At 45.1% G+C, this 118,979-nt stretch overlaps 1 protein-coding gene and 1 pseudogene across 4 annotated transcripts; one reads left to right on the top strand and one right to left on the bottom strand.

Annotated features, from left to right (window-relative positions):
- Positions 1 to 12,885: 12,885 nt before the first annotated feature.
- LOC121837113 lies at positions 12,886 to 13,859 on the bottom strand (annotated as a pseudogene).
- Positions 13,860 to 15,227: 1,368 nt separating this feature from the next.
- LOC8032474 (histone-lysine N-methyltransferase EHMT2) lies at positions 15,228 to 86,241 on the top strand. 4 transcript variants are annotated; one of them, XM_029991195.4, is made up of 25 exons: positions 15,238 to 15,291; positions 16,014 to 17,303; positions 21,294 to 21,368; positions 25,779 to 25,949; positions 28,755 to 28,843; positions 29,392 to 29,514; positions 31,689 to 31,832; positions 33,045 to 33,229; positions 36,005 to 36,132; positions 37,037 to 37,186; positions 38,411 to 38,517; positions 56,710 to 56,832; positions 60,431 to 60,532; positions 61,448 to 61,552; positions 63,546 to 63,661; positions 63,742 to 63,780; positions 65,151 to 65,214; positions 66,534 to 66,640; positions 74,716 to 74,860; positions 75,851 to 75,928; positions 77,834 to 77,949; positions 78,767 to 78,853; positions 78,939 to 79,017; positions 80,796 to 80,971; positions 83,030 to 86,241. In XM_029991195.4, the coding sequence occupies exons 2-25, from the start codon at positions 16,178 to 16,180 to the stop codon at positions 83,199 to 83,201; spliced, it is 3,807 nt and encodes a 1,268-aa protein (XP_029847055.3). In that variant the 5' UTR covers positions 15,238 to 15,291; positions 16,014 to 16,177; the 3' UTR covers positions 83,202 to 86,241. The 4 variants fall into 4 exon arrangements, with proteins under 4 accessions (XP_029847057.3, XP_029847055.3, XP_040355922.2 ...); XM_029991196.4 differs by lacking the exon at positions 15,238 to 15,291 and adding an exon at positions 15,406 to 15,518; XM_029991197.4 differs by lacking the exon at positions 21,294 to 21,368 and having other exon boundaries at positions 15,228 to 15,291.
- The last annotated feature ends 32,738 nt before the right edge of the window (positions 86,242 to 118,979 follow it).

Genomic DNA, 118,979 nt, shown 5'->3' with positions numbered 1-118,979 from the left:
ATTTCATCTCAACTCAGGCACAAATTTTAAGTCGAACAATTTTTAATTAAAAAAAGATACATGTTATCGGGCAATTCCTGTAATAAAAGAAGACGCAAACGGCAAGTTCGTCGCATTTTTTGTTCTCACGTTATGGACCGTTGAAGCGGCTAAGGTGAAACTGTCGTTTTTCCAGCTATCGGGGGTGCCACATTTCACTTTATCCCTTTTCCTTAGTTTTTATGCTACATAAATATAACTTTTTGAGAACACTTTCGACATATGCTTTTTTATGCTAATTACGCGCCTAGGTCATAACATTCTTAATATATTTTCTGTTTATTTGTCAAACCGCCTCTCCGCGACGGTATTTGACCAAGTTAAGCAAGCTGTTTTGTCTGACCTAATCAACATATTTTTATAATCTTTACATCACCGTAAAGCTCCAATTAAGCTCTTTTTTTTAGTATGTTTTCAATATTGTGCAATAAATATTTAATGCGCCACATGTGCCTCCAAAAAAGGATATCTCGAAAAACTAGCAAGTTTTTCGATTTTCTAAAAACCCCACCTTTTATTTTTTTAATTTTTTATTCAGAGTTAGGTAATATAGTAGTCTATCAGAAACTACCAACAGAAATTGTAATTTATTGTTTGGATGGCCGCTACTAAGACTCGAATCTCGTGCTATGAGCGTTTTGAACGGGACTTCGCACAGGCGCTCTGCTGAGCAGAATTTTGGCCTATGTAAAGTTTTCTACTTATCGTTAGCAGTTACCCCAAAATCCAACCCTAAACATTATTAAAATTTGGAGTAGTGTGCTTAAAAGCAGTTACTTAGAAGTCCGTATCTACAACTTCGGGCACCAGCGCTTACTTCCTTTCAATACGGAAGAATGCAAATCGTTATAGACCTTTTCTGGGAACTGCAAGTTCGGGCGATTTTTCGTTCTTCAGTTATGGGCATTTTAAGCAGCCGAGGCGCCAACTGACCTTTCTCTTGCCTGTCGGAGGTATCATGCTTCACTCCTTTCTACTTTTTGCCCTTTTTCGGTAGTGCAGTGTAACTCTTTTGGGCCACTCTCGGAATAGGGATTATTTATGGTCAATAATTTTATTGCGATTATTTATCTTCACTTTTGTTTTAAATATTGTCAAAAGGTGTCCCTTTGATAATATTTGTGAAAGTTTGACCAGCTCTTCCGTGTGACCTATTTGAGATATTGTAACATATTTAGTATTTTCAGAAAGCTAAAGTATACTCTTTCTATTGATAACAAATTTATTGTTGCATGTAAAAGAGAGAGGGCAGTGTATTCTTGTAAATCAAGGGCTGTTTCAAAATATTGGCAAATTAGAGATCCACTTTCTAAAGAAACCCACCTTGTTTATTTATTTATTTATTTAAGTACCCTCAAGGCCCTGGGGCATTACAGAGGGGAGTGGTACAAGACAAATTTGGAACACAAACAATATACAAACACTAAAAGCCAAGCACGAAAAATGTAAAGAAAATGTGTAAACAAATTAAGAAATGTATAAAACAAGGCAAACAAACAAAGAGAAATATTAACATAGGTAAGTAGTCAACGCCCTTTTAAACAACTCAAAGGATGGTATGTTTACTAATTGCGCGGGAAGGCGATTCCACTCTGAAGATGTCCTTGGAATAAAAGAGTTATAATAGGCTGAGGTAATGCAATGAGGAATTCCGACTTTAAATTGATGATCTACGCGCGGCGAGATGAAAACAGGATTTAACATAGTTTGTTTTTTAGCGGCTGATTTGGCTGATTTTCTTTCTCTAGCTATTGGAGTGCTTTATAAGGTAATATAAATAGAGAATGTAATATTTTGTTTGTTTGCTATGAGAGCTTGAAATGTGATTTTGTTATACTGTTTTGTCAGTAAATCAACTTACTCGCAAAAATACACTAATTCAAAATTGGTGCCTTTTATTTTTTAAATAGATACCTGTAAACACACTCATTCTCTGATAAATATTTTAACGCGATTACTTATATAAAATATATTTGAGAAAATTTGTCAATATGACGTTTTTGGACGATATTTGTGAAAGTTTGCCAGCTCTTCCGTTTGGCCTATATGAGCTGTCTTAACATATTTAGTATTTTCAGAAAGCTTAGCGTATACTCCTTCTTATGATAACTAATTTGATGCTGTGTGTAAAAGAGAAAGGACAGTATTTTTTCGTAAAGTAAGGACTATTTCAAAAGTTTTGCGAATTGGAGGTCGATTTTCTAAAAAGCCTACCTCTTCTTTTGGCTAATTGTTTTTCTCTAGCTCCCTATTGCGGTGCTTTATAAAATAAAATAAACAGGAAATGTAATATTTTGTTTTTATGGCGGCTATAAAAGCTTACATTTTGGTTTTTGTTGTCTATTCGCCCAGTAATACAAGTGACTCACAGAAATACACTAACCCATAATTAACGCCTCTGAAAATTTTAGTAACTACCCGTAAATTCCTTTCATAAAGGAAGATGCAAACGGCGAGTTATGCTAATAAAGCGTCTAGGTCATAATATGTTTAATGTTTTTTTTTAATTGTCTTACTGCCTCTCTGCAACAATATTTGGCGAAGTTCAGCAAGCTGTGCATGCTGTGTGATCTAATCAATATATTTTTATTATATTTAAATCACCGTAAACCTCCAATTAAGCACTTTCTTTTAAATATAATTTGAATATTTTGCGCGAAACATATAACGCGTAACATTTGCCTGAAAAACGAATCTTTGGAAAGACTTGCAAGTTTGAAGCCAATTTTCTAAAAAAAACCACCTTTTATTTCTTTCATTTTTTTTTTATTTACAGGTTGGTAATATAGTCTGTCAGGAACTACCAACAAAAATTGTAATATATTGTTTGTATGGCTGCTATTAGGACTCGAATCTCATGCTATGAGAGAGTTTTGAACAGGACTTCGCATAGACGCTCAGCTGAGCAGAATTTTGACCTATGTAAGCTTTTCTATTCAATGTTAGTACTTACCTCAATATCGGAGCGTAAAAGCCAGTGAAGCAACAATATTTATCATAACAATATTTATTTACTTGGCACTGGCGTGATTTGCAATGTGTGTGAGCTTCGCTCCATGTATTGATGGAGAAGATACGTAACATCCAGACTCCCGGGCAAACTTAAGTCAGGAGGAAAACGTCTAAGTAACCCGGCATTAATCACTGAAAATAGAACACATTTGAAGCCTTACACGCTACGAAATGCTCGTTATTTTATGAAAGAGGCCGTACGTTCATAAAATAAACCGTACTTCCTAAGCGTCAGATACAAAATCACACATATGTATATGCACTGCATATCTGTTTGACATAAAAAAATATGGCAATTACATATCAAGTTCGGTATTTCAAACTCAAAGCCGAAAGCAAAAGGCCCCAGAGGAATTCTCTAACGATTTGCATTCTCCCGTATTGAGAGGAAGGAAGTAAGCACTGTGCCCGCACTTGTGGATACGGACTTCTTAGTAACTTTTTTTTTTTTAAAGTAAACTACTCCAAATTTTATTAATGTTTATGGTTGGATATTGAGGTAACTGCTGACGATAACTAGAAAACCTTACATAGGCCAAAATTCTGCTCAGTAGAGCGCATGTGCGAAGTCCCGTTCAAAACGCTTATGGCACGGCCATACAAAAAATATATTACAATTTCTGTTGGTAGTTTCTGATCAGGGTTGGGCAGAAATACTCAAAAATGTATTTGGAAATACAAATGCTATGATACATTAAAATAGTAGCTAAAATGCTGATACTGAAATATATCTGTAAAAGTGTATCGCGATACGTATCGGAAATACATTTTAAATAGAGGCAAAAGGTATTTGGAAATACAAATACGGGAATACATTTTAGGGAGGGCAGAAATACAAATACAGAAATACTGATACTGCAATACATTTTTTTAAATTTTTTTGAGACGCCAAATGATCAGATGAAGCCTGAAGTTTGAAGTGGAAGTTCTTGATCCTGAAATTACTTTCCCGTAGGCTTGGCACTTCACCTTGAAGGTAGTGATTTTGGACGACGAGGAGTCTTCGATGGGCTAGAAAAAACGTTCCATCAAGGACTGACCGCGGTCCCTTCCCTGACATCCTGTCTGTCTGAGGAGGGATGCGACCTCTAAATAAATTCTATGTCATCCTAAATCCCATCAAAACGTCACCACGTCCCTGTCCAATAAGGACGCCCCTTTCAACATTTATCACATGAGGTCACGGTGGAATGAACTGGCATTCTTTATCTGTAGGTGTGGCCTTGAACATGAAACTTCAGCACGCTGCTGTATGAAAGGACAATACATAATTTCGTTCTAGGTTACATCGCTGAAGATCGTGCAGGCAGTGTCATTTGGATTTTTCGAGAATATTGGGCCACCTGAAGCATCCTGGAACACATGTCCTATCTTCTGTTACGTTTGAAAAAACGATACGGTGGCATCCCTATTGTAAAGGACCTTCCTGCCGACCCTCCGCCACCGACGCATAGATTGCAGTCCTCGTCTTGCATACTCCAAATAGAGACCTCGTGGACTGCGACCTGATATTGCCAGCACAGGTGCGAGCTCTCTTAGAAACAGCGCGCTCAAGACGAGTCGCAGGTGTACGAAGTCTGTGTCCGCACAGCAAGGCCACGTCTGACCTCCTTCCTGGGTTTCGGATGACCAGAGCAGTGGGTCACTTTCACGTCGGCTGATGAAGTACCCTTGAGCCGTGCAATAGTACGGGCGCAGCCACAGACGCATTCGAATATATGTTGAACTTTACTGCGTGAGTCATCCTACTATTTCAAGTCAACCACCAACAGGCTCGTGCTGCAACGGACTGTGACTCAGCTTAGCCGGCTGGGTGTACTGTGTACGCTAAGGCAAGAGAGACGGTTAGCAGCGGGCATTGGATGCCACGAAACAATGACTAAAGAAACCCCTACCTAAGGACCTGCGGCACGAGATGCTCCGACTCCACTCCTCGCACGCCACCTGGTTCGAGCCCCCGACTACGCAACACTTATCAGAAAAGAGAAGTGGACGCATAGAAAAATAGTTTAAAGAATCGGAAGGAACCTGGGTCAGCATGGTAACAATGCCCCAACATCTCCTTAACCCTGGTGCCCTCAGAAGTAAAAAAAAAAAAAACAAAAAAAAACATGCTTTCGAATCTGTATTTTTTTTTCGGGGGGGGGGGGGGGGGGGACTATTTTTCATGAAATGTAACGAAATACATTTCACCCTGATTGTATCGCAATACAAAGGAACATTCAAAATGTATTTTGATACAGGAATACAAATACTGGTGAAAACAAATGTATCGCGATACAGAAATACAGATACGAAATGTATTTCTAAAATACTATCGCGATACATTTGTATCGCGATACTGCCCAACCCTGTTCCTGATATACCACTGTATTACCTAACTATGAATAAAAATGAAAAGAAATGAAAGGTTTCTTTTTCTTTAGAAAATCAACTCCAAACTTGCTAGTTTTTCGAAATATCCATTTTTCAGGCACATGTAGCGCATCACATATCTAATGCACAATATTGAAATTATACTCAAAAGAAAGAGTTTAATTGGAGCTTTACGGTGATGTAAAGATCATAAAAGTATGTTGATTAGGTCTGACAGCACAGCTTGCTGAACTTCGTCAAATATCGTCGCAGAGAAGCGGTTTGACAAAAACACAAAAAAAACAAAAAAAACATTAAGGATGTTATGACCTAGACGCTTAATTGTCGTAAAAAAAGCATATGTCGAGAGTGTTCCCAAAAAGTTATACTGATGTAGCGTAAAAAGTAAGGAAAAGGGATGGAGTGAAATATGGCACCCCCGATAAGCTGGAAAAACGAGTTTCCACCTCGGCCGCTTCAACGGTTCATAACTTGAGAACAAAAAATCTGACGAACTTGCCGTTTGCGTCTTCTTTTATTATAGGAATTGTCCGATAACATGTATTTTTTAACTAAAAATTCGACCCAAAATTTGTGCCCGAGTTGAGATGAAATCTCCCATATATATATATAGAGAGAGAGAGAGAGAGATTCCTGACGGAGACCTGCCTCAGGTGAAACGTCGAATAAAATCCTCCTGGTTTGTTTTCTACCGTCACCTTGCATCTATATATATATATGGGTGGTTTCATCTCAAATCGTGCAGGCAAAAAAGGTCGAATTTTTAATTTCGATGAAAAAAATATATGTTATGGCGCCGTTTCTAAAACCGCAGTCGCCACAAATCGCAAGCTCGTCGGATTTTTTGTTCTCGACTTTTGAATTTTTAAAGAGGCCGCGGCGAAAAGCAGTGTTTTTCACACCCGTCGTGGGTCGGATGTTTCGCTTGATCTCCCGCCATGGATTTTCAGTCCACATTATATTAACTTTTTTCAAGCACTCTGTGTACACATTTAAAAGGCTCCAATACCATGAAATAATTTTAGGCGTTTTGCTTTTTTTCTGTAAAAATGTCAAAGACGCCTCCTCGGTCACTTGTTGACGAACTTTGACAATTAATTACTGGCGATCTACTTGGGTTACACCAATATGTTTTATGTCCACGGAGAGCCCAAAACACGCTCTTTATATGTATTATAAAATGACTCGGCTGTATAAAATATCTTTTGCGTTACATTTACGTTAACATTATGCAAAAACCAAAAAGTACCATTTTTGAAATTGATTTTCTCAAAAAACCCATTTTTTATTTTTTTTATTTTTTGTTCAAATGTAGATATGATAGTTGTCTACACGAAAATTAAGCCTAGAAAGTGTATATTTTGTTTGTATGTTTGATATTTAGGCCTCAATGTCGGAAAAAATACGTCTTTGTTTTGCAAGACCTAAGTCAGACATAGCGACCCATGCGTCTCTATGAATTGTGAAAAAGTTTTCTTGAATTTTCTTCTGCATTTTGTAATCAATTGTAAACGGATTTTATGGTATTGAATATTTATGTATGTTTTGATAAGAGCTGGAACCAGGAGATACATATCTAACCAAATCAGCAGGCCTAGTAGACTTTCAATAACCAAAAGGCACAGACGTTGTATTGTTTCCATTTATAAACCTTTCACAGTAAACTAGCGCGACTAGCTATTAGCTGTCATATTACTAAGACAAAGAAAGTCACCACATCGTCGATATATTATATACAATTCTTTCCGAAACCAAACACTGGGGGTTTGTTCACCGAACATCGCACAGGTCACCAGGGAATGTCCTTTCACTTCCGTAATATACAAAAGTGGTGACACAGAAACGGTCCGAAACACACAAAGAGTGTGTCATGGAGAGGGGTAGGAAATAAAAATAAATAAATCGGAATTAAATTGCCCAACTCCGATATTAACGAAAATTGCGTTAAAAAAAAATAAAGTATTTAGGTTCGAGCGGTGGCAAGGCGATAGGTCCACGCCTGGTGGAGAGTCAGACAAAGAAGTCGACGGCACGTAAAGGTAAAACAAACAAAAAAATCAAAAATTTAATAAAGACGAGAAAACTCAGCCGCACATGGCAAGAACAAAAACCAACTCCTCCGGGCATTCCCTAAACGGGACGTAACCAAATGCGTGCGAACACGCTCTCTACATCACCGCCAGGCAGCTACGCCATGAAGAAATAAACCCAACAACTGAACAGTGCTAACAAACAGTTAGTAAGAAAACATTGAAAAAAAAAACGTTCAGAAAAAACCGCACCCGAGAAACAAAGTTCAGCGGGGCGAAGAAACACACACGAGTCGGTCCCACGACACTGAAGTCTGGCAGGATGACAGCGTCCAGATAATGCTCGAATCTGTTCCTCACTCTATTACGCACATCCACGACGGCTGTGCGGAACAGTGGCTGTGAGAAAGAAAGTGAAGAATAGATTCGAGCAGGCGATGCGCGAGAAGGTAACCGAGACTATGCCTCAAGCTTCATATCGGGAGAGGAGCTTTCGAGGTCGTTTCTGCAGTTACTCAAACTTCCTCTTTCCCCTTCCCTTTTTCAAAAGAACACGTCAGACGGCGCTAACTTTTCATCTCGGGAGAAGCCCACTCTTCACAAACGGTTATAGTTGACAAGGAGGCTGACTTCGACCCAACTAGTCTCCGGGCAGAATAAACACAAGTATATTTACCAACACGCTCGTTTTAATGTCAATCTCCGGGCTTTGCTGTTTCCAAAAGAGATAACCCTTTATAAGGACAGAACGAGCGGGTTGGTGGGGATAATTAAACTTAAACAGTCCCTTCTCGTTTTCTTCGTCAAGTTTAATAGATAACCCTTCGGTGCTATCGGATCTCCCCGGAGAGAGAGAGAGAGCACGGCCGTTTCAAGGTAAGGATAGGGCGCTCGAAGCTAGGGCAAACAGGCGGTATCGTTTCACGCATGCACGGATGGCTGGTTTCAAATTTCCCCACATCCCTAAAGAAACCGGCCCATCTTCGTGTGTGCGTCTGCGGGATTTCTGTCCCGCGCCGCCGGTTTTAGCGCGCACGCGGCGTTGTTTTGGCTGGCAGAACAGTTGTTGACCGTCGATATTGTAAGGCCGTGGTATCCTCATCCTTTCAGGCAGCGATTCCTTTGCTTTTCCTTGTGCAATACTCTGACAGACTCCTCCTGGGTGGCTGTCACAGTTCGCCGCGTCAACGACACAATCGTACCATTTCACTCCTCGTGACACAGGGTGCGCTGCTCGCTTTACTGTCACGGGCCGTCCTATCTAACACAACGAGCCCGAAAAGTCGTGGTCATCTGCTGGCTCCGAAAGGGCGGGACGTTCATGCAGGTCAATGAGGGCCCCGAATAAATACGACGTCTACCGACTCCTACACGTAAAAAATTAACGACACCTGCTGGTCTGTTAAGAAGTGTTGCTTTCTCTTTTTGGAACTCCTCCGATGTAGCTTGCCGCCTATAATAAAATTTAAATAATCAACAAATATAACAGGGTGGAAATACTGTATTTCATTTTTATGTGTGAACGTTGAAAAAAAGAAAAAACTATTTCCAAGCTTGTGAAGACGCGCAATTCGCAAGTCTATTTCGAGCCGTAAAAACACGTTTTTGTACGATATTGATGCTTAAATATAGAACATACAAAAAAAATACGCACTTTCTCGACTTAATTTTCGCGTAGAAAACTATCACATCTACATTTTAACAAAAAATAAAAAAAAATAAAAAATGGTTTTTTTGAGAAAATCAATTTCAAAAATGGTACTTTTTGGTTTTCACATAATATTAACGTAAACGTAACGAAAAAAATATTTTACACAGCCGAGTTATTTTATAATACGTATAAAGAACGTGTTTTGGGCTCTCCGTAGACATAAAATTATCGATGTAACCCAAGTAGATCCCCAGTAATTAATTGTCAAACTTCGTCAACAATTGACCGAGGGGGCGTATTTGACATTTTTACAAAACAAAAGCAAAAGGAATAAAATTATTTTATGGTATTGGAGCCTTTTAAATGTGTCCACAGAGTGCTTGAAAAAAGATAATATAATGTGGACTGAAAATCCAGGGCGGGAGATCAAGCGAAACATCCGACCCACGACGGGTGTGAAAAACACTGCTTTTCGCCGCGGCCTCTTTAAAAATTCATAAGTCGAGAACAAAAAACCCGACGAACTTGCGGTTTGTGGCGACTGCGTTTTTAGAAACGGCGCCATAACATATATTTTTTTCATCGAAATTAAAAATTCGACCCTTTTTGCCTGCACGATTTGAGATGAAACCACCCATATATATATACATCAGTGTGTCGAACCGAAAAAAATACGGGTTCGGTTACGGTTCAGGTTCAGGTAAATTTATTTTGTTCCGGTTCAGTTCCAGTTCGACTAATTCGATCCGCGAACCGGTTCGCGAACCGGTTCGGGGCGCTAAACCGGTTCGCGAACCGGTTCGGAAATTATAAATGACAAATTGCAACATCAAAATAAATTACAAATAAAACATCTGAAATCAGCACATACGAAACGGGATACATCGTAGTGTAAGGCTCAGGGGTTTCTACCAGGAATGGTTTCTTTATGTGCACTCAAAGGTTACCTCACCGACGTTTACGCATTCGGACTTCATCTAATTGGGTCCGACGCAGTAGCTGTAAAATCCGCGACCTCCCTACAAACCCACTTACAAGTAGAACTCGCTAACTATCCCGCCACCTCGGCGTGTAAGCAATTGAAGGAACAGTGGGAAGAAAATACAGCTTCCTTTATTTGAACTAGCCTTCGGTAACTCAATAAGACCTTTAAAGAAGTTTTCATTAAACAAGATACGGAATATAAAAAACACTTCACCGAACGCAACGCCAGAAGGACGTAATAGGATAAATATTAAAATAGAAGAGTTCGCTGTCTCACAAATATGTTAGCTTCTAAGTGCCTATACCAAACCGGATGCATTATTATCAAACTCCACAGCCTTTTCTTTTCTCATTCCGATCGAAGCAAGCTTCAAGAACTCGTGCGTTCTAGAAACGTGTTATGAAATGAGCACACAGCAGCATTTAGGATTTACGAGATTGTAAAAAAATGAAATCCCGTGACGCAATTTTTTTTTTTTTTTTGCACAGTTTCCAATTCTTTTTCTTCCGTGCAAGCCGCGACCAGCGCAATACTGGTTCCTATGTCAAGATTCATGGATGCAGCGTTTGTCAAGATTCATGGATGCAGCGTTTATATTCCTAAGACTGAGTGGAGAAGAAAAATATGTAAGCGAGGTGTGTGTGATAGTACATTCATTGTCAACAGCGCGTGGCCGAACCGTTTTGACATGAGCCGGTAACCGTTATTTTTTTCCGGTTCAGTTCCGGTTCGGGTTCATCGCGATAACAATATAACGGTTCGGGTTCAGTTTCAGTTCCGGAAAAAATGCCGGTTCGGTTCCGGTTCGACACCCTGATATATATATATATATATATATATATATGTAGGGTGTCCCAAGTCACCAGACTCGATCTAAAACGGACTGCAAAACTCGACACCTGCACGTAGCAATCTAAAATTTTCATTAAAGGTGTATTTCACAGGTCAGTCTTTTCGTGTAAAATTACAAACAGTTTGCGGAAAAAAGGAATATTTTAAAACGTCTTTCCTGCAACGAAACTTACGAATTAGTTTCTCGTGCTTCTGCCTGGTATCACGGCTCAAGTTAAACTCACGATAGACGTCAAACTTTAAACAAGTTTTGCTATGTATAATGTGATGTAGAAATTTAAGGCGATTTACTTTTATTCGACATGACAACTCAGGCAGTCCAGACGCAGTTTACAACAGTGAAACGTGTGATTCTTGGCCATGTGAATTGTAAATGAATCTAAGAGACTTTCTTTGAACCTCCTCCAACTGGTTTATATACGATTGCGGGTCCCATAATATGTCAGAATATTCTAGTAAAGGACGAATTAAAGTTTTATACGCTGTTAGCTTTGTTCCAGGAGTGCAGTGAATCATAGTCCTCCGCAGTGACCACAGCTTTCTAGGCGCTTTGGCAGCAAGCTGCCCAATGTGAAGGGACTAGCTTAAATTAGAGGTAATTGTGACGCCTAGATACTTGTAATCGTGGATCACTGCCAACGCATTGGAATTTATAGTATAGGGGGGAAAAAGCGGTACCTTCATCTTCAGCGTTAGTGTCATTTGCACACATTTCTTAACGTTCAAGTCCATCTGCCATTTTTGACGCCACAAAGAAATAATTTTAAGGCTGTCATCTAAACATGTTTCATCAGGAACGCAATCCATTTCGGAAAACAATATACAGTCATCTGAAAAAAAAAAGAAAAAAAAAAAAAAAAGAACCCGACATTGAGGGTACGTTATTTTATTCTCAGACTGCTGATAAAAATTGAAAACAGCAATAAACCGAGTACCGATCCCTGGGGCACCCCAGATAGCACGGTAATTCAATGGATTCTTCACTGGCCACAGACACGAACTCTTTTCAATTAGTAAGGTAAGAGTCTAATTATGCCAAGAGGTTGTTATTATCTATTATTTGTTTCTGCTTATTAGCAGTATCTTGGGATGGGAAACTCTGCCGAATGCCTTTGCGAAATCTAAGAAAATAGCATCAACTTGACCATCATCATCGATTACTGCAGTGGGAAGTAGTAGTGTCACGGCTGAGCACCCTTTACGAAACCCGTGTTGTTCATCTATTAGAAACGATGTGGATTCTAGAAAAGTTATGATGTGCTTGAAAATAAAATGTTCAAGAGCCTTACTATACATGTACTGAACAACGATGCAGGTCTATAATTGACAACGCTTCTTTTCTCAACACTCGTATATATAGATACTACTTTGGCTACGTTCCAATCTTGTGGCACCTGACCCGTTCTCAAACTGCAAGAATAATATCATAAAGAAACTTGGAACACTATTCGGCGTACTTTTTAAGGAAAGCGTTACAAATTCCATCCTGTCCACCTGACTTTCTAATGTCTAACAGTAGAAGGCTATCGAAGATCCCTTCCGTAGTGACTGCGAAGTCGCTGCTTCCGTAACTGTCATAAGTAAATGACGGCAAGACAGAGTTATCAAGACTGTACACAGATGAAAAAATTAACCTCTCTAGCGATACACTGTTCAACGACAAGTGTCAGCCCGTTATGAATAATCTCTTTAATTGTTACACTCTCTTTTGTGAAATGCACCCAAACCTTTCTGGGATTTTCTTTGAGGAAGCTGTGCATTTTGATATTGAAGTAATTATATTTGGATATGCGCACCAGGGCACGATCTGAATTTGTATATAATCTTTCTATTCGATTTATTTTTTTGTTTTAGATGTAAAATATCACGCGTCATCCACGGACTGTGTTTCTTTCTTTTAACTGACCTCTCAGGGACGAACATGTCGACACATGTAAAAACTACTTGCTTGAGATAAAAAAAAAAAAAAGCCAAAGTTTATCTACCGACTCCCCGTTCGTCTCGGAAAACACAAGAAATCGATCGAGGGTTACTTCCAAGAAATCGAGTATATCGACATCATTTGCTTGATTGAAATAACGATAACGTTTCTCTTCAGTTCCCATGCACACAGATTGCGGAGTGGAGAGGTCGGAGACAACTAGTTCATGGTCAGATATGCCCTCTGCGATTGAGACATCAAGTACACTTTTGGTAAAAATCTCAGATAAGGAATACAAGATCAAGTAGCGACTCGCCACCACTTGACATGCGCGTGGGACTTTTCACTACCTGACCTAAATTGTAGCTAAAAGCAACATCGACAAGAAGTCTTGAATGTTCACAGATCCCTTTGGGTGTTACGTTTTCCCAGGCTATATCTGGAACATTAAAATCACCAGCCAATATAATACGAGAAAATTGCTTAGTTTTGGTTTGAAGAAACTCGAATAGACTTTGAAGAACGTCGATATTAGCTTGGGGGCATCTGTATATTCCTCCAACAAGCATTGACTGGCGACCAAAGTTTATAGACGCCCAAACCATTTTGCATCCCTGATCATGTGCAATGAACATGCATGAAAGGGTGTACCTCACCAGGAGAGCATCTCCCCCTCCTCTAGAAACTCGATCACGTCGAAATACATAAAAACCGCCAGGGAAAACGTCGCTATCAGGTATTTGGTCGTGCAACCAATTTTCAATTATAATAGAAAAATATCAGGATCGAACATCAAGAGGACACTTTCTAGCTAAAGGACACTTTCTAGCTAAACTTTCTAGCTAAAGTCTAAAGGAGCGACAAAGCCTTCCCCCGGTTTTTGAATGGACTTCGCACTACTACGCTCATCGCTAAGCCTGAGGCGACCGAAGAATAGCCTAAAAAGGCAACCCGCTGGCCACAATTCAGGACACGCAATCTTCTCAAAGTCATCCTCATAAACAGACACGTGGCACGATGCGTAAGTATCGTAAGATGCAGCGGCGTAGACTTTCCATTTTCCCGGGGGGGGGGGGGGGGGGGGGGGGGTTGCGCAATTTTTTTACATCGGCAATTATCAGTACTTTATTTTAGGAGGTACATTTGTGTCCGTCGCTGTGTGGGTTATTTTGTTTACATGGTACTACTAGAAGCTCGTTACGTGGCACGTAAACAGCGTCGTCTCGGTAAGAATCATGGCCCGGGGGAAGGGGGGGGGGGGGGGGCTCTGCCCGCCCCCCTCCCCGGATTTCACCAGGAAGGACGCGAGACCCGATGCCCCTAGGGAGCCTAGATGCCCCCGCGTAGTTCGTACAAGGGAAATCAGAGCTCCCTAGCACACTTGACACAATTTACCCAAGAACATCGCACGAATTATCAGTGTGTAACCGGGATACAAAACTCTACAGAGGTTTCCTTAATTAAATAAACAGTTTTTAATCGTCATAAACGAACATAGCCATTACATAGTGCTATGGTGTTTATATAATAGCGCGTCGTCTGCTCGCATCCTACCCGCTCCTTCAAAGGAGAGTACCCGCGAGGTGGTGCCACCAAAACATCTTGTCGCCGAACGCTCATTCGACAGACTAGTGGCGTCACCTATGCGTAAGGTCGCCAACTATTCGGTGAGATCGAAACCGAACCACCGAACGACTGAGCCGGCTTCTCCGTAGGTACACGGTGCACTCTGAACTGGCCGAACCGTGCCCTGAGTGCGCATCGAGACTGGAGTTTTGTGGCGATTGGTGGCCGAGTGGGCTGGCGCACACCAGCTCGGAGCACTTGGAGCGGAAGTTCGCGCTGCAGAACGCAGGGATCCTGGGGGGATTTGCTGACTCCCCACCCCTGCCCCTTTCGACGCGTATCGCACTGGCTAAATTTCTCATCTACAGTGGGTTACAATGTTGTTTCTGGCAGTCTAACCTCCTGCTTTATAATCAACTAATGACTAATTAATTACTGGAGTTTTGCGTATTTGAAGAACGTGCGCTATTATGTGTCGAACGTGCGCTGTTAAATGTCGAACAACACGGCCCACCCGGCACAACCCGGCACCACTGGGAGCAGCTTTTCAAAAAAATAAACAAACTAAGCCACTGGGGAGGTAGCGGCATTTTTCCCAGTTTCCCGCCCTTCCTCCGCATGAAATGAGTCGGCGCAGCTCACATTCTTCACGCGTAAGACACTGAGCCAGAATGAAATTCGCTTTATCAACTCAGAAACACACCCCGCCGACCTCGCCGTGTCGTCATGGGGGCAAGCCGCTCAATCAGGAGCCACCGGTTTCCCGCCTTTATTGCTAACTTGGGATCGTCTTCCATCTGGCAACATTGGAGTCGAAGGCAGAAGGCGACCAAACCGAACGCTTGTGTTTTTTAACCGGGTAAGATTTCCCTAGTTTTGAAATGTCTGATCCGATTGCTGATTATCGTCCTTGCTGCCGTGTTGTAGACGTACAACGAACTGGGCAGGCTTAATCAGGTTTTGTGGTTAGCGTGTGTTTGCCCGTGAGATGTGTTGCGCGAGTTTTCTGTAACGCCGGGGGTGAGCTTATCTCGCCGCTGGATTAGGTAACAGTCACTTGACCTCCACTGTAATTCTGCAATCTTGGTGAGAGGCAGGAAGTATTAGCGTCTTCCTTTGGAACTGTAGCTAGAGCGTGAAGTGAAGGCAGTTGACTGCTGCTGAGTGGCGGCGATTCGATGTATAAATTAATGACACCTGTGCAAGGGGTCAACGGGCTGAAGTTGTTGACTTGTCTTCTTCGATGCCGTAACATGTTACTTATTTACGCGCATGCATGGAAATGCTGCACTGTTCGTCTTGATGCGAGGCGTTGCTATTTTGGTCAGGGCGCCCGTTTCGATTTGTCTGGCGCTAAAGAAAGCCAGTGTTGCCAGCGTTTGGCCCACTTGGGTAGCTCTGAACGGCAGGGAGGACTGGAGCCCTACACGGGACTTCGCTAGCCTGCTTGCTCGTGCAGCAATCGTGCCTATTTAAATCTGTTCATCTAATGCATTTCTTTTATGGATGGTCACAGATATGAAGTTGGAGGTAGCCATACATGACCAAGTGCTGAATGAGACATTGTATATCGTTTTGCAGGATTTTCCTCCTTTTCTCCAGTCAAGAGTGACGGGACTCCATCGGCGCAAATGCATAAACCTTTCAGCTAAGGCTGGATCCATAGCATAGGAAACCAACTGTCGCGATACAAACAACCTGTGGAACGACAGACTTAACAGGGAGGCCACTGGCGCACAGCTGAAATGCCATCCAGCAAGAAGGGCGACCCCGCGAGTAGTCCCATCAGAGCTCCATCCCCGAGCCAATCGCCGAGCTCACGGAAGGGCTCCAATCGCATCCCAAAACCCGCCACAGCGACGGAGATGCTCAAAGGGCGTGCCAAGATGTCCGCTCCATCCAAAGGAGATGCGAAGCAGGCCCAGCTCAAGATGGCCATTGGCAACAAGGACCTGGAGCCGAGCCCCAAGGCCGGAGGGGGCCGTGCTGCCAAGAGCTGCGAGCCTCGGGTGACTGAACTCAAGAAGATGCTCACTACCGTGGTGGGGAGGGCTTCGACTTCGCCGGCACCGCCAGACGGTGGTGGCACCAGCACCGCTGCCACCTTTGTGATGGAAGGGAACACGAGCGCCGACGACCCTGTGGCATCTGGGGCAGGTCTGGTAGCAGGATCGAAAGGTGTTAACAAGGCTAGAAAATCATTTCCTGTAGCTTCGGAAGCGGCAGACAGAGTGGGTGTCCGGGTTACTAGATCTAGTCCCATCGAAGACCCCAACAAGTTGGGTGTGCATCAGCACCAGAAGAAGCACAAGAAAAGGTTTTTTCGGGGAGGCACCTACGGGCTGTACTTGAGTGCACGACGTAAGAGACGAAGGCACCAGATGACTGCGAGAAAGGCCACGGGAGAGTCGGATGAGAGCGGCGCGGGAGACGATACTCTTTCGGAGGACCCGTCTTCCCTCCAAGGGGACGAAGTGTCCTCAGAACATAGCAGCCTGGCATCATCGCGAATGACAGAAGACACGGCGCGTGAGTTCCCGGACAAAAGTCTCGAGGACCGCTTGTTTGAGGAGGAGAGCCTAGCAGATGGCGGGGTCGCTCCCGCGTCTCCTGGGGAAGGAGCTTCTTTTCCGGACCATGCTGGCAAAGTTCCGTCTGCCAAAAAGACAATTCAGAAGGCGTCTCCTCTCGAGGACAGCAGCGTCCTCAAGAGTGCAGATCCTGGCACTCCTGTTGGGGTTCTTGACGAAGTGCTTGCCATCACGGCCATGGTGGTGAGCGGAAAAGAGAACAGCCATCCTGTACGGAATAGCCAAGGGGCACAAGGAGCCCTGGGTAACATCAGAGTGACAGCAACTTCAGGTGCAACCGGTGAGTATACCTATTCTACAAACTAAATGGGCTTTTTTTTGTTGTAGTTCCAACTGGTATCTCTTGCTACATCTAGCACAGTACTACTGGGGCTGCATGCTCCATTGCACAGTATCTTCTTGTATCTCTGATGCATGTGAAACTAAATATATTAATTGCTAAGTTGAGTATATATCTGGCAGCCAGGGTCATCACGTTTACTTGAGTGTCATGTATCGAAGCAGCAAAAAAATTGTTTGTGTGTTGTATACTGAAACCCTAAATTGGGCATTAGAATTATAGCTGTAGTTACAACGAGCAAATGGTAGGAAATTCTCCGAACACTTATGAAGCATTAACTTTTCCACCTTTTCATACATTTTATAGTTAATGCTGCCATATTCACAGTTACTGAATCGACTTTTAAGAATTTAGAATTCTTAATGCTTGCAGCCGGTGATGTGGTTCGGTTAAAAGCAAGGACTGCAACTAGAAATTGTATTTTGTAGTGTTAGCTGCGCTGGCCGAGGCTGAGCAGTTTCGCGTGGCCCTCATAATGAGCCGTGCTCATTATGCGGAGCGTGTGGCGGAGCTCCGCATAATGAGCACGGCTCATGAGAGCCACGCGAAGCCGCCGCCGTGGCCGCCTCGCCGGTCTGCGCATTCCAGAGGAGTGATGTCATAGCCGCGGCAGACGCACTGGCGCCGCCACGTGCCCAGCTGTGCCCCTCCATTGCGCAGTAGCCAAGAGTGACGCTGCACCGGAGCCGCTCGATAGCTCCTCTCATTTTGTGCGCATAAGCTCACGCTACGCATATCCTCGCATAGCCGAGCTAAGCCACTGCAATATTTTTATGCTTGTTTGTGGTCACGCCTGTTACATCCCCGCTTCATATGGAAGTTGAGTGTTGGACAAGGAGAACCTTTGAGCTAAATTAGCCTGTTGCAATTTTCTATTAGATTATAAAAAAAATGAAAGAAAGCAGCTAATTTTTTTAAAACGGCACTATCGTGGCACTTTTTGTTTTTGCCAGTGTGCAGCCTTGATCAATGCTTCCACTTCAGAATGGATTGGTTTGTTTCACTTACATTGGCATCATCATCATCATCATTTATTTTCCTTGAGGGCCCCAGGGGGCATTATACAAGGGAGTGAACACAATAAAAACATCAACAAAAATAGTTAATAAAAAACACGCTGCAACCTATACTTGTAATTCAGAAAGAAAGAGGTTGACGGCTGCAGCAAACTTGTTAGTGTCAGTCATGTTTACAATGAGGTCAGGTAATGAGTTCCAATCGTCAATAGCAGATGGTAAAGTCAACATTTATGAGAGACAGATGACGAAGTAATTGAGCGCAGTTTACATGAGTGGTCAAAACGAGGGAAAATACGGTAGGGAGGTGATAGTAGAGAATCTTTTAGATGGTTGTTGTGGTAAAAGATTTTGTAAAGAAGAGTGAGACGTGACACCCTTCGACGTAAAGAAAGTAAGTCAAGGTTAGCTGATTTGTGTAATCCTGATATGCTAGTGTATGGGGAGTAGTCAGAGTAAATAAAACGAAGACCTCTGTTTTGAACGGATTCAAGATTGTTAGTTAGATATGATTGCCATGGTGACATATGGATGAAGTAAATTCAAGTTTAGATCTGACCAAGGTCGTATAAGCTAGTAGTTTTACTGAAGCCAGTTGGCATGTGCACGGGTTGGCATGTGACAGAGCACCGCTTATGGGCACTCTGCGTTTGCTAGGAACCCCTACCGATTCCCCAGCGAACAGCGCCGCACGCGGCCACTTTTGAGTCAGTGTAGGGAGAGCAATAGAGCTCTGCCGCGCTCATGCTGCTTCTGCCAATATGGTAGCAGAAGCAGGCATGTCGACCTTGCAATCAGAGCCAGATTAAAAGATTTCAGGCTCTGGGCTAGGGTTGCTCCTGAGGCCATCATGGTGATGATGATGATGACGACAGCGATGATGATGATATGACTGATTAACACAGTACTTTTCGGAAAGCCTAAATAATACATTTGTACCTCCCTAAGTAATGTTATCACTCAAAAAGTGGATAAAATTCTGTGATCTCTTGAAGTATATTACTATGTATAGCTGTACAGAACGCCGCAATCTAATGACTGCCACGACTCACTTTGTAATAAGCGCTCTGGGATAGAATTGCCAAACCTTTTTTAGTGTAGCACAATCATATATCTTTTGCAATTTCGTGTTCTAAAAATGTCGCCCATTTGTTGTTTGTAAAAAAATCTCCTCTGCTTTTTTTTTTTGCGAGTTCATTGGAATGTTTTAATATGTAACTTTTTTCTGGAAGGCCAAAGTCATTTCTTCTGGCTTGTAATGAGCAGGAACATTTTAAACCCATTGTTATAGAAAGACCATTCTCCACGTTGCCCAAAAGTCCTCGCTTCGCTGAAAAGTTTAATGTGGAGGTGGTAAACACATTGAGAAGTAAAACCATGTGTGCAGCTTTCGGCATAAACACCGGCTTGTTTAAAGGCCCACTGATGTTCCTAGAATGGATGTGAAAAAAGGGCCCCATAACAAAGCAACAACAACAACCAAAAAAAACACATGGTTTAGGTTTTCCTTCTGTCTTCAATTAGAAAAAACTTCACTGAGGCCGCCACGTAGATGGCCGCTCTGCCCCCTCCGCCAAGGAGCATCAAAGGTTGCGCTTCAAAAATGTATGTTTGTACGAAATATAACAGTAAGCACGAGCTCGAGTAGGACAGTGGGTGAAGGCATTTACAATGTTTCTCTTTTCTTTGTCTAAAGAAGGATGGAAAATCCCAGAAGGCTGGGAGCTCCTTGGCACCTTCTTTTGCTTAAAACCGTTTTGAAAAGACGCGAAGTAGCATGAGGTGCCGGACACGCCAAATTTATCGGGCCTTTCTGTACACCAGCCAAAGAAGCTTGCCGCTCAAAATGTTGTTTGGTTTCATTTGCAGTGCCATTATCTTTTTCAAGCCTCTCTTTCTTGAATGTCGTGGAAATATTGTCCAAAATATTCTCTTTAATATTATTATAGAAAATATTTTGTTATGTTAAAATTTTCTGATTAAAAAGACTTTTTTTTTCTAACCTAGAGCATGGTGCCCCTCGAGGGTCGGGGCCTTTGGGCTGCAACCCCCTTAGCCCGTACCTTATTGCGGTCCAGCTTGCAATATCCCTCCGGTGTGCCATCGCAGTCGAGCAGCAGCTGCTGAGGTCGCTTCCCGATGAGGTCGCTCCTAGAGTCGGCACTGAGTTAGATCTGCAGGGTGCCTATTAGGGTTTAGCTCATATGTGACGCCTTTTTACCTTTATTCTTTTTGGTAATTGAACATTTTGAGGCTGAGCCAGGCCTTGTGGTGGCCTTTTTTAACTGAGCTAGCTATCTTCACACACTTATTCAGAACTTGTTGCTGCCATGCTTTTTTCTTTTTTTGGGAGTTCTACCGTAATATCCCGAGAGATAGCTTGCCTAAAATCGATAAAAAATTAAGTGAAAATAAGGAGTGGGCTAACTTTCGGTGTTCAATAATGAAAAGTCTTAACGAATGCTACTTTAAGATCATGTGTCCCTGCCAAACTTGTTATCACGGCGGGGCAATAAAGCAGAGATGACTGTACTTCCCAGTCATCAATGTTCGCTTATATCCTGCCACAGCTTACTAGATGTATTTACGCCGAGGTCATCATTGATCCCAACTCTGCGATTACTAGGAGTGGGCTATCTTTCGGTGTGTAAAAGAAAATAGCAAATCAAGCCAACAACAGGGGTGGGTTAACTTTCTGGGGTGGTGCATCTCTCGGGATTTTACTAGTCATATATTTTCGTCACATATATTACTGTCCGAAGTGCATAAATTACAAAGGAGCACTGATTTAAATGTATTGGGTGATGTGTCTGCAACAGTTGTTGGTGGCAATCCGTTTCACATATGAATGGTACGTGAAAGAAGCACAGTCTTCTGCCCAGTTTACTGTGCATTTAATTTTCCTTATTTTTAGAGGATGGTCCTTTCTGGATGACATGTAAAGAGGATCTAGAATATCTCTCTCCAGAGGAATACGAACATGACGATGGTAAATATATTGAAAAAAACTTTACTACTTGCAAACGCCTACCCAGGCATTTGCAAGATTTTAAATTCGCTTCTTTTCTTGTGAACATCATGCTGACTTGTCTTGTTTTCCAGTACATAAAGGTATGTATCTAGATTTCATGATTGCCTCAATGTTTGAATTGGGGATAAATTTTATAATACCTCAGACACTGCCAGCTTCTTTAGAATGTGCTTGGATATAAATTTAGTGACGGGCTTCATTGAAGGGACTAGGAGCATGCTTAAAATGATACCACAGTGGAAGAAGCATTACCACAAAAAAACGTTAAAGTAAACATAATACATGCCCATGTATTAAAGTGACTCTGAGACCCTGAAATTTTTTTTTTTTCTGAGGTATTTGACAGTAAGGAAGGATAACTTAACGATAGTCTGTCTGTGAAAGAAATAAGAGCAAGCTCTCCTTTTGCGAGAGCTGGATGTCATTAGCTTTTATGACTCCTCCTAAAATGTTGCCTGTTTTTGTTTTCTTTTTCTTGTGAGTTTTTTTTCTTTTATAGTTTTACCAAGGTCTTGAGGCCATTGAGGGAGAAAATCAGCCATATTTAAAAATCAACCTTGTGCGCAAAAACACTTCTTGCATATAAATGTTTTTTGCTACCTGAAATTTTTTATACATTTGAGACAGTCTAAGAATGTGTACCCTATTAGTGTATTGCTCAGCATGTAATCAGACATTGAAAGGCCTCTTTTTATGATGGTATGCTTGCACAACTTGCGCAGCTCAAATATGGGAGTGTTTCTGATCTGCATTTTATTTGTGCTGTTAGTCAGTCATTGTATTTCACTGTCCAAGTTTGTGCTTCCCCATACGCACACTCCATCATACTTGAAGCTGCAACGGTAGTTTTCTAGCAGTGTCGGTATAAAGCAAAAGCTTGCTGTCAATATTGTAAAAAGACACGCACCTGGAGAACATTTTTTAAAAAATTATTTACGAGAACTGGATGCAGTTTTTACAGTTTATAGTGCTTGATATCTTTTTTTATAAATCTAATGTTGCTTTTGTTATAGCTTGTTTTTCTATGTTCTGAGTGCTATGCACATGAAAAAAAAAATAGAACACATTCTTGTGCACTCATGGGGCTTGGCAACACACTTAAAAAAGCATAGTAAAATATGCTAATTAGCTCCTTCTAAACGACTAAGTGCAATGAGCATAAAATAATGTGTGCAAAACCTCTTCGATTTTAAAATAATTTATAAGACTATACATTCTAACCAAACCTTGATAGTTGCATTCTTCATATCCTAAAGCATATTCATACCGAATTTGGCAAACCATAATCTTTGTGCTTCTTGATAATTTTGTGCAAGGAACTGTAATTTACATAAACAAGCAGTGGTAGTGGTCTCACGAGTTGCACCAAACGAGCTTCTAGATCATGGAACGAAGGCTGGATTGAAGACCATAGAATGCACTCTGTGCACCTGTCACCCGGCAGTATGATCGAAGCTATCTGCTTGGCTGAACCAATCAACCAGAAACCTTTAACAGCTTTCTGAGGGTAAAAGCGCTAAAAACAACGGACAAGTAAAAGAAACGAGCAACACAGAGTGCTCTGTGTGTTTTGTTTCTTTTACTTGTCCTTTGTTTTTAGCGCTTTTACCCTCAGAAATATGGATCACCAACTAGCCCAAGTGCATACCCTTCTTTAACAGCTGCTTGGTACAACATTAGGAGTTGCTTTATCCTGCCCGAACATGTCTTTGAAACAGGGAGTCGAGCCGGTATTATTCCAGTCTGGTTTAGGTTCAATAGCTTTACATTTTTTCTGGTTTGGTTCCAGTTCTGTGATGAATTCGAAAGAATGGTTCAGTTACCAGTTCCACCAAGCGCGAACCGGTTCGATAAAATATCTGCATAAAAAAAAAAAGGCCGTCAGAAGCTGTGTTGAGGAAACTAGGAAAGCAGGACACATATATGCTCGATTTCGTTTGGTAATCTTGACTTTTCAATGCAAACACTGTTCTACGCAAATTAAGTGGTCATACAAACGCTCAGAGACAGAACCAAAGTGCAGTACTCGCATCATGTGAAGTCAATCGGCCAGCATGCAAAGTGACTTTGTGACAGTAGCACACACCATACTCGCAAAGTACCCAGTTCGCACTCCCAAACGCCTTGCTTAAACGACTGAGATTTAAAAAAAGACTATGAAAAGCAATCTAAAAATAATTAAAAAAAAAAAGATATAAAAAGAAACAGGTGATTGGCTATTGGCACCACGGTGTCGGCCGTGCTCATCGCTGCTTCGCCTCGTGGCGTCTCCGGATTTTATCACCGCTGAACAAACAAGCAGACGGTTGTCGACTTTTTGTTTTTATTTTGATGTTTATGTTTGCTTCCTTTTTTGTTGATGTATAGCAAGAAAAGAAAAACGCACACAAAGAATAGCTCTTTAGCCTTTTGGCATAGTGAGATATACTCCGTTTCACCTTACAATGTTCCACGATGGACACTACAAGCTACCAGCGCCAATCCATAGCTCGTAGCTTGTCACGTGACTTTGCGCTCCTCACGTTGCGCCGCCCGACCGGAAGGGCACATGACACCGTTTGTGCAATGGATTTGCTCAGGTGGCTTGTGGCATTCTTCGCGGTCCATGGTAAGGTGAAGCAAACCATAGAAGCGTATGCCACTGCGCCGACTTGCCGATGCCAAGTCTTGCTGCACATAGACGTGAAATATTTTTGTTTGTTCCATCATTATTGAGCTGTTTCCACGTCGGCACTGTTTGTTCAATCAAAACTGCACCGCTGATGCCACCGTCGCGAAAATTTAATAGACTTTGTGTTGCCACCTACAAGTAGGTGTGGCTTACATTTCGTTATGCCAAACTGTTTTCCAATGAACCGGTAACCACCACATGAGATTATGGTTCTGTTCCAGTTCGGGTTCAATATTAAATGCTTAATTTATGTTATTAATTGGTTCCCATTTTGCTCCGGTTTTCGATAAGAATTCAGTTCAACACCTTGCTTTGAACACTCTACCAGCTGAGGGCTAAGTGGAGATGTTTATCATTAGGAATTTTCATTGCATCATATTGATCAGTGCTAAATCTTCACACTTCTGACGTTGCTTACATACTGTAAAATCCCAAGAGATAGCCCACCTAAAATCGAGAGAAAATTGGGTGAAAATGAGGAGTGTGCTAACTTTTGGTGTGCAGTCAAGAAAAGTTGAAAAAAAAAAAAAAGAAGATATTTTAGGTAATTTGTTTCTGCAAACTTGTTATCGCAGCGAGGGGCAATGAAGCAAAGATGACCGTTCTTCCTACTCAGAAATATTCATTCGCTTATATCCCACCATAGCTAACTGGACGCATTTACACCAAGGACATCATTGATCTGAACAGTATGATTACTAAAAATAAACTATCTTTCGGTGTTTAAAAAAAAAGAAATAGAACTTTGAGCCAAAAATAGGGGTGGGTTGCCTTTCGGGGTTGGGCATCTTTCGGGATTTTATGGTAAGCCTTATTTGGAAGGAATAACAGAGAATATACAGGCAAGCTGGTGTACTTCCAACATCTTAGAAATCTGAGACCAGGGACAAAAAGAGGATGGTCCCTCTTTTTGTCCCTTGTTTTAGGTTTTCGAGATGTTCCTTTGGATCTATGTCCAGAACAAAGAAAAGCAAATTAGATGTTGAGCAATCAGACAGCAAGAAGTTGGTTCTCCTCTAAGTACGGCAACATTGGTTCATGTTGTAGGTAAGCAATTTGCCTGCCATTACAGTACAAGTGCTAGCCTGGAGTCTTTAACTTGTGTCATGCACTAGTAGTATGACTGCAGTTTGGTACAATGCCCATCCAGATTGCAGTCACCGGGGTCGAAATAGAGTCCAAGAATAATCCTTGGGTTATCAATAACCATAGTTCTGGTTGGTGTACTGCAGAAGCTCGAATTAAAAAAAGAGACCGTAAAGAAAAATTTTATTTGCATTGACCTTCACATATGAAACCAGACCAGAAATGTATAATATATATCACAAGAATTCTCTTGTTGCTCTACAAGCTTTTACAGGTAAATTTTTTTAAAAATAAATAATGTGTGGTTAAAAGATATACACTTATGTCTTCTTGTATTTAGGTAACCGTCTGGAACCAATAGATCGATCTGGATGAGCATCATACCAGCGTGCAGTCGTGTATCACTACTGTGTGAGCAAGTTAAAGACCCCAGGTTAGCAGTCGTACTGCATTGGCAAAATTGCTCATCTACAGTGTGAACCAGTGTCGCCCCTACTGGCAGACCAACTTTACGCTGTATAAATCACTAAAACGTCCAATTTGATTTTTTCGGAACCAATAGTTCATGTCTACAGTTGGTGATCAGCCCATCTGTGCTGCTTTGTTTGCAGAGAGAGTGCTGCACCATGCTTCTAGCATCGCATCCAGTGTCAAAAGCCGTCAAAGGATCAAGCGTCGCATCATGGAAGATCACGTGGATGTTGATGAAGTGAGCATGTGCTCATCCACGTCTGCCAGCCCCGAGACGTCGTCTGCCAATGCCATGAAGAAGCCCAGGAAAGGTTAGGCTATATAATTGTCTCTTGTTCTATCTCCGCGGTTGCCATCATTTACAAACTGGATCTTTCCACTTCGAAGCTGATAAATCATCAGAAAAGGTCTGAGAACTGCCACGGAATTAATATTCAATCCTTGGGGATGCATTCAGAGATGCGGCTATGTCCCTCATGCTTTCTTTTATAGGCATGTGAAGTTTAAACAATATTTAGGTTTCAAAGGTCTAAAGCTAGATGAAATAAGGCATAAAAGTCGAAAGGCTGGAAGGAAGTACTTCAGAAGGGGACCCCTGACAGACACAGGAGTAGCTGTTGACGTTTTAATAATAACATAGTCTTTGTGCAAAACGTGGGCTGCTTTCAGAGGATGTTTGGAGGCTCTTTTAGAAGTACCAATCACACCACCTGACCTTAACAACTACCGTTTTGCAAACCTCAGACATTAGACATTGACCTTTTGCTTCTCTGACAGATCAACATATGCAGCTTCTGCGAATTGCAAGTATGGTTTGAACTCAAATTGCTCACTCCTGCTCATATGGTCTTACAGTGTACATGTTACACTCACAGCCCCTTACTAAACTGGATAGTTTTCTTTACTCTTGAGGCATGACGCTGACTAAACTCCATTTAATGTTACGTGCTGCGAGCGAAGAGACCACAAGCACAAGGATGTTCCTTTGGACAGCACTTGCACTTCACAAGCGTGCATGCACGGCAGCTATGATCAAAGCACGGACTTCACAAACAAACTAGCTTTGCCGTCGCTTGCACTTATGATGAAGTGAAGTTTAGACGTGTGCCATAGAGATTGTTTTGATCAAACTGAATATAAATTGAATAGCCACACTATTCGAATAATTTTGAATCAAATAAAGAAATGTCTTCAGAATGCTGAAGCTATAACAAGAAATCTGGCATTCCAAATTAAGTCCTAGAATAAGCTTTTTTCACTTCTTGAGTCTCTCTAATGTTATTAACGTGAAACGTTTATAGACTAGGTTCTCAGGTGAAGTGAAGCCTCAAAAAGCATAACTGTGAATTTCCCTGCTAAATTTAGCTGGAAAAATGACTTCGCATGGCGTCATGTCCCGTGACCTTTACAGAAATTCAGTTTCCCTGTTAGATATAGCGGGTAAATTGACGTCATGCGACCTATATGCAAATCCAGTCAATGAAGGGGAGAGGAGCGGAAAGACTTGGAGGCACAGCTCAAGAAGAAATGCCTGGGGGTTACTAGCTCCATACCAAGAACGCTTCACGTAGCAACTCAATTTCAGGACAATTTGCAATATTTTGTCTATGAATAGTATTGCAATACAAAACAAGAATGTTTTTGCATTTTCTTAAATGAAATATTATATGCACCAATGAATGAACAGGACTAATGCTAAAATCTTTAAAAAAAAAACCTGCATGAATTAATTCTTCCTTTATCCCCTGCCGGTCTATGGAAAAGCGGTATCAGCTATATTGTCGCACGGCACCATCAGGGTGTCTAGCGACCGGGAAACCGGGAATCATCAGGGAAGTTTAATTACCGGGGAAAATCAGGGAATTGTCGGGGACATTGTCAAAAAACGAGCCCAGTCGGGGAAAATGAGCCGGAAATGCCGTCAAGTGCCCTGAGCAAAGACTTGAGGACTTGGGGGCAAAAAAATGGGCAATAAACCCTGCTTAGAGCGGAGCACGGGCTCTGCTCACCCGATGTAGAGTGTGCTGCCTGGTGCAAAGGGAACAGCTGACAAATCCATTTCAAGCCTTGGATTGGATTGAGGGCGCGACACTAGACTAGATCCAGTTAGAGCTACTAGATTTAGTAATAAACGGGAAAGGCCGCAGACCCCAATCCAAGCCTTAAGCCGAAAGTATCCGAAAAGGTTACATCTGGCGGCCATGCTGCCATTCGGTTATTGACGTGTGTGGTTGAGCGTCGTGTTTTCATCATGTTTCTGGAAGTGGCCTCTTCACTGACGATGTCGGCGGCAAGAAAGGGCTCGTTTAATCCGGACTGGACGAACCCGAATATTTTGAAGTATGCAAGTTGGATTAAGCCCGTGCGAAATGATCCTCACAGTGCTCAATGCGTTGCATTTTAATGATCTTATATATTTAACCGCCTCTAAAGTGGACTGGGAATTTCATCTGAAATTGTCAGGGAAAACCTGGAAAAGTCAGGGAATTTCAAAATAATAATTTGCTAAACACCCTGACCATGTCGTTGGGGAAGCGCACGTCATGAAGCTGAAATGGTTCATCAAAACAAGTCTAAAAACATTTTAAAATACTAAGGTTTTTCAAACATTGCCCTTTGTTTTGAATGTCGTAACAGATACGCTGGTGTTTGAATCTGTTGGAAGTTTTTATTTATTCACAGATATCTAAAGCAGGTGCAGTCGGGCTGTTGGAAATCGTGATAACAGGTATAAAAAGTTTAAGGAGGAATTCAAAACTTCCAAGAGCCTTTAGGAATTTTCTGCATGGTCCTGTGTTTTGCTTTTGATAGCTTTATAGTTGGTGAGAGGTTAAAAGTAAAGTAGAAGCTCCTCCCACCTCTTTCCACTTTTGCTGAGCGAACGCTAGAGAGGAGGTGGCCTTCTCTTCAGCGTTTGCTCTGCTAAAGCGGAAAGAGTTATGGAGCTGCCACCTGTCATCGACTATAGCATAGCAGTTCTTCCATATTGAGCCAGAAAGTTTACCTAAGTGACCAGGCATAAGCTGGGGAAGTAAGAAAGTTTGATAAAATAGCCATGATGGTGACAGACATTTCTGCTTCTGTCGCATATTTATTGATTGATGCATTCGATGCAGGGAGCTACAATGGCGGCGTGCCACCGACCCTTCCTTTCTCCCAGGCGGACACAAATATCAACTGCAGCTACATCAAGATGGAAGTGGTGGTAAGGCTCCCAGGCTAGCAGTCCGATCTTGTTTTGTGAATTTGCGTTGGAATCACGTACCCATCGCAGGCTTCGAGTGAGGAGGTGGGGGGGGAAGAAAGTAGAGCACTGACCATTCTTAAGAGTGCTTAAAAGTCCTAATAAAACAAAAGTTGTACAACCCAAAAAATATTAAAAAGAAAAGGCTTAGGCTGCAGCTACACTTCCGCAAAAGTAGAATATGTTCGCAGGTGTCACATAATGTGATGAACTTCACAGCTGAATTGAGTGGGAGAAGGGTGCGTGCTCCGTCGGGGCTGCGACATCTATACGGGATGTCGCATCCGTCTGTGATGTCGCATCTCGTCTGTGGTGTTATGCCCTGTCTGTGACGTTACATCTCGTTTGTACCGTTACATCTTGTTTGTAACATTACATCTCTCTTCAGAATCGCCCCGAGCCAAAAACATGTTCTATGTTAAAAGAGAGGAGACAGACATGGAGAGCTGTAAACGATTGCCACACGTTTTGTGTAAATGGTTTCAGTGCTGTGCCGTGCCTGTGTGCAGTATGACCTCCGCTTCCCTGCGCCCACCAAGTGCTGCTGCCTGGCCAAGCCCCTGGACTCCGTCTCTATGAAGGCCTCGGATCCCCGCACCTACTGCCAGGCCCTCGACTCCGTCCACGGGCGGGTGAGCTACCCTGTCTTCTTTCAGGAGACTGTCTGTCCCTGAGCATGTGACTGACGCCAACAAATGGACTGAAATGGAACGACTTTCGCTACTTCTGACTTCAGACTATTGTCACCTTTGTCCTTCTTAGTAATTTTACTGCAATAGCTACTATAGACCAACTCATGTTTACAAACAAACCGGAGCGCCCCTAGCGGGCGCCACCGGCGCCACACATGCGCAATGGGGTGTGGGCAAGAAGATTGCCGTCGCCCATAAACAAACCATTGGAATGCGATGTCGGTGTCGGTGTGAGTCCTGGTGCTCTCTGTCGCGTTGGAATAGTTGATTCTTTGTGTTCCTGTCAATGTCTGACTACTTTAGTGGCCTCAGCAAAATTAACGAGGCTTTTCTTTTCATGTTTACAGTGTTGTTCCTTTTATATAAACTATCCTTAAATTAACAATATTATAATTTTTAAAGAGGCTTAGATACAAGCTTCCATTTTATATGTTCCTTATGCCTTAACTAATTGTACATAGAAAGCCGGCTCAATTAAAACTTGGCCCGTTATTGTCAAAGGTGCAAGATTCAATGATCTTTTTTTATAAAATAAAATAAAAAGACACACTTCTAGTGAACTTTAACCCTTCTATATAAAGTATTAAAGCAGTAAAAACAGTTATCATTGTTGTGAAAAAAATAATCTAATTGTTGCAAGACCCCAAATTGTGTCACGAGTAAAAACTGCAAATATTGCAAGACCTACCTTCTGCCATTTCAAAGCCCCAAACTCAAGAACAACAAAAAAAAAAAAAAAAATTCCGTAGTTCTAATTTTGAGTTTATTTTCCACCAACATATATTTTTCCCAGAATGTTTTGAGGACCCATCATTTCTTCTTGCAAGATTTGAGATGAAATCACCGAGTAATAGCTATCACTGTCGCTTTTTGTTGGGGATTCATTGCATTGACTTGTCACGGCCTAGCTCATTTGTTAATTGTTATGTATGAAGGGATTGCTTGCATGAACTAAGAAAAAAGATTGCCTGGAAAAAAAGAGAACAGGCCCGTCTTTTGAGCCTGAAAGAGATATAAATTGGTGCGTTTCTAAAAGCAAAAAAAAAAATTGGGTGTGTTACTGTGGAGGATTATTTTATCTCAGGTTGGGCAGCTTGGAGTATTATGGTAGCCATCTGTGTGGGAAGAAATTTGAAACATTGACAGTGCAACTAAGATAGAATATGAGGTCCATCGGACAGGAAATAAACAACGCTTTAGAGAAACGACTGCGGAAATTTATTCACTTTAGATAGTTGTCTCTTGATCTTTGCATTGTTCAATCGATGGGCTGTTTTTTAGATATACAACTTTTCTGACTTTGGAGCATGAAACCTAATGAAAGAGTTTTGAGCTCTGTTAGAAAAGATGCCCATTTTTTTTGGCATAAGTGGCATTCCTGCGATAGAGTGACAAAGTAATTGTTACCTTTCCCAGACCACGGACAGCATATTCTCAACATTTTTCCCGGCGTCTGGCAGGCACTTTTTCTGAAATCTAGCGGGCTAATAGGCAGACATTTTTAGGAGTGCTGAGCTAAAGTACCATGATTAGCCCAAACAGGTACCATATTTGTTCGAGCAATAGCTGCACTTCTTAAAAACAAGGCCCGTGGGTCCGCTTTCCCGCAGAGCCTGGGTATAGGAAATAACCGCAATCGGCAGAAAAATAGCAGCGATTTACAGGACACAGATAACCTCTTTATGCGAAATTCTATCTGCTTAGATTGCATTTCTACGGACAATCATGTTCTCGACCTTGTATTCACTGTGTTTTTTATGCAGAACGGGATGATTGGCTGTATGTGTGCTACGCAGGAAAGTAGACTCAACGGCCTTGCTCATAAGAAGTGCGGCTATTACTCGAGCAAACACTGTACTACACCGAGAGTTGTGCGTGAAAATCTATACCTTTGACAACACCAATGTTGCCTCAGGGCACCGGAGAAGCATGCGCCTCGACGCCTGCTAGACGTCGGGGAATACGTCTGCTGAAACTTGCATAAATATGCCAAGAATATGTTTCATGTGATCCAGACTTTGGGGTGTAATCACACACTTTTTTCTTGATCTTGGTTTTTGCCGACCCTTTGGACGAGTGGCCAATGCTGCGGGGTCATCTCTGTTTCCGAGCAGATAGTTGGCTGCACGCGGGTGCTGTCGGAGCAGTTGCTTGTGCGACCCTCGGTGCGCATCCCGTTTGCTGCCTTGTGCGAGGCACACATGCGTCGGCTGAGGCTCCACCACTGCTGCCCCCAGTGTGGGGTTTTCTGCACCCAGGTGAGGATCCATGCTTTTTGTGCCTTTCTCTCAACTATGTTTACAAGAAATGGAAAGTTGTCGATAAAAATACCCAACACCCCTTGTGGTGGCATATCTTTACATAGATGAGTAAGAGTTTGCAGAAGGAACCAACAAAAGAAAAAGTCGCAGCTGTGAAAAGCAGAGCAGTTTTAGAATAGATGGTGAAGCCTGCCTCTTGTTGTACCCCTGAGACAGTTGTATAGTAATTTGCTGCTGTAAATGGCGTGAAGTTGATCACTGCATTCTTGACAGGCCTTTGAAGGAAGCTTGAGGCATGTGCCAGTGCAACGTGGTAAAGCTTCATGCGCACGTGCTGGTGCGATGCTATGAAGCCAGGTGTCTGGCCTTTCAACATTGCACACACCGTGCCAGATGTGATTGGCACGGTGCGAGAGTCCAGGCGTGGATACACACGGTTGTCATGTTACAGTCATGTGATCTTATCATGATTAGGAGACTCTAGCTCTGTTTTAGATAACAGTAGCCATTATCCAGTGGTTTCGCAAAGTGTCTTCTCGCAAGTCTTTAGTTTCCTGTTTCTGACATTGCGATGATGGCGGCATTATCGTCTGGACATTGGCGTTGTGGCAAACTTCAACCTAATGTGCAAACCTTGCCTTTTCATGATTTCATAATTTCTGGTGGACACGAACTATGAACTTGATGTGAAAGAAAACAAGCGGAACAGCTACCCGATGCAGCATTGGCTGCATCGGGTAGCTGTGTTTCGACTTAACATCGAGGGAGGCAATTCAACAGACTGGAAATGAATATGCATGTCCCTATATGAGTTCCACGGGACTGGCATTTATGATTGTAACAGCCGGAAAAATCTGGGCTATATACTGGAAACATATCAACTAGGTTCCATTGTAGTTCCTATTATTTGTAAGCTGCAAGTATGCTTTGTGACAAAGGAGTTGCAGTCAACACTCAACCATGTGTCTCTTTCATCTTGGTTGTGCATCCTGGCCTTGCTTGCAAGGCAAGTTGCAATCATTGCCCAACTCTTGCATCTCGGTTTTGCATCTTGGCATTGCTTGCAGAGTGAGCTGCAATCAGTGCCCAACTGAGGGCTTCTGCATCTCGGTTGTGCATCCTGACCTTAGTTGCAGGGCGAGTTGCAGTCAGCACTTGACCGAGGGCCTCTTGCATCTCGGTTGTGCATCCTGGCTTTGTTGCTTGCAGGGTGAGTTCCTGCAGTGTGGAGAGGGCCCCCCCCACCTGTTTCACCGCCAGTGCCAGCTGCAGCAGGGAGAGGAGGCCTGCTGCCCCCACTGTGGCCGCAGCAGTGCACTCCGCACTGTGCGCCTAGAGGCCAAGGCAGCGCGCACCCCGGTCTTCTATTTGGGCCAAAAGGTGCCCTCTCCGGTGTAAGGGAGATCTCTCCTCTCTTGTAGAGTGCTACGTGATGACGAGGCTACGCAGAGTTTAAAAGATTTCACGGACAGTTCGCTCGGTGTGCGTAGAACGTGTACGACAGGGTTTTGGGCGGACGTGAGCAAAGGCGTTCTGAGTGCTACGCAGCATTTGGAATGCCTTTGACAAAGGGCAGGGAGCCTGTCAATTTTTTAACACAGACTGTGTTTTAAAAAGGTGTTTTCTACTAGAAAATTGTCTCGAACGAGCATCGTAACGAGCTTTGTGAACGAGTGACGCGCTGGGAGCATAACAGATGTTAAGGTGATACATAAAGTTTATATGTAAAATTTGAGCCCTGGTGGGGCCTGAACCTGAGGCGGTGCGGTGGCAGCTGGGTACCATAGCCACTGAGCTACTAACACAGTTGGTCTAGAAAGGAAAATGGCTTTGTTGGAATGCAAATGTGTTGCGAGAGTGGCAGGCTGTACCGTATTTACTCGCACAATGAACGCACTCGCGTAATGAACGCACCCCCCAAGTCGGCTCTCAAAATTTCGACTTTTTTTTCACTCGCGTAATAAACGCACCCCCAACTAGGATGTCAAAATTTTGACCCCCTCCTTCCACGCGCGCGAAATAAACGCACTTTTTTTTATCCTGGTGCAGCTAGGTCGCGAAAGCATGGGCAGCGTGGGCGAACAAAACGCCTTGCAAAAGACGTTAAAAAAATTCGAAAAGATCCAACGGAAGCAAGAAAAAAAAACATGGAGAGGAGCTTTTTTTTTTTTGCACAGCGCAGTCTGGACTTTGGGTTCGCGCGCCGCCGCGCGCATGAGGCAAGAAAGAGAAGCGGAGAAGCGCTCTAAGCGAACGAAACAGCTTGCGAAAGGCGGCAAAAAGAAAAAAAAAGCCACGGAACTAAGAAAAAACAAAAACAAAAAAAATCTTTTTTTTTTTTTTTGCACAGCGCAGTTTGGTTGCGGTGGGTCGCGCGCCGCGCGCAAGGAGGTAAGAAAGAGGAGCGTAGAAGCCCTTTAAGGAAACGAAACAGCTTGCGAAAGGCGGCAAACAGAAAAAAAAAGACCACGGAACTGAGAAAAAAACAAAAAAAAAAAAGGAGCTTTTTTTTTCTTTTTTTTTCACAGCGCAGTTTGGTTATGGTGTCGTGCTTCGCGCGCCCCGCACAAGGGGATAAGGAAGATAAGCGGAGAGCCCTCTCCTAAGCAAACAAAACAGCTTGCGAAAGGCGGCAAAAAAAAAAAAAAAAAAAATAAAACACCCAAGGAACTAAGAGAAAAAGAAAACAGGAGTTTTTTTTTTTTGCGCAGCTTAGTTTGGTTACGGGGTCGGGCGCCGCGCGCAAAGAGATAAGAAGTTACTTCGATTTTTCAGGATAAAAGGTTCGTTCATTATGGGAGTAAAAACGGACGCAAAAATTTTACTTCGCCTAATGAACGCCCCCCTAACTTTGCATCGATTTTTCGGAAAAAAAAAGTGCGTTCATTCTGCGAGTAAATACGGTAGATAAAAATAATAATAATAAAAAAGTAAAATAATAAATTTAAAAAAAAGATAATAAGAGGTATGAAAATTTTAGCACAAAAGAGACCCTGAGTGTGGTTTGTGTGGGATACGCTCTGTGCTTCGTGGTTTTCTCAGGCCCGTATAATTTACCGATAAGTTGGAGCTGAGCTTGTTTAGTCATGATTAATGTTGAAATTAGCCGAACATTTGTATATATATATAAAGAGGAAGGCAAGGAAACACTGTATAGTATACTACATAGGGCAAACTCAGCAATATACATTAATGAAAACTCAAGAGCATGCTGCTTTAGTGAAAAACAACTCGGCAAGAGGACACCTACCAGTTTATTGGCGAGAGTACCAGTGCAATGCAAAGTTACATAACATAACATCGTTGAAGAAAATGAACAAGCTTGAGCACAAATTACTGGAGGAACTGGCATTGAAGGAAAGGCCGACAACTGTGTTAGTGCCCCGTCCGTTGTGCTTCATTAAAAAGAAAAAGTGTTTTTGCGGAAAACCATTGCTTCGGGAATATGAAGAAGTTCTGCGTCTTAAGAAATTTCAAACTGGAGTGTTGGAGATATAAAGTAGAGGAGGAGAAAGGGGTTCCTTAATAGTGTACAGTTGTTAGTCCAGTGATTTCTTCTTTGTACATATATATTACCGTTCAGCTGGTTCCATTCCTAACCTGCGTAATTTTACAAGAATGTGTTTAGTGCTGGGGTTTCATGAAGAAATGTCTCAAGTGAAGTGCAGTGCAAAAGTGTAATGCATGATTTTTCTGTTGCATTTAGCGGGAAAACTTTAATTGGTGTATAATTATGCGCAGATTCTGTTTTCCTGCTAACTTTAGCAAGAAAATGTTTCTCGCTAAATTTTGGGCTTAAACAAAAGAGAAGAAAACGCTCAGTGCAGATCAAAATACTCAGTGTCTGCCGACTTTATCTGTGGGGGTTAAGATACATTAAATTGTTTTTGGGATAGACTGCATTACAAGTTATGTTTTTGTAATTTTTTCGAACTAATTCAGCTACCTTAGAATTGACGATGAAATTTGGTTACTATTCAGTGACACATTGCTTGGAGGTGCCCGAACGCCCGTGCGATCAAACGTGTAGTACGGGGGTCTTTGTTGTGCCTCGACACAGGCACAAATGTGTTCATTGAAACTGTTTAATTCTTTTTTACCATTTTCTGCGCACTCGTAGTCTACCGAAGTGCGTCGTGCAATCCTTAAAAGTTTTTTCGTGTCTGCAGGCCGCGGGCTCGCATGAGTTGCACCAGGGGCCGGGAAGTTTCTGCTACGCCGGCAGCTGCGAGACCAACTGTAGAGCCACAGGGAGAGCAAGTTCTAGTAGAGGCCACTGGGGCTATGCTTTCTGCAGGTGAGCCCTGTGACCATTTCTACATTGTATGGGGGAAGACATTGACCTTTTGCTCCCAGCAGTTCATCGGTAGAGAACACGAGCAAACTTAAAAAAAGGGTAAAGGAGGGAGGGGACGCAGCAGATTCACATTTTACGGTGCAACATACGGGAACAACTGGTGTGTTACTGGAGCGGATATCGCGCACACAGATTGCGGACAAAAACGCGGGAACCCACCATGAACTCACTTGTCAGACGTGCCAGTACAGCAAATTGCGCAGTTGATGCGATTCCCAACAGGTCATCACGTGACGTCCGATGGGAATTGGAGAATGGGCGATGTTTCAGAATTTTTGCTACAGATATTTAGCCTGAAAAACGGGATGGGCGTTCTCTTGGGACAGGCGTTCTCGCAAAACTTTACGGTAGGTCAATTGCGTAGCTAGCTGCCTATAACTTAGTATATGACTAAAATATGTCTTTCTTATGGGTGCAGTTATGTTTTTTTTGGGTATATTACTAGTACCTATATTCAGATTGTTTGTTTCTTTGGCTTTAGCGATGCTTCTCTTTTTCACGGTGGTTGTTTTCATGTTATAAACTCAAAAGTAGAGGTGTATGAATATATTTAGAACTTTTAATATTTACACTCCTTACATTTAATCAGAATCCACGCTAAATTCACATTTAATAAAAAAAATATTTGTATTAAAAAAAAAAATTGCATTCGTTTTACTGTCAAATTTAAATATTCATGCTTAATCCTCAGTCAAGAGTTTGATATTTTCACGCCTCTACTGAAAGGTAACAGTTGCTCTCAAGGCACCTTAGGTACTGAGGGATCCTCTAGCAACCTCGCCAGAAGTTGTGCGCATGCGTGTAACATGGCATCCAAGGCTGACGGGGTGCTTTGTGGGGGCAGACTCCCTTCCCCTGTGTGCGGGAAAGAAGGAGCTGGAGCTGTTGCTCCGAGGTGTCCGTGCGGAGAAGCCGACCAACATTCGACCCACCAGCAAGACCCTGTTCACTGCCTCCAAGACTGGAGAACTGGAACGAGCTCTGCAGGATATTGGTGAGTGCCGCTTTTTAATGCAAAAGCATTAACTCTCCCATGAAGCAAGCCGACATCATCAGCTTTGAAGCCGCGCCAAACGGTACCTTAAATCCTTTCTCCAAGTGAAGCCAGCTCTCAGCTATGAAACCACACGAGAGGCCTAGCCAAACGGCACCTAGTTTCTTCGATGCCAAAGGAGTGGAGTAAAGCTGATGGATTTTGGCTTCAATCCCATTGGCTGGCGCTTGTCGTAGTTTTAAGAAACGAGGCTACCATTGGCCGCTGCGCATCAGTTTCAACGACCACCACCTTATGGCGCTGCGTGTCCGCGAGGCAGCGGGTCCACCGCTCCATGCCCAAAATCAGCGCGCCGAGGACAGCGCACGCGCTCGACCAAAGGTGTTGGCTCGACCGTCGACGCAAGTACTCTGCAGACGAAAGAAGGGAGCGGAAGAGCGGCGTGCATGCTTTCACATTCACAACTCGTAAGAAGTGCTTAGGTGTACCTGGAGGCTCTTTTTCTTTCTACTGCCGCGCACTTGCACGGAGCATCCGCAAAGGGAGGTGCGTAGCTATTTGAATTGTTTGAATAGTATTGAATTGTACAAAATATCAGCAGCACCTTTGGACAAACTTCAGTTGTGCGAACTATGTTACAGTATTAATGCTTTGCTGCAGGACATATTTCTAGTATTAATTTTTGTCCATTAGACATTACTGACCTGTAATGTACATTTGCAACCAACGTTCTCACCTACTTTTTTGGTCTGTTCCCTCGACATTTATGCGAGCCTACCAAGAAGATCTGTTTTTGAAAAAGGGCTGTATGTACGTAGAAAACTTAGACAAAAGTACCTCGAGTCTAAAATTTTAAGTCGTCTTTTGTATTCTTTGATTGAAGTTTTTTTTTCAAAAGACGGAGAGCAACCATGTTTCTTCTTTTATTTAACCTGTTTCCACCATTCTTTTGAGGGTAATATAAGTAAAATAATAAATGAATGATGTTTTTGTTTAGTTCAAGTTCTTGTTTGTCTAAACTTGTCTTCATTTCTTTCAGATGAAATCCATTTGGGCAGTCACTTTTTCGTTTAGATTCTCCTCACAGTTTTCTTTAATATCTACATTGTTGCCAGCTTACATTGTGAGGAGATGAAATGCCTCGTTGATTGCAGTGCTGTAACAATATCACCTAGGGAAGGGGGAGCAAGCACCCACAAGTTGCCAAAATTGTCTTCTTCACAGTGAGCGGCGTCGACGTCAATGTCGCGCACGAAGACCAGAATGGCGCCACTGCTCTTCACGCTGCTGCCGCTGCTGGGCACCTGGCCATCGTTCATCTCCTAATCCAGGTTCTTGGACTTGAAACTCTTATTTTGCAAGCTATGCGACATCTGTTCAACCTGCCTGGAAGGGCAAAACATTCCTACTACCTCCTTTTTGTTTCTTGGGCTCTTTTAGAGATACCGTAAAATATTGAGCAAGTTCCCATCCAGAATTTGTGGCGAATTTTGAACAACGGGAAGTTGAGTGCTTGTTAGGAACAAAAACGCAAATGCAGAAGGGGCACACGATAAGGTAGGCTTCGCAGCTGTGCATCAGTGCGCGTGCGTCAAGCTTTACTGCTTCGTCGCACCGGTGGGTGCGAGTTAAGCTTCGCCGCTTTGCACCAATGTGTGCACGTCAAGCTTCATTGCCTTGTACCAGCATGCTCTGAGGAGCGTACTGATGTGGCTGATGTGAACAGAAGTCTGGGGTGGACATTTGTCATGTTCTTTGCTTATTTTTTTAATATTTTAAAAGCAGCCAGTGGGTGCTTGTTACGCTGTGGGCACGTGCTTGTTATTTTATGGTTGTTAGCATTTTTAGAAATATACAAGGGATTTTGATCCTATATTTTCGCTTGCATTTGCAAACACGACCAATCTCTTGTGGAAGCTTTGTGTAATATAGCCTTCGTTGGTGAATGTGTGATACGGTCAAACGTCTTTATAACGAAGTCCGCGGGATCGGCGAAATTTTTTGTAGTATGGATAATTTCGTTGTGGTAGCTGAGTGTACAAAATCACTCTTGCGAAACCGAATTCGTGCTGTAGCATATGGATGTATCTGCGCGACATTAGAGGTGTTTTAAGAAACGGTATAGCCCCAAATATAGTATGAGCGACATCAGAAACAAAATTTTGTACGTTAACAGTAGAGTTATCAAAAGGGGGAACAGTGGCCGAGTCTGTTAGCGCACTGCAGCTAGGAGCACGTAGGCAAAAGCCCGTACTGCAAAATCCAGGCATTTTTGGCTCAATTAAGACTTCTTTTCCTTCTTTCTAAATGATTATTGTATTGGCACACATTTGTGTGCTCACCACTGCGTGACGCACATTAAAGACTCCAGGCTAGCGGTCATAGCGCCAGTACTGCCACTGGAAAAGTTTGTTATCTACAGCAGAGACTGCTGGCACTCCTTGCTGCAGACATAATTTTCTGTTGTGCAAACCTCCACAAATACGAACCGCAACGATTGCTAAACCACTGACATCGACCCCCTGATCATGCAGCGAAGGTGTTTGCCAACTGTGCAAGTTTATTCTTTTTTAAATCGGGTGGCGGCTTGCGCCGCCACGTGTCATTTGGAGAAGACTCTCCAAGCAGCTGCGCTGTTCTCGATTGCATGTATAGTCGCTAGATGGCATAGCAGCAGGTGTGACAGCGTACGGCAGCACTGCAGAATCGGCCTTACACGTTGGGATCCAAGATTGGGAATCTTGGATCCCGACGAAGATTGGCACTTCGGTCAAACGAATGCCAAGACAGCATAAAAATGTGCAACTGCCGACAAAAAGCTTTTTGTTATATACATACAATTAAACCCGTTTATATCGAACTCGCAAAAAAAGTCTGCCAGTTCGATATAGTGGGTGATTCGATATGAAAGTTTTAATGAATTTTACTCTCAAAAATCCACTTTCTGCTGATAAATTACACAATGAAAAAGTCTCGCATTTTCTTCTGCTTTTTCTTCGTCGCATCCGCAATAACAATATTTTTTTACGCTATCGACGAACTCCAAAATGCTGAAGCCATCGCCTTCTATATTCGCGCACTAGCACCGAACTGTGCCGAGAGCACGGAGCACGTCCGGGCAGGAACACCTTCTCCTGCAAGTTTGCAGGAGAATGTGATTTTTGCTCTGCAAGTTGGCTTCCCCCTAAGGGATGCGGTTGCGTTGGGGGAAAGCCAAATAGCAGAGCAAGCTGGCTTTTTTTTTTATTTCCGGAAGAATCTTTTTTGCGGATGGAGCAGGGAGAGGGAGCACGGAGCAACCTCTCCCCGCTCCCTCCACAAAAGAAATTTTTTTTTTCTTCCAAACAATCAACGCAACCGCCCCCCCCAAAAAAAAAAAAGGTTAGCATGCTTTGCAAGTTGTTTTTCCCCCAATGCGGCCGTTCGCATTGGAGGAAAGCCAGCTTGCAGAGAAAAACGGCGCTCTTGGCAGGTCGATATATCGGTAGCGGCTGCTATTTTTGATCGATGTAACTATAGTTTTTTCTATAAATGTGCTAACATACATGCAAAATTAAAAAAAAAAAAAAAGATTGCATGGATTGCTTAAATTGCTTGTTAAAAAACAAAATTCAACTTGGAACGAAGTGGTGCGTACTCAATGGCGTGAGCAAAACAAAAATATACACGAGCGTGCATGGTGGCGCCCTCTGTCTCGCTGCTTCCGCCGCCGCGTGGCACGTTCTTGGTTTAGGCATGTTAAGAGGATATCGCACCTCCCGAGCCCTATGCAATTCCAATGGCAACTTTTTAGTATTTTTCCTCGGGAACCACCGAACGGATTGACTTGGGATTGGTTTTATTAGAAAGATAATAAAAAACTGAGTAATATTGTGGCGCTACATTTTTCGATTTGTACGCTTAAAATGTTTTACAGAAACTTAAAGATCACTGAAAAAGCCTTTTTTTCTCGTTCCGTGCTTCATAAACATTTAAAAATAAACCGGGATATTGTGGAGCCTAAATAGAAATTTAGGCTCCACAATATTCAAGACCAGGACTTTTTGAATATATCTCTTACAAGATCTTTTTTCCAGAGATTATCGTTGTAATAAATTTTAACTAAGTTTGTAGCCTATCAAAACGTCAAAAACTTCAGCTGTCACGTGGCGCCATCTATGAGTGAGTCCGCGAAACTTGCTCTTGAAATTGCGCAATGTGTTATTGCGCCCAGGACTACTTGCATCTTCAAGGTCGTTGGGTTGACAGGCGGGATTTTGAGGAACAGTGCCTTTCAAAACAAATTTTTTTTTCTTCTTTTTTTTTTTTTTTCTTTTTTCTTTTTTGTTTGGGGGGCGAAGATATTTTGCGGGTTATTGCGATAGTGAGTAATAGGTTGTTCATCGCCCGAGCGCGTCCTTGGGAGGATGTTCCGTTCTTTGTTGGTGTTTTGGGGTCGCACAAATGCAAGTAAAAAGTTTCTTGTTCTTTTTTTCATTTTTTTTTGTTTGGCGGCGGAGATATTTAGCGGGTGGGTGAGAGTCATTAGTTTTCAATCGCCAAAGCGCATTATTGGGAGGATGTTCCATACTTTGTTGGCATTTTGGATCAAGAAATTGGGAGTGAAAGATTTCACGCTTCAAGCGGTCCTTGCATGAGGACTGAAGTTAGCAAATGCAGGCAGACAAAAGCTACTGAAGCTACTCGTACCACTTCTTTCTGTTCGAAATAGGATAGGTGATTTGATCTGGCGATTTCAAATATTCTGCAGAGATGCATTTAAAATGTTTACTTATTTTAAATGTGGAAGAGGCATACGTGAGTTCGTCGACATTCGCTCTGCATGTCAGCTTGTGGAGGCGGATTTCTACCCAAATAAAACAAACATTGCGAAAAAAATTCAGTGAAGCTAGAAACAGAACAAGCATTTTGGAAGTAGGCGTGACACGTTGCAATTTGGAAGTTGTGAAAGTCGCGCTGAAGATTCTTTGTAGGACTCACACTCTTGATTCAGTATTTTATAAAATAGAGGCAAATGTATTAGACTAGAACCCGCAAGCCTTTTATTATGGTGTTCGTCGGTTGCACTGTCTTGGCTGCGATGAGCCCTTGGACGGCTGTTACTATTGAGCGGCGGACAAAAAATCTCACCGGAGAACGGGCGGCGGAGAAAAGCTCACCGGAGAGAAGCTCACCAGTGAAATGCTCACTGCAAAATCGACAAATACAAAGAAAAGCTCATTTACGAAATATTTTATTACTGTTCGCACTGCGGTGCTTATATTTAAAATTCACGTCCGCACTTTGCTTAGCGCTCGCGCGCCTTTTTGCGTGTTCGTATATTTGTAAAACCAACTGTTCTAGTTCAGCCCCAGAAGAACAGCTTACTTTCTAAGAAAAATAGGGAAGAGGCAGACGAATCTACAGTTTTGCAGAACGCGAACACATGAAAAAGTGGGGAACGCTTTTTTTTTATAACTTTTACATGGAGACAGGGCATTGCCTCAAAGTTGTGTACTACGAAAAGCAACAATGTGACCCCCGTCTCGCACCCGACGACTCTTGGCCCCCAAAAAGTATCAAGTTCGTCTTAGGCCTCATAACCGGTTCCCGGACATTTCATCGAACGCCGTTTCGTCGAACGCCGTTTCATTGAAAAAAATGACGTTTCATCGAACGCCGTTTCATCGATCGCCGTTTCATCGAATCGCTGACGGCCATTTCATTGATTATCGTTTATATAAAAAGTGTGAAAGATGGTCTTTCATGCACGGATCGTGTGCATTTTCGTGTCAATACAGAGTTCATCGTCAGGTTTTTTAATGTCCAAACTTGTAGCTGTTACAATTTATTTTTATGCAAGTAACCCATGAGTATATTTGTACCGATTTTTATGTTTGTTTCGCATATTGTGCTTATCTGTTCACCCCCTCTGTATTACCCGATGGTCCTTGAGGGTATTGTAACAAATAAATAAAAAGTCGCACTCCCGGTAAGAGCGCACTCCAACTCATGGAGGCCAGAAGGTGATTTAGGTTTTGCGCAGGCACAACAACTTTAGCCATGTGAGCCGCCTAGCCTTTCATGTATTTCTATTGATACTGCCCGAAGCTTGCAGTAGCTAAAGCTGAGGTGCTATTTATGAAACTACAACGAAATATATATTTTTTTTTTTTTTTAGTTTTAAGACTCAATGAAGTCGAAAGTAAGTACGTCTCTTCAAATTGTATTTGAAAACTTTCGGGGGTTCATGTGTTCGTGCGACAGCCCTTCACTGTTTCAAATGATGAGTAATTGCTCTCAAAAAGTCCCCCACAGCCATCGGTTCTCATAAAAAAGGTGGACCTTCTCATTTCTTGCCGCTATGGCATTCTGCTGGCGAGGAAGCTCTTGGGAACTCAGCATCGCCTCCAGCTTGTCTTCCGTCATTTGATGGTGTGTGGCGATGCAAGTCAAAAACTTCAAGAACCCGGGATGGGCCCCTCCGACCAGCTTCAGGAAGCGGAAATGCCACCCTGGCGTTCAATAAGATGGCGTTCGATAAAACGGCGTTCGATGAAACGGCTTCGACGAAACGGTGTTCGATGAAACGGCGCTCGATGAAACGGCATTCGATGAAACGGCTTCGATGAAACGGCGTTCGACGAAACGGCGTTCGATGAAATGTCCGGTCCCACTCATAACCGAAGGAAGTCGTTTTTTTACTACAAAGCAAAAGAAAAGCAGAACATAATATTACCGCGTGCGCGGCTTGCCAACTAGGCAGCACGTCCGTGGCCTACCGGTTACCGTGCTTATCTTCCACGCAAGTAGCCGACGTTCGATGCCTGGCCGCGGATACACCTTTTTTTATTGTTTCTATAATGTTGCGTTCTGTTGAATTCCAGAACCCTGTTGCTTATTCGAGGTTAGAACGTTCTGCGTGCCGAACCTTCTACGCCGGTTGTTCCAGAAGCCCACGCGTGTACGTAACGAGCTCCGCGTGGAGTTGCGGGGAAGGCGTGCGCGTGTGGCACGTGGAACACCAATCCCTGCATTCTCCTTGATGCTTGGGTAAAATAGCAAATGGTCTCTTGGGTTCAATTACATGGCCTTCGTTTACATGACTTTGATGTAAGAGTTCGATAAAATATCGAGAGCTGCGAAGAAATAATGTTACAACGATTTGTAAAGGGAAGCTTTTCTCCGCATGTATCTAAAGTCTAGTGAGCTCTTCTCGGCATCCGCCGGATTTCCGGTAAGCACTCTACTCAAAAAGATTTTTTTTTTCTAAATTGGGTGAATCTAGGAACCGAAATAAGGTATTTTCTGCTGAAACAAGAACTATACCCGTCGGTGCACCGATCTTATGTTTTTAAACTTGAATCGGTCATAGTATGCGACGAAGACCACTGCGGAGGTGGCCGCAGTACATGGCTCACTGATACGCAAACATTCGACTCTATCTCAGTTTCGCTTGACATAGAATTGGCTCATTTCGAAAAAAAATATATTTATAATTTTGTAAAAAATATAATCACATGACCCGAAAATCAACCAGCGCACTTTCACTCTTTTACTATGTGCAACAGCGTTTACTTGTTCGAGTGATTTGCGGGGGTGGCGTTTTGTCCAGACGAACAAAACAAAACGAGAATGAATGCGGTGCTCGGTAAAACATGCTAGAGCCTTAGTGGAAATTCACTTTAGCGAAGTGATTAATCGGAACACGTAATCATGGAAGTTATTCTTTTAATATTTTTTTAAGCATAGCTATCTGACTCTAGAACTACGCTTTGATCAGTACGCATATAAGACACAACACTATCTAAACTTGGGATTATTAATTTTTTTGGCATTTCGGCAGTACAACATATAGTTCTGATACCGTGCCACTTCGAAAATGCACACCGATTTAGGAATCAGGGTGACCGTTGAAATCCGCTGCTCTAGAAAAAACGTTGGGACTCTAATGGCTGCTGATGGTATCGGGAACTGGTTTATTTCGTTTCTTTCTTCACACAAGGAGATCAGACACTTTTTAGAGTAAGTAGCTCTATTTTTCTAAGCACTGCTTCGGAGTAATGAAAAGATGGCTATGAGGGGCCGCTATTTAGGACGCAACGCCATTCTGACTTGTGGTAGACTATTTCGCAACATTATGACACGACACATGGCGCATTTCGTTTTGTAATGACGATATCAACAGTCTACATATTATATGGAAATTGTATCGTACGAAAAATCTCGGAACGCGAAGAACCGAGCCAAATGAATCCAAAGTATCAGGCAGCTAAATGAGGCGTTCTCTAACCGCGTTTCTTTTTTTTTTTTTTTCTTCCTAATCCGGTAAGAATAGGACAAAGGGCCCCCTTGGCGATGGCCTCGGAGGCCCACAACACTCCCCGCTATCCTCTTTTTGAACAGACAAAAAACAAAGCCATTCTCGCAGCTCGCAGGGTGGTGGGACGGGATGGGTGGGGTGGGGGGCTTTCAGGGTCAAGCCGTCCGCTGAGAACCGGAACAAAAAGTCGAGCTTTTTCTTTATTTTTATTTGGAAGCAGCACTATATCGCGTAAGCAGTTGAGTGGAAAGGCGTCCTCCCCAGAGCCATCTGGATTCTGAAAAAGTTCCTATCGGAGATGAAATTCTACTGAGATATCCTCTTAACCCCAAAGCGAGAGAAAAGGCAGACAACAGAAAGCTCCAAAAGCTCCATTTCGAAGCTTTTGGAGCTTTGGACGGACAACACAAGCTTCGTCTTGGAGCGTTGTGTTGTCCGTCCCGTTTTTTCTCCCACTTGTGGGTTACCATGTCAGTATGGAACCAGCCCACCTGCACACTTGCTTTAGTTTCGGTTCTGGGTCCAAATAATTTGTTTGTGTGCAACCTTGTGTCTAGGTGGTGCTGCGTGGCCACATTGCTGTGTATAGGCTTTTTACGCAGCAACATAGTCACGCAGCACCATCTATACACAAGTTTTCACACTAACAAATTATTTGGACCCAAAACCGAGAATGCGTGGCGCGGTGGCAACGGAGGCGGCCCGGCAGTGGTTTGAATTGTCGCCGCTGCCGCGGTACAGTGCAATCCATTTACAACAATACCAGATACAGTAATCTCTTGTTATAATGAAGTCAACGGGACCGCAAAATTTTTTTATATAATACCCTAGTTACACGGGCCGTTTTAACTGCAGTTAAGCGTAACCGCGGTTAGCTTAACCGCAGTTACCCGCTGTTACACGGCAAACCTAACTGTGGTTGGCCGCTAACCGCAGTTAGCGCAAACTGAGCTTGGCAACCTCAGTTAGGGCTCATAACTGACAAGATGGCAGCGCCCGAAGCAGCAGCGAAGTCGCAGCGCTCGAAATCGGCGCAACCGGGCAAGAAGCGCATTAGCTGGCCGGTTGCAATCACTGAGGCCCTCATCAGGATTTGGGAGGACAATTTGCAAGCGTTGCGCTCGAATACGAGAAACGCGGCCATCTACGCCGCAATGGCAGAGCAGCTGAACGCCGGGGCCGGGCTTCGGAGTGGCGAAGAACCGTACACGGGAAAGCAAATTCGCCAGAAGCTGGAAAACCTGAACAAACAGTACCGGTGAGTGATGTTTGTGACGATGCACTTCAGATGTTAGCTTTGTTGCGAGACTTGTAATTACGGCGGCGGTCCCGCGTTACGTAGGCTGCTTGACGCACCGGTGCCGGCTCCCTACCTGCCGCAACCACCGGTTCGCGTAGTCAGTATTTTGTTTCCTCTTAATATATCCAGTCAGGGTTACTAATTATGTTGCACTAGCTCGATAAAATAATGAATTGATAATTTTTGCGCGATTAAATGGAAGTTTTCTGTTCTCAAAGCTACATCCAGTATGGTTGTTGACAAATACATTTTGAAGAGTTTGTTATAGATTTTCAAGCCCTATCATTGCTGGAGCACTAATTTATGCTGCAGCAATATTGCAGACGTTGTTGTTTGCTGTGAGGTTTCGTTCTCTGAAAAGTACTTGTCATATTTCCCATTCCGCATCTGTATTTTTTCTTAAATGTTGATTGAAAACATTGATTCTTTCCAGGAAGCTGAAGCAAAGTGGCACGACCACCGGATCCAAAGGTGTTGAGTGGCCCTTCTACTGGCAACTCCATAATTTCCTGGGGTCCCTGCCCATCAATAATGAGTTCCTGGCGGAGGAAAATGTCGAGGTAAATTGCAACTCCTAGACTAAAAGCAGAGGGTGGAAAGAGCTTACTAGTTAGATTATATCTACAGATGCCGTGAACATTGTCTTCAGACCTGAGGATCAGGCTTCAAACCAAGGGGCTCCAAAGGTCCTAATGTCTTCCAACTTTCAAACTTTTCACGTTGACAAATTTTGCTGTTCTCAAGCCTTCGCATTTATTTTGTCAAGAAACTCAATGAGTTTTGAACTGGAACCTCGTTAGTACGATAGATTTGATAATGTATCAGTCAGGCATGTAACTAACGGGGCCCAGGAGGCCCAAGCGCCCCCCATCAGTTTTACTGAGACCTCCTCTCTCTCTTCCCCCCCCCCCCCCCCCACCTAGACCAAATCCTGGCTGCGTGCCTAGTATCAGCCTCAACTGGAGCACACCACCATACGCTTGTTTTAGGGGTGCTGGCCTAGTGACATTCAGTGCAACTCATTAGCCACGTCACCATACGCTTCTTTAGGGGTGCTCGCCTAGTGGCAATCGGTGCAACTGATTAGTCCCGTAAAAATGGTTCCAATGCAGTGCGTTGATAGCCGCGTCCCAATAGAGCGACAGATAGCAACAAACAACAGCGACACACGACAACGAGCGACGGACGACACCGACGGACAGCCTGTTTGTCGGAGTCCGCCGTCCCACCTGGCGGACACGACGCAGAACACGGGGGCAAGGAAACTTTTTCCTAGTGGGACTGGAGTTGTCAGCAAAACACTTCAAAATACACAAACAGAATCTGGCGACGCAGTTTTCGTGTTTTGCTCTTTGGGCATAAAACGCGCCGACAAACACGGTTAAAGTGGAGACAATCATTTTATTTCTTGATTAAAGCTTCCGCTTCTCTTCATTTGCCGTTGGCGACTTTCCGTAAACAGTCATGACAATCGACACCACACTTTTTCCGAACTAGAAATACCCGAATCGTTTCTTTTTTGGGCCGTTCGAGGCATTCTAGGTGAGCGCCACGGAATTTCTTGCTGATTTTGAGGATGTTTATAACTTCATATTCAAATGGTCGAGGTCAGGCGCTCTTTGGTGGACAATACGGCATCCTGATTATCAGAGAACGTGACCACAAGTCTCTCGTCTGCCGGAATGGCTTGCCGCGAAACGTCGTGTCCTACCTCGTGGTGAGCGGCCTCTTTGGTCAGTCCTCGAACATGGGTGTAGCCATCCTGATGCAGGGGCGTAGACTTCGGCATCTTGAAGCACCACCTCGCGCACCAAGTTTTCGCGAGCAAAACCAGCCACAGCGAATTCCCTTTTGCAACACGATCGCCCGGCACCAGCCAGCAAGCCGCGCCCGCGACCACTACGTGCAATCGAGAGACCGGAACTGCGCGGCCGGGAACGAGGAGTGGCCGCCAAGGGCTTCTTGTTCCGGGAGGAAGGGTAGAAGGGTGGCAAGGGAGGCAACAGAAGGCATAAACGGGCGAGGAGGATAAGTTTGTCTCTGAGAGATGTTCCTCAGTGGGACTGCTTGCTGCGCTTCAAGTCCAACGACAGACAAGAACTCGTCCGTCGTCGATCGTTTGTCGGTGCTTGTCGGCGAATGTCGCGGGTGTTGGTCGTTGCAGTGGGACAGCCTCGGCGACACGGAACTTTGTGGTGTCGCCGGACAAAAAACGGTGTTTGTCGCTCTAGTGTGACGAAGCTATGATGGACTACGGTAGCTCTTCAGATAAGATTTTGTGGAAACATTGCCTTTTCTTATGTTTTAGCGTGTCTTTGTGCTGTGCCCTGCATTACACCGCTTGTCTCTAAAATGAAATAATACAACCATTCCAATCGTTGCATTGTTCACCACAGCATGCTTAACATACCAGGTGTTTTTTTTTTATTTGCACCATATTTTCAAATAAAGAGCAGCAATATGTCGGTGGGACTGCCCCAAAAGAGCTAGGAAAGGTGCCGAGATTAGTTCTTATTTGCTTTAAGCCTGCCCAGCAGTCCAGGAACAAGGATAAGTTGTGGGAAGAACGAGAACCAACCCACAATCGCCGCCTCTGTGGGAAGCAGAGACAAGTGATTTGATAGACCTGCTATTGCAAAATTATTGATTATTATTTCATCACACATGGATGCTACAAACTACTGGGATTGCTTTTTGAGCGGCTTCACATTAAAACTACAACGGCTCCTAAATCATGTAGTCACAATGGTAGCACTGCTACTCTGCAGGCCTACAAGTACCTGTTAGTTTATAGGGTATATGAGGTATGGGTATGAGGTCAGACAGAAGCGTCTGACCGGACATAGTGAGTCGGGAGTGGCCTCCAGTTACAACAGTCGATAACCCTGTACCTGCAGTTTACCCTGAGCCAATGCTCAGGGTAAACTGCAGGTACAGGGTTATTGACTGTTGTAATTGGAGGCCAGTATGGGTAAACTGCAGGTACAGGGTTATTGACTGTTGTAACTGGAGGCCACTGCCGACTCACTATGCCAGGTCAGACGCTTCTGTCGCATCCGATGGATTGTGCAGCCCTTGGTTGCCATAGCACCTGATATTAGCACTCTTTTGCAGGCGGTCCTAGCGCAGGCGGTCGTAGCGCTAAACCAGAATTTAGCCTTCATGCTACAGCACCTACACAGTATACATTGCTAGAAGTCAAATTTGGGGGTTTTACGTGCCAAACGAACGACGGGCATCTGGCACGCGCCAGCGGAGGACTGAGGATTATTTTGGACCACCTACGGATCTTTTTGACGTGCAACCGAAAGCTCGGTCACACGGTGCCTTCTCCGCAATAAGCCTCCGTCAGATTGCGGGCATCTCGGCCGGGATTCGAACCCGCCACATGGGGATCCGTAGGCCAGCGCTCTTGCCCCGGAGACACCGAGGCGGCGTATACATTGCTGCATGCCACACCATTCCCTCAACATATAATATTAAGGGGACTCCAACCTATGCTAGAAACAATGCATGACAGTAACTTTTGGTATTATGGGACGCCACGGCTCTTGCCCATGCCCCATCGCTTTTGTACAGCGCTGTTATACGTCTTCTTTCCGGGTGCTGAACTACAACCCAAGGTACAGACTGTATGGTTCAAATCGCTAGCCAGCTTTTAACTGGCTCGTGCTGGTGCTGGTGGCCTGTAACGTTGGCTCTGGTCCAGTGTAGTGTGAGGCAAAGCATAGCTGGGTGCACTATTTTGAAAAAGTTAGGTTGGTATACAGTATGCAGGCCACAGATTGTGCAGTTAGGATGCTCGGGTCAAGCTGCAGCCGGGATTGAGTTGTGTTAGGAGAAATTTTGTTGTGGCGTGATATTGACGTGTTGTCTTCGCTGTTTTGTCATACACAGGTGCCACTAGTTGATGAGATTGCAGATGATGCCGAGGTGGTTGTCTCGTGGGACCAGGACGACGACAATGACGATATGCCTCACGAGGACTGCACCATGCCTGGAAGTGGCAATGAATCTGCACTGGCTCATTCCCCAGGCTCGCAGAGTGTGGGCCTGACTGATGGTGCAAGCACCAGCAGCAGCTACTTAACCACTAGTGGCAGCAGCGGTACAAGTACTAGCTTTGCCACGAGGAAAAACAAAAGCCGCAAGCGGCCAGCTGCCTCCCTTATGCAGCAGCTCCTCACCATGCATTCCGAAGAGACAGAACGAGCTGCAAAAATGGAGAAAAAAAGGCTGAAGTGGCAGAAGGAGCTGCTGGGGCTGCAAAAAGAGTCAAATGATATGCAGGCTAGCATGCTTCGAATGATGGAAGCATACTTTGAATCGAAAAAAAATAAAAAGTAGGGCTATGTTGCCAAAGGGTCGCAAGACGAGCTAAACTTTTGGGACTATAACGAATGGGATTTCTGATGCTAAAGCTTGCGCCCACTCGCATGCACCACTTGTTAAAGCTTGCGGTTGGTGCGCAGCCGTCAGGAGCAGACGAACGCTCGATTGTAGCGCCTTTTGCTGTTCCTGCAGACTTGGGGAAAACTGGGATAACGAAAATATCCTTGTTTTTTTAAGGTTATGGCAATGACTCAATTTGATGGATGAAAGGTGTACAAACATTCTTGTGGGAAAGCTGGGTGGCTATGAAGTTCTCATTACTCTTGGAACAGCAGGTTCTCTGATGGCAATACACGAGGGATGCATTAATAGCAGCTACTGAGTGTTTGTTTGGTCCACAGGCTGACATATTTAGCACGGATGAACAACACTCTTCCACATGAGGACACAACGTAACTGCACTCGAAGGGTCGTCTCCATTGTATCTTGACAAGAATGTCGTTAAAACTGGTCGTAGAATCAGTGAAACGCACCTTAAAAAAATATTTGTCGTTTGTCGTATCAAGTGCACCTTGACTAGTGCAAGAGCAGGTCAGCAGTTGTAGGAACCCATCTTGACAGTGGTCTGCCCTGCTGACGCAATTCTTTACATTGATTCGTTTGTAATAAACTTTCTCTCGAATCGAGACGCCCCTGGCGCCTTGATTCAGTGAGAAGATTCCACGAAATGAATTCTGGATACCAGTTAGCACCTTAGTTTCGGTTTCAGTTATTTGCCATAATTATTGTGTCCTGACGAAACTTGCTGCTTGTGTTTTCGCGGCTGAGGCATTTTGCACGAGTGCAATACTGTATGCGTTTCCAAGCAATTTCAAAAAGCGCTGGCCACTGCATTACTGGTTCCCAGCTTGCCAGATTTTGGGCAAAAGTAAGCAAACTTAAAACACTGAAGTACAAGCGTCCCGGCTTGCCGGCCTTGGTCAGTCATAACGACGGACAGACATTCAAAGCAAGCCACCCAGCCACTGACAAAGGCCTTGGCGATGGTGTCTGCTCTAGTGTTGGGAATCTGGACGGCTCCTGGCCACCGTGTATACCAATCTATGCCGGTGAGCAAATAGGTTGATCTTTGAGATGGTGATAGGGACCCCACTATGTCCGTGAGCACATGCTTAAAACATGCGTTAAGCAGCGGGAGTGACTGAAGCAGCACACTTATGTGTCAGTCTACGCACATTGGCACTAAACAAATCTGCAAGTCCTGAGATGAACATCGGCATTGATTGTGGGTCAGGCGTAATGCTCAAGAGCCGCTGCATTGCTCGGATGCCAGGGTGGCTTGAATTGTGAAGGAGGTGAAACGGTGCACTTGTAATTAGATTGTACATACGTTCGGGGAATGTTACATGTGCTGCTGTTAATGAAATATGCATGCAGAGTTGGACAAGCTGCAATAATGACGACTTTGAAAAGCAGTCAAACCAAAAACCTTGTACCAAGAATAATTCAGATCTCTATTATGCTTTGAATATATGTGAGACTCCCCAGATCATTTCCTTTATGCATGTTCCTTCGTCCCAGTTTGAGTGTTGAGCATGTCGGGTAATGCTACAATGATCACAATGTGGAAATATACTCAAGTCATTAAAAAAAAAGTATATTCATTCACAAAAAAATCAAGTCGCAAAGTCAGGATTTCCTCGGAACACTTTAAGATTTAGACCTACCTTGGTTCCAAAGCGGCCACGCTTTGCTGTGGCCGCTTTGGAACCAAGGTAGAGAGAGTAGTGTGGCTGCGTCTCTGCTCTGCTCTCTGCACCTTGGTTCTAGGAGCGGCAACCACGTAGCATCACGGTAGGCTCCAATGATACTTGCCGCACGCTCAGATATTCCCTCTCATACAGTTCGCGATAGTACCATCTCAAACAGCACAACACAGCAGGGCCGCACAGGCACAGAAGCCAGCCATACCAAACTGTTCAGTTTGCGGAAAAGTATTTCGCAAGGGCATTCCTAACTTCCACTCCTGATGGCTCCTCCACGCTGGTGAAGCGGACTGGCTGGGGCCGGTTCTTGTCGTCGCTCTGCACCGTGTCGAGCCAGTTCTTCTCACAGCGATCATTTAGCTGCTCACATATGTTGTGGAGCACACAGCACGCGCGAACAATGGTGTTCACACTCTCGATGTCCGATTCCAGTCCCTTGTGAAGGATTCGAAACCGCGCCTTGAGCCGACCAAATGCGTTCTCTACGACTCTCCTGGCGCTGGAGAGACGGTAGTTAAAAGCCCGTGTGGGGGACCCAACACTACCAGGCTGCGGGAAGGGTTTCATCATGTGGCACTGCAGAGGGAAAGCCTGATCTGCGAGAAGGACAGGGCCAACAGAGATCCCTTCAAAGGTTTTGGCTTCTGACCGAAACAGATCGCCAGCCAGGACGCCCGGAAGCCGTGAGCGCTGGAATACAGCTGAGTCGTGATTCCTCCCAGGTGATCCAACGTTTGTGTACAGGAACCTGTATGCGTGGTCGGCTACGGCCAAAAGAATGGTAGAATACCACCCCTTATAATTATGATAGTCTGAGTCATGATCCTTCGGAGGGCACACCTCGAGGTGGCAGCCGTCCAAGGCGCCCACCCCTTGAGGGAAGCCTGCAACTGCTGCAAATTGGCGCAGGTGTTCACCCAAGTCATTGGGTCGAGGGAACTTGACAAACCGTGGTTCAATGCGCTGCACCAGAACTTCACAAAATTCTCTGAAAATGATGTTGACGGATGACCGGCTGACGCCGAAAAGATTTGCGACAGTTCTGTCTTCTGCCGAGGTCGCCAGGCGATACAAGGCAATAGCCACACGCTTCTCGAGAGGGATAGCTTGACGCATGTTGGTGTTGTTTCGTCTCATACACTCGCATACGCTTACTACGTACCGGAAGGTGCTGCGGTCTAGGCGGAAGTTCTCCCTAAACGTGCTCTCAGGAAAGTACGGGAGCGTAGTCTCATACCAAGACCTGGCACGGGGATACGCCCACACATGCCGCTCGCGGGAGCAGAGTCGCGCAGCCGCTAGCACAAGCCGGTTGCGCCGTCTCTCAGCGCGTTTCTGCTCTGAGAGCAGTTCGTCGATCTCGGCGAGTACACTTTGCTCCAGCATACGTCGCCGTTGGAGCACGGCTTGATGAGCGGCGAACATCGACCAGAAGTTGCATTCGTCCTCATCGTCCAGCACAGGATTGTTGAGAGTGCTCAACGCCATTCCACGTTACGGCGTGCAGATGTAAACCTCACTGACGGAGGGGAATACAATACACAGCAACGTGGCTCCGACGAAGATACGAAGCACGTAAGACCAAAGCGACAGAAACAAAGCCGGTCAATGGTCAACCTGAGCTACCCTACCTGAGCGAACCGGAAGCCGGAAGCGATGGATTGTTTCGGCTGTCGTGTCGGCTAACCAATTTAAAGCAGTCGATCACTACCAGTGTTAGCAGGCTGACTTTGTATTTTACCGAAAGCTGAACAGCTAAACGAACATATTTGACCACGAACTGTCTTAAATAACCACAAACTGATTATAACTTGAATCAACTTTTGAAACTAATGTTTTTTTTTTAAAGTTCAGTCGCATAAATCATGAGTATATCTTCGCCTGGACGGCAACCACGTGATCGTCCACATAGGCTGACTGAGAAGAGGACTCCCGTGTAACACACGCGCACCGCGGTTACCGGTAACTGCAGTTAGCGCCCGTAACCATAGTTTGCCGTAACTGCAGTTAAGGGTGCCCGTGTAACTAGGGTATAAGTCGTAATTTGATGCAGGCGATAGAGCCAAAAAAACCGCCAGCAGCCTTGAAGGTGGACAGGAGCATTACGGTGCAACTCTGATTGTATATTTCATTAGACAAACCTTGGTTATGATCATCTCGCTGCAGCTTCATTGTGTAAAAAATAATTAAGTGGAGTTTGCCGATAATTTAATCCGGGCATTACGGTAGTTTCCTCGAACTGCTCCAGGCATCGCAAGAACAGTCACCGCCGCTGCACTCCACTTTGGTTCGAAGTAGCCCTAGGATATTTCGCGTCTCCGCAGTCGTCTGCGTTTCCCGAGGTGCCTCTCCGACGTCGCTTTGTGTTTACCCTGGTCGCACGCAAGGCCTACGATCGCAGCGTCCGTGGCAGGAGCAACAACTGGAACGTCCACGGCGACAAGCGCAAACGAATCAAAGTTTTCCTGGGTGGCTTTGCCAACATGTTTTCCCACACTCCCGTAGAGATTGCTGCAGCTCTGGGAATCGTGCGCCGGCTCGGCAAGCATGCTCGCGAGAGAAAGTCCGACGGTCGCATAGCAGTTGGCGATCTTTCATCTTCGGGTCGCGGGTGCGCCGAAGATGCCCGCGTTCCCACGTCGGCGCATCAACATCGGAAGTGGCGCTCTGCGCGCTCTGCCCTCCGTCACCCATTTACTCTGTTTTTTTTTGTTTGACGTATTCCCAGTGCTGTTTGCCTCGGTGGAGAAGGGGGAGGGTACGCGAGAGTCTCCGTGCGCCCCCGTGTAGGCTTGCATGCTTTCGGCACCACGGCCTTGGTAATAAGTGTGGTTGCCCGCCGATAAACATAGAATGATCCAGCTAAAAATGCGTGCGTTTTGGTCAGGACCACATTGAACTTCGATAAAAGCGATAATTCCAATGAAGTGACTTCGTTATAACAAGGGATTACTGTATAACGATGTACTGCTGATAACAATCAGTTTCTAGAGTTTCTAGACCAATAATTGGTTATAACTATATAATTTTAGGGTTTTCTTATTATCTTTATATGTGGATTGCACTGTATTTCCCTTCTCTACGCGCACCACTTGAGAGTAACAATTTACGTGAAGTCAATTACTTCTCACCAACAAAACTTGTGATACCGACCAATTTTGCTCTGTGGGGCCACGAAATTGCTTCGTTAAACGGAAATATTTGTTAAAGCAGGAATTCATTGTAGTCAAAGAAACACATTGAACACATAGGGGATTGTCCGGGACTTTATTTTACTTCATTGAACGGGCATCTTCATAGTAGTTCTTTATAAAGGGGTTTGTCTGTAGAATTTTTTTTCTCATTATGTGACCTTTGTAACCTTAAGCCTTATCTAGCATGTCAGTAATTCAAACAAATGAACAGTGTTTCATTGAGCTCTCAGTTTTCCTTTAAGTAAGTAAAACATGAAATTCATACTTCAAAGCCATCAGACGCAAAGGCCTAGCTTGAGGAAATGCTTCATCACTCATTTGGTCAAAGTGGCCTTTATCGCGGTTGTTACCGTATTAACCACATAACATGCAATAGTGCTGCTGTGTAGATTTGACATTGCGCACAATGTAGCAAATATGGCAATTTAATTTTCTTAGACTATCTAGAAGAGCAAAAGTAAAATAGTAGCATCCTCTGCATATTTTGTGGTCTCTGTTTTATGGGTACCGATGTCTGCAAGATGAGCTGAGCATTTTGGGAGTTCTAGCTCGGTTTTTTGTCCACAATTGTAAGTCAGCCAGCAGAGGGGGTTGTACTGAAGGAAGGCATCTTCTCCCGGGGTGTGCAGGCGGGAGCCCAAGTGGAAAGCCAGGACGCACAGCTGTACACCCCGCTGATGCGGGCGGTGGATGCGCGGCGGATCTCTGTGGTGCACTACCTGCTCAAGGTGGGAGCAGACCCCAAGGCCAAGGTAAGTGCCTGTGATGTGGTGGCATAGGTCGGCATTTGGAAGCCCACCCGCTCACTTACCACTACATTAGCCTGTCATATTACCGTATTTGCACGAATATAACACGACTATGAATATAGCGCGAGGGCAAGTTTTTATGTCCTCAAAAAGAAAAAAAAAATAATTATATTATAAAGCGGGTCAAGGTTGCATAAAGTTATCGCAGTCGAGGGCATGGCAGAAGTGAAAAGAAGATTAAAATGTCGGTTTACGTTTTTACTGCAGTTATTCTCACTGCTCAGGTTCTGTCGCGTTTGCAATCCACTTGGTGACTTCGCAGATTTGCAGCAGCACGGCACTGATTGTCTAGTAGTTCCTTTTTCTTCCCCGCGAGTTCCTCTTCTGCTTGAAAACAAAGCAATGCACAAAGCAGAGACACCAACACACAAACACCAGACCACACAGGAGCGGAATCTAAAAAATGCACGAGCAGAAAGAAGATGGCTGAACCCACGATCACCCTAATTCTAGTTCTGGCCCCTCTGCATAAACAAATTCCTTGTGTTGCACAATTGCTTAAACATGGTCGGTGGTCTTGGCTTGGCTCGTATTGACTTGGCTTGAATTGGCCAGTGCCCGCATTCCCGAGTGGAGTGCTGCATTGTGTGGCGTGCTTTTTAGCGTGTGGTGTACAGACACAAAAGCAATAAAAATGCTTTTTATGTTTTTTATTCCCCCCTTAATAACTTATAAATCCCCTCCCGCACCCCCATTTCTTTTTCTACGCGATCTCCTGTATTCAGCCGGAGGAATGGGCTTTTCCCGACTCGCACGCCTCGTGGCTGAACTCAATTCCGAATGCAACGCGAAGCGTGTTTTGGAGCACATAATTTAAAAAAAAAAAAACTCGTTACATTTGTGCAAATACGGTAATTCACATTAACATCACAGAGTGATCTACATCCTGAAGTCACGGCCCTCCTCACCATGCAGTTCACCCGGCACAATACACATGTCAGGTGCACTAACATGTGTATTGTACCTGAGCACACATGTCAGAGGCAGTGACCATGTTGGATTTGTGCTAATTCCTGTGAGCTTTCTCAAGCTCCTGATGTAATGGTGAGTCGCTCTGTAAACTCTGGTAAATTCCTAAACCATTGAGTACAGTGCACACAAAAGGCAACATGGAAGAAAGTAGAACTCGCACGACACAATACACTGACATGTGTATTGTGCCTTCACCCCTGTACAGGCCTGTCTCGGTAATATGGACGTCCCCATTCCCCAGAAAAATGGTTCATAGTGCGAGTCGCCCATAATGACGAATAAGGGTTAAAGCACACACATCAACAAGCGTAGCAACGAGAACAAAAGCGGCATTCTTCTCTCTCCCGCTTGAGTCTGTAACAGCATTGCAAGCACTTAGTGAGTCACGTGTCTCCTTCCGACGTGCTGATTGGCTCGCTTGGAACATAGTCTTCGCCATTTGCCAAGTTACAGTGAAATGGGGTACATGCTTTTCTCCCGTTCCTCAAACGGTGATGAGGCCTACGGTGGGGTGACCTAGCTGCTTTAGGGTTCATTCTTCTTTGTCCCTGGTCGTAGATCATACACAATCTCGAGCAGCATTAGACTAGACTGCAAGCGGTAATAACCCATCTTGCGTAAAAGACAAAACAGAAGCCTCTCTCGATGCGCAGCTCTTATCGCAAGACCCGCATTGAAAGTCCGGGTGCACGCTGTGACCTCTTAGGTTCGCTGACATCTCGGGACAGTTTTTGGACCTTTTTTTTTTCTTTTAAACTTCGGTAGTGATGTCCATAATAACGAGACAAAAGTGCCTGCATTTACCCAATTCGTCCCCAAAATAGCTATTTTGTCCATAATGTTGGAAGTCCATATTAACGAGATATGACTCTATAATAAGTAGAACCTCGTTGATACGTTCTTGGTTGATACGTTTTCCTGTCCGTTGCGTTCAAAAACGCCGGTCCCGTTTTACTTCCATAGAGATACATGTATTAGTTTCCTGGCTGTTACGTTTGCTTTCCCGGTTGTTACGTCCAAAAGTGCCGGAATCGCGGCGCGCCTCGGCGCGCTGTGCGCCAAGGTGCCACGCCGGCTTGAAGCGAAGCGAAGCAGAGCCGAACAGCCGAACCACGCAGCGCGGATCGCGCGGCCGCGCGGCACGCGGGCGCCCCCCTTCCCTTTACTCCTTTCCCCCTCTTTCCCGGTCTCCTCACTGGGCTTTGCTGAGCTCTGCGAAAACGCTCGTTCTCTCTTACTCTTTCTTTTCATCTGTCCTCTCTCTCCGGCGCGAGTTGTTTACGCGCCGCACGCACGCCGCGACGGCTGCATTTCCAGTTTCTGTTCGCTCGACAGCTCGACTGCGTGAACAGTGCCGTTTCTGAGTGCGTGCGCGTTGACGACGGCCATGACATCCCGAAAGAGAAAAGCACTCTCTTTTAAAGAGAAGTTTGACATACTTCGCACGGTGGATCGAAATCCCAGCCGGAAGAGGTCCGAGGTCGCAAGAGAGCTTGGACTCGCGCCGTCAACTTTAAACAGTATCGTCGCGAGACGAAAGGAGATCGAGGCGAAGGCTCCTTTCTACCAACCAGGCTTTAAACAGGCTCGGGGTGCAAAACACGCAAAGTTAGAGGAGGCCCTGTTGGTATGGTTCAAACAAGCCCGGGCATCTTGTGTCAACATCGACGGAGGCATTCTGCGAGAGAAGGCGCAAGAGATTGCTGATCGTTCGGATATCGAGCACAGCGGACATTGTGGCCGACCTCACTACTGCCGACAACAAAGAAAGTGATGAAGAAGACGAACAAAAAACCAACGATTACGCTGCACCCACGTTTGCGGACGCGATCGCTGCGTTGGACACCTTGCGCCGCTGCGTAAACGTTCATGACTGCGCGGAGAGTGAGAGGGGACTGCGGCTTCTGGAGAAACGACTTTTACTGCATACCATTAATTCGAAGCGGCAGGTGGATATTACGCGTTTTTGTGAACGTGTCTGAGTCCAAAAGAGTTCGGTAAGTGCATAAAATAAACCATTGCATAAGAGCTGCTTTCTATCTTATATAGAGTGCCTTTAAGTGCGTTATCGGTTGCTGCGCTTTCCCGGTTGATACGCTTTTTTTCCGCGGTCCCCTGAAAAACGTATCAACGAGGTTCTACTGTACTACTTCCTAACCGTAAAATGAAAGAAGATACTATACAGACAAGAAAAATGAATTTGAGTTGAAGTAATTCACATTGAGATATGATAGCATAACAGTTTGAGTTACCAACTTGTGGTAAAAGGGGAAAGTTGGTGTGGAGGAAGATCTTTATGTATAGTCACCCAATGGTGGTCAAATTTGTTGTTTGGATGTTTAGACGGCGGGACATTGGCTTGTTTCGAAAGGATGTTTTATGTCTCCTGTAGGAGGGCAATTTAGTCAGTGCTGTACAGCTGCTAACATGGGGTCTTTAACTTACATCAGGCAATATACTAGTAATGTCACGAGCGCATGCCAGTATGAAGCTCATCGAGATCAAAATGGGCAGGTGTGTGGTACGCATAAAATAACCCTTCTTTTTCTTTTACTTCCCTGGTGCTCAGGGTGAAGATGGCATGACATGCCTTCACCTGGCAGCTCGCTGTGGGAGCCTGGATGTGTGCAACATTTTCCTTGGCCTGGACATCTTTCCCATCAATGTGCAGGTAAGGGTCTTTGAGTGCATGTGCCCAACCACAGAAAGAAAGCAAAGGAGTGCACTGAAAGTTCATGTTCAGCACTCACAGAATTTGATTCCTTTTTTCTTTTCTTTTTTTTGTCTCTGTTGCTCTGGGAACATTTTTTGATGCCTTTCGAAGAAGCTTTCGAGCTTTTTGGGCATATGATTCTGCTTTAGTAATTTGGGATACAGTGAACGGCAATTCGAAGTCAATGCGGATGATGAAACGCATCAAATTAAGCCAGCTTAAAATAAATAACACAACCGAACCGCAAATTTTTTTTCATTAAATTTTTCAGAGAAAATATATTTTATTTTTATGTGTTTTTGTTGTTGCAGATGCACCCCAGTAAGCAAGCTCGTAAAATCACAAACATATCTAACGGTGCCATCAGTGATCTCTTTGCTATTGTACTATACCACTGCCTGCATAGTTCCTATGTCAGTGGCATATGGAGTCGAGAGTGACAGTTTGTTGCCAGAGTCATTGTATTTGCTTGCACCATACTAGGCCTAATCGCTCGTACGATATCTCTGTCAGAAAGTGAACCCAGACCGTAAGGCGTATGTCAATGTGCTCATCGAACGGGACATCCCCAAGAGCTTTTCGCAGTTTGCTGCCACTAAGTAAAATCCCAGGCCCAGCTTTGTCGGAGATCTCCAGCCTCGCTGACTTTACCGACAGTCGCACACCTGCAGGGGCAGAAGCAGTTGGCGGCGACTTAATTACACACTTGTGCGGGTATGTCGAGGGCACTAAGCACGTTCACCTTGTATTGTGCAACATTGTCCATGTACAAGATGATTTTCTAAAATATAAAACGCTGAATTTATCTACATATGGTACAATTCAGGGTCTATTTTATGTTCTTTCTGCCACCTATTTTGAATTACTATTCAGGATGACGGTGGTTGGACGCCACTGGTCTGGGCCTCGGAGCACCGTCGTGTTGAAATCGTGCGGCTGCTTCTCTCCAAGGGAGCTGATCCAAACATCAGGGATGGCGTAAGTACAGCGCAGTTGTCTCCCATCTTTTTACAGCGAAGTTGTTATGCGCTAGGATCTGGGAAAAAATGCGTCCGCGGATGTTGACAGAAAGCTCCCCATTGGTCGTGGCAAATATGAATAAATGAAAATAAAAAGAGGGGGCAACCAGCGTGAGTCAGCCTTCCTTAGCATTATTAGATAGTGAGGCACTGATCGCTAGTTATCATCTCTAGGCATTGTCCTCGAGGTCGTCCGAGAAGTCATCCTTAAAGTAGTCCGATAGGTCGTGCTCTAGGCGGCGTCATCGAGGTCATCCTACAAGTCGTCCTTGAGATCTTCTTAGACATCGTCCTAGAAGTCGTCCCCGAGGTAGTCCTAGAAGTCGTCCTTGAGGTCGTCCAAGAGGTCGTCCTCTAGGCATCTTCCTCGAGGTCATCCTAGAAGTCGTTCTTGAGGCTGTGCTAGACGTCCTCATGGTCATCCTAGAAGTTGTCCGAGAGGTTGTTCTAGACGTCGTCCTTGAGGTAGTCCTAGAAGTCATCTTTGAAGTTGTCCTAGACGTCGTCCTTAAGGTTGTTTTAGACGTCATCCTCTAAGCACCGTCCTAGACATAAAAAAAGGAACAGCTTCGCTGGTCCTCCATTTTCACGTAAGATGGAAGGGCGCTACAATTTTTATTTTATTTATTTATTTTACGGTGCAAGGGTTGTATGGGGGTAAGGTGGTAAGCTCGGTCGCTTCGTTTTTTTTTTGTTTTTTTTTTATTTGTGGGTTGTGAAATGTTTTGAACACAGATTGTACGACATTGGTATTTTGTTAAAAGTGAACTCGGATCCTATATCGGCATTCTGCTGTACTGTGAGCCTGTCTTCAACATGCAAGACTGTACCTTTTTTACAGCGGAGCTGTTAAGGGCTAGTTTCCCCAGTATCGTGTCCACAGACAAACAAATGTACCCACAAAACTGAGGACAGCTACCGCCATCTATGAGCGATGGCGGCAACCAGACAACCCATTTGCCGGTTGTCTGGTTGCGGCCTCCACCCTGCCTCCCCACCAACACCCTCTGAGTTGGACAGAGTGAGCCAACGCTCCCAGGGTGCTTGAGACTGCGCTCTTGCCCCTCCCTGTCCGACACGTAAATAGCCCCGTCCCCTTGCAAATAGCAAGTGCTCGCAGATTTGGAACTTGGAGGCCGAGCGACGGCTCTCGGGTACACAGTTCAGCAGGCATAGCTGCTCTGCTTGCTAGCATTTTTACCGCGCCGCCGCTGTTCTGGCGCTCCTCCGGCGATTGTTTTCACCGCCGCTGCTTTCCGACGCCTCGCCAACCCCGCATGCATCGCGAAACTCGTCGCGCTGGACGAGCACAACTTTTATGTACTGCCTTAGCTGATAAGGCAACCGACCGATGTACCCTTCCCACAATATAATAGGCACGTCCCCAAGTAAGAGTCGCTTTTTACACATCTTGATTGCAACTTTGGGCGTTTGGCGGGAACGTCGACACCTCGGCACCGCGTTGCATCGCTTCGCCGACCTTCAAACAACGCGTAACGAGGCTCGTAACAGCACCGCATCCCTCCGACATCCTCAGAACTTTTTATCATAGAATGCTGCTGGTGCAATCACTTCAGTGGCTGCCACCACATCGCTAGTGCAAACTAATTTCGAAACTGAAATTTTCAAAGTGACCATGAATCAAACGTCTCCGAAACAAGTGGCGCAAAGAAATTTTCCTGATCGCTCAATGTTCTCTGTAACTTTCCTACATGTCGGTTGGAGCCACTCAGCAAGCGCTCCACCGGCTCCAGATTTGCAAGCGGCACAGGGAGAGATAGCCTGCATCTCGCAAGGGGTGCAGAAATCCGCTGATAAAGCATGCCCCGAGCGCTGTCTATTTTCCGGGGGAGGGGGCTATGACATGAATCTGATCGGCAAAGAATGGTAGACCACCACGACGGGGCTCCGGACACGGGAGTTACGGATGAATGTTTTCTTTCTTGACACAGGAGGAGAACACGGCCCTTCACTGGTCCGCCTTTTCTGGCAACGTGGAGATCTCGTGGATGTACCTCCAGCGTGGTAGCGACGTCAATGCCGTCAACGAACACGGAGACACTCCTCTGTGAGTTTGATTAGATGGAGCGCTGCCACGAGGTTGTGTCGGTGGGCCACCTACCAACAAACTCTCTCCTTTTGTTTTAGGCATATAGCTGCCCGACAGGACAACTACGACGCAGTTGTGTAAGTGGTCGTCCGATCTTTTCTCGCACTTGCTGGGGGCCTTCGAGCTTCTACTTTCGACAGATGGTGGATTCTCAAGTTGTCCTTGTGAGAACCCAAGCTGTGTCCTTGGCCTCCAGAGTGGCAATCCGGTACACGTGCGGGGAGCACGTGTACCGGGTTGCCGGTACACAAAGCTCGACCCGCGTGGTCCGAGCTTTGCAATTGAACGTCTGCATCGAAACGGGCCCACCTGCCGACCAAGGTGCCGGCCGCCTCAGTGGCTCGGTGGCTTATCCAGGATCTGTAGCCATCTGAGGATCCGTAGCCACTTCAATGAGGATCATTTCAATTTGGACCCTTTCAAACGAGGATTCTCAGTTGGCCGGTTCGAATCCCAGCCAAGCTGCCCTCTATTTAATCTAGGCTCATTGCAAAAAAGGTGCCAAGCTTTTTTTCTTTTTTTTTGAGAAAACATGTTTTTTTTGTTTTTTTTTTGGAAGCTACAAAACATGGGTATTGTATTCTTTGTCCATTTCTAGTTTTGAGTGTATGCCTTTGATGACCTACGACTTTGATTATCTTTGGTGGTTGTGTCTAAACCATAGAAAACAGCACGTGACCACGGAGAAGAGAGTGAGCGTGAATCAAACCGGCCAGTTCTCAATCAACAGTTTTCAAACTAAAAAAAAAAAAAAAAAAACGAATTTCGAGTTGCGAATTGTGCACTGGGTAGTTAGGCTCTCATATGTCATGTACAAGTAAAAACCTTGGCGAGCATAAATACCCTGTCAGTGTCCCTTTAAGTGTCGGGCCTTTGATAGGTTCTTTGTGTTGAAAATGAAATGATGCACGGTAAGTTGCGTCAACAGTTATGTCAGTATTTTTTTATCTGAGAAAGATATGTTTAGTAATTCTTCACATTGATAAATTTTTTGTAGTTAAGCTTTGTGGAGACCAACATTACCAAATAACTTACTCTACAGTAAAAATAAAAAGCTTTGCGGGAGGTTTGCAAACTTTAAAAAATTTCTTGACTAAATTTAGGTGATTATAAGAATTCATAACTGCATGCTCAAAAGTACTTTGGAAAGTGATATTTAGGTGCTCAAGAGGGCTCCAAATTTCATGCTTATGGGTTCCGAAGTGCTCCAAAAGCCATTTTTACATACTGCTCGAAAGTGCTCCGAAATTCGTTTTCAGGTTCTCCAAAAATTGCTCCAAATCACAATTTTGCCGTAGCCTCACTATGCTCAACCAATAAAGGCTTATAAGGGTGGACCCCACCCCCTGCTGTCCAAGTCTTAGAGATCCCAGCCAGCTCGGAGATGTCAAACTGTCGACATCAGCGATGCATATATTTGACTGTGCATTCATTGTTTTGTGCTTAGGTTACTGATGAACCATGGAGCCCAACTGGATCTGGTGAACAAGAGCAAGGACACCCCCATTGCTGTGAGTGCCAAGAGCAGCATGTCACGTAGATGAGCTAGGAAACTGACAATGCCTGTTGTGACAGATTGTCACAATTGGGCTCGTGAGACGAGACCTCATCTGGGAGAGATGCCTTAACCTTCCCTGGCCTTGTTGCCTCTTTATTGTTGCTAGAGACCTCAAGAATTGAGGAAGCATTTACAGCCGACAGAAAAAAGAACTGGCCCAAGTAATTGCCGGTCAAACGGGTAAAGTCATCCAATGGAGCATTGTAGTCAGGCAAACACATTGGCAGCAAGTCTGATTGGACTATCATTTAAACTTAAATAATTAACTCATTTGCATAATTAATGCACAAAAATATTGTGCATTAGTTATGCAAATAAACCAGGTATTTCCATTTTACAACAGAGCTGTTAGGTCAAAGCTGAAATTTTGGAATAATTTGTGGGTTCCAATTTTCTCATTATAGATTCCAGTGTGTTTACATTTTACCGGAATTGTTTGCAGGACCTATGTTTCTCGAATTGTAGACGATCCGCGAAATTCGCGAAAATTAGGTCCTTGCGAAACTTTGTTTACAGTACATGACTGCATGTGAGAGGCACATATTTTTTCCCCTTATTTTTCCACTTTGTGAGCACATAAGCTAATTGAATTGCTTCAAGGTTCTATAAGAACTTATGCCCTCTCATGTTTCATTGGTGAATTACTGTAAATGACGGGTCTTTTAGGAAGCTTACTTTAAGGAAGATGAGTGTTGACTAGAGAATCCCCCAAGACACGATAAAGGTTAAGACTCGCTTCTGGTGCCTCTCCATCAGTTTAGTTCCCTTTTCCACAGTTTTGTAGTTACAACCGCTGGTTCCTTGTACTCCTCTTTTGTGGTCGGTTGTGCATGCAGGTTCCTTGCTGCACTGGTGGTCCACAGTAGTATGTCATTACAGAATAAGTGTCTTGTTTCAGGGAGGTGACTGAGTAAGCAGGATTGTTTCTAAAGGAATAGGACAAGAATCGGCAGGCGTACAATAGTGTAGCTAGCACGTCTACTTAAAAAAAAAGTATCTTTTTTTTTTTTTTTCTGCTGCAGATATTCATTCCTTGGAGGTCACCTAGGCATGTCCATCTTTTTGACATAGTCCCCCTCGAGCCAAATGCACGAATAACAGCTTGACCTTTGCATCTAGGTAGCTATGAGAAGCCCCCAATTCCTTTTGTCGCTGATCAAAGGGCGTTTGCCCGAAAAATTACTGTGCCATCTTCTCTTGGTTCGTGGCCCTCTTTTCCGGACTATGAATTCTTGTTTACAATGTGCTTTGTCGTTTCCTCTCTGATGACAGTGTTGCAAGGACGAGAAGTCGCAGAGCTTTGCCCTCCTCACCATCAACCAGGAGCTGGCTCGCATCCTCAAGGACAAAAACCAGAAGACTGAGCGTGTCCTGCACAAGTGGGTCATTTTCTGTGTTCTCCCTGACATGTGCTTGCACAGAACCTGCCTAGCCCAATTATACAGGGTAATTAATTTTAATTCAAACAGAATTTTTAAAAATATGGGGTGACGGTTAGAGAAGTTACGTCTTCACCTTATGTTTATCAGGCTCAGCGGACATTGTATGAGGGGATAATCTTCATGCCAAGTTGACTAATTAACTAAAATTTCTTAATTAACATTTTTTATTGGTTTTAGGGTCAATGTTGCGATTTCAGTATCGACAACAATTACTCTGGAAGCAAAGTACAAAAAAAATTGTGATTTAAAAAACATTTCAAGTAAATCAAATTAATTTGATTTAAATCACTAGCTATAAAATAGTGCTTCTTAATCAAGAGATGTATATTTTTAAACACGACAGATTGGATGATCAATCTGTCCGATCACTGAAAAAAATATGCAAGGAAAGATTACTGTAAATTTGAAGTACAGTTTAATCAACTACTTTTTATTGAGTAAAACCCTGCCATAGGTTTTACTCAATAAAAACGGCAAAAAATTTTTAGTTAATGAAAAAGCTTTATTTGCTTTCTTTTTCTATTCTGATTTCCTTGTTATGGGACATTACTTTTCCAGTTTTTGTTTGCTTCTTTTGTGTTCGGGTTTTGTTGGAGTAGGACATGGCTGACGAAGATAATGCAAGGTAGAAAGAAAGCTCACCATTCCAATTTGTTCAGTAGACCATAGCTTTGTTCTCATGTTCAGACTGATAGAAATCATTCTTGCCTAATGATTCCTTGATTCAAATGCAAAACAAATGCACTTTTATGTATTTATTTATTATATATACCCTCAACCAGTGTTGCCAGGTCTACTGATTTATCAGTAGATCTACTGATTTCGTTCCGGGTCTACTGATTCACTGAAAAAAACGAAAATCTACTGACTTTTTTTTTTAGTAAGCATATTAAAATTTATTATTTGGCCCCTTCAGTTCCCAGGGTCGCCCATCAAAGGAAACTCATATTCTCCCAGAATTAAAAATGAAGCACTGGCTAGATGGCCCAGAAGCCCGTCCTATTCGAGTGACTTAGCCGTATTATATTCATCTATCTATTCACCCAGAGCAGGTTCGACGGTGACATCCACTGATCTCTATTTTACTACAATAGAGATCAGTGGTGACATCCAAGCCAGAGACATATAGGGGGAGAGTTTGGCCAGACTATGATCTCGCCGCCGTAGCGTCCCTCTCCCGAGTGAGCCAATCAGCCTGTGGCGCAGAGCGAGAGGTGTGAGCGCATGCGCGTGAACTGTCGGCTGCTCCCACCTGAACAGAGAGGGCTGCCATTTTCATTCATTTGCCCGGCGGAATGCAACGGATCAACATCCAAATTTTGGTTCTTTCCTTTTATTGGCAGGCTCTGGCAAGAAAATTATAAAATGTTATTCCTCGGTGGCTTAAAAAGCTAACGAATTAAATATCTCCACGTTTGAACGCAAACTTTGAGTCAGGCGAAAAAGAAATATGCCCGTAGCGGACAATGCGTACCCTCAACAGTGCTCCGCGCCGACAGCGTTGCGTCAAAAACCTTCCACAGTCCAGAAAGGAAAAATGGCAGCTTGCAGAGGACTTCCATTGGACATGTACGCACGCACTTGCCGGAACGTCTTGTTTTGGTTTGGTTTCAATATTAGCGACAGGTGGATGTCGCACTGTCGACCTCATCTGTTAATCCCAAATGTGACTCAGTCTCGATTTCAAAGAATAATCCTCGAAACAGCAAAACTAATCAATGCTAATAAAAAAAATAAACACTTGCGGTGCCATTTTATTTTGTCCTTCATAACGAATTACTCGATAACTGGTCTTTTTCTTTCATTTTTATTTGTGTTTATTACCATGTTATTTGTTACTCCATACTATTTCTATGAAGTATGGTTTAATGGAAATAGCAAAACATGGCAAAACGCAGATTTCGTAGAATCTACTGATTTTTGTGCAAATCTACCGACTTTTTGGGGATCAATCTGCTGACTTTTTTTTTCTCCGTCTGGCAACACTGCCCTCAACCCTCAAGTGCCAAAGCATTAACACAGAAATTATAAAATAATAAACAAGCAATTAAAAAAAAGGTAATCTATTTTTGCATTAGATCTTTGATTTAAATCACCATATTAAAACCAGTCTGCTTTAAATCAAGATTTAAATCACGATTTAAATCATCTTGATTTTTATTCTTCATCCAATTTTGCAATAAGGTAGTGATTTTTTAGATTGAATCAATCAGATTTTGCATTTTCTCGCCCGATTTAAAAATTTTGCTCAAATCACTGTGACGTATGGAAGGGCGAGTCGTTTTAGTCACGTCGTCACTTGTGTTGTCGGCGCACCAACCAAGGATGCATAGTGACGATATGAATGAAACGATGATGTCACTCTTCCAAGCGTTATTCCGGACACAGCTTGGGACACTTTTTTAGAGTGCAATTTTTAAATCGAGCGAAGAAACACAAAAGTTTATTGGTTAATATTTTAATGAAGCCATTACCTTTTCTCAAGTTATTTTAATTGGTCTGGCCTTTAATAGTAATTGCCATCAACACTGCAATTGCACCATGACCCCTAAAAAAAAAAAAATAGTAAAAAACTTTCAGCCTTTCCGCTCTGGTGGAGAAGGAAGACCAGCGAAGCTGTACTATGGTGGGAATGAAGTATTTATAAATGTAAGGATTAAGGTGTGATTGGGTAATTGGTTATTTGATTGATTAAAGAATTGCACATATATATAGTAATTTATTTATTTCTATTTATTTATTTCAAATACCCTTAAGGTAGTAATACGTTGAAGAGGGGAGTGGACATCAAAATAATAATTACAATGTGCACATGTTAGTTAAAACTCTCTTAAACAAAACAATATCATTAATGTTAGCTATTGAGGCGGGAAGGTGGTTCCAAGCCAATAATGTTTGGGCAATAAAAGCATATTGAAACAACGAAGTTTTAAAATTTGGCACACCGACTTTATGACTATGATCAATGCGAGCAGAGATGTAGAACGGTGGGATAGTTAGGTTACGACGAAGGTCAGCATTTTGATGAAATATTTTATGGAAAAGACACGGACAAAAGATTTCACGGCGATGCGTTAGTGATGGCAGGCCTAAAGAGATTTTCATGCTAGAAACGCTGGCAGTGCGGTGATAGTTTGATACGATAAAACGGGCTGAACGGTTTTGGACAGATTCAATAAGGGAAATTAGTGAAGAGTGTGAGGGGTCCCAGACAGCGGCGGCGTATTCTAATTTTGGGCGAATTAGACTTTTGTACATGGTTAGTTTCAGAGAGGACGGAGCGAGGAAGAAATTTCTTTTAAGGTATCCTAACATGCGATGAGCATTGTTAATCACATATTCAACATGAAGTTTCCAAGAAAGGTTAGACGTTATATGAACACCAAGGTACAGTATAGACCACTTACAACGTAACCGCTTATAGTGCAGGACCGGGTATAACGCGGTTTTTTTAAACCACCGGTTCGCCTCCCATAGAACTCCATGTAATTACATACCGCTTAAAACGCAGGCGCACGAAGGGAAATACCGGTTATAGTGCGGTTTCTGGCACAACCCGCCGACCGCGCCGACGACCGGAGCAGCGAGCACGCTTGCCTGTGCGACACTAGATAACGGCGCTGACGGCGCGAGCCGCAAGCGTTGCGCAAGCGGCACTCGCGGGGCAAAGAGGGTGCTCGAAGAAGCGGGAGAAGCGAAGAGAGAGGCTTCAGTTGCCCTAGCGACGGAGGGACGCACGCACGTGTCGTTCACGTGCGTGCGTCCCTCCGCTGCGTTGGAAACCAACAACCGCAACGACAGACCAATAGCAGGTCGAGGAGAAGTGTTCGCGCGCGTTGCATGCCCCTCCCCCCCCACCATCTTTCACAACGCTTAGAAGAAGAAGAGCCCGTCGCGGGCCGGCTGCTTCTATCCGCGAACATGGCGTCGGTTGTGATCAACGTTGTGATCGTCGTCGTAGACGGCGTTCATCTCATCGTTCCGCGTAAAAGCGCTATCCTTGACTGTGAATTTTCGTTGTGTGTCGCTATGATAACCAAGCACGTACTGGAAGGGAAGATCCACCTACTCGAGCGGCGATGTCGTGGCGGCGCTCTCAAGACGGCAGAAACGCCCGTGTCGTCGTGTTTGTTTACTTCGACTACATTGGTGATTTCTAAGCATTTGTGTCCTCGAACATCGCCCGGATTTCTTATTTGGCGCATTTCATGCGTGTGCTCAAGTTCAAGGTATTACTGGCGCGTACCGTATGAAGGATCCGAATTTTCACGCGTTTTCATCTCCGGAGAAAAGTGATTAGGGTTAGCAATCCTGAACGCTCGCAACATCCGTCCGCAACCACCGTAACCCGCGACGCCGCTAAGAGGCTGCGCCAGGCAAAAGCCGCTCATTTCTTTCAAAATGTGTGACACACCTGAGAGAGAAGTGTACTAGTCTGGTGAAATAAAGACTTTCCTCAAACTAAGCTTTATTTTTCATCTAACATAAAATAAATTCTTTTACAAAAGTAAGTTGTCACATGGCATGTATTTTGGCCTGAAAAATTGATGTTTCGGTTATAACGCGGTACCGCTTATAGTGCGGATTTTCGCGACTCCCGCGACATACGTTATATGCGGTCTACACTGTATTTGTAACTTGACACTGATGCGAGAGGCTTACTGCTAAGGTTGACCCAAGGTTGTTATTTGTTTCGTAACCACAGTGACCATGGCCTTGTGATTGCTGTGGTATACCACCATAGGGTGCACGCTGACAGCAGGCACATTCTTCGTGAAGACGAGGTCTATACACGTTCGATGCCTGGTCGTGGCCACCATAGGTTCGTTCAGACACGCAAGCCCGAAGCGCTCGAGCATAAACAAAATGACCCACTTTCCCTCCTGGCGTGCAATGCCAACGTTAAAGTCGCCCGTCACAACGGCAGACGTGTCGTCGCCGAGCATGTCCCAGCCGAAGACATCCATCATGAATGCTTCAATGTCTCTTGGGCATTGCAATGGGGACATACACGACGGTGACCACTGGACCATCGCACATCTTGACGGAAAGGCTGGAAAGGTTGTTGCCATCTATGAGCGACGGCGGCAACCAGACTGGTTGTCTGGTTGCCGCCGTTGCTCATACACGGCGGTAGCTGTCCAGAGCTTTGTGTGTAGTAAAAAGTTAACAGATTTTAGTTAATTAGTCAACTTAGTGTACGATAATCCCTTCATCTAATGTGTGCCAAACCTGATTATATATGGCAAAGACAGATCTTGTCTAACATTCTTCCTCTTTTTTTAAAAGATCTGTTCAAGTTAAACACCCCATAAGTTCATGTCATTAAGAGCACTTTTTACAGCTCTTTCAAACACTATTAATTTTTTTTAGATGTCTCTGGCCTGTGGCTACTCAGAGTGCAGCTTGCAACTGTAGTTCATCGGGCCCACAGGGATGGTCAACTGCAACAATGAATCTGAAAAAAAAAAAAAAAAAAAAGAATGCCTGGTTAATCTTGATTTTACGGATGTAGTCGGTTTTTGCAGGATGCGTTTCTGTGGCATTTTTTGGGGTGGACATTGCAGTTTCTAACACAGAATGTGTTATATAACTCGCCCCTAACCACATCCCGTCAAGTGCCAGCAACGAAAGTCAAAAGGTCGACTGCCAGCCAAACGCAGATGCAGCGCTTGTCTTCTCGCTGCTTGGACACCAGCTCCAGCCAAACCTCTTTCTCAAGTGCCTCTGTGTTACTCCCGGTGGGAGAAAAACATCACGTGTTTAGGCATACAGTGGTGCTTTGCTCCATTAAACGAATGCGCTCTGGACTTCCCCCCCAGAAAAGAGTGCAAAAGAGAGTGACAAAAAGGCAGCGGAAAAAAGTTGTAGTAGCTTTATAGGGTGGGTGGGGCTCTTAGTTTGGCTGGTGCCTAGGGCAGTATACTGTATGGAAACAAATTACATCGCACGAGTGTTTCTTTGTGACACTGCACACACTTCCCTCACCACCCCTAAGCTCATTATAACAGACCTGGTTACAACAGACATTTGTATATAATATACCGATTTGTGAAGTTCGGTTGGTTTTCCTCTATGTACCATTGACTCAACTTCATATGTGCATACAACATACTCCTTTTACAACAGACCGAAATCTTGGTCAAAATCAAGGTCTGTTATAACAAGCTTAGACTATACAAGGCCTTTGTGCTGAATTTTCTCGGTCACCAAGAGAAGAGAAGCTTGTTTTTCTGCCCTTTCTGCTCCTCATTCTGCCTGCTTTTTCTACACCACCTGTTTCTGCTCTGTTCTTTCTTGCCCTTTCCAACCCTCTCCGCTGTGCTCGCTTTCTCACACCATTTGCTTCTGCTCCCCCCGTCCCTGTGGGCTGGGTCCGTAGCTCAGTCAGCAGCGCGTTCGGCTTCCATGCCGGTGACCAGGGTTCTATCCCTGGCACCGGTTGCCATTTCTTTTTTGATGCGTAAGCGTTAACTGTTCCCTGGAGCGAACCGACGTCATCAGGTTTTGATGCTCTGCCAAATGGCACCTTCCCCTGTCCCAGTGGAGCAAAGTCTGTCGTCTGTAGCAGAAATCTGATTGATAGGCTCCCATTGGCTGGCGTTCATCATAGTTTCAAGGAATAGGGCCCCCATTGGCCCTCGCGCGGCGTAGTACCAAGGAACACCACCAGAGAAGCCCTCTCCATGGGGGCGCAGCGCACGCAGCGACCCGGCCGCCGGTAAGAGGGAGCAGCTGGGTGCAGAGCCCAAACGTGCAAACTCCGGAAAGGCTGCACGGCCGAGCTCAGCGCGGCGTGGCCACATCACGAGAGTGCGCGCTCCTAGACGTCGGCCGCTACCTCGGCAGTAGCGAAACGTCGCCGTCCACGCCAGTATGCTGCAGACGAACTAAGGGAGCGGAAGAACGACATTCATGCTTTCGCTATCACAACTCATAAAAAGTGCTTAAATGCCCCTGAAAATTTTTTTTTTTTTTTTATTTATATTTAGCAGTTTTAGCTGTTTTGGACTGACTTACCTATACATTTTGTGTTTACGTGGCTCCTGAGATTGGTTGGCCCTATAACGCTACTGCTTTAAAAAAGGATTGAGGTACACCTAAGCACTTCTTATGAGTTGTGAATGCGAAAGCATGCCTGTCATTACTCCGCTCCCTTATTTCGTCTACGGCGTATCTGCGTCGACGGCAAAGCGAGCGCCCTCCTCGTCGCTCTGACCTTGGACGCTTCGTGTTACCGACACGCAGCGCCATGGGGTGGCTCTTGCTGAAACTGATGCCCAGCGGCCAATGGGAGCCTTGTTTCCTGAAACTATGACGCACGCCAGCCAATGGGACCAAAGCTCAAATCCATCAGCTTCCCTCTGCTCCTTTGGGATCGGGGAAACTAGGTGCCATTTGGCTAGGCTTTTTATGTGGCTTCAAAGCTGGGAGCCGGTTTCACTTGGAGAAAGGACTTAACGTGCCATTTGGTGCAGCTTCAAAGGTGATGTTGTTGGCTCACTCCATGGGGCAGTTAATGCTTTCGCATTAAAAAGCAGACTCCTTTGCGGCAACGGGTTGAAGTAGTTCCGAGTGTTGGGCTCTTTTTTGCTGCGAGCTGATGCCAGGGCTCTGCTCGGCACTGCCACGTTCTAATTGTTCTGTTTTCCGCGCGCTCCGTCTACTGCGATTCACACTCCAACAAGCTCCAAGAAAGTCGGAACACATTTTGTGTTACAATTACCTTAGCACTTACTCAAATTGTCGTGAGGCTCTGATGAGCCCGTGAAGCTGCTTGCGAGAACCTGCCAATGCATTTTGAAAAGTCTGAAACCCAATCTTTATTAGCCGATTTGGAAGTATACCATATTTTGTTGAGGAACTGGGTGCCTTCCGTTTCTGGTTTTTGTTTTTAGGCCTCTGAAACAACTTCCAAATAATTGAAGTTCCTTATTTCGGCTGCAACGTGATAATGCAGCCCATGGGCTCCCTCACTTTCACGAGCTTGGATGTGCTCCCTTTCCTCCCAGGGATATCAGCCGAGGCAAAGAGCTTAACCTGATCCAGTGCGTCAATGGGGTGGACGACGAACCAACCCCGTCGGACTACCTCTACCTGGTGGAGAACTGCGAGACTACACCCATCCTAATTGACCGCACCATTACGTCCCTCCAGGTAAGCAGATTTAAACGGGGAGAGGGAATGTCCTGCAAGGCGCTAACAAAACGGAGTCTGAGATGTGTGTGACCTCGGGCCGTGTTCGTGTAGATGACAGATGACAAGAGAAACTATTTTGTGATTTGCATTGACAGTTAAGGCCCGTTCACACTCTTGCGACCGAGTACGACTGAGAGAGACGAGATCTCTTAAAACTTCTTAAATGTTTCTAGAATGAGGGAACATGAGGGAACACACTGGCATTGTGGCGCCATCTATGCGGTGACCCTGGAACTGCATTTCACAAGAGCGAAGGTTTTGCGGGATTTCCGAGGTCAAATGTGCGTAATACCCATAGAAAGACTCGTTCATAACATTGACAAAAGTTTTTCGAGTCAAAAAAGAAAGGATAATGCGCGAGAAATAAAAAAAAATATGCCGGACCGCTGAGTTTACACTGCTTCCCAATAGATGGCACCAGTGTGTTCTCTGGTTTAAGAAGTTTTAAGGAACCCAGGTTTAAGAGGTCGCAAGAGAGTGAACGGGCCTTTATGTGAAGGGTTGTCATTGACACTTCCTTCCTTTAGTTCCAGTTCACCAGTTCTAATGTTCTCTCATGTTTTGTGCACTCTCCTGCCTAACCTTTGCTGCAAGAATTAATCAGAGCCATGTTGTTTTGTTATTTTTTTCCTAATGTTATATTTATGCAGTACTATGAGCATGGTAGCTCTCTACTGATAGCTTGTCTGAATTCATTGCAATCATCTGCAGTTATTTGAATAGGCTGCAATTTTTGCAGTTTAGCAGTCTTTTTTTTCAATGGTCAAACCATCCATTTCAAAAATAAAGAAACATGCCACAGTAATGGTGGCTTGCCTAGCTTTTAATAAACAAAGCTGATGGTCAATGAGAGAATACCAGTGGCTGGCAAGTTGAAGGAATCGGAAGGTGGCTGGTTCTCTGAATTTGAGGGTGTGGGGCTTGACACTGCCGATTTCTTTTTCCCAGAGCTGCAAGTGTGAAGACGGCTGTGCCTCGCAGAGCTGTATCTGTTCAAACATCAGCTACCGCTGCTGGTATGGCAAGGTATGTGTGTGCGTTGTGTTCCACATTCCTTGGGTTCAGGCCTGTGGGTAGCGGTAAGCATCAGTCGAGCCCGGTTGTATCAGACTCGGGTATTTCGAGTTATTGTTTATATCAAACAGTCCAAACATCCCCTTGAAAATCACATGTAAATAGTATAGGAACGTTGTCTTTTTGTATCGAACTCCCATGGCGGAGACACTCGATATAGCGAACGAAGCCCGGCCACCCGGCTGCGATCTCATTGCGCCGGTGGCGAGCACATCTCTTGCGTTGCAGAGCTGGCAGACCGCCAAGCCAGCATACACGGGGTGAGATACAAGATACGCAGTGAAAGAGCAGTTGTAAAAAAACAATAAACTGTAAAAAGAAAAAAAAAGAACTTTTAGCCTTTCCACTTTGGTGAAGAAGGAAGACCAGCGAAGCTGTACTATGCTGGGAATGAAGTAATGGCCGGCCGCAAGTCTGCAAGCCAGAGTGGAAAGGCTCGAAAGGTTACACCATCTATGAGCGACGGCGGCAAGCGGACAACCGGCAAACACAACACTCTGGACAGCTACCGCCATCTATGAGTGACGGCACCAACCAGCGTTTTGTGTCGACATTTCTTTGCGGGCAACTCAATCCTCGGGAAACTAGCCCTTAACAGCTCTGCTGTTAAAAAGAAGTGGAGGATGGCAAAAGAAAGGGGAAGGGAAGGGCACGAGTGCGCGCGTAGGGAGAGCGGGGAGTGGCCACTGTCAGAACGATAGCAATAGCCTGCGCCCTTTCCCCTAACACTGCTGACGTTGTGCGACTCCCTAGCCCCAAAATAAAATGAGCAAAAAAAAAAAAAAAAAAAAAAGTCTTAGGCTAGTCAAGTGTGTCCAGAACAACTGTGTGCGATCACACTTTGAATGCCTTATCTTTGTTTACCTTTTTCCTTTGCCGTTATTGCTTTGCCCGTTTTTCTCTTTCTTTTTTTGCGGCGTGAATTTAGTGAGCTTTTTTTTTTGTTGCTTAACTTTTTTCTAGTAACTCGCTTTTTCGTTTTTCTTTTTTTCATTTTGGCATTTTGTTGTTTGTGCTGTGTGGAGGCGTGTGTAAGCGCTGTGGCGTTTGTTTGCGGTCTCCGCCAACTACGTTTTAAGCGGATCTTGGATGCTCTATTTAATAAGCTCCTGTTTGTCGCGACCTTCTGTATTAGCAGAGATGCAAGGAAATTTCAGCTCGAGCTCAATTTAACTTATTTTTGTATATCAAACTATTCATATATCAAACTATTTTTTGATCCCCTTTGAATTCGATATACCTATCCGGTTTTCACTGTATTTCTGTTTCCTATTTCGGAATCTAAATTTCCTTTTTTAGAGTGTGCCGACTGACCTCGTAGAACGTAGATGCATACTTCGTAGAACATGGAAAAGAGCGAAGAGTTTCGGAGTGAATATTTTTAAGGATTTCAGTAACTCGTGTGCTACATTGAACCTTTCTATATACCTTAGCTTACAAGATAAGTCTGTGGACCTTTGACGAAAGGGTGCAGGAAATTCTGAGAGCCCAGCAAAACAGGAGCACAGAACGTACTATCACAATCAATATGACCTGAAACTCCTGATCCGGCCTTTTTTTGCATCTGCGGTCAAAAACAAGCGGGTATGCCAAAGAAGCACAAAGGACTGTCTCAGCTCATATTGAACATGATAGTATGTTGTTAGACAAATGGACTTGGCTCTCTGAATAGTATGCGTATACTCTACACGCAGTAGAGTCGGAGGAAGACGACTAACAAGTGCAATCATCTTCAAGTTCCGAAGTCCTCGCTATATTTTTACGTGTCTCGTAAATGAGCCCAGTTTGAAGTGCATAAATTGTTGGCTCGTATTGTTTGAGTAGAGTGAGACAGCTCAAGCCATACCTCCTTTGCAGGAGGGCCGCCTGGTACCAGAATTCAACATGCTGGATCCACCGATGCTGTTTGAGTGCAGTCGTGCCTGCCTTTGCTGGAGCAACTGCTACAACCGGGTGGTGCAGAACGGCATCACGTGCGTGTCTCAGTTTGGCATCCCCGGCCTTCCATCGGCCCGCACCTTCCTTGTGCGCTTTTTCAGCTCCCCTACTGCCGTAATGCTTGTACGGAGAGGGAGAACTATCAAACATCGAAGCACGATCGAAGAAGGAGGAAACTTACGAAAGAACTGACATAGGATAGATGGAAAGGAAAGGCATTTGCTGTGGAACAAAGTCAAAATTTTTGGGTTCCTGACTGACTGGGGACTTGCTACGTAATGTTGCCAAAATCACCCCGACTTTGTCGAACCTGTCCTTACTGTCTTCTCATTTCGGAGGGACTTTTAATTGTTTGGTGCCAAGACAGTCTCTGGCCATTTAAATACCACACACGCAGGCAGTGAGATTTGGGTGTCTTCATTTCATAGTAGTTGCGGAGGATGGGGATCGGATTCGTGGCCGAGGGTGTTAGTACGCCGCACTTCAGAGCATGTGGAACGAAAGCTCGCACTGCAGAATCTAGGGATCCCGGGCTGCAGAACCTAGGGAACCTACCCCTGACCGTTTCAATCGAGATGAGCATCGTAGTGGCGTGCGATTGTGTATGGCCGTACTGTGTGATGTGCGTTAAAGACCCCAGGCTGGTGGTGGTACTGTACTGGCTAAATTCCTCATCTGCATTGGAGATACTAGACGCTCGTTGCAGCCGACTAACTTGCTGTCTAAATAAACACACAACAGAACATAGTTGTTGCAGTGAAACAATTAAAGCAGAAGAGCATTATTCCCGTCCTATGGTGTTGCTCCTTTGCCTCTGACTTTGAGCCCCGTCGAACCTGCCGTCCGTTCCAGGTGCCACCTACAGCTGTTCCGCACCCGGGGCAAGGGCTGGGGCGTCCGGACCCTTCAGGACATCCCACGGGGGACCTTTGTGTGCGAGTGGGTTGCCCTTTCCACTGTCCCGGTTTTGATGAAAACCTGCGAAGCAGGAGTCTCACTAACCTGGATTTCTATTTTCTCTCAGGTACATCGGGGAGATCCTCTCCGACTCCGAGGCAGATAAACGGGAGGATGACTCGTACCTCTTCGACCTCGAGAATAGGGTGAGACTTCTGCTGGATAGCTTGCAAAATTTGTGCGGATTTAAAGGGACACTGACACACCCCAGAAAACGTTTTCATTTTTTGCCAGGCGATTTATTATGGCGTTCGAAGATTACCCAAATAATATTTTGCTACAGAGTCGCATATATTTTTAATAAAGCCAAAAAACGCAACTGCTTGAAACCAAAACCTCTGCACGGAGGTCGGAGAAGTGGAGAGGAGAGAGTGAGTCGCGGAAGTCACGTAAATACACCCAACCGTGCACATTTGTTTTGTTGTTTTTTTTGCGCGCAGCAGACGAAAGGTGTTTTGGGAATTGTTTGTTGTGCGTTTCCTTTGCAGTTCTGTTTGTTCCGCTCACTGTTCTGTACTTCAAGATGAGTCTTTTCGTACATTGAAGAGTTGGTGATGAGTAGTGAGTGCCCGTGGTGAATTCCCGTGATCGGCAGCGAAAAGAATATCCCCAAGATGTTTCGTGAAGAGCTCCTTCACATGTACTGCATCTGAAAGTGGCATTTTGCGGCAGAGTCTGCACAAGTTTCTGAAAGATCAACGGGATCGGGACCGATGGCTGGCTGCAATTCCTGCAGAACAGTTATGGGCACCTCGGAAAGCGGACGCTACCTGATTTATATGCTCCTTGCATTTTGTGGAAAGTGACTACATTGAGTTCGCAGGTGTCAAAAAGGGAATCCCATACCATTTAGTTCAGCGACGTATTGTCCACAACATTTTTTTTTTTTTCAGTGATAATTGTAAAAAATGATGTGCCTTTTTCTAGGTATCATGCTATAAAGAATTTTTGCAGTGCAGTTTCAAAAAGTTATATTATAAATTGACTTGGTAGAGTATTGGTAGGGGTCCTGATAATATTTTATAGGCCCTTAAAACTCTTTGAAAAGCCTTGAATTGTTTTCTGTGGAGCCTGTACGAACCCTGGCACAGCGTAGTAGATCTGAGCTCATAGGCTGTACTCGGAGGTACCCAGCTGTTTGTAGAGCTAGTCCAATTTAGTCCTAATATATTGCATTACTTTTAAAGGACATCTAACAGTAAGTATGGATAGTTTACTACAGTAAAACCTCGTTATAAAGAAGTTGAAGGAGCGGTCATAATTATTTCGTTATAACCATTAGTTTGTTATAGCCAATGTCCATTTCTTCTAACTATTCAAGCAAGGGGAATTATGATTGCTTTGTTATATCCATTAGTTTGTTATATCCCATTTTGTTATAACGAGGTTTTACTGTACAGGGATGAGTTGAGCTAGTTGGTTATGATACATTATAGGTGGAACCACCTGAACAATGAAGGAAGAAGAAACAGAAAAGACAACCGATTGCTGGACTACCAACTATTTTAATAAATCCTCCTGTTCTACTAGATCTTATGCGTATTGTATAGCAAATGGATACACATAAGAACTAGTAGAAGAGGAGGACGGTTTAATAAGATAGTTGGTAGTCCAGCGGTCGGTTGTCTTTTCTGTTTCTCCTTCCTTCATTGTTCAGCTGGTTTTACCCGTAAAGTATGGATAGATTAACTAAAACATTTTTCTGACAAGCAAACCTTGTAAGAGCCAAGTCGTGTGAAACTTGAAGGATGTGCGAAGCGATTTGGGGCAACAAGTGTGCAGGAACGTGGCTTAGCAGGTAAGAGTGGTCATGTACAATTAAAAGCGTGGAGTCCCATTTGCTTTGAGAGGTACATTGGGGAACACGGTGCCTTGGTCTGCGCAAGAAATGTTTACGCCCAAGTGCGTTCTGGTTCTGTTGCAGGATGGGGAGACCTATTGCCTGGATGCCCGTTACTATGGCAACATCAGCCGCTTTGTCAACCATCTATGTGAGCCCAACCTGGTGCCTGTACGTGTGTTTGTAGACCACCAGGACTTGAGTTTTCCCCGCATGGCCTTCTTTAGCTCCAAGGACATCAAAGCCAACGAGGAGCTAGGGTGAGTCAATCCTCTTCTCCAACTGGGAGACGACTTTAACTCAACTTTCTACAGCATGTCTGTAAAAAAATATTTACAGGGTTTTTTTTTTACCACAAAAATAAAGGACGCATTGCCAATGCTGATTCTCCGCCCGAACGCATTCGAGAGCTTCATCAACCGCCATTTTCTCGTGTAAAATTAAAAAAAATCAGTTCTAACTTTTTAATAAGATAACAATTAGTTCTGAAACTTTGGCATCCGGTTGGGACTGCTGGCTCTACATTTTGGCGGAAAATGAGCATTTGGCAATGCATAATTATTAGGGGTGTGCGAGTACCGAATAGTAGTTCTCAAATCGAATACCGAATCGAATCAAGAAAAAAAAAGCTGAATATCGAATCGAATATCGAATCGAATATCGAATAGTGATTTTATTTGTAGGAATTTCTTAAAGTGTGCTGCGAATGAGACTATATATGTGCAGAGTATGCGCCTGGTGTAGAATATGCATCTTGTACAGAACAATAGCAAAAATATAAAAAAAGTTCTGGTGAAAAAAAAAAAAAGCAGTTGCTGTTGGACGTTGGGCACTAAAGATCCAATTTTATGGCGCAAACATAATCTACCCTAAACGTCACACACAGAAAAGAAAAACAAGAAAAGTTACAGCCACGCTGCTTTTTTTTTTTTTTTTCTTGTTAAAAGCACAATTTAACATTGCGACTTTTTTTTTTATATATTTGTGTATCTCAGAAAAGGGGCATTTTGCGATATTTGGTCTCCATTTTAAGGAAGAAAAAGGACACCGGGGATTTTATTTCCCATAAATAAACATATAGGTGTTAAATCTGAGTAAACTGGCTTAAACAATATAATCTGAAGCAAGAAAACAAAACGTGGTTAGGTGGCGCAAGTCACCGTCCAACTGCCTCTATGCATTCATTTTTCCGTCGTATCTATCCTGTTTTAGAGAGCCTTGATTTAAAAGAGGGAGCAAGCGAAACTGAAATTACGGAGACGGCTTTAGCGCAGATTGGTCGTAAGTGCGCATGTGTTGTGTTGTCGTGTGGGAAGAGGGCGAGCAAACAAAAGAGCGACGACGCCTGCCCGATCCCGATCGATGCTTTCGTCTTTTCGTCACCTTCTCGCAGTTCAAAATCCAAGCTCGGCTATTGAACGGTTGGAAACCCTCTCAAATCTAGGCACACTATTTTTCCGTTCCGTTTCGTTCCGAATCAGAATTTGCGGCTTTCGGCGCTTGCGGTTCCAAAAGAACGACGACGATAACTCGGCTGGTTTCATCGGCGTGGTTAACGTAGTTTTCTTTGTGTGATTGTGCAGTCGCCGATTTCTGTGAATGCAGCAAGTGTGTTCTACATCAGCGCTTCAATTTGAAACAAGGGGCTTTACTCGTCAAAAGAATTAGGCATGGCGCGGAATTCCGGCTTCTCTGTTTCGGTTGTGATTCAATGGAAGATTGTGTCACGATCGTGAGTAAATCTGCGTGCTATAAAGTTCGTGGCGTTCGTTACTTTTCTTTTTTCTAACCTGCGCGTTAGATTTTTGTGGAATGGTAGGACCAAGAGGTCTTTCTATTCGATTCGAATTTGTATATTCTAGTATTCGCACACCCCTAATAATTATATTGCAAAAAGAAAGGGGGGGGGAGGAGGAGGGAGGGGGGACGTTTTGTATTTGTTTGACATTATTTTCGTTTTTAGCCAGCTATCCTTTTGCCTGCTCAGAAGTCGTTCTATACTACAGTAGACATACAGGTTGCTCAAATGTGTAATGTTGTTTTTAGACATTGTTTAGGTTGTAGAAATCTCTTGATTGTTGGCTATATGTGTGGACTTTAGACGTGGCCCATTGCTAGCGCAGTTATCTTCCGAGTCCGAACATTTTGTCTTCTAATTATTTTATGACATCTAAAACATGATCTGGGTTCTTTGGGAGACATTGAACAGGGAGCTTGGCTTTGCTGCCTCGCACCTTTCTTGCTACAATTTCTAAAACTGTATTAAAGGGATTTGAAAAACATGTGCTTGCCAACATTCTTCCCCGCTTGCTTTCTAGTTTTGACTACGGAGAGAAGTTCTGGATCATCAAGTACAAAATGTTCACCTGTGAGTGTGACTCTGAGAAGTGCAAGTATTCCAAGGATAAAATTCAGGAGACCCTGCTCAACTACAACCGAAGAATCAGGGAAGAGTCTGGGTCCTGCGATGCCGCTCGGCCGCTCCACTAGCACCCCCTCCGACGCCGGGTTGCATCCCTCGACCGTGCCATTCCTGCGTGAGAGCGTCTTGTGTCCTCAAGTCCTCCGACAAATTCCCTTTTTTATTCAGGACTTGGGTCCGCTTCAGCAGTGGGTTTTCCCAAAGACAAGTGGCTGTTTACTGATCAAGTGACTGTTTGTAGGCGGGCTGCGATGGCTTGCACTGCACAACCTTTTTTTGCAATTTTCGTGCCAGTTGTCCTAGTAGAGTACTTTTTTCATGCTTTCTATGTTTCCACACCTTTCCGCCTGAAAGGTGGTTGTTTGAAAGATGTCATGTTTTGTTTTGTGATTGTTTTTTTTTTCCATCATCATTCATGGTAATTTCTCTCTGGGGCAGTAGTGTATTCGTGCATGCCGACTCGCTAGTACCTAAGTTTTCATTGGCAATTACTTCAGCACATAAAGCAAGGTGTTTTATCTAAAAAATGTATAAAAGATTTTTTTTCCTTTTTTTTTTTTTCTGAAAATCTTATTTATGGCTATTTCTGAATTTTCCTTGCTGGAGATGCAGTCTATTCATGGTGGCTAGTTCTTATTTCATTCACATTAATTATGGGGCATAAAACAATTTCACATGTTAAACCAGTAAAGACAATGCCTAAATCGGTGGTCTCCAAACATTTTGTCTAAGGGGCCGGATTGGGGATCTCTCGCAGTCTCGAAGGTTGGAAAATAAATTAGACAATATAAATAAGGAAATACTAAATAAATAGATAAATAAAGAAATTATATACAAAAACTGAAACTAGAGTAAAACTAAAAAAAAATATATATATATATATAGAATTCAGCATTGATGAATACTTCTTTCTAAATTCAGTGTGTTTCTGATAAGGATATTGCAAAGAAATTGGGCCCCAGGAAACTCGCCAGGCGTAAGTGAAAACGCGTTGGAACCTTGCTTGTTCACATAGGGTAAAAGGCGGGAAATGGTATATCTGATTATTACAGTATGCTATAGTTATGATACAGGACTCTAAGCCGGATACACACACGCAGAAGGCACAAGAATTTGAACATAGGTCGAATCTCGTTAGTTCAAACTCTCTTAATTCAGACTTGCAGATAATTCAGACTAACATGCAGGTCCCGGGAGGAAACTCCCTGTATTTCAAACTTCGCTTTATTCAAACAAATTTCCGGTCATCAAGCTCGAATTAATGATGCTGAATGCTGGGCTAGTTGGTATTGACTCAATGCCGGGCTAGTTGGTATCCTGAATGCTGGGCTAGTTGGTATGCTGAATGCTGGGCTAGTTGGTATTCTTTCTTTTGTCTTCGTCTAAAGAGCGCCACCATGCCTTTGGCAACCCAAGACTAATTAACAAGATTCGACTGGTTACACAGGCATAAAACGGGGGACCATGTATAGTAAGTACTACTGGTGAGTTTTCTAGGGCCCAATTTCTTTTGCAATGTCGTAATTATCAACACCCATCATTGGCAAGAGAACTTGCGTTTTGATAAAGTTTTCTCTCGTGCTTTCTGGAATATTCGTCCGCATTTCTGACTGCGCGCGACGCTGCGCCGTTTTCTTGTGCGCACTCATTTTTGCGTTGGTAGCAGCGGGCTGTGGGCCGGGATTTGGAGACCCCTGGCCTAAATGAAGGAACCCATTGTACTGTAGTAAAAAACCAAAAATGTATTCTTGTGTGCGTTTCCAGATCAAAACGTACAATGATGGTCTGCATCATATTTTTATGGCCCAGTATAAAGGTTGTACAGCCCAGTATAAAGTTAGGGTATTCGCTCCAAAGCATCTGTTTCACGTGAGTTGCTGGGGGATCAATGGGATTGTGGCACCTCATGTGAAACTGCTGCTTTGAAGCAAGTCCTTTATACTTTATATAGTAATCCCTTATACTGGGCTTTAAAAGTCCCAGAGACAAATTAATCTTTTTTTTTTTTTTAGCCGTGTCTTTTTATGTCTCATGTTATCTTCTTCCATCACTTCAATAGGTTGCTACATATTTTTGTATGAGTATCAAAATTGGATCCGACACTACCTCGGTCAAATGGGTTGTACAGAGTGCAGTTTTTGTTTGAAATCACAGGCCTTGTATAGTGGCATCTGCCTTTCTATGGCACTTTTTTCATCAAAAATGTAGCAATGCATGTCGTTGACCTAATTGAATAAGCGCCTACCATAGTACTCCATACAAAAAACTGTCCTAAGTCTGGAAAGTTTTTGTGGAAGTTTGGTGTATTGTTCAGCACTAGGCTGCCCGTGTTAATTCGACAATCTATGTTTTAAGTTTGTTCTTTTTTGGTATTGGGTCGCGCCAAGTAAAATGTTACTTTTTATAATTCAGTCAGCACTCAACTCTAAAGTAAAGAACTGGATGGTGACTTCATACAGCCACAGGGTGTCAAATTTCCTCTGTTGTTTTCATTTATGACTACCTTACCTCGTAGTGACGACGAAATGAATTGAAGGCATATTTCATTCAGCATAAAGTGCAAAAAAGCCATTGCAAGTTATTGTTTCAGATTTGTTAAGTTTATGTGGATCCTTCGCAATATTGGAAACGCTTTGCCTTCAAGCTTCGCTCTGCGCTGATGCTGAGCTGCATGGTGTGGCACTTTGCATACCTCTTTTAAGGGATAGTGCAAGTTGGAATGCATTCATGGAGCTGTCCTTGGTCGTACTTTTCGGTGACATTTAGATTACCCATGAATGGTACGAAGACGACTGCATTGTACATTCTTCTTGGGTAGCATGCTAACCATACTTGAATCCAACGATGGTCTTCTTCAAGAGTGCTCAGTATGCTGTTGGTATGTTGCTAAAGTCAGTTGGTACATTCACTTTTGTTCTGTTCATGGTTAGCTCTTTCTTGTGAGGGGGAGCAAGTTTAAAAGACGGTGATTACAAAGCCTTTGTTCGGAGTTCGATTGACTGAAGGTTCAGTTACCAGTTTTTTGGGGGCTGTACCAGTCTTAATGTTATGAGTGCTGTGCCACTATTGGTGTGGTGACAGACTAATAAATGTTTGCCAATTTCTGCACAATGGGAGTTTGTCATTATTGTTTATTATATTTTTACGACCTGCCCTTCTGCCAAAACTACTACTATAATAGCCAATAGACCTCTAACGAGAATGCGACCCACCTAGCAGCTGTTGCAGAAGCTATCCCTGGAATAATATATATGGCGGAGCCAGAGTATCGCTGCCAACTCGCACAGCCAAGCACTGGCGCAGCCCTGGTATCCAATCTGTGCCTTCGCTTGATCTCGTTGTGATGACGTCAAAATTCTAGTGCACAGGCTTTGATTATTCTGGGTGGTGTTGGTTTGGAGCAGGACATATTTTTCGCTCTGCGTTCGCAAAATGTAGATCTTGCACTGAAGTATGACAAGCAGGAAGCTTCTTTAATCTTCGGACATTGGATGTGAAACTTAGATATGCGTTATTGTGCTATTTTCATAACGCGAGCGCGGTTTCGGAGGTAAACAAGCAGACGACTGGACAGTCTTTGCGATACTCTGCTCGCTCTGTTCCGCAGGCGGAAGGTAACGACCCTGTGTTATTTCGCCAAAAAGTTGCGGACATTTTTTGGTTTCAGGTTCAGTTTGTATTTTGGCATGATAGACACGCATCTGCTACAGTTCATCATTTGTTTGAAGATCACGATTGGAGATGCTGAACCGCGATCGTCGAGCATACAGGCATATGTGCGTATCTTTCCTTACGTTTCGCCCGTTTCTAATCACAAGCCAATGCTTTGACTGTAAGGAATCATGAAATGATTTTTTAACTACCTCAGCTTTAATCCTTAACTCAAAAGCGTGATGAAAACTTTCAGCCTTTTCACTCTGGTGAAGAAAGAGGACCAGCGAAAGTGTACTATGGTGGGAATAAAGTAATGGCCGGCCGGCAAGTCGGCAAGCTAGAGTGGAGAGGCTGGAAAGGTTGCCGCCGTCGGTTATAGGTGGCGATAGCTGTCCAGAGTGTTGTGTTGACGTTTGCTGGCGAACACAATCCTGGGCCGCAGCAAAAAAAAAAGTTCTGAGGTTATTTGAGTTGTGAATGCGAAAGCATGAAATTCGTTCTACCGCTCCCTCAGTTAGCCTGCGGCGTACTGGCGTGGACGCGTCCACGTTCCGCTACTGCCGAGGTGGCCAACTGCCGAGCGCGTGCTCTCGTGAAGTGGCCGTGCCGCACTGAGCTCGGCCGTGCAACCTCTCCGGAGTTTGCCCGTGCGGGCCCTGCCAATACCACCTAGAAGACAAGGCCTGCGCATGGCGTTTCGTTAGTAGATCCCCGACCCGCCCCATGCGACAAACAGGCTGAAGCTTGACGACAGTAGGGGCCGCGTCACAACTGCGTCGCATTCCCTGGCGGCCACAGCTGTGCGCGCGACTGCTAAACGCGAGCTGATAGCGAGCTTCCAGTTCATTTGCAACGCGCATGAATGCGAACGCCCTTCAGCCAGGAGCGCGAGCTAGCGCGCGCTCGTTCTGCGGAAGGACGCTTCAAAGCAGCGACCTCGAGCTCTCATTGCTCGTAGCGTTGACTGCATTCTCTGCGCCCTCCAAAAATGGCCTCCAGTGCCTGCGTCCAGCGTCCTTTGCAGCCTTTCGCGCATCAGCAAGGCATTTTCACTCATGCATTTGACGCTCCGCGTGAACGTCAAACTTCATCGTATGCTATAGCAACAGACACTCGGCGTGAGCATCTGTTTCATTATCTGCCACAGAAACCACTGAAAAAGGCGATGGAGCAGACGATGTCGAAGACAGTGTAGCAGACGGTAGTGCTCATCCAAGCTACCTAGGGGCGCTGAGGGGATCTGCTTCTACTAATGATGACATTTAGCGGAGGAAACGCGCAGGCCTTGTGTTTTAGGCGGTATTGCATGGAGAGGGCTTCTCTGGTGACGTTCCTTGGAACTACGCCGCGCGAGAAGGAGCCTCTTTCCTTGAAATTGTGACGCGCGCCAGCCAATGGGGGCAGAAATCCATCGGATTTCTGCTACAAACGTCAGGCTTCGCTCCATTGGGAAAGGGGAAGCAGGGCTCTGAGGGGAAGGTGCCGTTTGGCGCGGCTTCAAAAGCTGATGACATGGGTTCGCTCCATGAAACAGTTAAAGGGACCATGAAATGATTTTAAAATCGAGTTTCATCCACCGCACGTCGTAAAAGGTGGGAAAAGAAACACAAAAACACAAAAATAGGGAGCCCAAAAAAATTATTTGCTATAGAACTTTTAAAAGAAAACTGGACTCTTTTGCGCCTTCCTTCCTTCGCCTGTTCACTACGATGCATACGCAGAATCGGTGCACGTCAGCCGAATCCACATCGCCTATTGGGTAAGAGCCTACCTCACCAGCACCGCGATCGTAAACAATAAATAGCCGGCGAATGTTTCCTAAAAGTTTTGTTAAATAATATTCAGATCCACATTTTGTAGCATAATTAGAGATGTGTGGCGAAAATTGCCAAATTTGATAATGCTGAGAGCCAAGCGCCATCTATCGTGTGGTAAACGAAGCAACTACTGCGCGTGCGCAGTAGGGCAGGGCCGCCAGTTACTTGGGTGACGGCGACCGACGAACATTTATTTTCTTTGTTTTCCTTCCTCTCAAAACTCTGACTGACTGAACGTTTATTTTTCTACGTGTTCTTCCCGCGCGTGCCGACTTCAAGCAGCAAGAAAACAGTACTGAAAACAGACCACGACGAACAAGAACGCTGGATTCACCGACTCCGACGAAGCGTATAGGCCTAGCAGGCATTCCGACTCGGCGCTGCGTTGCTTCGTCGCAAGACCGTCTGCCTACGACCGGCTGGCGTGCTAAATGGAATATGCCCGCGCGACCCTTGTGGACCCTTCCCGTATTATAGTTTGATCACTGACCTCAATTCTAGATTAAGAGGTGAGGAGGTCAATCTCTTCCCCTTGTTTTCCGAGGCAGTGTTGACGAACACTCGTCGAAAATGGACTCTCGTCGATTCTATCTTCTTGTTTTGTGTGATATAGAGCTGAAATAAACGCCGTATGGATTGCCTTCGTAACACGGTATGTACACTTTGTTATTGGTATGCCATTTTTATTCTGACAGACTGCAGGTCACTGTCGACCCCGGTCCAACCTTTCTTTGCCGAGTGTCGCGTCAGTATCGAGTTGCAATCGTAAAAGAACGGTCCCGAAGCGCTTACCAACAGCGCGAATACAAGACTTCCATCAAGCGCGCGCGTCCGCTCCGAGTGTAAACAGGTATTTACGTGGCTCTTGCTGACACTCGTAGTTCAAACGTATCTTTTTTAACGTCGGCTCGCTCCTGCATCTCCGAGGCCGCGAAAAACGCCATCTACGTCGCTTTGCAAACGACTGACACGGGCCGGCCCTTCTGCCAACAATGACGGGGTGGTGACAAGACTCGCTGCACTTCCCAACAGGCATACCGGCGTATGGGACTAGTCCCATGCTGTCGCTGTAGCGCAACATATCTCATTGAATTTCGCTCAGCTGCGATGCGGCGATGAGAGGCGCCGATTCAGGAAATACGTCGGTGACATCAGCGCAGTAAAACCTACCGGCGCACCCCAACTCGTTGCCGCTAACACTCCCATTCTCCTACTGCCGAGAGAACTTCCGGTTCCGGAAACGGTCTACGTCACGGCTTCTTTTGCGGTCAGTTGGAGAGAATGAAAAAGTCGATATTTCAATTATTTTTTGTGTAAAAGTTAATAAACCGAGACGAAAACGGATGCCTGTTCGGCATTCAGTGAACATTGACGGTTTAATGTAAAAGTTATCTGGAAAAAGTAAAAAGGTCATTTCATGGTCCCTTTAATGCTTTCGCATTAAAAACAATGTGGCCGTGACGTACTTCGGCACCGGATGCGATGGCTCCGAGCTTCCACCGTGCACACCATGGAACTTGTCGCTCGCAAGTGATGACGACTGCCGTCACGGCACTCATTGACCGCGAACTTGTTGACGAGCGCATACATCCGAGTGACGCAATGCTCGTTTCTATGCATGTCCAGAGGTCGGCATTTTAGGTCGCCCTCACTCACCCTCACCCTCACAGCCACACTCACCTAAGCCCCTCACTCACCCTCACAGTCACACTCACCGTCAGCCCTTAACTCACCCTCACTGAACCTCACGCCCCTCACCGCCCTCACGGCCCTCACGCCCCTCACTCACTCATGGCCCTCACGCCACTCACCGCCCTCACGGCACTCACCGCCCTCACAGCCCTCACCGCCCTCACAGCCCTCACCGCCCTCACAGCCCTCACCGCCCTCACCGCCCTCACGGCCCTCACGCACTCATAGCCCTCACGCCACTCACCGCCCTCACCGCCCTCACGGCCCTCACGCCACTCACCGCCTTCACGCCACTCACCGCCAGGGTGTCGAACCGGAACCGAACCGAACCGAAAACCGGAACCGAACCGTTATTTTTAGCCGAACCGGAACTGAACCGAACCGAAATCTTTGCCGCCATCTTAGAACTGAACCGGAACTGAACCGAAAAAAAATATAACGGTAACCGGTTCAAAACGGTTCACGGAATTTTTTTCGTTAGTATCACAAAATAAATATTTGAGAATAAGAAATTGGCAGCTGCATTTCTGTATATATTAATCAAATCCTCATATTCAGAACTGCTATGTGTGAGAAATTATGGGTTCTCGTAGCGCTTTTGTTTTGGCAGTAGGATTAATCATGTGTCACGTGGTCATTTGACGTGCATAGTGTCATGTATAATGATTGGAACGCGTCTCCGACTGGTGTGTTTACCGCGCCAAAAAAAGTGGTCCCTCAATGTCCGCTTGATGACATCATAGAAGTGTTGTGCTGTCGCCGGTCGCAATCTTGGCGGTGTCCCAGCAGCGGTGGTTGATGTGGCAGACGCCTGTTCTGCTCCAGGTCGCTCTCCAGTGCGGCAGTTCACGGTAGCTTCGGCAGCCAGAAGTTGGGACGCCATGACGACCGCGACACTCGCGTTCGCTCGTGCTTTTCGCCAACATTCCTACGACGAACCGCCAGAATCGCGTCATCCGACAGCAGAATACTCCAGCTTTTATGACGTCATTTGGTAACACTTTGGGACTACTCTTAAGAGAGATGGGACACTAAACACACCAGTCAAAAACGCGCTCCAGGCACCCTAGTGTCAAGACATGCTGTCAAGTAATGTCACGTCACTTGGCCCAGTGACGTCATGTGACTCACTTCGTCAAATTTATTTAAATTTAGAACGTCACGAGATTTATTAGCGTTGTTGACATCGTGACGTCACATGACATCACGACTTCGCACCGCAAGTCATGTTGCACCCTAGCGTACTCGCTTGTCATGAGCCGGAGTCGAGTGCTCGGGTTTATGACAGTCAGCATCACCAAACTCTCGCGTAATGGGTCGTGGTCAATTAAAGATGAGAATATTAGAACCTTAACAATGTCTGAAGCTCACCCTTCACTCTAATTAGCGTCTGTTCACGCGACCGCTTGTTCTAATTGCGAGTTGAGTAGGGATGGGGGATCGTTTCTCTCCTTCATTTTTTTCTGCGTCTCATCGGTATTACTATATTTTCAAGTTATCAAAGTCGGGGATTAGCTCTTTGCGGTATTTACTGAAAGTACAAAAACTGTTGCACGACCTATTTTACGCCTATACACCATTGAGGCACCCAAACATGTTTTCGTTGTTCCATGAACTGCCTCAGATAGTTGTCCCCGTGAAGCATTTACGAAATGTATTATTAATTAATCCTATGTTATATAGAATTACAACTGTGTACGAGAGGGATATCGGAAAAGAAAGATTCTAGTGGCCTCGGAGGGACATTTTCCCCCAAGCTTCGACCATCTCCGTAGTTTGTTTATTTTTGGGTGCAAAATAAAAGCGATGGAAAATTATCCTAATAAGCCGAATTAACACCCACAAACGGAGTAGGGAGTCCCTCAGTAAGAAAAAGTGGTCTCTAAAGGAGCAACAAAAAAAGTAAGAAAAAATAAGAGGGGGGGATTGTACTTTTAAGAGCGTACTGTGTTGTAACGGTTTCTTTGCTCCGCACTTTCGGCATAGACAAGAAAGCGTGGCCCCGGAAACAAGCATCTTTGCAAAAGATACCCTAACCAGAAACCGCGATTTCGTGGTGCCAGGTTCTCGCGCCGTTCCTCACGACGCTGCTCCAAGCAAGAATAATTTGTGTCTCTCAAATGCATGCTTGCACTCAAAGTGAACGTTCTGCAGCGTGCATTTTGCATTACCTGTTTTTATTTTCTGACTAAGAGCAATTGCAATAGAGCCTTCCGAAAAATCCCAAAAGATTTCGCTGCAGTGGGAATTGTGGGGCTGTTCCGATATACGCTCAGTGCCGGCTCGAACGCTTCGTATATTTTAGTAGCGACGCGGTTCATTCTCTTATAATTAGGAGCTTAGAACGCCCGAAAAATAATGCGTACACAAAAAAGAGCTCATCGCATTCTCCATTTTGCTTTCCTTCTGCCTTCTCTGTGTTATTAAACCACAGAACATTAAACCAACATCAACTTCGTCCCGACCTCCTGAGGAATTTCACGTGCCGTACATCGGAACGTCATAACGCGTCAAGCATACAATGGGGGCGCCACATATTTCCGGAAAGGTCTATTACCACCAGCATAGTGCGATGACGTCACGTGCAAACCATGTTAAACAGTTCAGTTACCTTATGAAATGCGATGTTCACAACACTAGCGAAAGCATATAATCGAATTGTATATTTGTGCAGTATAGATAGCAGTCTCGCGATGATATATAGCAGGCAAACAAAATGTTAGAGCGCATGGCTGAAAGCACAAAGTTGTAAAGTGAGTGCCAAAAACAAGTGCACGTCAAGGCCGAATGTAACATTAAGCTCCCGAGGCGGTATTTCCCGAAGTTTCAAGTTTATGCAAACTGATGGCCAAATGTAATTTAAGTTAGTGATATAAGAATTTTCGTCTGTCCTTTGGGCTATTTATGTGTAATGGGTATATCAATACGTCTCTACAATTTTTTTTTTGCGCTAATGCGTCGTGCATTAGATTCTTTTTAAGATTACCCATTTATTTTCGTTCTCTTTCTGCCCATTTTGCGTATTTCACTTCAGATCTATTATATTAGCACAAAGTCCTATTATGCATATCCGGCGACCCGGTGTTTCGCACTTCCAAACGGCGAAATAAAAAAATAAAAAATGTTGCCACAGCCCTCAACCGCTGGTGTATTCGAGTATTGTCCTTCTGTATCGGTCTCAAGCAGTTATGTGACATGGTAAAAGAGTACCGCGTAAAAGACGGGACACAGAAGAAGTAACACACAGGACCAGCGCTAACTTGCAAATAAGAGGTTTATTTCGTCTTCTATGCGCTACTCTTTGATTACGTCTGTCAACAACTAACAAGCCCGTCAATCCATTATGTTCAGTTATGTGAACTTAATACAGTCACATTTATTGATGATAACAAAACTATATTGAATTACTGACTGAAGGTTTCACAACATATATGAAAGGTCGATCTCCTTGAAGATATACATCATTAGTAAATTCATCCGCAAATTATCTGAAAGATGCTCTGCAAATCTTTTTTGGCATTTTTATCCTCGATAGACCCGAAGCGATTTGCAATAGCGTTACTGTGTTCCTCACACATATCTAACTTGCCAAACATATAGAAATCTGTTATTGCCTCTTATGTCGTGAACAGCAATTGTATGTGTCTTTGGGCAATACAAAAACAAAGTCAACAAGGAAGCGTGACGGAACTATGACGATTACGCACGCAGAACATCAGGGCTGTCATGTCGAGTAGAGCATAAAATACTATTTTGTTCTAGGAACCACCATAAGTGTTCTCTCCAGCTTATGTTTGCTCGAACTAACATTTTCAAGTTGTAATTTTTTCCACGCACTATATCTAATTTGAACACACTGCCCTATAATATTTTTATATCCTTGACTTCAATAAAGCACTAATTCATACAAACTTGGAAACAGCGCAAAAAAAAAAACACACAAAAAAAAAAACAAGGGACAAAAACGAGAAGTGACCGAACACAACGCTGACTGGCAACTGAAGTTTATATTTATATTTTCTGTCACATTTTTGAATTCGAGCGTCGATTGCATATTATCACAGTCTTTGCTATTCTCCTTACTGCTAGTTATGTAAAACGACAATTGAAATTTTCAAATGTGCCTTTTATATATATATATATATATATATATATATATATATATATATATATATATATATATATATATATATATATATATATATATATATGCATCTTTTAGATCAGTACGTTGATCGTTTCTTCCGACAGTCATTGCTATTCTTTTAACTGTTAGTTATGTAAAACGATAGTTGAAATATTGAAAATGTGTCCTTTTTTATTAATTACATCTTTTGGAAACGTACCCCACACCTGCAAGGTCCTAATCAAGGCCTGCAGTATGTAATAAATAAATAAATAAATAAAATATCAATTAGCAAGTGCGATTCTTATTTTCAAATGGAGTTGACTGGCATCTTCTTAAGAACAAACCTCAAAACCCCGGCTGTGCCACTTTATACTGCATAAGAAAAATGTTCACTTGAGTACGCGCTATTTTAGGCCAGATTCGACCTGAGTGCGAAGCTGCGTATAAATGACAGTGCACCATTTCGGATCCCTTTTATCGGCATGGTTCTCCGCCTGCATCACGGCGCTGAGTGTAAAGGGTGTTAGTTAGGAAAACGAGTGTTGTGATTGTCACCGTTTTTATAAAAGGTATGTCACTGATCCAGAGTGACTACAAATGCATGCGTTTGTCATAAATATTTCAACTGCTTTTAGCTCAGTCGCGTCGTCATCATATACAGGGTGCGGCCATATGGACTAACACGTTTGGCACGCCTTGCGAAATTCGAATTCAAAACGTACATACTTGAAATTTGGCATGCGAACCTAATCTCGCAAAAAGTTTTGATTTTTCTTTTTTTTTAGGGCTAAGGTCATAGTAAAGTATTAAAAATATAGCAAAAATGGCGATCGTACATTTCCTATGCCCTGTACCGGATGTTCATCGTCATCACACTGGTTTGTGAGATTGCTCCCAAGTAGGCATTGTTTATATATTTCGTTAAAAGTATTAATTATCGCGATTATCTTGCTCATCGCCCGCTTCTGCTATTGAGTTTCGGCGTTGTTGCGTTCAGCAAGCAGCCTGGGAGTGACCTCAGAAAAAAGTGTGCAGACGACAAACATGGCTGGTATAGGACACAGGAAATGCACGGTCTCCGATCTTGCTTTATTTTTAATACTTCACGACCTTAAAATTGAGCTCTAAAGAAACAAATTGTAGATACAACTTCTTAAAAACTACGTCCGCGCGCCCAATTTCAGATATGTACGCTTGGAATTCGAATGTTGCAAGGCGTGTAAAATATGAAAATATGTTGCTCCTTACGGCCGCTCCCGGTATATTGTAAAACGTATTTTGTAAAGTATATTTTATGATATTTACGGCGACGAGATACCCATTGCATGATTTTAGGCACTGCAATTAATTCAATAGTTCAAGAACACAATAACGATTCAGCTTTTAATCCTGCGATGCAATGCTGTACCAATCAGGGTATTTTAGGTGGCCTACTGTACTTCGTGACTACCTTTCGATCAAGGTAAAATATATATAACTGAGGTAAACAGATGAATGCTCAGTCGTATAAACACGACGTTTCTTTATGTAAATCTAGATTTTATTTTACTGTTGTGTGAAAATAAATAACGCAGTTTCTTGTTTTTGGTACCTGAAAATAAAAGTAGATTGTACGAACGATAAACAACTATACAGTTACTCGTTTCACGGCGGAAATAGTGCATATTGCAAAAAACCGCGGAAAACAAATTCTAAATTTAGCGGTTCAAACCGGTTTGAACCGGTTCGAACCGGTTTGAACCGTTATTTTTTACTCCCCGGAGCTGAACCGGAACTGAACCGAAAGCCGTGAACCCAAACCCGAACCGAACCGATAAAAATTTCGGTTCGACACTCTGCTCACCGCCCTCACGCCACTCGCCGCCCTCACGCCACTCACCGCCCTCACGCGCCTCACCGCCCTTGCGGCCCTCACACCCCTCACGCCCCTCACGCACTGATGGCCCTCACGCCACTCAGGCCAGCTTCAGATGGGGCCAATTCGCCCAGAAACCTTACGTCGCAACACCAGCAACACGGGCCGCCCGCGATCACACGCATCGTCATCGTCATCATAAAATTTTATTTTTCTTGCACTATTTAGACACAATTACGCGTTATAAACGTGTTTTTATGCATTTAAATCTCGTTAAGAATACTAATGCACCTTTCTGAAACAGTTTATTTAAAAAAAAAAAAAAAAACGATCGATTTCAAACCAGAATTAAGTCTTTCGGTGTCATCATCACCGGCACGAGGTATCACGTGAAACGTTTGCGTCCCTGATTGGATGCAGCCGCTTCAAACGCATTCCAATCGCTCCGAGTTGCTTGCTTATTCCGAGCCGCACCCGATCTCAGCAATTCGTGTCGATCTAGGGAAAACTAGAGAACAACCCGCCATTAACACCAAAATTGCTGAGGAAGATGCTCGATCTGAAGGGGGCCTCACGCACTCACGCACTCATGGCCCTCACACACCTCATGCGCTCATCGCCCTCACGGCCCTCACGCCTCTCATGCCACTCACTGCCCTCACGCACTCATGGCCCTCACACCTCTCACGCACTCACCGCCTTCACACCACTCACGCACTCACGGCCCTCACGCCACTCACCGCCCTCACGCCCCTCACGCACTCATGGCCCTCATACCCCTACCGCCCTCACCGCCCTCATGGCCCTCACCGCCCTCACCGCCCTCACGGCCCTCACAGCCCTCACGGCCCTCACCGCCCTCACAGCCCTCACCGCCCTCACCGCCCTCACGGCCCTCACCGCCCTCACGGCCCTCACCGCCCTCACGGACCTCACGCACTCATAGCCCTCACGCCACTCACCGCCCTCATGGCCCTCACCACCCTCACGGCCCTCACGCCACTCACCGCCTTCACGCCACTCACCGCCCTCACGCCACTCACCGCCCTCACGCCACTCACCGCCCTCACGCGCCTCACCGCCCTTGCGGCCCTCACACCCCTCACGCCCCTCACGCACTGATGGCCCTCACGCCACTCAGGCCAGCTTCAGATGGGGCCAATTCGCCCAGAAACCTTACGTCGCAACACCAGCAACACGGGCCGCCCGCGATCACACGCATCGTCATCGTCATCATAAAATTTTATTTTTCTTGCACTATTTAGACACAATTACGCGTTATAAACGTGTTTTTATGCACTTAAATCTCGTTAAGAATACTAATGCACCTTTCTGAAACAGTTTATTTCCAAAAAAAAAAACGATCGATTTCAAACCAGAACCAAGTCTTTCGGTGTCATCATCACCGGCACGAGGTATCACGTGAAACTTTTGCGTCCCTGATTGGATGCAGCCACTTCAAACGCATTCGAATTGCTCCGAGTTGCTTGCTTATTCCGAGCCGCACCCGATCTCAGCAATTCGTGTCGATCTAGGGAAAACTAGAGAACAACCCGCCATTAACACCAAAATTGCTGAGGAAGATGCTCGATCTGAAGGGGGCCTCACGCACTCACGCACTCATGGCCCTCACACACCTCATGCGCTCATCGCCCTCACGGCCCTCACGCCTCTCATGCCACTCACTGCCCTCACGCACTCATGGCCCTCACACCTCTCACGCACTCACCGCCTTCACACCACTCACGCACTCACGGCCCTCACGCCACTCACCGCCCTCACGCCCCTCACGCACTCATGGCCCTCATACCCCTACCGCCCTCACCGCCCTCATGGCCCTCACGGCCTTCACGGCCCTCACCGCCCTCACGGCCCTCACGGCCCTCACCGCCCTCACGGCCCTCACGGCCCTCACGGCCCTCACAGCCCTCACGGCCCTCACCGCCCTCACGGCCCTCACCGCCCTCACGGCCCTCACCGCCCTCACGGTCCTCACCGCCCTCACCGCCCTCACCGCCCTCACGGCCCTCACCGCCCTCACGGACCTCACGCACTCATAGCCCTCACGCCACTCACCGCCCTCATGGCCCTCACCGCCCTCACGGCCCTCACGCCACTCACCGCCTTCACGCCACTCACCGCCCTCACGCCACTCACCGCCCTCACGCCACTCACCGCCCTCACGCGCCTCACCGCCCTTGCGGCCCTCACACCCCTCACGCCCCTCACGCACTGATGGCCCTCACGCCACTCAGGCCAGCTTCAGATGGGGCCAATTCGCCCAGAAACCTTACGTCGCAACACCAGCAACACGGGCCGCCCGCGATCACACGCAGCAACCAATTGCTGCAATTTGCCATCGTCATCATAAAATTTTATTTTTCTTGCACTATTTAGACACAATTACGCGTTATAAACGTGTTTTTATGCATTTAAATCTCGTTAAGAATACTAATGCACCTTTCTGAAACAGTTTATTTCCAAAAAAAAAACGATCGATTTCAAACCAGAACCAAGTCTTTCGGTGTCATCATCACCGGCACGAGGTATCACTTGAAAATTTTGCGTCCCTGATTGGATGCAGCCGCTTCAAACGCATTCGAATTGCTTTGAGTTGCTTGCTTATTCCGAGCCGCACCCGATCTTAGCAATTCGTGTCGATCTAGGGAAAACTAGAGAACAACCCGCCATTAACACCAAAAATGCTGAGAAAGATGCTCGATCTGAAGGGGGCCTCACGCACTCATGGCCCTCACACACCTCATGCGCTTATCGCCCTCACGGCCCTCACGCCTCTCATGCCACTCACTGCCCTCACGCACTCATGGCACTCACACCCCTCACGCACTCACCGCCCTCACACCACTCACGCACTCACGGCCCTCACGCCACTCACCGGCCTCACGCCCCTCATGCACTCATGGCCCTCATACCCTCATGGCCCTCACGGCCCTCATGGCCCTCACCGCCCTCACGGCCCTCACGGCCCTCACCGCCCTCACCGCCCTCACAGCCCTCACCGCCCTCGCAGCCCTCATGGCCCTCACGGCCCTCACCGCCCTCACGGCCCTCACCGCCCTCACAGCCCTCACTGCCCTCACCGCCCTCACAGCCCTTACGGCCCTCACTCACCCTCACACTCATGAATTTTCTTGGTTCAGAAACTCACTCACCCTCACCTCACCTGTGAAGATGAGGGTGAGTGAGGGTGAGTGAGGGCCCTCATGAGTGAGGTTTGCCGAGGTTTGTGAGGTTTGCCGAACCCATGCTTGAGCTGGGTTCGGCTGACGTGCTTGAGCACCGCGGATGCTTAACAGTGAAAAGCGGAGAGCTTTCGAAGGAAAGGAGCTAAGAAATAATCCGCTATATTTACAGACTTTCGTACCAAAAGCAGGCTTTTGGCTTTCTGCCCTTATGTACATGTTTTAGTCTACTAAACTCCCCAATCTAAAATAATTTATCCCAGCCCAAAATTTATTTCATGGCAGGGGCTCCGGAAGCGGGGGGGCAGGGTGGGCTTGAGCCCCTACTGTCCTCAGGACCGAGCTGCCGAGCCCCCCGCTTCCCCTCGCTCTTTTTTTTTTATTTTTAGTTTGTGTGTTTGCAGGTTATCTGGTATGGGCCTTCGGCCTATCTGCTGTACCTCCGTCTCTCCTGAGCCGAAATAGATGAAATGACTCTTTATACATGCTGACCAACCGCCCTCCTCACCTCCGCCAAGCACAAAAAGCACCGGGGCGACGGAGAGGCTTGCTTGAAAAGTCAAAACCAGAAGCAAATTACAGGCAGGACTCATGAGCCTGATTGACAACCAGTTTAAAGCGAGCAAAAAGGGGACAGCGAAATGAATGGATTCCGACAAGACGACGTCGGCGAGCGTTTTTCTGCTTCCCCCGTGTGGAAGCAAGAAGCCCAGAAGATGCATGGTGCTTCTCTGGCCCGCGGACAAAACAGGCAGGCGGTACTACCGCGGCGCTTAAAGGCCATCGTTAGGAGAGGGAGAGGGGCTGGTGAGCTTGAGTGGGGATTCGGGAGTGCTTAGAAAAGGCGAAAGTCTACGAGCTCCCAAATTTGACAAGGCGCCTTCGATGGCGAAAGCTTTGCGCGCATGCGGCGTCGTGCCCGCAGGGTGGTGACTCGTGAGGCATGAGGCGACACATGTTTACAAACTCAGGAAAACAACATGAAGTCTGAAACACAGCTCTTATCCTTCAGTACCTTCCTTTTGTGATGCCCCCCAACTTGCAATGACGCCAGGAGTCCGAAGCGATCACGGTCGATGTACTTGATCCTGAGGTACATACCGATGTATGCAACCTCTGCCTCCAGTTGAGACATCCGATGGCCCAACTTGCTGTGTTTGAGACTCCGTGTTGTGTTGTCCTTTTTCCCCCGAGTCTCGGGGTTTTGTCTAAAACTTTTAACACTTGTTTGTCTACGTCTGCGTTAATACATCATGCTTCCCCGAGAATCCCTAAATGAAGCCAGGTTTTCATATTTAGACATAGCCAAATTGGCATAGGCACAGCTGCGGTTGACAGGTAACAGTTGGTATAGGAAAGAAAAATAAAGAACACATGGTGCGGCTGATTTCAGTGGTTATCCAATCATTGTATGAGTTGTCAGTGCAAGCCTCTTACTGTTATTTTACTGAACCATTGTTTTAATTTGTTTTCCATGGATATGTGCGTGAATATGCGAACGCGGTGCATCAATATGTTTTCATTCAAATGTGGCAATTAATGTCAACCTGAAATCAACCTAACCTTGAGGATTTCGGAGATGTCGAGCCCCCCCTCTAAAGAAAGACTTCCGGAGCCTCTGTTTCATGGTGCCTTTAACGAAAAGCTGTCCTACGCAAGGCAGGGCAGCATGAACAGCAGGCGATGGATAAGTATGCAAAGCATATAGATGCATACTTAGTCGTCGTAATTATCGAGATTTACCAACGGGTATGAAACGCCGTACCGGGCGCGAAGCGGGCGCGTCCGCTTCAATTTTCACGATTTGTCGGAGTCGTGCGTTTTGTAGTGTCCTGTTTGGACACCCGTTTAGCTCGGCGCCACTAGGAGGGGGCGAAAGGGAGAGCAAGCATCTGTAATGGTTTATGGAATCCTGGTGTAGCGGGTGACTATCGGCGCCCGCAGCTGGCTTCCGAATGGCGAACCGCAGCTCCCCAGGGGATCTCACGACGTCGCGGGTGCTGAATGAATTTAATAGCGAGTTCGTTTCACGGCACTCGTGCCCACGCGTGCCCACTCGCAGCGTGGAACGGGTTCGTTTCGGCCGGCGCTCCACGAGTGGTAGTGGTTGCACTCTCCGAGTTCGTTTCAGCGCTGACACCCCACGCGTGCATGCGCTCGCTGCACCGAGAAAATCGGGAGTGCGCCAAAATGCAATCCCGTCATGCCTCGCTCCGGCGGGGCCGGCGAGGAGCGGGAGCAGACGACGAGGGTTCGTTTGCTACGATGTGTCGCGGAACCGAACGGAAAAAAAAAGTAGATTTTCTGATAGAAATCGCGTCCCGCGGGCAACGAAATCAAACGCGAGCTTGAATTGTGAGCGTCTGCTATTTCACGAAGAAAGCAATTGACAACCCGTGATTTATTTGCAGGTTTTAAATCGCTCTGTTGCCGTACAAACGCTGAAATATACCAGTGTGTAAAGAAATGCTCAGAACAAACGCAACAGCGGCCCCCGAGATGTCTATCACCATCCGTGTGCGGGTGAAAAATTTAACATTTTTCGATAAAACTCCCCCAGCAGAAACCTCTGACTGCCCAATAAGCAGCAGAGAAAGCTACAAAACTTGAAAGTATAAAACAGAGAGGACGAGGACGGGAACAGGACATATCTTTCATTTAGCAACAACATAGAATGGCCCAACGATAAAACCGCCCCCCAAGGGACCGCCCCCCAAGGGTAGACCCTTGGGGGGCGGTTTTATCGTTGTGCCATTCTATGTTGTTGCTAAATGAAAGATATGTCCTGTTCCCGTCCTCGTCCTCTCTGTTTTATACTTTCAAGTTTTGTATCTATTAACCAACACGCTCGTTTTCAACTGTAAGAGAAAGCTAAAGATGGTGACTTTACCCGAGGATTGGGCAACATCATCATGTTTAACATTTACCTACGCAGCTAACTTGCCCGGTCGTATTTTGTTCGAGAGAGCTCTCGTTCTCGACGCCTTCACCAAAGCTAATATCTAATCCACAATGACGATCCAAATCGAAAGTCCCAGTTTTGCTAGATATTCCAACAGGCTAGCTTTAAGCCGTACCCTTTCAGTGGTTCACGCATAATACCATGCTCAAACGGATCAAGCTTCTGCTCGGACAGCATCATCAGTTTTCTTCAGTGTAAACGGTTATAAGGATTGAAAGATCGCAACCAGCTGCTTTGTGGACAGCTGGTTGCGGAAATTTACGCCGTCTGTAACTATCTCTACGGAAGTCGAGCTGCTTGAAGACATCGCAACTATAAACTACAGGTTGCAGTTGCCAACGTTTGTAGATAAACGTTGGTAGCGACTGCATTCTCGCATTCCCACGCATCGCTCGTAACAGAAAGGCGCTAGTTTCGGTTTGAAGTCGGTACCTTTTCTTCCACATAGATGGCGGCAGCATCAGCCTTCTGCACTCGGTGTATTTGGCGAGTTCGTTTGAGTCCAGTTTTCCGTGCAACACTCTGTGAGTGCGATGCATTCTGGGAGAGAACTCGAACGGTGCCAGTGCGTGTGAAACGAACTCGCTATAAGCTTGTCTTGGTCATTCCGATAGAGCCGACTTAAAATAATTATGCATAACCCTTTTTTTTGTGCGTGTGTGTGTGTGTGTGAGTGAACGAACTTGATTAAAAGTTTAGTCGGGCGCAGATGAAGTCAACGCCTGACTGAAATAAATAAACGTGCGCTTTGCTTATAGCGAGTTCGTTTCACGGCACTCGTGCCCACGGGTGCCCACTCGCAGCGTGGAGCGGGTTCGTTTCAGCTTGCACTCCACGAGTGGTTGCACTCTCCGAGTTCGTTTCAGCGCCGACACCCCACGTGTGCATGCACTCGCTGCACCGAGAAAATCGGGAGTGCGCCAAAATGCAATCCCGTCATGCCTCGCTCCGGCGATGCCGGCGAGGAGCGGGAGCAGACGACGAAAGTTCGTCTGCTACGATGTGTCGCGGAACCGAAAGGAAAAAGAGCTGTATTTTCTGATAGAAATCGCCTCCCTCGGGCAACGGAATCAAACGCGAGCTTGAATTGTGAGCTTCTGCTACTTATGAAGGAAGCAATTGACAAACCGTGCTCTATTTGCAGGTTTTAAGTCGCTCTGTTGTCGTACAAACGCTGAAATATGCCAGTGTGTAAAGAAATGCTCAGACAAACGCATCTGCGGCCCCCGATATGTTTATCACCATCCGTTTGCGGGTGAAAGATCGAACATTTGTCGACAAAACTCCCCCAGCAGAAACCTGTGACTACCTTATAAGCATCAGAGAAAGCTAAACATAGTGACTTTACCCGAAGCTTGGGCAACATCATCATGTTTATCATTTACCTACGTCAGCTAACTTTTCCGTCGTATTTTGTTCGAGAAAGCTCTCCTTCTCGACGCCCTCACCAAGGCTAATATCTGAAATGAAATGAAATGAAATGAAATGAAATGACGACCGAAATCGAAAGTCCCACGAAAAGGTTTGCTGGATATTCCAACAGACTAGTTTTAAGCCGTACCATTTCAAAGGTTCACGCATAATGCCATGCTCAAACGGATAAAGTTTCTGCTTAGAGAGCATCATAACTTTTCTTCAGTGTAAGGGGTTATAAAGAGATCGCAACCAGGTGCTTTGTAGACAGCTGATTGCGGAAATTTACGCCGTCTGTAACTATCTCTACGACAATCGAGTTGCTTAAAGTCATCGCAAATATAAACTACAGGTTGCAGCGACCAACGTTTGTAGATAAACGTTGGTGGCGACTGCACTCTCGCATTCCCACCTATCATTCCGAACAGAAAGGCGCTAATTTCGGTTTGGGGTTGGTACCTTTTCTACAACATAGATGGCGGTAGCATCAGTCTTCCGCACTCGGTGCATTTGGCGTGTTCGTTTGAGTCCCGTTCTCCGTGCAACACTCTGCGAGTGCGATGCATTCTGGGAGAGAACTCGAACGGTGCCAGTGCGTGTGAAACGAACTCGCTATTAGGGTGGTGGGATTTCGCCATTTTAACCCACACGTTTATTTTTTGTTTTTGTTCAAAGCGCGTGAAAGAGCGTCTCCCTGCACGCGTTTTGGACGCTGACTGTGCTATTATGGTGCCTGGAGCGCGTCTCCGAACGGTGCGTTTAACCTCCTATCCCGCCCATACATCAAAAGTGGTCCCAAAGTGGCAACAAATGACGTCACAGAAGCGGGAGTGTCATGCTGTTGCATGTCGCGATCCTGGTGGTTGGTCATAGAAATGCTGGCGAAAACCACAGGCGAACGCGAGTGTCGCTGTCGTCACGGCGATCCAGGCGTCCCAACTTCCGGCCGCTTCAGCTTCCGTGGACTGCCGCATTGGAGAGCGACCTGCAGCAGAACAGGGGTCTGCCACATACACCACAGCTATTGGGACGCCGCCAGGTTCGCGACTGGCGACAGCATGACACTTCTATGACGTCATTAGGCGGAAATCGAGGGACCACTTTTTTGGACTCGGTAAATACACCAGTCGGAGACACGTTGCAGGCACCGTAGTGCTAGAGTGTACTAGAAGATACGAGTGGGACGAGCTATAGGCGCCGCTCATGCTTTCAGTTGTACCTCAAAATGTGGAAAGCGATCAGGTGAAACCAAGCCACTTTGATCGCAGCGCCACCTTCGCTGCGATCAAGTAACGACACAGGTCAAGGTCATATGGGCAATATAGCCCCTCAGGGGCTATTTTGTGTTTTTTATGATTTTGACGTCAGAGGGAACGTCAAAGCACCACGACACGACGCCGCCACGACGTCATCGTCGACGCCGTTACGCGACGCCAAGATGCTGTCTTAGGGCCGTCGTGATGTCGCATCGAGGACGACGCCACTTGGCGACCTCAAGTCGCCGTTGTAACGCGGTCGTGACGTCGCGTTGAGGACGACGCTGTTACGCGACGACAAGTCGCCGTTGTATCGCGGTCATGACGTCGCGCACCACATCGAGGACGACGTGGATGTGGTCGTCGATGTCGACGTCGACGCCCCACGCAACATCAAGCATCGCTATGACGTCACGTTAACGTCGTCCTGACGTCATCGTGAACGTCAACGTCACGACGAAGCCTTGACGGCGTGTAACGTCCTCGCCTTCGCCAGCATCAACGTCGACGCGCAGTCACGACGAAGTCATGACGCCGTGTAACGCAGTCAACGATGACGTCGACGTCCTGAATCTGTCGGGACGTCTTCGTGACGTCGAGTTGCGTCATGTCGACAACGACGTCAACGTACTGACACCAAACGTCCTTATGACATTGCATTGACAAGGACGCCGTCATCTTGACGTCCTGTAACGTTGTCGTCGTCGTCATCAACGTCAAAGTTGACATCGTCGTCGCTGTCAACGATATGACGTCAGAACGCAGCCTTGATGTCGTGTGACGCACGTTGTCAACGTCGATGACGACGTTGACGTCAAGGCGTTGTCCTGATGTCGCATGGCGTTGTGACGACAAGGCAGGTCCCGGTGACTTTATGTAGGTGACGCCTGGCGTCTAGGTTGTATAAAAAATATAGTCCGGCGTTCTATGGTTTATATCCAGTGTGCCGGTCAAGCTTGGCGTTGGAACGAAACGCGTCTTTCATAAAAAGCGGCTAAACCAAACCACTTAGAGTTCCTGTATAAGCTTCCTACGGGCCACCTAGCTCGTGGAGCCCTCTAGGGCGCTACCAGCGAAGTGGCTTGGATTAGCCGTTTTTTTTCACATGCGGAGGTACCAAAATAGCACTCCGGTGGCCCCACTCGTTCCTTCTAGTACACTCTAGCAGACTTGTACGTAATCCGTTACAAGTGACGAAATTACTTGTAATCCCTTACATTTATCAGTAATTTAGTAACGGAATAATTACATATTTTCTAGAGTAATCTTAAAGTAATTCCCTTACATTTTTGACGTAACGGATTCCTTGTAATCCGTTACATTTTTTTTTTGTCAGAACCAACCGCTCCCCCCCCCCCCCCCCCCCCTTCTAAATAAAGTTTTTTTGTAAAGTCGAACGCAGTGACACTGTCAAGCGAATCGACCAGCGCAAAGGGAGGCTTGGCACTCTTCAGTTCCGCAAAGCCTTTTTTTTTTTTTTTTTTTTGCAACACCAAGCCCCTGAATCTATATTTTTTTAAACCTTAACATCAACGTCAAAAAATTGAAATGAACAATACTAAAAAAAAAAAAAGAGGGGGGGGGGAGGTTATTTTCGCTTTTTTTTTAGTCCCTTTGTTTTTTCTTTGCGATCGAAGACGGGGAGAGGAGGACACCAAGTGATTGGGCACCTCTTCGAGAAGCTCGAGGCGGTAAGTGCACTGAAAAGAATTAACAATGTCCTTCTCGGTTACAGTGACTACGACCATTTTCATAATGTCACAACACGAGACAACGCTTCGTCTACCCTACCCTTTTTGTGAGTCAGCTTTTTGCGAGCACTTAGAAAATGGTAATAGTCTTCCTCTCTTCTTCCTGTTTTGCCCCAGCAGGACGCATCTTATCTCAAGCAGATATTTTTACAAATAAAACATAATGGTGGCTCAGGTAGACTTGATATTCTGGGCTTGAGGAGCGAGTGAAATTCGTGCGTGGGGCCATAGCGCGGCTTACTTAGTACTCTACCCTTTGCTGCCCGTGGCACCAGCAGACGTCTATCTGGAGAACACCGGAGTAAACTGCAGTCGGTCCGTGCTCCGTGCGTTTTTGAACGGCACCAAGAAAGGTACACACGGCAAACGTGCGTTTACATTTCCTTGTTTTAACCGAATTGTTGTTAGGAGTGTCCTTCTTTTTCTTTTATTACTTATATTTATATACTGGAAACTTTTTTTCTTCACCAACATCTCAAGTGAGGCTCGAACTGTTCAGAACCAAAGGAAGAATATCGAGCCGAACCTTATTTATTATTTAGTTATAACCTTACTGTTACAACTATGTTTTGCTATTGATGACTCCTACAGCTTCGCGATTTAAGCCGGGAACACATTTGCGAAAAAAAGCCGAATTTTGAGCGAAAACCGCACACGAAAATCGCACGGCAGCGAGGCTCCTCCCCTTTTCCGAAAATCGGGAGCGGTTCGAAAGATCTGCAGCGCCAGATATTTTCGCACGGCGCCTCCGAATTCGGGGCGGAGGAGCTCGGTGAGCGAAAGCCCGGAACGGGACGGAACGAAACGATACGATCGGCTCGCAACATGGCGGCTCACGCAGCTTCGGAAGCAGCGCAGGCAACATCGTATGCCATCCCTGCGTTCTCATTTCAACCTTCGTAGAAAACCCCTTCTTTCTCTATCAGAGGGTGGTGGTACAAAGGCTCGCGTGGCATTCAACGAGGTTTTAATAGCTGAAGTTTTTAAGAGGCGCGAAATATGGGACGCCAGTTCGCCAGACTACCGAACAGCCTCCTGAAGTCGGGGCACGAAAACCGCAGTGCATTGGGATTTCCGCGCCGCGCATTCCACCTCATGTGGCTCGTCTTCCGAAAATCGCAAGCTACGATTTTCGCGGCCTCCGATTTCTCTCCGATTTTCGGTTCGTTTTTTCGCAAATGTGTTCCCGCCTTTAGACAGTGGAGAATTCTAGTAGATGACTCCGATGACGATATCCGATACCTCGCCGCCGTCTTCGCGTATGCATCATATCGTTATCGGGTACCGTTATTGCGGGTACCGGAGGTATCGGAAGGATCTACTAAATCTCTCGAATAGCAGGCGACGGCTACAACGACGAAGCATTGCTCAACAATCGAGGTAAAAAGTACTTCCCTTGCTCCGCTGAAAGAGCTCAATGCAGAGCATGAAGCATTCGTGAGGAACACTATGGCACTCCCATCCAGTGCCTCAGCTCAAATGGTGTACAGCGTAGCAGTCGAAGTATTGAGTAAGAAATAACGCAAAATGTCTGACGAGACTTTCGAGAGCCAGCTGTTGCTCAAAATACTCAAGGTCGTTAAATGGAAGAGGCGGCAACAATAAGAACTTGAATAACTCTCTTCCCTTTGTTTCTTGAGGAAATTAATGTTAAAAGTAACGCCACGAAAGTAATGGATTACTTTTTGGGGTAACGGTCAGTTACTTTCATGGGAGAGTAATTGTAATTGTAATAAATTACAGTTTAGCCTCGAGTAATTGTAAATGTAATTCCTTACTATTTTTCAGTAACGTGTACAAGTCTGCACTCTAGTAGTGCTATGGCGGCTATGGCGACATTTTGTTTTCGTCGATTTCTTTGTATTTTCCCCGTGAGCGCGTGCTGTCGGCATCGGGTACTACTAGTGCCACTAAATAAGCTACGCTTCAGAGTAACGACACTTGGCCATATTGTGGCTTAAAATCATGGTTGCCAGTTATCTGAAGCTTTATCTGAAATCACAGGAAATGCTTTTCCGCCCTCCACAAATGTTTAAACCTTTCGCGACAGAGCAAAGCAATATTACATTACTTTCCTAACACCGAATCTAATGCTGAGGAAGTCGCACTTTTGAATCATGACGATCGGCCGTTGCGTCGGCTCTGCATACGAGCCAAAATGGCGGCGCCCACAACAATGTCGGGCAACGGAGTGCCGATACTCTAAGCGCAGCTTATTTAGTGGCTCTAGGTACTACAAAAGGTGGCGTCACGTGCCCTACACACAAGGACATTAAGGCACCTTAAATAGACCTATTGCTAAATTACCCAAACATCGAGGATAATGCAGAGATTGGTGTTCCACGCGCCACACGCGCACGCCTTCCCAGTATAAATGATTCGAAGTAAATAACCAAAATAAAGCGTTGCCCAACGCGCGTGCAATATTCTATTTGTTTTAGGCATTTGCTTTTGAAAAGTTACTACTGCTGAGGCCAGCATGTGCGGCGCGTGGAACACCAATCCCTGCATTCTCCTTGATGCTTGGGTAATATAGACGCTTTCAGCGCGCGCCTGATTGAGCCGCCATAGCCGACCTTCTCTTGTCTTACTGAGATGCCGTGCCGCGGAAGCGGGCGTTTACGAGGCTCAGCAAGGGCCTTTGCTGGGGAGAAGGGCACAGTAACACTTAAAATGGCAATAACCTGTCCTGCTGCCGCAATGATGAAGTAGAGCGAACGGAATAAGAGGGAACAAAAACTGAAGGTCGGTTGTGGCGGCGCCCATGCAGAGTTGCCTGAAAGCGTCTATAGCATTAGGTCTATTCCATTCCGGGGAATTGGAGCTTCCAACAATTCCATTTCTTTCAACTCCTTGGAACGGAGACACTGGGCCCATTCCCACTCTTGGAATGGCTAAACGCCACCTTTCTTTTCCTCTGATTCCTAAATGTGAAAAAAGACCAGTGACAGTCACATACTGTTACTGAAAAAAAGCAGCATAAAGCTGCTGACATCAAGGGCGGAGACGACTGCAAAAGTATGCTAAAGCTTCCTCAGAGAACTCAAGCTATACTAAGCCAAGGGCGGTCGCACAAAGCGTTTTGTGCTTGGTGTCACTCGTCGATCGCGCGATGAAGTTTAAAAAGCGTACGAGTCGCAACAGTCGCTAAAATTTAAAACCACCGATAGTCTTCGCAAACAAACCGTTCCTCGCAGATACATGGTTAGAGTATCGTTTGTTTGATAAGGCCTTAAAAATGTCTAGTTCGTGGGTGGCGCAAGAAGCTCTCTTGTTCTCTGCTTCGAGTACTTGCACAACAGTACCGCTGCCACAAGCGACGCCGCGTATACCTGCCCCAAATCTCCACGCACTGCGGCAAGGACAGAAAACTGCTGACAAAGTGCAATCGCGGTACACGGCGCCAGCACAAGTGACTTTAGCACCATATTATAGAAACTGCCTTAGAACGTAAGCTTTTACTTTCGGTGTACGATTCTTATGATTTCTTAACATATTCATTCCAATACTTTATTAGGGAGTCGAACCGGTCATTATTCTTGTTTGGTTCGGGTCGTGGTTCGGTAACTTTGCATTTTTTTTCTGCAGTTCGGTTCTGGTTCAGTAATGCTTTTGAAATAACAATTCAGTTACCTGTTCCACCAGGCGCGAACCAGTTAAAACCGGGCTTTCAGTTGTTACAGGAAAAGGTGAGCTCAACACGGCATCATATGCATAAAAAAGAAATAGGTCACCAGAAGCGGTGCCATGGAAACGAGGAGAGGAAAACAAATATCTGCTTAATTTCGTTTTGTGATCTTGAATATTTAACGCAAACACCGTTCTATGAAAATTACGTGGTTATATACAGGTGCTTGGAAACTACCAAAGTACAGTACTCACATGTGAAGTCAATGAGGCACGCACAGTGACACCGTGACCGATAGTACGCACCGTATTCTCGCAAACGTACCCACTAAACTCAAATTAGTCGTTAGTTGTTTAGACAGCAGCAGTTTACTGTGCCAGAGTATGACGACAATGTTACCCACTGAGATTCAGGCAGTAAAGTACGACTGTTAGTCAGGGGTCTTTACAAGCTCACGCAGAAATGATACACGACCGCACGCCGGTACGACGCTCATATATATACGGATCGAAACGGCAAACACCCCACGCCGCACGCCCGAACCACTTGCTCGAACGATTGAGTTGAAGAGGAAGGCAGCGAAGCCCAATCGTGAGACAAATAAAACAAAGCAAAAAAGAGCAAAAAATACAACGTGCGACTTGCTGTTTCTAAAAAAAAAAAAAAACAAAAAAAAAAACGCACACACACAGAACAAAATTCTTCAAGCAGCGTCCAGGACCCTCGCCGACTGGCGACCGGAGCCGCAGTGTCACGCTTGTCGCGGCTTCACCTCTTGGCGCCTCCAGATTTCGCCACAGTGGAACAAACGCTCCGACAGCCGTTAACCTTTTGTTTTTATTTTGGTGTTTATGTTCGCTTTCTCCTTGAGGAATATTGCTCAGCAGCAAGAAAAGAAAATACACACACACGTACAAGAATAGCTCTTTAATCAGATTTATATTCCGTTTCACTGCGATAGGCGCTACCACCTACACGAGCCAATCCATAGCTCATAGCTTGTCTCGTGATTTCGCGCTCCCCGCGTTGCTTCGCCCAACCGGAAGGACACGTGACACCCTCCGCGCTAAGAATAGGCTCCTTGCACTGACGTCACATCGCATACTTTTGAACACCAAGTAAAAGGAGGAGAGGGAAGCTGCTTCTGTAAGAATTTTGAGTGACAGGTTAGTCTTCTATAATCTTCTGGGAGGAGAACAGCGACGTCTGTGCTTATCCGGGAGGCACAAAGGAGGATCCTGATAAGAGGGGAGCTGCTTCTTCCCCTTTTTTCTGGAGGGCATCGGAAATGACGTCATGTGCAAGCCACGTATTGGCTCCGGAGGCTCGTAGCGTCCTTTGCGGTCCTCCCTCGCCGACACCAATTTGCGCTGCACATGTCAAATAGGCCTATTGGCTTCATTATTATTGAGCTATCTCTATGTTGCCGCTGCCGTTTGTTTAGTCAAAACTGAGCCGCTGACGTTACCGTCGCGAATATTTAATTGGCTTCGCGCCGCCACCCGCAAGAATGCGCGACTCACATTTTATTACGTCAAACCGTTTCCAATGAACCGGTAACCGCCACATGAAAGTCCGGTTCCGTTTCGTTTCGAGTTTAATATCAAATTCTAAATTTCGGTTACAATTTTTTTTCTTCCGGTTCAGTTAAAAATAACAGTTTTGCACCGGTTTTCGGTTCGGGCTCGGTTCGACACCCTGGTTAAAAGCTAGATTCTAATCGTGTATGATTACAACAGCCGCTTTGTCGCGTCTCGTGGCGACATGAACGACACATTGTCTGTCTACTATTCAGAATGGTTGCTTCACTGAGGGAGCGCCATTTTCATCCTCGAAGGAGCATAAGCCAGTGGGACAATCAAGCCGTCAGTCACGTCCAGTGCAATGATGCTGCTTTAAGAGACACTTAACGTGCGCGAGCGAATTGCGCCATCAGCCCGTAGGTCCTAGATGATAATCGACACAGCTCACATAAGAACCGAGTCCCATCCCATCTCCACTCCATTCCGGCAAAATGCCATTTATTTCCATTCCCATTCCATTCCTCCAAGTGCTGCCGCCATTCTGTTCCCATTCCGCGGTCGCGAAAAAGCGGACTGATTCCGAAATCATTCTAGTTCCGGAGTGGCAACTCCGCATCACTGATCCGTACTGAACAGCAGAACAATGTTAACTGGGGACGGTTGGTGCAGGCTTTTAGGGCAATGCAAGCAGTTTGACGACGGATAGGGGCAGCAGACAACCACACGGGCTTGTGTTTCCTCCCATTTTCTGTCTTGGCCCGTAACTGCATGCGCTGTTTATTTCTGTTATGGACTGACAAGTCTAATAGGGTATAATAATGTGTTTTATTTTCCGCCTGCATTGTCGACGGCACTCAGTAAAATGATGAGCGATATAATTTTGTTTTTCTTTTGCAGATTTACAGTTTCTTGCGGGAATTCGTTTAATAGGCTTGTTAATGATTTAATAAATTAGGTCTGTTCTCTTTATTTTTATGTCAATGGAGAAAACGAGAAAAATGTTTTTCACCAAAATTTCTTGTTTTGTCCCGAGCCCTCCCGTCATTACCGCCACGCTGAACACACTTTACTTTCAACAATTCATTAAAAAAACAACGTTGCATCATTTTGTTTTCGTCAAGAGTACAGAAAACGTTACCTTTCACATCGATTCTTGTACCAAAGGTAACGCGCGCACTTTGCCATTTAAAAAAAAAAATTAAAGGTGTAGTTCGAATTGTTTTATTTCAAATCGTACAAGGAAAGGTAACCATGATATCGGATACATTTGAAAACAAAAATATATACGTTGAGCAAACACTTGACGAGAACATAACCGTAAACTGTTTTTGCCGCAAATTTTTATTCTTGAGTTTCTGACTCTAAGGAGGCCGAAGGTGGATTTTGGGAATTCGGCGATTGTCACAGGTCGCTTATTGGGCGTTTCGCCAGACTCAATTACATTTCGCATACAAGGAAGATTTATACATTTTTTTTTTACGAAAGCACGGTGTCCATAGTTTTTTTTTTATTTTATTGTTTTTGTATAATAAAATGAAAGACGTTTACAATTCTCTGTAATGCCGAAGCAGAGCGCAGCTCTTGAGGAGGAGAAGAGAAGGGTACGGAGGGGAAGGAAGGGTACGGAGGGAAATTTGCCGGGAAATTGCGGCACAATTTCCCGGTAAATTCAAATTTAGTGGGGGAATTTCCCCGCTATAGTTAGCGAAAAAATGTGCCCGCTAAATTTGGCGAAAAAAATTTCCGCTAAATTTAGCGAAAATTTTCTGCTCAATGGGAGGGGAGCAGGGGTGGAGGAGGTGAGGGTACGGAGGAGGAGGAGGAGGGTATACCCTCCCCTTCGTTGTTTCCCCTCCTTATCCTCAAGAGCTGCGCTCCAATTCGGCATTACAGAGAATTGTAAACGTTCATTTTCTTTTTACAGAATTATTCATTATTTGTTGACAGTATGGTATATGAAGGTTTTCATATACCCGCCCGGTTTACTTAGTAAAGAAAAAGTGAAAGTCGTTTACCACTCCCTGTAACGCCGAATTGGAGCGCAGCTCTTGAGGAGGAGGAGGGGAGGGTACTGAGGGCCACGTGTTCTCGGGGGGGGGGGGGGTCACGTGACCCCCCCCCCCGACGGCACGTGACCTTGGTGGGGTCACGTGGGGGCAAACACGTGCCCCCTCAGAGGTCACGCGACCTCGGGAGGGGGTCACGTGACCTCGGGGTGTCACGTGACTCCCCAGATCAAGGGTCACGTGACCAAAATTTTTCCGCTAGATTTAGCGGGGAAATTTTTTCCGCTAGATTTAGTGGGGAAAGTTTTCCGCTAGATTTAGCGGGGAATTTTTTTTCCGCTAGATTTAGCGGGGAAATTTTTTTCGCTAGATTTAGCGGGGAAATTTTTTCCGCTAGATTTAGCGGGGAAAGTTTTCCGCTAGATTTAGCGGGGAAATTTTTTCCGCTAGATTTGACGGGGAAATTTTTCCGCTAGATTTAGCGGGGAAAATTTTTCCGCTAGATTTAGCAGGGAAATTTTTTCCGCTAGATTTAGCGGGGAAATTTTTTCCGCTAGATTTAGCGGGGAATTTTTTTCCGCTAGATTTAGCGGGGAAATTGTTTCCGCTAGATTTAGCGGGGAAATTTTTCCGCTAGATTTAGCGGGGAAATTTTTTCCGCTAGATTTAGCGGGGAAATTTTCCGCTAGATTTAGCGGGGAAATTTACCCATAATGCACCGCGCGGTTACGCCGACGGCGACGCCGCTCAAGCCGGAAACGGGCGCCTAAGAGCTGCGCTCTAAAAAAACAATTCCCTAGGTGGCACAAATTATTATCGATGCGCCGAGATGCAGCGCGGGATGACAGCCTTTATAAACTGCCGCTTCTCCACACAGGCTAACCCTAATGAGAAGCTGGGCTTGTTTAAACTGTCTTATATTTGTTTTTTGTTTTCGCTTTTTTTATTTTAAATAAACCTTGCACACACCTTGGCGATGTTCAATGCCTCTACCACAAACGTAATGTCGCCACAAATGATCCTTTTTTGGCAGGGTTGTGCTATTCCTGGGACTGCCGGTCGAACGATAATTTGTGAAGTTTTTACGCCGCCCCGATCACAACCCAGCCTGAGGAAGACATTCCAGCTGTGGCAATGTCACATGTATATTTTTAGCAGCCCGTAATATATCAGTATTTGGTAACCGAGCGCTGACGTTAAGTTTGAGGACCACTGTGCATAGAATTACAGCAAATATATCTAAACACAAGTTCCTTTTTTTTTTTTGTGCGTGTAGCTGTACAGGGCCAGACGTGTCCCTTTTCAGAATAATTCCAGGCATATTCGGGGCGACTTGCTGAACGAAGTCATCAGCACACTTCATTCTTTCGAGTTCTGTAGACTGGTGGTTGTGAAGCTTGATACTTCAGCAATCTCACCACGCCGCGGCGCGCATCTGGTACTCCTCCATGCCGTCACGGCACGTCTTGGTCACAACTGCGACACCGGGGAAAAGAAACAGAATGCTGTAAGTCATTTCAAGATAATTCAGGAATGTCACCTATGGATGAAAGTTCGAAATAAGGCCTGGTTTCTAAATTTTATGTTTAAAACACAACTAAGCCTCGAAAGTAATGTGTAAAACTTCATGTTAATAGAAACGTTCTCAGGAACTTGTGTTACCAGGGCCCGTTTGCTCGAAGCGCTAACCGCAGCTAAAGTTAGCCGCAGTATCTAGAAGAGGGATTTTTAAATCACGTGACTGGCTCGGTAGGGATGCGGAGAAACATGGCGGTACCCCGGTGAGTGAGCGCCGCTCGCTTTGGAAATAATATGTCGTTGTATCTGCAATATCAGGCGCGTTAGTCAGCAACGAATGGTACAGGAGGCTTTCGCTTTGCCTTACCTCACTTAAATCGCAAAGCATGAGCAATAACCTCGCCGCAATTTTTAGAAAGACTTTCGATTCTGGCCATTCCTAAGCCTATATGAACGCAATAATCGTCGGCATGGCAACGTCTTTGGTGAGCGGATTGCCTTGACTCAATCGGCCGCGCGCTGGCCTTCCCCTTATAAACGATTCTAAGTAAATAATCATAATAAGGCTTTGACGAACGCGCATGCAAGTCAAGATTTGGTTTATACTTTTTGCTTCAAAACAATTACTACTGCAAATGCCAGCTCGTGCAACGCGTGTAACTACACTCGTACTACTCGTAGCATGCACCTCGGTGCTTGGGAAATTTAGAAAAAGGTTTATCGGGAAGCTGTCTGCTTTTGTGTGCTATCCATACCCGGCCGATTGAGTCAAGGCAATCCACTTTCCAAAGACGTTGCCATGCCGACAATTATCACGTTCATTTAGGCTTAAAGGGGTACTCCGCCGATTTCTTCATGGTCCCCGATTTGCTTGAAATTTTGCTAAACTCACCAAACAACCTCGCCAAAATAGTATCCCAAATATTAGGTCAAAATAATTTTTTTTCACGAAGTTATTGAATTTACAATTTTGGTCCTCACCGTGTTTTTCAAACTGAAAGTCTCTACTGGCAACAATGAAAAAGTGACGTCATTGGAAGTGCAGGGGTTCACTCTTTGGACTGTAGAATTTGTTCCCAACTGATTTGAAGCAGTTTCATGGTGTCAAATGAATGCCTTGGAAGCTCGCTCCAGTCCCCGCGCTCCAGCACGGAACAAATAATTGGCATATTCTATTTTTTAGACTGCTCGCCCGACTGGCAAGCTGAACTTCCACTGACGTCACGGCCCTGAAAAGGGCGGGTATATTTGAATGTCTGTTTTTGCATCATTTTCATTTGCCGATTTCGCAATAACTATTATGAATTTCACGATATTAAATAGCATACCAGAACGGGTAAAGGCCTGGGAGTCAGAAAATATAGTTAGTTGAGGTAGCTCAAAAATCGGCGGAGTACCCCTTTAAGACTGGCCAGAATCGAAAGACTATCTACAAAATTCGGCAAGGTCATTGCTCATGCTTTGCGATTTAAATAAGGCAAGGCAAAGCGAAAGCCTCCTGCACCATTCGTTACTGACTAACGCGTCCGATATTGTAGCTACAACGACATACTAGTTCCAAAGGGAGCGGCGCTCACACACCGGGGCGCCGCCATGTTTCCCCACATCCCTACCGAGCCAGTCACGTGATTTCAAAATACCTCTTCTAGGTACTGCGGCTAACTTTAGCTGCGGTTAGCGCTTCGAGCAAAGGGGCCCAGATATGTTACGTAATTTGGTGTACTTTCCCATGGTGGATGCGAACTTTATTATTTTTTAGCAGAAGCGCAAAGATACGAAAGTTAAACTACCTTCTGACTATTAGCCCCAAGCACGACTCTGGCCCCGGATGGATGGATGGATGAATACGGCTGAGCCCTTTGGATCGGGCGGTAGCTTACGCCACCTAGCCATTTTGTTTTACCATTTAAGCTTAGAATAAAGAGAAAGCACACCAGGTGGCGCCACCCCGAGAAGATGGAGTGGCGCCACCTGGTGGCTTCTTGTCGTGACGTAGTACCAATGATTACGTGACAGCTTCTGCGCTTCGTTGGTAGCATGTATAGTTGAGGTGTATCGTTCACTAATCATGTTTGATTCGTTAATTTGAACGAGAGTTTGGGGTTGCGAGTGGCTTAATTCTTTCGCTGTACTTCTCGTCAAAAGTAAGCTCAAGCAGTGCGACAACAGTGGTGTCTCGGCCTAGGGAGCAGGACCCAGTGGCCCACTTTCGTGTTACCGTACTGACCACGACCGAATCGGTCGTCGTCGTGGCTCTACCTGTTTGGTCATCGTGACCAAACAGGTAGATTCTGGGACAGCATACTTCCCAAAGGGAGTTTTCTTTCTTCTTTCTTTTTCTTTTTCTTCTTATTTTTTTTTTTTGCCTGTTGAAAACAGGCAGAGCAGAGGAAATTGAAACCAATCGCGAGGATGGCCTAGCAGGCGTTAAACTTTGCATTCCGATCGCCGTTTATTTATTTTTGCAGTTTGCTCGCGCGGTGACACGAAAAATAAAGTGTAGCACCACATGATGCGAGGGTAATCCATAGCGCGTTTATTTGAGCTTTATACCAAAGAAAGCAGCAAATAGGATTGACGAGTGCGTCACTGTGACCAGAGCATCCGCCACCACCGCACAACACTCCGAAAATGACAAGGAGACGACGAAGAGATAAGAATAGGTCAAGGTTCAAACTATACATATAAAATAAAACTCCACTAAAAAAAACGAAAAAAAAAAGTCGCCTTATGGCAGCCAATGACGAGCACCTTGCTATGCCTTCCCACCGACTTGAGCTGTGTCGCTGAAGTCGTTGGGATTGTTGTCGTTGCTTTCGCGACCCGTGAATCAAGCGGCCTTCACCGAGAATTGTTATTTCGAGTACCTATTTCCTTTCGTTTGCTGTTTGAAGTCGGGAAGCGCGTGAAGAGCACGTAGGAGAATTATCACTGGTCTCCTCGGCGAAGTACCCGACCGGTGTTGGCGGCCATGAAGCTATCGTATACGATTCCATCGTAACTTACACACAACTTCCGATCGTTTTGTTTGGCGTATTCGGATTTGATTTTGGGTTTCGTCCCACGAACATTTTGCGTAATAGCAAAAACACGGTACACTAAGCGAATAGTTTCTGCTGCAACGCGCTAAAGCACAGAACCAAAGCAAAGCAAAGCAGAGCGGAGAAAATACCTGGTCTCGTCACGTGATACTCGTCACTACGTCACCATCTAGCGATCGCAGCGCTGCAATCGGTTGCGCTCGAGGCTTATAGGTTTAGTGTGCGTAGAGAAGCAAAAGGTAAAAAAAAAAGAAAAAGGTTATATTTCGCGCTAAAGCAGTCGGCACATCGAAAATCTGTTTTGCCCTAAAGCGTATACCGGGCATAGGGCATAGAAACAAATATATGCTTCTTATTCTCATGAGGCAATTTAAAAAGACCCTGCAACAAAATTTCGA

Source organism: Ixodes scapularis, unplaced genomic scaffold (genome assembly GCF_016920785.2).
Source record: "Ixodes scapularis isolate PalLabHiFi unplaced genomic scaffold, ASM1692078v2 PGA_scaffold3__209_contigs__length_174095766, whole genome shotgun sequence".
Lineage (NCBI taxonomy): Eukaryota > Metazoa > Arthropoda > Arachnida > Ixodida > Ixodidae > Ixodes > Ixodes scapularis.
The sequence above is the reverse complement of the archived record's forward strand: the minus strand, read 5'-3'. Positions and strand labels throughout refer to the sequence as shown.

Bases quoted from the DNA above. Each gene is read 5' to 3' on its own strand.
- LOC8032474 (XM_029991195.4), top strand. From the start codon at position 16,178: ATGCCATCCAGCAAGAAGGGCGACCCCGCGAGTAGTCCCATCAGAGCT. The intron at 60,533-61,447 runs GTAAGGGTCTTT...ATTACTATTCAG, and splicing joins TCTTTCCCATCAATGTGCAG to GATGACGGTGGTTGGACGCC. The intron at 65,215-66,533 runs GTGAGTGCCAAG...CTCTGATGACAG, and splicing joins GCAAGGACACCCCCATTGCT to TGTTGCAAGGACGAGAAGTC.